The sequence below is a fragment of the Xenopus laevis genome, chromosome 2L (assembly GCF_017654675.1).
Source record: "Xenopus laevis strain J_2021 chromosome 2L, Xenopus_laevis_v10.1, whole genome shotgun sequence".
Classification (NCBI taxonomy): Eukaryota; Metazoa; Chordata; class Amphibia; order Anura; family Pipidae; genus Xenopus; species Xenopus laevis.
This window is the reverse complement of record NC_054373.1, coordinates 48,462,733-48,606,911: the sequence shown is the minus strand read 5'-3', so window position 1 is coordinate 48,606,911 and position 144,179 is coordinate 48,462,733. Positions and strand designations below refer to the sequence as shown.

The following is a 144,179-nucleotide window of genomic DNA, read 5'->3' as shown; positions in this document are numbered from 1 at the left end:
ACTCAATTACATTCACTGGGTGGAAGATTTGATAAACTACCATGATTCAGACAAAACTGCCCTCAGACGCGGGATTGATATAGGTAACTATTTTTAGTGGTTGCCAAACTATAAAAGTATACCTGCATATGCGTGAGGATTAGGAAGAGACCCCAAGGTAAGAGGGGAGAAAAGTTACTTTTTTGGCTTTATATGCTTTTATGTTATCACTTGACCGTTTCCACCCTACCTTTCTTTTTTAGAACCACAATTGAATGTACCTTGCTAACTTTTTCAGTACTTTTAAGGGGTTATTCATCTTCCAAAACTTTTTTCAGTTCAGTTGGTTTCAGATAGTTTGTCTCTGGTGTTTGAGTCTGGAAGCTCAGTAGTTCAGGTGTGGATTTGAAACATTTTCATCAGAATCTAGATTAGCAACTATTGTTTCAATTATAGCACCTGCCTTTAATGAAACTCTGGGATTCTGCTCAACAGGTAAATTGATAAGAAATTTATTAACTTAATGTATCAACTTAATGTATTGTCCCACCAACCCTATAACCTATGGTCTATATTTCTTGGAAAAGCCCTGTACACTGGCTATAAGATTTTAGCATTCATAGTAATTAACTCTTTTTGTACAATATGTCGAGTTAGGAGATTCACACCCTCCACCAATGACCTCAGGGCAACATAGGATTAACATTTCATGGATTTGATTCTATGTTCCTGGCAGCCAAATATTACTCCTTTTTTCTAGCTTTTGAACTGAATAGTAGGCCTAGTTCTCCATTAAGTCTACAACTGCTAAACAACTTCACTCTGCAGTTGGTTTTAGCAGTAGTACAAAGCTTGCTGTATAATTTTGTAGGCATCTGTTCTTGTAATGATATGATAGCTGACAGCACCTTTGCTGACTACTCTTGTATTTGGACCTATTTACTCTTTGGATTTTTAACCAAAATTCTAATACCAATCTGTGCCAACACTGTCTTTATATATTACTCTACCAGTTGCCAAAACAGTTCTTTGGCATACGTAATTTTTTCTTAAACTACATGGCTAACCTCATTTTTAGTTCTGGTCAGAACATCGGGTTCAGGCTCACAGAGCAGTTTTAGGCACTAAAATATGCTTTATGTGCCTACACCGCTGATGCGGGAGCATAGGGGTTGATTCTTGGCCTGTGTTTATCCACAGGCCAAGAATAAGTCATGTGTGCCCATAGCCTTATAGCGATAAAAGCAATAACTAACACCAATTTGGGTGCTTTACATGTAGGAAAGGAGTTGAGGCGTTCTCCTAAGTATCAAAAGTAAGGAGGTTGCTTTCCGAATGCTTTAATACATGTCACGGCCACATGTAAAATCAATTACTTTTACATTTACATTTATATAGCTATGAATTTCAAGTCAAATGTATACATTCAAATGTGCAATTGTATTATATGCATTCATACTCTGCATGTGTACAGTAAAACACAATCTCTGAGAAGCTCTGTGCCCAGCAGCAAACTAACATGATCAGTGGCACCATATTATGTGTGATTTATTCTGGGTTATACCTGTGTTCATATTGTACTTTTCCCCAAAACATCTAAAATGGATGTGACACATGAAAGTGTTTTAGCATACTTACATGTTCTTGCCAAGGAGAGTGTACCCTTTTTTTAATGTCTACTGCAAGGTTTGGCCAAAGCCGTACACAATATGCATTTTTAAAATCCAAACCAGTCAGTTTAATTTAATAAGAAAATAAATTCTACCAAAAATGTTAATTCCATTTGTTTTCCATTAAGTAGCCTCAGTAAAGAATATGATCTTTTTTACGGGACACATTTTCTTTACCTATGGTAATCAATATATTTTTACCCTTTTCTGCATTATGATAAAAAATGGAGATGCTACAGGTAATTGACTGAGACTTGAAGCCAGAAACTAGATTTGTGATTTGTTACTTGGCAACCGCATGGATTGATTTTGCATTGCTAAGCAACATGAAGGATGCTGACATCAGCTATGACATTGGATGCCTTTCACACACAACCTGGAAACGTAGGATAGCTGCAAGTATACAGAGCAGATTCCCTATGCACATGTAGTATTTTTTTGCAGTTAAACAGGCCACTGCATTAGGGATTGAAACATTTGTTTGTGTTGACTGCACTGAACCAGCTTTGTCTACATATTTGTACATTTGTGTGGCAGCTCCTGAAGATCATCTTCTCCTGTGGCATAAAAGCTTTTAAATACACTGAAATTAAACAGCCCCCCCAAAAAAAGTTGTATCAAATTATCATAAAATATAACAGATAAATGGCTCACAGTTGTACACACTCTTGTATAATATACAAATGATTATTGAAAAAGGAATATTGTGCTGTCACAAACAAGTGATTCAATATTTATATAAAGGGAAATTAAGGCCAACTATAGACCATATGGCTCCTGTACATCCCAATCTACTAAACTGTGTTAAGATGGCCAAAGACACAAAGATATAGTCGTACAAAATGAAGATTTGTACAATTTTCGGACCGCATGTGAATCATTACGACATTTTTTGTGCCATGGTTGTCATTTAGTCAATCAGTCAAGTTAGAAGATTTCTGTAGGCTAACAGTAATATCTCTGCATGTATCGCCTATCTGACTGTATCCATGGGTGACTTTCACTAATATTTGTTGGCGGAACATTTTTACTACTTTATTTAATCTGAATGGTTAGTAGCAGGTCAGTCCATTAGAAAAAACGATCGTCCATCGTATGTGAGAACAAAATCTGCACATCTATGGCCAGCTTTACCTCTCACCTGATTGGTTATGTGCAACTGTGTCAGAATTGCTGGTTTCAAAGGGAAAATTAGCCCCTGCCAGTATACAGATTTCTGTCTGCAGCCAGTGACCTGTCTGGCAGGTCTGGATGGAAAGGGAGAAGGCTGCCAATGCAATAGGGATTTAATCATTAAATTACACGTGCTCCAGAAAAAAAAAACAGCAGAAAAGTGCAGTGTGTGTTATACAGAGTAATTTGCAGGGTGTTGAAAATATGCACTCCAGCCTATCCTGCTCTGTGGCCATGGCAGCACACAACATACATTGTACAAGTGCTGCCTGTAGTGTAGGGAAAAGATGCTCAGCTTCTCAACAGCTGCTAAGAGCCCACTGAGCATGTGAGTGTCACCGACACTTTCCAAGATGGTGACCCCCCTGTGACAAGATTGAAGTCCTGGATCATCGCTGCTATTGAGAAGCTGAAACTTTAGGCTGGTGCAAAAAAAGTTCAGTATATAAAATATGGCATTTTAAGCCATATTCATTTTTAGATTTTAGTTCTCCTTTAAAGAAGCTGGGGACTATCTGGGAGGCTATAAATTCCATGAGGACCACATGTCTTCCATGGACCTCTAATTGGACAGTACTGATGTATTGTGTGTTTATTACCAGCTTTTTGTAAATGAACAGAGATCCAGTTTTCTTCATGACAATTTATACACATTATTACTTTGTGTTTATAGATCCTCAATTCAGCATTGTTTATTTACCTGTGCCAAATTATTCAACATAGCTAATTTCAGCGCTTCTTTGTACTGTTGGACAAAAAAAAAAATGTATTTACGGCCACAAATGTGGTTTTGAAGAAATTGATGCAGATGTTGCTCGAATCAGCACCATTCATTAAAAGTATCCCAGGCTGTTCCTTGTACTTGAGCCTTTTGGCACCATTGCACCATGCCGATCTGTTCATATGAATCACACACAAGCGTACATGTTGATGCTGAGCAACCGACTGCTTGAGGTGGCAGTAGCCCCAGGGTTCCCACAGTGGGTAGTGTACTTGTGCTTAAAGAATTGGGGCAAACAACTTTTTTAAAAAACATCCAAAAATTTCATAATTTTTAGTTGTAAAATGTCAATGCAACTGCAGCCTATTGGAATCCAAGTGTGTAGGGGAAACCGAATATAGGTATGGGACCTGAGGTTTTCCGGGGTCTATTAGTAATTTGGATATCCATACCTTTAAAAGTCTACTAAAAAGTTATTTAAACCCAATAGGATTGTTTGCCTCAAAGAAGGATTAATAATAGATTAGCTAGAATCAAGTACAATATACTGTTTTATTATTACAGAGCTAAAGGAAATCATTTTTAAAAATTTGAATTATTAGATTTAAATGAAGTCTATGGTTTCTGGATAACCGATCCCAAACCTGTACCTGAAAAAACCCCACACAAATGTGCAGAACTCCTTGCAGTATCCTGTCTGGAACTGAACCTAAAACCTCAGCGCTGTATGGGTTCTACTTATTTAGAATCTAACCTAGGACCCTAGCTCAGTAAGGCAGCAGTGCTTACCATTAAAACTTGTAAAGTGTCTAATAAATCCACCATCCGTTTTCAAAAAGGCTACATGCATTCTAAGAGGCAGTTGAACATTCAGTATGTTGTAGTATGTACTGTATATTGTTGTATGTCCTATTCTTGGCAAATTTTCAGTTCACTACTTAATGTGACATAAAATATGCAGGTATGTTTTATGGGTTTATTAACAGAGTCTGTTCTGAATAATAGGACTGCAATAAACCGATCCCCATCTCATAATCAACTTAATCCAAATGAACAGATAGGAGAGTAATATCAGATGGTCTTTGGGAAAATGTAATAACCAGTCTTGCTAAATTTCCACAGAGTGTTTGTCCCTTTGTTGCAGGACGTTTTGTTGTCATTGCTTATGTCTCAGGATGTGCAGCTGCTCTCTCTGTGAGCCGTAGTTGCTGAAAATAGAAGAATATTAGTTGTGGGTGAATCTGATCCATTTTGCTTCACATTTAATTTGCGAAATGCTGAAAATTCGCCAAACCCATTAAATTAGTGGGTGTTTTTTTGTGTGACTTTTTCCAAAATGCACAATATACATTAGAGTCTATGGGCATTTTCTCTAGGTGAAACCTGGTGAAAAATGTCACCCATGACTACAGAAAATGTAATCATCAGGACCATTTGACATGTATAGCGTATGATGATTCTTATGTGACACCATCACAGAAATAGTTGTGTGAAAACTTTTTGATGTTGGCAAATGTGCCATGAATGGAAATAAGCAGGCTTTCAGTAGGTTCATGTTCATGGACGTTGTAATGTCAGCTATTTGGAAATATAACCATAAACAGCAGAGCGTGATCGCTCAGAGTGGGAGATGGTTTCACCAAAGATTCAGCAGGGCCAAGCATGCAGCATTCCAAGTTGATGTGAATTTCATTAGTATAATTTGTGTACCTAACCCCCCCCCCCCCCCCCAAAAGAACATTCATATATGGTGTGGTATGTTGCTGCATTATTTAATTATTTAGCAAAATACAAAGCCACATTTCCCTGAAATTGGCAGAATGCTGGCATGGTTTTACTGAGCAGTAGCTTCTGCACAAAGTGATTTACATTCCCATGTGAGTATAATGTCTGTTTCAAAAGCGGACTAACATCACAAAAGTGCATTTGATTGGAAAAGGAAACAAGGCCATGGCATAATCTATGTACAAGTTAATACCACTCCCAGGTATTTTGGACAATTAAAACGCTTGTAAATCTTTCTGCAGTTTTCCAAGGACACGTCTTTAGCTTAAACTATTTTGTTCCAATTTGTGCATACTGACTATGTATATTGATTTCATTCTAATTGTGGGAAAACATTTCTCCTAGTTTTACAGTGCACTTGATTATACCTTGTAAAATACTCTCTTTTATAAAGGCTGAAATGAAGTATAAGCAAGTGTCTGTAGACAAATATTCACACCTTCACTAAGCAGATATGCTGTATCCTGAGACTGACAGTCTGTAAGAAAAATGTAAAACTATAAGAGGACAGAGGGCCCCAATGGTGAAATTAGATCATTGGCCAGTTAAGACTTTTTTTTTGTTTTGTGTTTGTGAAAGACACATCACCCTAAAAAAAATACATTTAATTATCTTGGGCTTTTCCACATTTTCTCAATCTGCTGGAATAACTGAACATCTCGTTCTCTGTTTTCCCTAGGTACAGGCGCATCATGCATTTATCCATTGCTTGGGGCAACTCTCAATGGCTGGTATTTCCTTGCTACTGAAGTGGATGACATCTGCTATAATTATGCCAAGAAAAACGTGGAACAAAATAATCTGTCAGACCTCATAAAAGGTACTGCGTGTGTTAGTTGCTTTGTTTTTGTGCCTTGCTCAAACAATCATCCTATGTAGCACACAAGCAACATAAGTTATACAGTTACACAAGTTACAGTTACACAAGTAGTGAAATGCTTTATTTCTAAGAGGAGCAATATACCCTGATTCATATCTGCCATAAGTGCTCCTATAGGTTGACTAATGTTAAAGGTACATTACTATGGAAATCTTTTAAATGCTTTACCTGCATTGTGCTTGTTAGGAGTACTTTCCTTCTTGTGTACAGTTTTCCCTTGTTACCCTTCCCCCTGCAGAGAAATCTCACAAAGGCTGCACAGAACTCCAAATTGATCCCTCGACCTCTCCCATTGACTTAAACAGTAATTTGACATGTTTTAGGTGGCGAATAGTCGAATTTGAGTTCTTTAAGGGACAGTTTTATAAATCTCGAAAAGTCTAATTCAAATTTTTTTAAAAAGTTGAATCGAATTTGAATAACTCCCTAGTCGAATTTGACAGTTTTGACCATAAATTTTTTTTTAATTTCTAATTTTCAATTTGACTGTTGATAAATCTGCCTCTAACTGATATTAAGTGGGGCTTTGATGTTTTTCTAATTGACAAATCTTTATACGTCGCCAAACATAATCTTCGTCAGTAGGCGTGTTTTATACTGATTACATTATGCCTTTGTAGCTGGTCCAGGCCCGGACTGGTAACCTGTTTGTTCGGGCAAATGCCCGAGGGGCCGCTCTACCCTGTATTTAAGTGGGCCGCCCACTGCCTAATTAGATGCGGCACTTGCTGCACTATTAAATACTTCAAGTAAATCTGTAGGTGTCAGAAACGGGGGGCCATGTCAAGGAATCGCAGCATTGGTGGTTCAGTGGGTGGCTTGAACTCTCCGTTCAGTGATTGTTTGCTTTTCCTGGCGAGAGAGAGAGAGAGAGGTGCACGCAGGCACAGCACGCATCTGACCCAGGAGATTACAGAATAGTGTAAGGACCGGAGCCCAGTGAACCACCAATGCTACTCCGGAGATTTACCTACAAATAAATCATTAGAGTGAAAAGAAAAACTGACACGAGTGTGTGTTTGTGTTTGTGGGGGGGGGGGTAGGTATGGAGATTCTTGAAGAATAAGGAGACGGGACATAAAGAATTGTGGAATAGAAGGAGAGGGAGGCACATCTAGAAAGATGGCACACTTGCTCTTCTTTACCCAGTTTTAGTTTAAGATTGTTTTATTGACTATGCTGTGTTTCTCAGTTGTCTGCCAAAATTCAAAACAGAAGCACAGAAAGTGTTGCCTTCTGCTTGCTTTTCTTGTGGTGTCAGCCCCCACTACCTCTAACTGTCTACAATGTGCATTGGATAGCAGTATCTATTGCCTATGTATTGTGCTTTAGATTTCTGTGCCCCCTGCTTTCATGACATATTGTGCTTGGGGTGACAGTCCCTGTTGCATCTTGTATAATCTGATGGGAGTACCAGTACCCTAAAGTTAATGTATAATGTACTGCCTAGTCGCTATGTAATGTGCTTGAGGGTCCAGTGTCCTCTTCTATTACTGTAAAATAGGTCTTATAACCTATACATAGAACCCAGGTTACTGTTAGTCTACTGCAGAATAATCTTAATATACTGTTGCTCTGGGTTATAAGGCATTCAGCAAATGTTTCTGCTGCTGCTATGGTGCTCCTAAAAATCTTGTAGAGGTTGGATTTCAGTGGGCGTAGCCTAAAACTATGGCGTGGCCTACGCTACGCACGCCACCAAAACTCTTTCACTTGCCGCCGCCCCCAGACTTTGCAGTTCAAATCTAATGTTTATAAATAGGTTAGTATAACTTTACCATTGAGTGTGTTCTGGTGCTTTCTCCTGGCTCAGTTATGGAATGTGCAAGATTTTTTTTGTTGCAAATGTGCATGTCTTTCCTAAAAATTTGTGTCCTAGAGTATTTACATGGAGATGTGTCTGAAACCAGCCATATAGTAAAGGCCATAGAAAGGGAGACACGTGAGAAAGCCAAAGGCACTTCACAAACTAAGGTTACATGCGTGGGTTGCCACAATAATGGTTATATTTGTCACACTCCATTTTTGTGCAATTCAAAGAAAAACAGGGCATGTCAGCCTGGAGGGATTCCTCGGATTAAATAACAAAACACAAAGCATCATTTTATGCCTTTTGCTTTGCTTTACATGTAAAACAAGAAGCTTTTTGATACTGGGAATGTTAACATAATATTCTGTTATAATAATTTTAATTTTGTTTTCACTTTTTCCATTAAAGACTAAAAACAGGCTTTGCTGTTTTTTTCATCAATCTTTTTTGTTACAGTATCATGTAGTTGGTAAATATGACATTTGTATTAGTTAGCACTTTGTTCATGCCCTGACGCTCTTAAAGAAAGGAGAAGGAAAGGCTAAAATCAAGTAAGCTTTATCAGAAAGGTCTATATAAATACACCAGTAAACCCTCAAAGTAATGCTGCTCTGAGCCCTCTGTCAAAAGAAACACAGCATTTCTTTCCTTTTATTGTGTACACATGGGCTTCTGTATCAGACTTCCTGTTTTCAGCATAAACCTCCAGGGCAGGGCTTGAGCATGCTCAGTTTGTTCGTCTCCCCTTCCCTCCTCCCATCCCAGCTGTAATCTGAGCTCAGAGCTGTATGTGAGCAGGGAGAGACTCAGGCAGGAAGTGATGTCACACCAAGCTTATATGGCAGCTTCTATCCTAAACAAACAGAGACAGGGTCTAGAGCTGTTTACTCCGGTATGGTAAAGCATTATCCAGAATAAATATAGCGTTCTAGCTTGCACTATTGTGGATAATCTGTTCGCAATAAACTGTCTTTCCTTCTCCTTTAATGACTACTGAAGCTCTAGGAATCACCGTCAGGCAGAAAAATATACTGTAGTGGTTAGCTAATTCTGGTGAGCTGTAAGCCAACAAGCCACTAGAGGTTTTCAGTGATTATCAAACCTGTGTGATATCTGGACGAAAACTAGCTGGGACTTCAAGAGAGCCCTATAAACAGGCCAATAAGTGGCTGACTTGGTCTGAAGAGCCACGTCGGCAGCTTTTATCAGATTATGTACACCCACCTTAAAGGGGTTTTATTATAATGTAGCGAGTGATATTCTGAGACAATTTGCAACCATGCACTGCTTTGAATAAAAGACTGCAATATGAATGGGAGAGGGCAGCAATAGAAAGATGAGTAATAAAAAGTATCAATAACAATAAATGTGTAGCTTTATAGAGCATTTGTTTTATAGATGGGGCCAGTGACCCCCATTTGAAAGCTGGAAGGAGTCAGAAGAAAAATGCAAAAACGAAAAAACTAGAAAAAAAAGTAATGAAGACCAATTGAAAAGTTGCTTAGAATTCTCCATTCTAGAACATACTAAAACTTAACTTAAAGGTGAACCACCCCTTTGAGTTAAGTAAAAGAAAGGTGAAACACATTATGCTTAAATAATGGGTTTTCTGAGTTGAGCATTTTCTTGGTGAGAGTAATGTGCCACAATGTATGATGGCCACCCTAATTTAAGGCCTGTATAAAACCGTTCTACAGAATCCATTTATAAAGACAAACTGCAATCAAAGCTAATGTTTAAATGGCTCTCAAATGTAATAACTGTGAAAGGGATATTGTCACTATACTGTATTAAAGGCTTTTATCAAATACTGGATAATCTCTAGAAAGTGTCAGCAATGTGTAAATACATTTGAAATAAAGTTACTCCCCTAACCTACTTGTGAATGCCGAATTCCTGTACATTAGCATATGTATTATCGTTGCATAACTATTGCTATTTCATTTCTTTCTTTGCAGTGGTTAAGGTGCCCCAGAAAACTTTGTTGATGGATGCACTGAAAGAAGAATCTGAAATCATTTATGATTTTTGCATGTGCAACCCTCCATTTTTTGCCAACCAGTTGGAAGCCCAGGTGCAGTATTATATATGTGCAAAACTATATATACCGTTTAGATTGCTTACAGGTTGCTGGTTTACAGTCACTCTGGTGACTTTTTCTGATTTTGTTGTGTTTAATATGTTTTTAGTATGAGATTAACAGTATCAAGGAAAGGATCATAATTGCTCTGAAGGTACAAGAGACTGTCAGTGTATAGTAATTGATTGTTATTTCAGCTTATACCTTTTGCATAAGTGAGCAGTTTGGAGGGTGGGATTGCTCTGACAAAGCACCGTTCTTTGTTCTCAATAGAGAATAGGTAAGAGACTGAACAATGTTAGCGATGTAAGCACTATTTGTATGCCTGGGGTGTTGTGCCAGAAATTTGCTCCAATGCTAGTGTAGAATCTGTTTGTTATAGGAAACTGCAAAGAGGTATTTGTGTATTTCCTTGAAGGACGATGACATACAACTAAAAGCTGCTCTATGTTAAAACTCATCCATAGACTCCCAAGAACCAGATTCCTTAAGCCAACAAGCTATGAAAAATGTAAAAAAAAAAAAGTTTTGCTGTGCAATAACATGATCATTAAACACCCTAGTTTTGCTCAGCAACTTATAAGCAACAGCTGAATATTTTAATTTAATACTTGCGAATATAATGCTCATTAATGGTACGATAGGAAAATAAACAGAGCAGACACTGAGGTTCTCCTTACAAGCATACAGTTGAAAACTAAACCTTTGCTTTATCAAAGGCTATATTAACCATGTTACCATCTCCAAATGCATGTATTTATTTAAGAAATTACACAAACATTGTTAGTTTTTAACAGAATAGTGCTGATCCTTTGTGTAAGATTACAGGGATGACTAGTATATTTTAATGTATCATTTCAAGAACTGAGTTTTTCCCCCTAGGGAGTTAACTCTCGCAACCCTCATCGGTCTCCCCCGAGCTCAGTGAACACTGGAGGCATTACAGAGATTATGGCTGAAGGGGGAGAGTTGGAGTTTGTCAAGAGGATCATCCATGATAGTCTTAAGCTAAAGAAGAGATTGAGGTGAGTCTACTACAGTTTTGCATAGAATTGGACTGCCACACCTATGGCAATTCAGTTGTCCAGTTTCCGCCTAGCTAATACATCTTATTCCAGCAAAAAGAAAGCCTCATAGAGCAAAAAAGAAAGGCATGCTATGGGTAGGAATGAAGACAAATTCTGGAAGTTTATTGGCCATCATTAGTTGTCTTCCATTGGCCTATCTTTAGCTTTTGACTGATGGCTTTACTCTTGTAATTGCTTCCAGGGGTTATCGTAGGCTTTGTTGTTGCAGATTGAACATGGAATATGGTACCATCCAGAGAAAAACTTGTCCATTTGTTATTTTAGCTGTAACATGTGTGGGACCTTCTTAACAACCTTAGTGTGATCATGATCATTATGCCCTGCATACATTAAATTATTAAAAGGGTGGTTCACCTTCAAGTTGGTTCACCTTCAAGTTAACTTCCAACTTTTAGTATGTTGTAGAATGGCCAATTCTAAGCAAATTTTCTGTTAGTCATTGTTTATTTTTTATGTTTTTTAAATTTTATTTTTCTTTTGACTCTTTCCAGCTTTCAAATGATGGTCACTGTCCCCATCTAAAAAATGTTCTGTAAGGCTACAAATTTATTGCTCTTGTTACTTTTTATTACTCATCTTTCTAGTCAAGCCCTCTCCAAATCATTTCCCAGTCTCTTATTCAAATCATTGCATGGTTGCTAGGGTGATTTGGACCCTGGAGAGCAGCTGAATAAAAAGCTAAATAGCTAAAGGTTTACTCAACGGTGAACAACCCCTTTAAGTAGAAATAAGAGGGCGATTAATTACCTTGCCAGTAGTCAGAAGGGCATTTGTGTGTTTTAGACATCCTTGTTATGACTGTTTAGGATAGAATATGGCATTTATGATTTACACATACCTCTTAACCTAAACTTTTGGAATAAGGACTTCACTGTCTCATTGATGCAGTCCTCTCCTGTCCTGGCAGCCTGCATTTATTTTTATTACAGTGCACTTATATATATCAGCCTGATATGACCATATTGGGTAAGGTTGCCAAACAAGTGGATCTTCAGGTGTTTTAATTTAAACAGTCAAACCCTGTTGTTTTCATTGGATGTTAAAGTTCAGTTGCATTGCTTTCTCTTTTAAGAAAAAGAATGAGCATTCAGTATAAGTTTGCACATTACTACAAGTCTGCAGTCAGCCTCTCTCTCAGAAAATATGCTTCTGAAAAGACATAATTATTAGTTTTAATGCAAAATGTAACCATTTTCTTGATATTATAATAGTTATCTGTAATGATGACATAACAAGAGTGAAATGGTGAAGATGTATTAAAGTGGTGGTTCACCTTTAAGTTGACTTTTAGTATGTTATAGAATGGCCAATTCTAAGTAACTCTTCGATTGGCCTTTACTTTTTATAGTTTTGGAATTATTTGCTTTTTTCTTCTCTTTCCAGCTTTCAAATGGGGGTCACTGACCCCAGCTAAAAACAAATGCTCCATAATGTCTCAAAATATCACTTTCGACGTCATACTCAAAGTTAACTCAAAGTTAACTCAAACTCAAAAGAACACAACCCATTTAAAGTCTACTGTAAGATCTTATGAGAAATATTTACTCAATTAATAAAGGAAAAGGGATGGGGATGAGTTCCAAGCCATGTGCATATGTCAGGAGAACCCTCTTTTTCCTCATCTTGTGAACTTTGCTTGGAGTTGTATTTGTGAATGTTTCATGTGTCTTCTACTTATTAAATAGGGTTTTTTGTTTTCACACAAAAATACATTTTGTTGTACTGCTGGTTTAGAAAATAACATAACCCATCTCTAGTTAAAGGGTTAGTTCACCATTGAATTACATTTTAGTATAATGTAGACAGTGATTTTCTGAGACGTGTACCTTCTGCCTGCAGCTGTGCTAACCTAGGTTTAATTCCAGCCAGCATACGATCATGGTGTGTATGTGATAGGGACCTTACACTGTAACGATTGATGTGAAGACAGTATATTCTCTTTAAAGCAAAGAATAACAATTATTCAATGAGGTTGGAAGATGAAGGGGAGAGCCCCTAAATTGGAACCGATGAACTAATGCGCTCCTCGATCCGATGGGATTTTTTAACCCATAGATATTGATAGTGGAAGCCTGTCAGAGGGCCCCATACACTGCTCAATAAAATGCTGACTTAATCTGTCGGCAGTTTATATCTGCCTGTGTATTGGGACCTTTAAGCCCTCACCGCATCTCCTGGAAGACTAATATGTGTCTGTTTATAACCTGTAAGGAAATATTCTTATCTTCAGTTTTTCTGCCTCCAACTCTCCCTTGGTGCTAGTTTACTTTCACTTTGTAAAATGCTTCCTGGACCTTAATTCCCTTGATGTATTTGTTTGTGTAATATAACCACTCGCTCTTCTCTTGTAATCTGGTAAAGTTGATTTTATAAGAAAGCCATACCATAGACTAAATAACTCATAATAAAAAAAACAAATCTTTTTCTCTCTAATAATAAAATACCTTTTATTCGATTGTAACTAATCTGCACAAATCCATATTGTGGCAAAAAAATCGACTGGCTTTATTTAATGTTTAAATTATTTTTAGCAGGCTTCAGGTATGGTGATCCAAATTATGGAAAGACCTCTGAAAACACCCAGGTCTCAAGTATTATTATAATACTATACCTTTATCTTTCTCTCTCATTTTTTAATGTACTTAACAGGGCAAATCAAAATATTTTTTCCAACTACATTAATATGTTTTGTGAGCGTTGTGAATCATTTTGCTGTCAGATAAACTAGAAGTCTGGAATATTTCTTATTTAACACAATTTTTCCATCTCACGGTCTCATTAATCTGAGCTATACTTAATATTAATGATACACCCACTAAGTACCGACTGTAAGACGCTCCAGGACTGAAATGTTGTATCATCGAGATATACATTGTATATTAGTTGTATATTGTATATTAGTTGTATATTGTATATTAGTTGGCCGAACTTTATCATTTCATCTCAGACCGGCTTTGCACTCGTGCTGGCCTTGTATTTAATAGCAATTACATTTACAAATAACTTTAAACTAACTTTCCAGTTTAACATTTTGGTTTTGGTTTGGTATGACTTTAACCCACCAATATACTCTATCTAACTCACTATTAGGGATTAAGTAGCACAATGATTAACTGTTATGTGTAGGATCTTCCTTTCATTTTTCCTTTTTTTGCCTTGAGATCATCAAAATGACACTGCTTGTGCCAAGCCCTTCCGATCCACTTGAGCAAGAAGCATTGTACGTCACTTGGCACTTGCTGCTGTCACTCGCAAATTGTGCATTTGAGTCTGAAAATCTGCCTAACGTAGCTGTGAGTGAAAAAGCTCCTTACCCCCACACAACATTCTTGCACCCACACACATCCTAAATCATGAGCATCAGTAAAACTCCTGGTAGTATTTACTAAAAGTTATATGATAAGGAAGTTTCTTTAGCTTCTTTGGCTTTCCCAGAAGAACCCATAAATTGTGCGTGACTTTAATTAAAGGTAAGGTTTTTCTATTACTGAAGGCCACGAATCATAGACAGGCAGGCAGGGCTAATTAAACTACATATGTTAGTCTCTTGTTTCAGTAGGGTTATAGTTGTATTGCATTTGTCCAGGTATCCTTGTCTATGTCTGGAATTGATATTAGTAATTTGTCATAATCTGAATCAAAAATGGAATCTTGGATTTTTCAAAAAATAATCTTGCATAGGTTACAGGCCACTATATTTTGGTAGGGGGTGGAGTTTGTTGACACAGGAAATCTATAATAAAAATTTGAAAGAATTGTTCAACCATGTCACCATATTCACAAGGAAAGAAACTGTAAATACTTAAAAAGTAAATTGTTCGAGTAATGCCATACAGAGATGTGACCAGTGGTGTAACTATATAGGATACAGACCTTGCCGGGTCAGTGGTCCTGCTTCCTCTACGTAGCCTTTCCTACCTGTGTGGGGGATAGTTTGCAATGTGCACCAGGCCCCTCTGACTTATTTTTTGCAGGAGGGCCGGTGCCTTATAGCCACTGGATTTGATGCCTCTCTGCTTAAAAGTGAGTTAGTCACCTGAAATGTAAGACAATTTAAGACATGAGTTCCCAACCTTTTTTACCCGTGAGCCACATTCATATGTAAAAAAAAAACGTTGGGAAGCAAGCACGAGAAAAGTCCCTGGGGGTGCCAAATAAGAGTTGTGATTAGCTGTTTGGTAGCCCATGTGTGTACTGGCTGCCTACAGGAGGTTCCACTTGGCAGTTCACCTAGATTTTAGGCAATTAGAACATGCCCCCAAGCCAGGAATCCAAAAATAAGCACCTGCTTTGAGGCTACTAAGAGCAATATACAATGGGTTGGTGAGCAACATGTTGCTCACAAGACACTGGTTGGGGGATCACTGCTTTAACTGATGAATATCAGGCTCCCCTTTGGATAGTAATGGATGCAGTACATACCATGCTCTACATGTCGAGAAGGCCAAGGCCTCCATCCTCACATGTAAAAGTCAGTCCCTTCTACAAAACAAAACAAAACTCATCTATTTTGCCAGTTGAAAAACAGACTCATCATTTTAATCCTAGCAAAGACTGCTTTAATCAGTAGACCAGGTTGTTCTGTAGTATGTAAAGGACTTTAGTCATTCTGTCACTATCTGCTGTCAGAACAATTATAACATTATAGCAGGTATTAGCAGGTTTTGGCTGTCCAACTGGTATAAGATTGCAACCTTTAGCATCTGCCTGCTGACTTAGCTGGGAAATTCTCAGTGCTGAAGTATGTGATTATCTGTAGCTCAGATGTCACCTATCCTTGGATTATATCATTTTATTTTTCCTTTGTTCTTGTTTACTCATTTTCCATTTTTGTTATCAGTCTTGAAATCATGAAATCCGTGCACTTGCCTGAAATTGCAGCTCACTCACCTATTGATCCTTTAATTCTAGATGGTACAGTTGCATGCTGGGAAAGAAATGCAGTTTGGCTCCCTTGAAGGAGGAATTACGATTACAAGGGGTAAGTTTTTACTCTGTATGCACAGAACGCGCATTTTTGGGCAGGATTGGGTTTAAAAAATGTGTAATGCACAGTATGTAAATTATATTTGTATTTGTTACTGTAGGTTCCTAAAGTTGCACACACAGAGTTTTACCAGGGACGCACAATGCGTTGGGCTTTGGCCTGGAGTTTCTATGAAGAGGTTATCATTCCAGTAAGTATAATAAAGTATAATACTGCATAGGTACAGTTAAAGCAAGAGTCACATCAAGGTTCCCCAAACACATGCTTGGATTGCTGCATCCCACTCAACTTTTTTTTTTATGTAACCTGAAGCACACGTTTGCTGAATGTTGAGGACAAGAGAGTCAAATGATACAACCATCTTTATTTATTTAGTCTCAAATTTGGGAAGTGCAAGGGAGCAAGGCCTTGGTCATGTTCCTGATTCTTTATGCATTACAAAGTAATATTATCTGGCATAGACTGTTATTAAACTGTTGAAATGACCTCTTCTTAAGGTAGTGAGCTTTGTTTAACAGCCTTAAAGGGCACCTGTTGCCAAATAATATCCCCAACCAAAGTTGCGGGCTACTAGAGTCCACACTCCAGTTGGGGGTAACAGTAGTTTTTCTTTTTTAAATTGCCACCCACACCGGGAGGGAGCTCCTGGTGCAAGCAGCCATGTTGGGGCACACGCATGTGCATAATGAGCGAATGGTGCAACATGCACATTATGAGCATGCACATGACGTCATAAGCTCATTATGCACATGTGCTCTGAACAAAAAAAGCTATTGCTACCCACACCCAGAGTGCGGGCTCTATTATCGCTCTTTTGGTTGGGTATAATGTTCTTTAAAAACAGGTGCACTTTAAGGCCCGTTATGCTGATGTTTAGATGAATGGAAATTTGTACATATTTTTTGAAATACAGTCGGAAGGGCAGTTATGCTGTGATATAAGGTGAATTCATTATATGCTGGAAACCCACCTGTAGGCTAAATAGAGATTTGGGATGAACGTAAATTTCTGATGATTTGTTATTTCTGGTAATTTGGTATAGCAATGTGTTAATAAATGTTTAACCTTGGAATCTAGTAAAGAGGGCCTAGACTAAATAGACAGAAAAATAAGGTTTCTACCTAAATAGCATGGGCAGGTACCTGTTCAAATGTCTTCTGCCCACCCCTAGTCCGGGTGGTTCGCTTCGCTGATGTTCTAGCGTCTCCCCTGCCCTCCGTCATTCCCCCATACCTCCCTCCTCTGCCCTTCCCTTTCTTTGCTCTCCCCTCCCTTCTCATGCGTGCGAATGGGGGGGGGGTAGTCGACCGGGGTGCCTAGGGTGCCCTTTCGGCTTGGTCAGGCCCTGAGTGACTCAACTTTTATTCAAATTATGAATTAAATATGAAAATGGACTTCTGGATAACAGGTTTCTAGAAAACGGATCCTGTAAATTCAGCATTTCTTCCATATCTACATCGGTCTGTAGTGAATAAATTCTGTAAACTTTTGCTCATAGAATCTTCTGTTCTGCAGTCCTCCCTTGTTTTCTGGGTCTGGGAAGCCTATAAACAAATAAATCAGCCAAAAGCTTATTGCAACCAGCTAAAAGTATAGCACAAAAGCAAAACTTATGCATCTGTAGTGTAGTGCACTCGACTCCAGTTTGTTGCTCTTTTGTTGGACTCTGTTAATGAACCTAATCCCAACATATTTTGTCAAACTGAACTACTTTATGGTACCTTATTGTATGTCATTCACAATGGAACTGAAACCAGTATCAAAAGGGATAGTTTATGCTTGAAATAAAATGAGTCTGCATACGTTATCTTTGTTTTCTACATTTTAAAACTAGTTTTTTTTTTTTAATGATTTGTTTTAAATACCCCAAAAACATGGTGCCCAAAAGGTCCACTTTTGACCTGCACATGAATTGCCTGCAAGGTCTTGTGCCAGAGTTTGTCAAGCAATAATAGTTTACTGTCTATTCTATATAAACTGATGAAACTAAACAAAACTAAACAAAATTTCATAAGTTATATTCAAAAGGAGTGCTGAAAATGAATTGCTTATTGCTAATATATTAGGTAACAGATAGGTCATGTTTATGGAAGAAAATGAATTACTTTCTGTAATTACTGAAAGGTAGGAAAAAATGTTACCCAAATTGTTTTTGTAAATAAGTGTGCTGTATAATGTGAGGGCACTGTGCAACACAAGTCAGACAATAGCCGTGTTAGATTTGTTTCGTCTAGAAGTTCTTTTGTCAGGAGTAAATAAAACTTGTTTGATTTTCTCATTTTCACCCTTATGTGCATGCAAATGACCATCCTGGTTCATTAAACACATATGCACATGTCAATTTGCATACATAATTCATGCATGTGTTATTTCACACCCACAGAATTAGACATCAGGCAGCTGTCACAATATACAATATCACATCTATCAAGATCGTGTTTGGGGGAGAATGGCATGCTTCATGCACACTGGCCCCTTCTGCTTCCAAGATGCACACCAAATGCAAAGATGTCCTTGATTAGCTGATTTTGTTGTGATGTTTTAGATATCTCTGCCTGTCTCTCCAGCTATTGGGAGAGAGAGAGAAATGGACAAATTTGGCTTTGAAGTGTAACTTGGGTATGGATTTCAGTATGGTCCTGGATGGCATTGGTGGGGTGGGGGTACAATGTAATGAAGTAAATTAAATATAGGAGGGGCCTGTTGTGCATCAGCATGGGTATTTCTCTGGCCTGGAGTATATCATATCACATGTAGGATTCCCAGACATAAGCAGTTTGCTATAAATTTTAGAAATCAATCCTGCTGGCAGTCAGGTTGAATAGGTCAGTTTATTAGATTCGAACAACTCCGATATTTATCATTGCCTGAACCTTCAGGTGTTTTTAAACCAAAATAATGATTGCCTTTAGAAAGGTCCCAATTGGAACGAAAATGTCACAATGGAGAACGAAACGTCACTATTAATAGAAAATATATTAAAAAAATATGTACAGTAGAATAAAATTGTGTCAAATCAGGGAAATTAATTATGCATTATATGTTGATGGGGCCACATATGTAAAACTGTGGTTTTCACTGTAACTTGTAAAAATGCTCAGTGAAGCATTCTGGCTACGTTTACATGAATTCACTTATTGGATTAAAGTGGACCTGTCATCCAGACACACAAATCTGTATAATAAAAGTCCTTTTCAAATTAAACATGAAATCCAATTTCTATTTTTTATTAAAGCATTCATAGCTGTTGTAAACTCATTTAAAAATCTCAGCTGTCAATCAAATATTGTCTGCCCCTCCTCTATGCCAGTGGCATAGAGGCGGGGCAGACCATTACTTTCACTTTCCATTCAGCACTTCCTAGATGTCACTGCTCTCCACACATTCCCCCGTTCTCTTTACCGTTTAATTGTGTAGCCAGGACATGGGGATGGACATCAGGTCCCCCATTCTGGTGCAAGATTCTGAGATGATGCAAGGCTTGCCTTAATAACACTGTCCACAAAATGGCTGCTTCCTGCTTGCTATAATTATGAATCCCCAGACTGAAAGAAACAAGATTTAAATAATTTATATAGTGTAATTTAAGTTCATTTTGCTTGACTAATGTGATAAAATAGGATTTGGAAATTTTTTTTTGGGTGACGGGTCCCCTTTAAGATAATCTTTTATTAGAAAAATATGTATCATGATTGTAATCCTTTCCTTTAGATGCTCCTCTCATGCAGTCCATTTCAATACTTGACAAAAATTGTTATAGATCTATTACAATTGATTAATGCATAACAGTTTTTTATAATTTGAACCCATTATCTTGGAAGACTGCAATAAAACAAAGCCACAGGATAAGCCATTTGCTTCATAAATGTTGTGTTGTGCAGGAAGTTTCAGTGCCTTAGTAAATGAGCGGCACTTGATTTACCCACTTTTTTGCTTGGCTACTCGCTGAAGTACTTAAAAATGTTACTTTTTTTAAAATATGTTTTTTCTTCAAAAAGCATTCTGCATTGCTCTCCAAGAATGCCGAGTGCTCTCCAGAACTATAAAATGGCAAAATCTCATTGGTCAGATGGGGCAGAGCCATGATTTTGTGAAGGTTAGTGATAGATGAATCTGTCCTGTTAAGCTTGGCAAAGCAGTGAACATCTGCAAAATCTAATATTACGATTATAATTATTTATTACATATTTTATGTAAATTACACATTTTGCTGTGGTCAAAATGTTAGAATATGCTTTCCATTTAGTTACTTAATGTCAGTCCTAAGCAGTCAAACAAAATGACAAAAGTTTAATACCTTACGTACAGGAGGCATGCTTGTAACTGATGAGGGTTAGAATTCCAAAGCCGTACCCCATAGGGAAACAAGCTCCCTGCCCTGCCTATGATAGATATCTTTTGTGCATCCTTCATGTGACAGACCAGCCTGCTAATGCCTATTTGTCTGAAGGATTAGACATGCACACTGATTTCTCTGGGCTTAACAAATTAAAGAGGCATTAGCTGACAGCTCCTATCAAGCTATTGGCATTTTCATCGCCGTGTGTTAAACAATGAAAAGTAAGATCTTGCCTTGAAATTTGTGGCAAGAGCTAGATATTTTTTTGATATTATTTTAACCAACTGAACCTCTTTCTCCCTTGGTTTAGGCTGTGGAAACTGTATTCTATTGATTTTCCTTCCCCCTCCATTTGCCAGAGCCTGGGGGCTTAATACAGAAGTCTTGCCTGGCAATTACAATGCCGAGCGTTAGAATTATGTAGGTACGATTGTAAGCAGCCACTGAAAGGTCTTAAATGATGACTTACTGTGATATCAAGCCGAGCGTGGCTGGAGAGAATTGATTCGCTCTCAAGCTTTTCCCCATGTAAAGGGCCAGTGTTTTATATTTTTTTTTTACCTTCACTGCCTATGTGTACCATTCAGAATGAATGAATATGCTCTTATTCCGGCATTGGGTTTAAGAATACAAATTGATGTTTAAACACAGAAAAAAAGAAAGAGGTTACTATGAAATATTTTGGCCCTGTTAAGCTTGTGCAGAACAGCACCACTTGTTATTAAGGCAGCCAGTAGCAACACAAAGCTGCGCTTCATGAGATTGTCCCCTGTGGGTTTCAATAAAAGGAATAAGTTGTTAACAGGGATTTTCAGACTAATTTTTATGTTAAATGTATCTTTAAAAGGTACAATTGCGGACTAGCAGTTAATGCATTCCATTATCAGTATTTTGATTGCAAGCAATGAAAAGAAATGCTGTTGACATTCTCAGCTTAGCGGTGCAGTTCTCAGATGCCTCGTCTGAACACTTCCTTAGCTCTGCCCAAGTCAGTAACAGTTTGGGCACATGTCTGTAGCAGAAGAGTCACCAATGTAGCCTGGTCCAAAACTTGTACTGATACTGTATGTATCTTCTGGCATAGACTTGTGCATAGCTAGCAGTAGTATTGGATATTATATCCTAACCCCTGTAACTATGTGAGCACTTTGTTCTATTGACATTATACTGCAGTCATGTTTGCTTTTTTGTAACAAGAGACATACGCACCCCTAACCCAAGTTCTCTCTACTACAAACAGATTACTGTGTATTCTTTCAGTTATTAACCCACCCCATGTGTTAAAGTTTGCTCCAGAGAGGAGTCACACTGACTAAAGGCACTTGTCGGTAATTTCTATAACAACAAAGGAATGTGTTTATATTTTTGGTTAAAGGGGTAGTTCATCTTTTTTTGAGATTTTAAATACAAAGTTATACTACAACAGCTGTGTTTTATATACTATACAACCAAAGTCATGGACTTTCGAATGACTATGGATAGATTGTATATAGGAAATAAGGAAACTGGGTTGAACTCACAATATTTTTGTTATATAACTATAGATTAGGCTTTTGGCATATAGAGGTGTTTAACCTCAGATGCATTGAGCAGGAGTTTGAGGTTGTGAAACTTTTCATTTTTGTGTAATAAATTTTTTAGTCCATAATAAAGGTCTGTAGCAAAAATACCTTGGTATTATGTGAATACAGGTATGGGACCTGTTATCCAGAATGCTTGGGACCTGGGGTTTTCCGGATAATGGATCTTTCCGTAATTTGGGTCTTCATGCCTTAAGTCTACTAGAAAATAATTTAAACATGAAATAAACCCAATAGGCTGGTTTTGCTTCCAATAAGGATCAATTTTATCTTAGTTGGGATCAAGTACAAGCTACTGCTTTATTATTACAGAGAAAATGTATTTATACATTTTACAAAGGGACTAGGTTTTACCTGCAACTTACTAGCTGCTTTCAAAGTAAAACTCCCAAACTTGGCTGCCCTTTTATTAGACACCATTGGGATCACCTGACTATAGCTGGGAAGGGTGAGAGGTAAAATGTATAATGAAGCAATAGAATTCTTAATGAATCAGATGAAAATTGAGCGTAGGACTGGCCAGATATGGGATGACTTTGACGTAGTTGGCCAGCTTAAATATATTGCAATATATGGACAAACAATCCCTGTTTTGTTTAAAGGGTAAGGCATTTTTCAGTAGCAGTATGCACAAAATGTCTCTGTCTTAAATATATTGATAATGGGTTGAGTGCAGAGGACTCTTGTATTTGTCTATATGTATTTTGTGGTCACAGCCTCATTGCACCCTGCCTAATGTTTTTAAAAATTAGTGGTGAGCACAACTTTCCCTTGTTTACTCCTGTATTTGTATCCTGTTTATTTTTTATGCCTTTATTTTCTTTTATTTATATAATGCCGACATCAGGCTCCTATGACATTCACAGACATAGTGGTCATTACCAGTAGCCAATTAATATGCCTGTGTGGTAGAGAACCAGAGGAAACCTACACAGGAGACATGGAGAGAACATACATGCATCTCTCATATATTCCTTATGCCTGTGTCAGAGACATGGTAGAGCTCAGTGACAGTGAATATTTCCAGCAGTTATAGGAATCCACCTAGTGGTGAATTACTAGAATTCTACTTAAAATCAATGCTACTGTGTAACATTCTCTAGTAATGTGCATAAATATATTTATTTCTTGGTAGCACAGCTGGAGATTTGCAAGATCAATGTAGACTTCCAAGAGATTTTGTTTGCTACCTGCCTAGTGACACAATTAACTTCCATTTATGATATTATTATTTAATAATGATCAAATGTGGTATAGAACATGAATGTGGTTGTTTTATGGATCTCAGCCAACCCAATATCCTCATTGAGTTCTTTGTATTTCATAAATGTAAGAAATAGCAGATAATTGCGCTAGTATAGAAGCAATTTTGGTACTTCTTAGAAAATGTTGGATAAAATTGATTGGAATTGTCCACATGCAACAGTTCACTATATGCATTGACTTTCCTGCAATAATGTTTTATTTTGGGGGTTCTATACAAAGGCATAACTAGGCAGATTAGGCATATGTGTAAAATCTCAGCATGGGTCCCTCTTCCTTAGTGTGAAACAACAATGCTGTAATATTCTTTCTACTGAAAATCTGCAACTTTAACGAAAAAATAAATTCCCAGTGTGGACATCTGAATAGACTTAATAAACTGGTGAATTGTCTAACCAGCTAAATTGGTCTGATCAACATGCTCAAGTCTCAGATTTAAAGGCAAATCCTCATGATGCTGATACTTCACCTACCTCTAATGACTAGGAATGCACCGAATCCAGTATTCGGTATAGTGATTTGGCTGTTTTCAGCAGGATTGGGATTTGGTGGAATCCTCGTGCCTGGGCAAACAAACGTAATTTGCATATGCAGATTAGAAGCGTTAAGGGAAATCACATGACTTTTTGTCAAAAAACAAGGAAGTTAAAATGTTTTTTCCACTTTTTCCCCTTCCCATCCCTAATTTGAATATGCAATTTAGGACCCTAATTTGCATATGCAATTTAGGACCCTAATTTGCATATGCAAATTAGGACCCAGACTAGGTCTGGGGTTTGCCCAAATCTTTCATGAAGGATTCGGCTGCATTTCAAAAAGTAGATTAGGTGCTTCCCTATTAATGACCCTTTTAATAGCCTCCTAGATTGTAGCTCTGCCTATTAGAATAGTGATCAGTGCTCCAGTGACAGGAAGACCTCTGCTCTTTAAAGAAAGGAGCCATCACCATCAGTAAGCCTGTGTTCTACTCTCTCTCATGGTTTTGGCTTAGCACTTGTGCACTTAAGCTAGCCAGGGCTTGTGTGTTAAGCTTTGAGTCGTTAAGGGATATTAGAAAGCTTTACTTTTTAAAGTTGTAACCAGCAGTATGATCAATTTGCACAATCTTTGCCTTTGTTATAAAAACACATCTGGCCTAATATACATCATGAAAACTGGGAAGTGTTTTTTTTTTTTTTTTTTTTTTGCTTTTAAAGAAACAGTATTAAAAACTTTTACAGTTTGATTTATACGTGTAAACATGCCATTTATCAAATGCCTAATGATTTAAGCTCATAGGAAATTTTTTTTCTCTTCAGCTGTTCATGTATTACTTTTTTTTTTCTTAAATCAGAATCCCCCGAAAAAAAGAAAGCTGGAAAAGCCCCGTAAACCAATGGTATTCACTGTGCTGGAATCCGTGATAAAACTGTTGACAGAAAAGTTGCCGAGTGGTTCTGAAGTTCCAGAAAGCATCACCCTGGTTGCAGACTGCATAAAGAAAATACTTACGGATTTAAAGGTATGGTTATAGAAGCGCAAATCGAAATTTGACAGATCGGCAGTCTCTAAAAATATGGCAATAACCACACAGTGGTGCATAGGAAAAAATGTTAGGAGACAATGGCAGTTGTGCACGCCATAACACTCAGCTGTCACCTTAAAAATGTGCTCTCCAGTAGCTCAGTAGGAAACATATAGAATATGAATTGTCTAGTACAACCAGCAGTGACTATTAGACTGCAGCAGCATCACTTGTTATTTTGTGTGGGCTCATCTGGTGCTTGTTTGCCAAGAGGCTCGATCTAGCTCACTTTCTTAGCTCTTGTACAGCAATTAAAAGGTGCTTGATTGGTATGCTCCATCACTATTTGATGAAATCAAGAATGGTGTTTTAGACTTCAGGGGAATAGGAACAATGGGCAGCTTCTTAAGTATTTCAGAAGATGGAAACGAAGTATACCATACAAAGGCTCTTGTCTTTTAAAACATTTATTACAGCACAAATGTGGCACAAGCTCCTCAGGGGTTCAACATTGGAGACAAACATCACCAGTGATGTTACCCATAGCAACCAATCAGCAAATAGATTTAAACAGTCACCTACGAGTCAGAAAACAAAAGCAAAGATCTGATTGTAAAATAAGCAAAAGATGTTCTCCGCACTGCCTTTCCAGTTTGCCAAAAATGCATCAAATCCTCTCTTGGGTATACCGCTATCCCAACATCTGGTAATAAATTAAAGAATGAGGAGAGCACTTCTCAATAGCAAAAAACGCTGTGGTTGTGTTTATTTAGGGCTACTACACGACATGTTTCGGGTCATTACATACCCTTTCTCAAGATCTCAAAGATCTGATTGGTTGCTATGGGCAACATCACAACATAATATGCCTCTAGAAGTATATTTTCTCTAGATTTTTCAAACGGTATAACCTATGTCCAAAGAATTTTGTGAAATCTCAACAGATCCAGCATCTCCCCTGCATATATGACAGGATAGTTTTTATTTATGATCTTTCTAATTTAAAGTTGTTCTCTCACATATCACATGTTGCCAGCTTGATGTGCGAGTCTACATCTACATCAGAAGAGCATGGCACAAAATTGCTTTTATTCCCAAAATCTAAGGGGCTGAACGTTTGTATTTTTTTTTTTTTTTTTTTTTTTTTAACAATTCAAACTTTTTAGCACTAAAAATCATGCATGTGAAGAATGGGTTTAAAATACAAATTTCTGCTATTTATTAAGTGTAAAAACCACAAAAACTCTATGTAATGTAGAATAACACCATCTAAAAGCTGCCAAGGTCATGTAAAAAGCAATGGGTACTTTCCATAGCAAATTTGAAAATACTTACTGGTAGTTACTTTTTTTCAATCGTAAACACACTAAATATTTGGAGTAAACAAGGATTTCTATTCTTATTCAGTTTTATTCCTTGTTTTTATGTGTTCGTGCTTTGTATATTTGGATCTTTAAATAAATAAGTAGACATTTGTGCTTTTTTTAGTATGTGAGTTTAATAATAAACTTTGAATTTTGTTAAATAGGCCTCAAAGTGTTTTGTTTTTTTTTTTTTTTGAGAAAAATCAGTCTCATCATAGGTAGCTTACATTAGGCTTTAAGGCTGAGGTTGAGGAACAAAATGCTCCAAATCAATGTCTAATTATAATGTATGACAATACCCAGTGAGGCAAAATAAGATGTTTAGAATTGCCGTCTCTCCACTGCTCATTGGAGTCAAGGAAATGATTATTGGTAACATCTCTTGTAACTCCGCATCCCCTCCCCATTTTGGCATCCTCCTTATATGTACGTTGTTGTATACCAACTATAGCATCTGCCTTTTTTTTTTTTTTTTTTTTTTTTTCTCGAGTATGTTTGCTTGAACCTGCACCTAAAAAAGAGAGATTTTGAGCAGCATGTTTCTAACCAATCCAATTTCTGTTGTAGAATTCCAAAATTATTTGTACGGAAATTTATAATAATGGAATATGCAAGTTTTGCAGAAGTAAATGCAGTTGGATCTATGCAAGTTGCTATTTGGCATTTTTTACATAATTGGGTTTTACATGAATTCTCCAAACAATATCCACATTTTAAGTCAAAGGTTTCAAAGTTATTTGTAAATTGTTACTAATATTTTAATCTTGTCCTTTTTCTCTGTTTCTAACACTTATATAGTAAGCTCTATGGGCAGGGGTCTCCTTTCTCTTGTCTCTTACACTCATTCTTTAATCTTTTAATGTAACTGTACTTTGTAGTTATTATTTTAAAGACACCTTTTTGTTCTATTAATGTTCTGCTGTACATTGCTGCATACATAGGTAGCACAATATAATTAAAATTATACATTCATACTAAAGTGCAATGTAGCAGAAGTCCGTTATTCGCTAGGTCTGTTAATCGGCCAGCCTCTATGTTGCTCAGGGGCCAGCCAGAAATTGTTTTCAGGAGCAATTTTATTTATATGTAATTCTTTCCACATTTTATTCTTCTTTACCCTATATTATTCTACCCCAATCCTCGTATGTTGCATACTCTCTAGCATCTTAAATATAATGTGAGCCTGTAGTGTCCGATCATTTAGCGCTGGATACATATTTAAATGTATATGTTTAGCGAGTCCTCTCATTTACCCTCTGTTTTTTCAGTAATTTACCACCTACTTTAGGGGTCACTGTATCCACCTAGATGGTTATGCGAAGAGACATATTAAACCCAATAAAGCCTTATAAACCACTATGGGGCCTACTGTTACCTGGTACCACATTCCCTCTAGATTAGATTTACATCAGTTTCAACCTTTTGTTAAAGTAAATCCTGCTTAACTTCTAGTTGAAAAAAAAAAAAAGGTGATAAAACCCCTCTGAAGCTATGACCAGTTTCCTTACTGTCTCCAAAAGGGTAATTGTCCCTGGGTCAACTTAGAGGTATAATAGATAGAACGCCTGCTTAGTTTATATTTTATTGTCCATGTATTGTTGGGTTTTTAGGTAAAGATTGATTAAAAAAATTACTTTTTTTTTCCAAACATGTTTTTATTAATTTATAACATATATAAACTGTTTTCAGTATGCAGTGATATGAATAGTAAGAGTAAGCATGGTGTAAGTTCAACAATTTCCAAAAATGGCTTTCCGATAACATATAAAAAACAAATTACTTTTTGAAAGTGTATTAGCATTCTTTGAATTATCCATTCATGTTACTATGTCTTGATAGGTCTAAAAAGATAAACCAATTTAAATTATCCTTTTTTTTGTATAATTAGTAATGATCTTTTTAATGTACATTCTATACCCTCTCAGTTGGATGAATTGGCACATGGTTACTCTATTACTTGCTGCAATAGTTCCCTATTGGGCTTGGCAGCAGCTGATATAAGCCGCCATGGGAGAGGTGTAAGGAACAAATGTTCCCCATTGGGATTTTTGCACTAATAAACACACACACTCACACATTGATTCACACACTATTATCTCTTTTTCTATAGCTAATAGGTAGCTGGGATTTTAATCCTCTTCACTTTAGATATATGTTCTCTAGGTAAGATAACAATAACTTCTTGATGATCTAGAGGAAGGTGAAAAACCCCATTGTAGCCATTGCCAATTTGCTTTAGATGGGGAACATGCCTTCCTGACTACAAAATGACAATCGGACCAGTCCCTGGATCAACATTGTACAAAGGCTATTCCAGTAACCGTTTATTATCTAAAAGGCCTGGACAAGAGATTATTTTAGTTCTACTTTACTATCTATAGGGCTCTGGGTTGGGTGTAAAAAGAGGAGGTTGAGACTAGGCAGCATTTTGGGCCATAAAGCTTTCCTAGTCTGTTAATCACATTACTCCTCAGCCATAAGCTTCCCTAAACCATTCACCAACACATTCATAGCACTTATGGACTTAATTTTAAAAAGGGCCTATATCTGCTGAATTACAACTTCCTATTGGGCTTAACAAAGGAAAAAGATAGCAACCTCCTCATATAGGTTCTTAAAAGTGATTTAAGCTGTGCTCACCTTGTAAATTGGTGCATTTCCATTCATACTTATTGCAGAAAATCATACAGTAAGTAAGCTGCAAGTAATCTTTTAGCTTTACATTTTACTTTTGTGATTTGCTACAATAGTCTCGTAGAAAAATGGCAAACTGTACATTACAGATAAAAGCTAATCTAATGCAAACTTAATATATAGTAATATGAGTGATTATATACTAATAACATGGTTTCTTATATAAATAATTATTTACCGCCTTCCCCACATTTCTTATCCCATTCTGTATTTTTTTGGTTTTTTTCTCTAAATTAACTTATACAGTTTGTACTATTTAAGAAAAACACCTATATATTCAGACTTTAAATGTTAACATTAGATTGTCTCACTCACCAGAGTGGTGATGAATGTGGTGCACAGCATCATTAAGCTAATGACACAGGATTCGTTTTGGAGAAAAAGCAGACATTGCCCTGTTTGTGTATAGTAACTTGTGTGAATGTAATCTATGTGTCATTAGGTTCTTAGGATGGATTTTGGCCATAAAGTGCATTTTCTTGCTAGAATCCACTTTGTGTGCAGTGACCTCCATCACCACATTGTAGTTTGTACCCTGCCTTTATTAATGATCCTTTATATACTATAGAATATTTAAGACTTTAAATGTGTTGTGTATTAGGCTGAAGCAATGAATGTGTTGTGTATTAGGCTGAAGCAATGAATGTGTTATGTGTATTATGCTGACTTTAGTAAGAGAGACTTGTAATGAAACATGTGGCAACACAAACATTATTCTCTACCTCTGATTGGAAGGCTGCATGTAAATGGCATAGAAAGGGGCAACTTTTGGCCATCTTCAAGATCCGAGCTTCTCTACTGATCTTCCTGTAGTTGCTCTTGTCGATTTTCTTGGAAATCTTCTTCAAAGAACTGAAAGTGTTTTAATGGAATGACAACATAATGTACTGTGACCTGCACTAATAAAACGTATCTGTTTGCTTCAGAAAGACAACTGTACTTCATATAAACAAGCTGCTGTGTAACCATAGAATGAGTGCAGCCATTCAAGCACAGGATACACAGTAGATAACAGATACATTCTGAAGAATCCCATTGTATACTACAGAGCTTTTGTTATCTACTGTGTATCCTGTGCCTTTTCCCCTTTTTCAGCTTTGAATGGCTGCACTCATAGCTACACGGCAGCATGTTTATATAAATATAGTAATGAAGCAAGCACACCAGTACAGCACAAAAGTACATTATATTTTAATTACTTTAAAACACTTTCATATTTTGGTGTTACTGTTCCTTTAATTGCAAAAAGCTTTTTCTTTGGGACAAACAATGCTAACATCACCTAGGAATGGAGAGAAAAACACTAAATATTACAAGATTTCTTGAATGCTGCAAGCATGATGGATGACTTAAAGCATATTATCCAGAATTGGCCATGTTTGTTGATAAGGAAGGGTCAATTGTATTTGTCAAAATTGGGTTTTACTGTAGGGTTTGTGCAGTGGGTAGTTATAGTGTAGCAAAGTGTTTTTATGAACAAAGCAGAGCATTCTTTCCCATGCATTATTTCCATGTAATGATCCATCATAAAATGATAGTAAACAAGTTAGTGGGGTGTAATTTTTAAATATGAAAATATAAGCATGTCCAGTAACCAATGTGAAAATAGTTTGCATGCATAAAACAAGAGATCCCTGATAAAAGCACCTGAGACAGTGGTGCTCAGAGGAAAAGTACCCATTTCTTACATAAGCCTGGGGTAAAAAGTAAGCAAATGTATCCACTGCCTAAATAACTGCCACCCACTAGTCATTTTCCATGTCAAACAAGAGAAATGATTGCTTAAAAACTTTTGATGCAACTTGTTCGAAATTACAGATGCCCCCAAAACACTATTTATATAACTTGTGGACTCTATATTAACAAATAAATAGTAGCTAAAAAAAATTATAGTATAAAAATATTTTTGCAGATTTTCTCTCTTTCTAACAGATCTTATGGGCTCCTTGGTCTTTTCTTCTTCCTCTTCTTTTCTCCTGCTCCTCGCTCACTCCATGAACTCCTCCCTGAGGACTTTCTTTATCATCTTCTAATTTGATTTTATTTTTATTTTTTTCGTTCACTGAGTTTCCTTTCCTTCACTGCAGGTCTTCTCTTCTATGGATGTTTTTACAAACACCTATTGACTTGTATAGGGCATTGTCATGACTCCACAGCCCATCTTCACAGCTTTCAGTATAGCATTTGGCATGATGTTAGGCTTTGTTACTTTTATAGTAGAACTAATTCTAAAATTCAAAAATGACATTCTACATTCTAGGGAGTACAGCAGCAATGGAATGTAAATAATAAAATAACTGCCAGGTTGTTTACATTCTGTGCAACTACAAAAAACTGAAATCTTCAGGAGAATCCGGCCTTAAATGGCGTGTAGAGAATTATAAGGCTTGTCCTATATGCAGATGTATATATGGCTGTTTATGATGTTAGTCTATGGGCATAGGAGGTGGTGACAACTGTCTGTACCCCATTGCCTTCTAGGTAAATTATATGAATGCCTTTGCCCAAGTTCTTATCAGGAAATTGTTGCCTAAAACTAAGCACTCCATGCTACTGAAGTAATGTGGGAATTACCTTCTATGTCTTCTTTTTGCAATAGACTTCCAATTTTGTCCTTTGCACATAATAATGCATCATTAATCCTGATACTTTTTTTTAGTATAAAATAGAGCAAACTATGAACATAATACTTTTTAAATAAGTGGCTGGCCCAGAAAACATCTAGTGTCTAGTTGGTTTTGTAGTAATGCTCTATGTCTAAGCTTTTTTTAAGAGATAAACACTGTTTTTCCCATATTTAACTGTATGCTTCTTATCCTTATTAGGCACAAGGTGAGTAATTACTATGTATATAATACTTTCAGAGCCAAAAACTTCAACCACATTCCAGATGGCTGCAAACAGAGCATTTCAAAAGAATTTAGACCCTTGTCCAGTTTTTAATTTTACTGAATAACATCCTACACTGAAATTGTTAATTGTTAATTATGTGTATTGTCTGTGCGGGAGTGCCCACTTAGATACCATCACTTTAACACATGCCCCCCCCCCCACTACATTCCGACCACCTCCAATCTTCCCTAAAAGAGAGAGAAACCTACACCTACTCATAGCATAAAGCACTAGTAGGGTCAGAGGTTGTGTCACTGATTTGGAATGTTTTTGTGAATGTACACTTCTTCTTACACAATTAAAATCTAATTTTCTTATATAATTATTGATTAATACTGCCCTTCAGATACAAATAAATACCCATTTAGATGTTCTATCTTTTACTAGAAGATTCATTGTGTTCATAGCCTACTTCCTCCACTGTAATGAGGGAAATTTACTGCTGTAAGTCCAATGACCATGGAGCATATTAACCGGAAGCAGAAAACAGCAACAGACAAAACAATCCTGTTTGCCTGTCACAGCTCCTGGTGTTATTAATTGGTGACATGCAGTGGTGTCCGGTGGACCTCGGTGCAAACACTGTCAAGTAGAAGTCTGCTTGCTCCATGTGTATCGCCATTAAATACTGTAGCATAAGGAACAGTGAGGTTTTCTGCTTGATGTACAATATTTCTTGTGTGCTGTTATCCTAAATGTAACACTTTCTGGACACTCTGGTTATTACTGTGACCTCAATTTATTGGCCGAGCAACAGAGTGATCATGTGATCTGTAGGCACCTTAATGTGAAATCTACTGAGACATTAGCACAGTGAATGAAATAGGTACTGAGGATGACCTGTTGTGCTGAATTACTCCTCTTGTATCACTATATACTATGTCTTACCAGGTTCAGCATAAAATTGTCCCATGTGGGAGGGACGAAGAGAGCCTGTTCCTAACGGCAGTTGAAAACTCATGGATCCATATTCGCAGGAAGAAAAGGGACAGGACGAGGCAACTGAGAGAGCTTCCCCGTGCCCCAAATGATTTCCTACAGTCCAACAAGCCTGATGCACTCCACAAGGAGACCTCAGACCAAGGTCAAAATTCTGGTGATCCACCAGCCACAAAAGAGAGTGAGTCTGTTACCCAGAGCGAGACTTGTGTGCCACATACATCATCCACTCCTGAAAGTGCTGCTCCTGCTCTCTCTGAACCTATGGAAGCTGAAAATTCCGATTCCAAACCAGACGAGGTCTGTAACAATGATGAGGAACAGGACTTGGGGGAAGACATGAAACAGTCTTGTGGAGAAGCATCTTCAGCTCCCCAAGGCAGCGGCAGCCCTTTCCTTTTTAAGTGTGTGTTGAATGTTAAGAAGGAGAATTCTGATGTGCTGGTTGAGATGCACTGTGTTGAGGGTCAGAACAGAGACTTAATGAACCAACTCTGCACTTATATTCGCAACCAGATCTACAGACTTGCTACCAGCTAGCCTGCCAAAATCTGTGTGACATTGCCCACAACCAAAATCTCTCTTGTGAAATGACAGAAATTTATCTTAAATTTTTTTCTTGCCTTATGAAATCTTCCATTCCCTCCTTATATATCGTTTGGGATTACCCATTTTTGAGAAAACACTTCTTGCGATGGCAGATTTCCCGCAGCTATTGCTTCTTTGTGAACTTCATTAGATAAGGGCAAATCGCTAAATCCTGATAAAGTTCACTTTGCTCCTAAGGTAAAATTTGTTACAGCAACTGAGATGCTATTGAAGTTTCTTCTTTGTAGTTTGATGTTTTAACCTGAACAGTGATCCTTTTTCTGAATTATGGTGATCTATCTTTTAATTAAAACGTTTCATTTATTTTCCTTTTGATCTTGTCTGGTTTGTTTAATGTCAGCGCACAGGCCAAGTTGCCCAATATATTATATTTCAAATTATCTTTCTGTATGGGGCTTCCAAATCACTATTTTTGTGCTGATCACCCAGAAAATCTATTGCTTTGTGTGAGTGCATGAATATATCCTCCAAAAACATTATTTCTGAGAGTCTAAAAAGGGACTTCCAATAGAAGTGCTTCACTCATGTAATTGTACATTGCTCTCTGCTCTACGGGGAAATCCCTTTTTTTAACCAAAATTGCTTTATTGAGTTCTCCACATGTATCAAAAAAGGGAAATCCCTTTTCTTGAAATACAAGAGATATCCCTTTTCTTTGCCAAGTAGCTGAGCAAAGCAGTTCCTTTACAATTCCAATCCAAATCATATTTGGCATCCATACACTTTGAGATGACATTCTGGCAGTTCTAATATTTCTTTTCATGACACAGGTTGTTAGACTGTGTGTGACCCCCTAGCATCCAGAAACCAGAACGACGGTAAAGTAAAATCTTTATGAATTCTCCTCTTTGTCTTTCTGTTCAGGAGAAGTAAACTCTAACAATGAATATGGCTAAAAATGCCATATTTTATATAATGACCTTATTGCACCAGCCTAAAGTTTCAGCTTGTCAATAGCAGCAATGATCCAGGACTTGAGACTTGTCACAGGGGGTTGCCATCTTGAAAAGTGTCTGCGACACACATACTCAGTGGGCTCTGAGCAGCTGTTGAGAAGCTAAGCTTAGGGGTCGTCGCTAATGAGGTTTGTCTGTAATATAAGCTGATGCTACATGGCTGATTATTAAATTCTGATGCTAATTGCACTGGTTTCTGTGCTGCCATGTAGTAATTACTAATCAGCCTTATATTGTGACATCTTCATTTTTTAAATATTTTTTCAGTTATTTAACATTATGCTTAGTTAACCAGTTTGTTTGTATTTTTACAGCTATCTGGTTCCTACGGTCTAAATTACAGAAGACAGGAATATAAATAGTAGAGGTCTGCATAGAAAGATAAGTAATAAAAAGTAGCAATGAAATTACAGCCTCACAGCAATATTTTGCCAACTTCTGGGGTCATTTGAAATAGGCAGAAAAGGAAGGCAATTAACTCAAAAACTATAAAAAAAATACAGTGGAACCTCGATTTTAAGTCCCCTGGTTTTCCAGCATTTTACATTTTTTATTTGTGATCCCACCAATTTATAGTGCATTTCAATGGGTGAATTTCCCTGATTTTAAGTAATTGTGAATGTATGTGACTGACAGAGCGGCCTTGCACATGCTTAACCCTTGTTATTAAATAAATAAACAGTAAATAGCATGTCAGATAGCAGCAGGTGTTCTTCAGAGCAGCATCGTATCTGCCATACCATTCTACACTGATGATAAGAAAAACAGCAGCATTGGGTTGGTACTTTTCATGCACTCTTACAGGCATATTTATCAAGGGTTGGATTTTGAATTCATGTTGTTTTTTTAAACTCCCATAAATTTGAAATTCGACTAGTCTAAATTTATTGAAACTCGGGCAAATTCGGTTCCAATTCGATCAAACTTGATTTGAGTTTCTTCTCCAAAAAACCACGAATGTCAGGAATGCTGCAAACATCTCCAATTTGATCCCTGGACCTCTCCAATTGACTTATACAGTAATTTGTCAGGTTTTAGGTGGCGAGTAGTCTAATTCTAATTCCTAAAGGGCCAGAATATGATAAATCTCAAAAATCAAATTCAAATTTTTTTTTAAAAATCTCGAATCGAGTTTGGATTACTCACTAGTCGATGTCCATAAAAAAAAAAAATTGAAAATTCGACCCTTGATAAATCAAGTGTGTTGGGGAGGGGAATTGATTCAGGATTTCCTTTTTTTTTTATTTGTTTCTTTTAAATGATTTAAATGGACATGGATATGTATGGAATCTATTTCCCTGAATGCTCGGGCCCTGGGCTTTTCTGGATGAAGGATCTTTGCATAATTTGGATCTCTGTAATTTTAACTATCAAGTCTGCTGAAAATTAATTGAAACATTAAATAAACCCAAAAGATTGTTTTGCCTTTAATAAGGGCTCGTTATGTCTAAGTTCTTTATTACAGAGAAAATGGAAATCATTTTTAAAAGTCTGAATTATTTAATTAAAATGGAGTCTGTGGGAGACCGCTTTCCTGTAATTTGGAGCTTTATGGTTTCCAAATAACGGATCACATACCTATACCATACCTGGGTACCCACATTTGAAAAAAGAATTGTATTAAAAAGAGACTGATAGGCATTTTACATTGTGCCGCTGCACATACACATAATGATACCCGAGTGATACCCGAGTGTGTGCAATGGTGGATTCCTCCCATTTTAATCCATCTTCACTACTGTGGCTGGGATGACCTGGATAATTGAATATTAAAGTTAATATTGCATATAATATGGCATCGAGAGATAAAATCACTTTTGGAGTCAGTACTTAGCAATGGCTAATAACACCAGAAAGGCTCTGAGAAGTGTGAGTGCTAATGTGCAAGATAAGTGACAGTTTATTATGAGAGATGATTGGCACTGCTTCTTAGTAAATCAGGCCTGAGATGTTAGGTTTTTAGATGCTTCGAAACATTACATGAAAGAGGCTGCATCTAAATGTGGAGATGTTGGTGTCAATAAATGATATGCTGCTTAGAAACCCAACAACCTTTGCACTATTATGTTGAACTAGGATTGTTCTGCTTGGTCTGGAGTTGGCAGTAGCTCCAAGGTTAGTAGCTTCATCTGCACTCAATTTGGAACTGGACGCAGGAAGGACACCCAACACAAATATATGGTGCACATTTTAAACCAAATACCTTTGACAAGGAAGGTGTTCATGTAAAATTGGGTCCATGGAAAGTCTTACTGTAAATCCTCTTTTGTGGTGCTCCTAATTCACTCAACTTTCAAAGCATTTATTAGGTTCAAATCTGAATTTAACATAAGATCACCAAGTACTGAAAAAAACCTCCTGCGATGCAACGCTCCAGGGGAGATTTATTGAAGTGTCAAATTGAAAATTCAAATTTTGGAAATTTTTTTTATGGTCAAAACTGTCAAATTCGAGTAGGGAATTATCCAAACTCCATTGGAATTTTTTTAAAAATTTAAATTCGATTTTCGAGATTTATCATACTCTGGCGCTTTAAGAATTCGATTTTGACTATTCGCCACCTAAAACCTGCCAAATTACTGTTTAAGTCAATGGGAGAAGTCCAGGGATCAATTTGGAGATGTTTGCAGCATTCCTGACATTCGAGTTTTTTTCGGGAGAGTTTTTCGGGTTTTTTCAATTCACCAGAGTTTTAAAAATTCTTTTCTATTAACATATTTCCCCAAGTCTTATTTTTGAATTCATTCGAATTGAAGGGAGTTTAAAAAACCATTTATCCCCTACCTTTTACATGACCCTAGAGATGTCACCACGATGGCAACCACTTCTAGTTCACATTGCAGCATTGCAGTCCCCTGACAGTAGATAAACTCTTCATGAATTCTAAATTCGACCCTTGATAAATGTGCCTCTCCATCTCCAAGACCAGGAGCATGTGCACTGCGTAGCATTTCCAATAGCTGCATGCGCAGAATATCCACTTTGTGAGTGCTCTTTGGCTATTGCGAGCAGGATTACTCGCATGCATAAACACTCTGTAGGACGCCAACCAATAGCAACCAGTTATACACATATACTTATACTTATGACAGATATACTTGACACCGATCGGACAGAGAAACCATTCACTCTTGTTCTGCACTGATCAGAGTCCTGGTTCCTTACATTTGCCTGCAGCCTAATCACACTGTACAGCTCTCCAGCATGGAACCTGCACAGTTTAATGAGGGTGTCTGAGCTGATGCGACTCAAAGCTAGCAATCTATTTCAGCAAAGGGTGACAAATACTATACTTGATTTTTTAAATGAAGGGTTTCCTTGTCCTTTAATGAATGGGGTTTTGCATGCAACTTACTGTGGGGAAATTTTGTTTCTAAAGCAGAACTTCAGATATATATATATATATATATATATATATATATATATATATATATATATATACCTTCCAACATTTTCGAAATAAAAAGAGGGACAAAAAAGTTGCCGCGTGGAGCACGTCAAATTTTTTTTTATCCATGCCCATTTTGTGGCCACACCCCCTAATTGCCATGTTAATTTTACAAAGGTTATGAAAGTTTGAACATATTTCTGTGGTTTTTTTCCAGTTATTAAAATTTTTGCTAATGAAGGTGAATTGCCCTTTAAGCTCTAAACACACACACATATATATATATATATATATATATATATATATATATATATATATATATATATATATATATATATATATATATAAAAAAAACAAAAAAAACTTCCGCACACATAGGTCTTGATAAGTGAAAATAATCAATATATATCAATTTTTGCTAATGAAGGTGAATTGCCCTTTTAAGCTCTACACACACACACACACACCAAAAAAAACTTCCGCACACATAGGTCTTGATAAGTGAAAAAAGCTGGTAGATTTATTTCAACGTTTCGGCTTACAAACTCAAGCCGTCATCAGGAAGGGTATATATGTGTATATATATATATATATGTGTATATATATATATATATGTGTATATATATATATATGTGTATATATATATATATGTATATGTATATATATATATGTATATATATATGTATATATATATATATATATATATATATATATAGTTTTCCAGATAAGAGATCTTTCCCTAATTTGGATCTTCATACCGTAAGTCATTAAATAAACCCAATAGGCTGGTTGTTTTGCTTCCAATAGGGATAATTATATCTCCGTTTGGATCAAGTACAAGGTACTGTTTTATAATAACCGAGAACAGGGGAATCGTTTTTAAAAATTTGGATTATTTGGATAAAATGGAGTCTATGGGAGATGGCCTTTCTGTGATTCGGAGCTTTCTGAATAACGGGTCTCCGGGTAATGGATCCCATACCTGTAATTGCATTAATGAATTTCATTCATCTGACCTGCAAGTGTTTCAGTTTACACTATGCCTGCCATTAAGAAGAAAGTAGTTTAACTTGATTCAAGGGGCTAGCGTTAATGGGAGTAAAAAAGCGTTGCAAGCCCTTGGCATATAACTATCCTCCTTCAAATGTCTTTGAAATATTGGGACACTTTATTTACTAAGCCATTAAATATTTAATCTAAAATCCATTTCCCCAATGTGATGGGTGCGGTGCCCTCAGGATTATGTCATACACCAGATGATAATGTTTCTGTTCAAATGGAATGAAAGACTCAACTATTGGAATTCTTGCTTAGTTAGAATACTGACTGGGATACTGACTAATGAACAAGGCAACTGCTGTGACCCAGAGACGTTATATTTACTATTACAGCATTACCGTTTCCAGGACTGTCCTCTTCTACTGTAGCCTGTTGGAAATATTTCATTTAGCTATAGATACAGGTATGGGACCTGTTATCCACAATGCTCAGGACCGGGGGTTTTCCAGATAACAGATCTTTCTGTAATTTGGATCTTCATACCTTAAGTCTACTAAAAAATCATGTAAACATTAAATAAACCCAATAGGCTGTTTTTGCTTCCAATAAGGATTAATTATATCTATGTTGGGATCAAGTACAAGGTACAGAGAAAAATTTAATAATTTTTTAAAAATGTTGATTATTTGGATAAAAGAAAGTTTATGAGAGACTGTTTTTACGTCATTTGGAACTTTCTGGATAATGGATCCCGTACCTGTACAACATTTCCCATATTCTCTGCTGAATTAAATGTTTTACTGATCACCTACAGAAAATAAAGGGAAGGCAAACCCCACAAATGAACAGGTCTATTTCCCCTTTAAACAGATCGTTTGTAAAGCAAGAGTGCCCAGCCTATAAAGCACTCACTTGTGTTTTCCAGTTAGGCACAATAAATTCCCAGTTTGTTTTTCCAAGAAGTATTGGTTTCATTGCCACATGCTGGGCTCTGTGACCCAGTTTAGCTTCTCTGTGCTGATTCCTGAGAAGTGTGACTCATAAGCCCGGCTACTTACATGCGTCACTCCCCAGCCAACAACTGAGCAGTCACCTGATCTCCCAGCACCAACGTATTAGCACACAAATACTACATGGCTTGTGTACTTTACTGCATTGTACAGCACTGCATATTCTGGTATAAATAAAGTTACACATACACAGGCATGAAAAGCTGTTATTCAGAAAGCCCCGAATTACAAAAAGGCCGTCTCCCATAGACTCCATTTTATCCAAATAATCCTGATTTTTAAAAACGATTTTGTAATAATAAAACAGTACCTTGTACTTGATCCAAACTAAGATATAATTAATCCTTATTGGAAGCAAACCCAGCCTTTTGGATTTATGTAATGTTTGATTGATTTTCTAGTAGACTTACGGTATGAAGATACAAATTAGGGAAATAACTGTTATGCACAAAACCCCAGGCATTCTGGATAACAGGTCCCATACTTGTATTAATATATATAGACACAATCAGTGACATAAAAGACTTGCAGTTGGTCTGCCCAAACACATATTCACCTTCTGTGAGAATGGCCCTGATATCTGCTAACCCTCCATTACCCTCTGGGCGTACATGGCTGAAAACATATATTGTGATTAAAGAAAGGTTGAAGAACAGTATTTGCATTGTGCCCACTAGATGGCACACAATCATTAATACAGTACAAAACACGTGGCGTTGGTTTACATTATACAAAGAATCAACCTGCTTTTTATGCCTGGGATGTCATACTTGCATCACACCTGTAGATTTGAATGGTGGCCTCGAGAATGCTGGGAGTGCTGGTACTCTAGGACTGCTAACTATTTATGTATAATAGTACTCCATAGATGTACATTAATGGCATAGATGTAGCTGACTGGCTGGTGAAAGTACGGCCCCAATTGATCCAGGTCAGCGAATGACCCTCACGCACGTGGAGACGGTCATCTTGATCACATGAAACATGTTCAGCCAAATCATTAATTCTGAGGGGACACAGAGGTATAGAAAGTACAAAATTATTTCAAATTGGAACCACAAATTTGTATGTTACATACTCGTTTTGGCATTTCCAAGCACTGCGTATCTTGACAGCGCTATATAAATAAATGATGATGATAAATGATGATTTCCACCATTTTATTATTTTGACAACAGTAGCAAAAGGGGCAGTTATGTGATGACTGTCATCAGGGCTAGAACAGAAAGCAGACACTGGGAAACAAGCAGATAAGTCCACACTGGGATATACAGGCAGAACCGGCGATGTCCAGTAACTTGATAAGAAAGGGGGTTAAGCAGAGCCCTGATTGGGCACAGGTCAGGGCATTCACAATCAGGACAGGTCGGTGGTCAAAGAAACAGTAGAGAGATTACATGTAAAGCAAGAACCGGTAGAGTAGACCTGCAGACAAGAGCCACGTTGGCATCATTGGGGTTATTTATACTTAAAGGAGAAGGAAAGTGTTATTGCACTTGGGGGTGCCAAATCTTAGGCACCCCCAAGTGATTGTATTGACTTACCTGAAACCCCGTGCCGGTGCTCCTATCAGCAGAAAACTGCACCGGCCCAGGGTTATTCCAGCGAGCACCACGGATTGGTCCTCTTCCGGCTTCTTCTTTCTTTAAATTTCCCGGGGCAGACGCATGCGCAGTTTAACTAAATAAAAAAATAATAACTTTTTTTTAGTTAAAGTTCAGCTTTTCGTTCTTCTGCACATGCGCAGCCGTGTGAAGAAAGAAGAAGATGGAAGAGGATGGTTCTGTGGTGCTCACTGGTATAACCCTGGGCCAGTGCAGTTTTCTGCTGATAGGAGCACTGCCACGAGATTTCAGGTAAGTCAATAAAATCACTTGGGGGTGCCTAAGATTTGCCACCCCCAAATGCAACAACACTTTCCTTCTCCTTTAATTTATATGCTAAACAAGGTGCTGATGTTTACCCAAATGCCCGCATTTTACATGGACACAATGATATCTGTGCAAGTGGGCACACAGAATTTCATGACCAGATGCCAAGCTACATGACAATGATCCTTTAAGGAGTACAATGAATAGTTTAAAAGTCATAGTAGCTGGGATATAATTATAGATAAGGCAAAGCAGAAGAAAACAATGTTTTTTGTTATCTGTCCCCAGGCCCAGACTGGCAATCTGTGGATTCTGGCAAATGTCAGAGGGACTGCTCTAAGATGCCATAGACAGTTACTATTTAGAGAAGGGTCTGGGTCTGTTTTACTCCAGGGCCAGTCTGGCATCAATGGAGTAAACTTTGGAAAGGCTGCAGCCTACCTACGAGTTAGTAGACATGTACAACAGAGAGGGGACCGTGGGAGCCGTCAGCAATAGACAGGAACTAGAAGTCCACTGGTACTACAGAAGGTTGCAGTGATGTGCGGTGGTAACAGGCAAAGTGGAATCTATCTAGGGTGAACAATATTAATTTTGATGACATTAATAAAATAACATTGAGATACTGTGAGTGTCTAAGCAGTTTCAGCAGTGGCACTGCACAAAGCCCAAGGAACCAGAGACTGGTCTGGGAGGGTTTCACTTTCAATTCAGTGGAAAAAAAGGGAACTCCCTTTATGTGCATAGCTACGTGACTCAAAACAGATTTAAAAACCCCTGACAACACAGTCACTAATAATTGTGCTCCTCATGACCTATTTTCTTTTCTTGGGTATATTCACTTTCACATCACAATGTTCATTAGCTGGGTAATTTCACCACTGAATATCGTACAATATTATCTGTGTGTCTATGGCCACCTTAAGACATCTTGGAAAGGTATCATACCTGTCTTTGCTTACCTTTCCAAGATGTCTTAAGGTGGCCATAGACACACAGATAATATTGTACGATATTCGGTGCGCGTATGGTGGGAAGAGAGCCGACCGATATCGGCAGAAGACTTGGCTATTGGTCGCTCGTCGATCGGGCTGGACATAAAATTTTGATCGGGTGCCTTTGAAGGTAAACGTCGGCCGCTGTTAGTGCTGAATTGTCAGATACAGGTAGAATTCTATTGTTTCTACCTGTATATATAGTATGGGTAATAGTAAAAGTAGACAAAGAAGCCACATCAATTTAAATATATACTGAGCACTTAAACATCTGTTATTAAAATGCTAATATATTCATTATAATGATGTATACATCAAACATACAAATACTGACTGATACAGGACATAGAAGAGGCCCTGCTCATTAGACTTTACAATTAAAACTGAGAAGGGGGGGTGAATAAGCATTGACAAGGTCAGAATTCAGCAATGAGATGTGGCGTTTAGGTATTGCAGGTGGGAGTAGCATGTAGTGTATTGTGAAGAATTTTTTCTCCTACGTAAGGGTAAGCTTCAATAAAGAAATGTGTTTTAAGAGTTTTGGAGAAATTCTGATGGAAATTCCCAGTTTGTGAATTCAGGTATGTGAGAAGATTTTGAGTGAGGTGTGCAGAAGAAGGTTGCCAGAGGAGCACTGAGCAGCTTGGTGAGTACTGTATATAAGTTCATAGATATAATGAATTATGAACCACATGGAACTTCAGGGACAGTCGTCTGAATTTTACTCTGAGCTGAAGCCAATGTATGGATACATAGAGCCGAATGGTTCATGAAGAGCTTTTGGAGTAAACTAGGGATGCACCAAATTTGGGATTTAGCCAAGATTTGACCTTTTCCAGCAGGATTTGGATTCAGTCGAATCCAAGTGCCTAGCCAAATTGAATCAGGATCCAAAATATCACGTGACTTTTCCCCCAACGTTTCCCTAATTTACATTTGCAAATGAGAGTTCAGATTCAGTTCGGTATTTGGCCGAATCCTAAAATAGTGGATTTGGTGCATCCCTACAGTAAACACTTCTGGGATGTTATCAGTAAGTTCTGTCTTGTATTTGTATTTTAAGGGTCAGGGCACACAGGCAGATTCAGGGAGATTAGTCGCCCGGTGACAAATCTCCTCTTCTTCGGGGCGACTAATCTCCCTGAACTGCCTCCACGCCGGCTAAAATGAAAATCACCGGCACTCGTTTTCTGAAGTCGCCTGAAGTTTCCTAGTGAAACTTATTGTTCTCTTGCCATCTGCCAAATAGTAAGATTAGAAGTCCTGTACAAGTTATCAGCAGGATATTTCAGACTCATTGCGTTTTCCGAATATTATTTTCAGTTAAGTTGAGCCAGCTTCAAGTATGGAATAGGTTGGTGCCTTCTAAATACATGTTAATATACTAATACTGATTATAATAATAATTTGAACTATTTGGTGCAGTTAGTGTTTTCCCTGATAGTTTGCAGTAGAGCGTTGAGTAGAGCGTTGAAATATAGTAGAGTAGAGTGTTGAAATAAAACTACATGCCTATGTATAATACACCGTTCTTTGGCTGAGAGCACAAACTTGTTGACAAGATGTATTAAAGGAAGGGCTTTTGGCTGAGCTTTATAGTCAATGTAGCACTGTTCCTGCTTTTCAGGTTTGCATCAGCCTCACCCACCTCATTGCCATGTCTATAATTTATACTGGGTAACTGCTCATAGTAACCACTACACACAAGCAAGACTGCATAAGGTTGATTAAAAACAGGGGTGCCCAAACATTGATGCCGGGTCTGCTTTCATTCCAGTGTTACACTGCTGTGTGAAATGTTACTTCATTGTGTTATAGTGAAAGCACATATCTAAAGAGGACATATAGTGCCAAGAAAAAACATTTGATATTGTATTATACAATGGCCTTTGGGCTGATGATCTAAATATCAGGCATACAACACACTCAATTCTTAAAATAAGTCAGCAATTATTAATAAAAAACCTCCTTGGCTCAAGCATGGTGCATGGGAAATTTAAAAATCTTTGTATCTCCTGTGAATCCCCAGTGTTTTTGAACCAATGTGGGTGTGGTTGGGCAGCATGTCGCCCCACTAAAATCCTACCGCCCTAGGCCCAGGCCTTGGTGGCCTCTCCAGAAATCCGGGCCTGAGGTTACCAGAAGATTTGAAAAATCACTGCAACACTTAAAGCTAGCTTCTCTTAACGTGTCTTGTAAACTTTCTTTTGGGGTCAGATTTGAGGGGTAAAGTCCTATTTGCTTTTTTAAGTATTTTCTAAACTTCAGCCTGAAGGTAAATTAGTGCAACCTTTTCCTTTCCTACGCATCCAGGGTTTTATGTTTATTTTTAAATAAAAATCATTTTTTTTATATTAAGACCTGGTGACATGGCCCTATTTTGTCTTAACATTTGTACTGGAGACTCCATGAATGATTTATTTAACGACATTTTCATATATGTCTAACCCTGCTTAGCCTTTTTGTTTGTGTTGTAGTAACAATCATTTATCTTTAAAGATACCAAAATAGCTGCTGTGGCTGTGTCTCCTTGGTTACTCTGTGACATTAATACAAATGTATTAGGTTTGTTATTAAATGCATGAGCTACATACTCAGCAACAAAGCACTCCCTCTCCATGACTCAACTGGGGACAGGAGAAAAAAAGAAGCTGTAAGGGAGGCTTGGGTTATACAATATGGTGTAGTGTTGTATTCTGCAGTGTAAATAAAGGTGAGGCTTTCCATACCGTGTAATAAGGGAAAGCTTTACTATGCCAAATATTCTGCTAATTATGTAACTCTACTGACTCGCCTGCTTAAGGACCAGTAGCACTAAAACAGTGAAGATATTGTATTTACATGAAAAGAAAGGGGAAATGTGGTAGTATTGAGGGTTTACAATGGTCCCATTTAGGAAGGGGGGGGTGGCCTCTACAGTGGGACTAATTTATATAAGTGACTTTAATTTTCATTTAAAATTGAAAAAGGCAATACACACCTTTCTAAAAGTAAAGCTCCATGAATTCTTAAAGGGAAAATATACACAGTTATAAATATTTATAAATTGTTTTTCTCTAGGGGGTTATTTACTAAACCTCAAATTTTTCTAATCAAGCTTTCCTGAAAATTCGAGATTTATTATACCCCGATGCTGCAAAAAACCAGAATCCAAAAATCTGCCATCGCCGACCTGTCGAGGTCCTGTATAAGCAAATGGGAGAGGCACCAATCTCAATTTGAAGTTTTTCGTGGTCTGCGCGGGGTTTAGCCTAAAAATCCAAATTTTTCAGGGTTTTTGGGAAAAATCTCATAAAATTTGAGCGATTCGGGAAAAAAACCTGAAAAATTCATACAATTGGATTTCATCAAGTTTTTTCACAATGCGATTAAATTGAGTTTTTTTAATTAATAAATAAGCTAAAATCAAGGCATGCGAGTTTGGTCGTATTTTTTTTTAAATAAAATGTGAGATAAATTCTTATTTTAGTAAATAACCCCCTAGATGTGCATATTATTTTCAAAGAGATAGAGTAAAATTGTTTCTTACATATCTGCATCATGCATAGCGGAGGGGGGCCCGGGGAACAGGGGTGCCCAAATTGTGGGGTCTGCTTTCTCTATAGCTAATAAGAGAACCCCCTCCTCCCCAGCCACTACAGTCCTGCAGCGGATAATGAGGAATGAGGGTTGGATTTTCAGGTGCGGGGATAGATGCGGGTTGCTGGTCTGCAGGTCGGGTTGCAGGTCTCATCTAAATTTCTTATCTTATGTTATATTGTCTACATTTTAGTTTAATTTTACAAAACCTGTTTCTGTCCCGCCCACTTTTGATGATGTCACTTCCAGTTTGCAGCAACATCATTTCCACCATGATGATGGTCAGCAGGTTACAGGTCAGGTTGCAGATACGGCAGTTGCGGGTCCTGGTCGGGTAGAGGATCATAGTGGGTAAATATGCGGGTTGCGGTCCGGGCCGCGGGCTGCGGGTTCAGGTCGGTCCAGGTCTTACAAATTGGTTCGGCACAGGACTCTACCAGCCACTCTCTTACCAGCGAAGAAAGGGACGCAAGTCGGGGCGGGTGTGGGCGGTAAGTGGGCAGGAGGATGGGGGTAGGAGTGCGCTGGGCCCCTCTGGAGAGTGCCTCTATCACATATGTAGTATATGGAGCCTTTAACCATCCTGTATGTTTCTAGTGTTGAAGGAACCACACACAAGCAAACCAAAATCCCCTGCACAACAAGGCAGCATTGCAAACTACTGTACCACCATAAGAATATATGTATCCAGGCAGGGGCCCCATTAGAAATCACGGGGCCCCGTACAACAAAATTTTTGGGGCCCCCTGGGCCAAAAAACATTGGTGCCAGGGCCCCCCTTACAAGTTAAAAAAAATTGGGGCCCCAAAAAGTATATATAAAAAAACCCATTGGTGGCAGGGGCCTATAGAATATTAAAATAATACATTGGTGGCCAGGGGATTAAAAAAAAAACCACATTGGTGTTTAGTAGAATTGAACTCGTGGCTTCAGGACTTCAACTTTGCCTCCTTTCGTGACTTCGGTTCTTTTTGCCGCTTCAGGACTTCAATTTCGGCTGTTTTTGTGACTTCGGGTCTTTTCTCCGCTTCTGGACTTCGGCTGCACCTATTTTCGGGACTAAGGGTCTTTTTGCTGCTTCGGGAGTTTGGCTCGGCTGTTTTCGTGGCTTTGGGTCCTTCGGCACTTCCGCATTTCGGCTGTTGGGATGGCGCTCTCAAGTGGGCGCCCCCCTTCATGCCCGGGCCACTTGGCCCCCCTGTCCCCCCTGATGGTGGCCCTGTATCCAGGGGCATAATTACAGAGGAAGCAGACCCTGCGGTTGTAGGTACAGGAGTATTGAGAGCCCAGTAAGGCCCTAATTAATGAGCCGTTACAATATAATTTGTTAAAACAGCTCAACTTACTAATATTTTGGGGCCCTAAATTTAACTTGCTGTGGGGCCCAGTAGCATCTAACTATGCCACTGCATGTATATTTTAAATATGATAGTTTTCTGGTTGCCATAGTTGAGAAATACCAGCTTGTGCAATGGAGGTAAATACATGGTTGAGGCAGAAGTGGTGGCCTTCATCTTCTGCAGACCCTTCCAACTTGGGAAAATTTCACATCGCAATTCAAATTTCCGCCAAATAAAATCTTTTGCAAACCAAATTATTGTAGGATGATCTGTAGAAACTCACCCCCAGTAGCAGGGATGTAAACAGGCCCAGATCTGTAGATTATGGCAAATACCAGAGGGGCTGCTGTAAGATGCCATATACAGACACTATTTATTTAGCCTGTGGGGGGCTGATTGGGCCTCTATGTACCTGAAATTTGAGTTAAATTGCAGTAAAATGTTTATTTACACCAGAAAATCACAAACATTCACAATCATCTGAACATTTCTTTTCCACTTACTCCAAAAATTTAAATTTGAGTAAAGCAATTTTGTCAATTTAACTCTGGGTTTTTAAAATTAACTTTATTAATTGCAGCGAAACTTCAGATTGGGGCAAGCAATCTTACAAGGTTTGTATGAAGACATCTGGTACTCTAGTGAAGTGATCAAAGTTCTGGAACAAAAGTTTAAGTAACCGCCTTATTCACTTAGGGGCAGATTCGTTAAGGGTCAAATTAAAAATTAGAATTCAAACTTTCAAATTTTTTTTATGATCAAAACTCTCAAATTCGAATTGTGAATTATCCAAACTCGATTCAAATTTTAATTTGAATTCAAATTTCAAGATTTATCAAACTCTGGCGCTCTAAAAATTAGAATTTGACTATTCAGCCTAAAACCTGCAGAGTTCATGTATAAGTCAATGGGAGAGGTCCAGGGACCAATTTGGACATGATACTAGCCATCCTGACATTCATGTTTTTTCTGAAAAAAGAATCGAGTTTAGTCGAATTCGAGTCAGTAAAATTTGTGCGAGTTTTATATATTCTATTTTTTAACAGCCCCCCAATCGAATTTCGAGTATATTCAAATTCATTATAAAACTCACATGAATTTGAAATCTGACCTTTGATAAATGTGCCTCCCCATGTTGTAAAGTGATTTTTTGACTTTTGACTCCAATTTAACTCCAATTTAACTCCAATAATATATCTGATTAACTCTGATTACAATCTTAGTTTACTCCACCTGAGTGTTACACTGCCCCATGTGCCATTGCTTTTAGAAAAACCTCAGCTTGACATGATACACCGGCACAGAGTGAGGGAAGGCGTTTGGGGAGATTGGTCGCCGCAAAGACGAGGTGATTAGTCGCCAGGCGACCAATTCTCCCCAAAACGCCCAGTGTGGCCTTACCCTAAATCATGTAATGTGATTCTTATGAGCTACAATCAAATGGTATTTTTCAGGTACTTTGTCATTCCTGGGGAGCATCATTTCCGATGGGTGTTACACTGCCCCATGTGCCATTGCTTTTAGAAAAACCTCAGCTTGACATGATACACCAATTACCAACTGATCCCAATAACACAATGCAATCAGTGCAGTCCATCAACTTCTATTTAAAAGCATGGTCACTGATTATTAGGGATGCACTAAATCCAGGATTCGGTTTGGTATTTGCCCAGGATTCGAATCCGAATCCTTCTGCCTGGCCGAACCCTATCCTAATTTGCATATGCAAATTAGTTGCAGGGAGGGAAATCGCGTGACCTTTTTGTCACCAAATAAGGAAGTAAAAAATGTTTTCACCTTCCCACCACTAATTTGCAGGTTCACATATGCAGGTTCGGTATTCGGGCGAATCTTTCACGAAGGATTCCGGGGTTCGGCCGAATCCAAAATAGTGGATTCGGTGCATCCCTACTGATTTTTCAAGTGATTTGGGACCAAGTTTATTTTAAAGGGCAGCTATCATGCAAAATTGTTTCCCCCGTTGGAGCTACAGGCTAATAGAGCCTACACTGTGTTGGGGGAAACAGTAGTATTTTGTAAAGAAACCCCTCTTCACAAGTGCTATACAGCACACACTGTAGGGAGCTTCACACCACAGCCATATTGAGACACGAGTGCACATAATGAGCGAGTGCCCAGCTGATTATGTTCATGTGTGATGTAAGATCAACTGGTGCATCCCCGATACTAAGGGTAGGACTCCACAGTCGATTTCATTGCGATCCGAGGCGCTGTGCAAAAACGCAGACATCACGTCGGATGCAACGGAAATAAGGTAAGAGATGGAAATGGATGAAGTCGCAGCCTTGTTGCATCGGATCAATGCTGCAACACCATCCGACAATGCTATTAAATACCTTTTTACCGTTGCACCCGACGTGACGCCTGCCTTTTTGTGCATCGCGTCGGATCGTGCCGAAATCGCCCGTGGAGTCCTACCCTAAACCGCACACGTCAATCAGTGAGCTGGGACATTTGCTCATTATGGGCATGCTCCATAGCATGTAGTGCTCACAAGGAGAGAGGGGGGTTCTTCTCAAGATACTATTTTATCCCTGAACCGGAGTGTGGCCTCTATAAGCCCGAACCTGAACCTCTGGTGTGGGATGTGTGGGCAGGCTGCTACATGGGCAAAGGACTTTAGTGGGTCACCTGCCATCTGCAATGCTATCAATTCCTTATTTATATACTCACGTCTGCCTGTCTGGTGACATCACAGATAGCCATGTCAGACACGGGTATATAAATAATAATGGCTTGCTGAGTCGAGAGAGTGCCTACCCACACATCACTAATAGGTGCCCTTTAAGTATTATTTACTTACAGTTACAGTTACACAATTTTAAAACCAAATAAGCTCCACCTAATTCATGACATCACCAACAAGTGTGTTTCTTAATTAGTTAATCAGTTAATAAAATACTCAGTAAAGCTAATTATATAGCCACAGCAAATGAAAACATTTGTAGCAAGTGGGGCAGGTAATATTAAATATAAATGTATATAGTTATGTACACAGAGCAACACCCACATTTTTATTGCTTATCCAAAAAACAGCTAAAATAACAGTATTGATTCATTCCCCTAATGGACAATGTATCCCGTGTTTTGATCCAAAAAGCTTCACGTTGTAATAATTTCACTGTCACCTCCTCTCCAAGGCATCGGAACATAATCAATTGCCATATATTTAAAAGTAGCTAAATGGTGCCCCACCTCCAAAAAATGTTTAGCAACCGGTTCGGTGGTTTTCTTATCTGTATAAGCATCATTAATGGCTGACCTATGAGCATCAATTCGCCATCTCAACATCAAACCAGTTTTCCCCACATAAGATAATCCGCAAGGACAGGTGATTAAATATACAATGTGCCAACATATTCTGCATAGCTGTTTAATAAAAGGGTGTGCAGAGACGTCAACTGTAGGGCCTGCACTTTCGGGGGACCTGTGCATGCCGCTGCAACATTTTTCCATGTTTTAGCCTCTGCACATGCGCACAATCTCCTTCAATGCAGCCGGAGAAACTGTAAAACTCGTGGGAATGACATATAGTGATGGGAGGGAGTGCAAAACCAGGTAACAGAGGAGGTATGGGTGTATACATCAAACAAGATACTGACTGATACAGGAGGTAAAGAGGGCCCTGCTCATTAGAACTTACAATCTAAATGATCCTATGTATTGGCTAACTAAGTTGCATATATTGCTTTTGCACAGCAAAAATCCATCTTAGCATTGATCAGTATAACATCCCATGAATGCAGTGCAGTCTTCTACACGTAACCGGCTCCGAACTGTAAATATCCAACCAAACCCTAGTGGAACAGAAAGAGTTAAATGGCTCAGGGCGGCCCACGTGTTGCCCTTTTAAGGAGCCAAAAGAGGCAGTAGTCATTAGGCAGGATCTCCCTCCTCACATCACGCGTTTGTGTAATCCCAGGCTCCTCCTCCTCCACGTTGTTTTTTTTTTTTTTTTCAGCCATCCTTGAGCCTCCTCCCCCTGGATTATTGTGAAACGTGGCCTCACCCACACACACCCCTAGCCAACAGCATGTGGGGAAAATACACTGATCCACCAGAGAAGAGGCGCACCCTGCTAGCTGCAACTGTAACCCTCTCACTACCGGAATGTGGCGTTGGTTAGGGTCATCGGCCCAAGGAAAACCGTATTCCGCTTTGAGTGAATCGTGTATATTCTGCAGAGCTTTACAGATATTATACATTATTCACACCAGTCTCTGCCTCAGTGGAGCTTACAGTGTTCAGGCTCTTACAGAGAGACATTTTTAGTGCATTTTTCGTGAGTAGGGTTGCCACCTTTTCTGGAAAAAATACCGGCCTTCTTATATATTTATCTAAATTCCCTATTAATAACATTGGGATCAACCATCATTTTTACCGGCCAGGACAACCCTATACGTGAGCTTCAGAAGCAAGTCTGCGCACACCTAAACACATCAACTGCATGATTTCATTGTATGCTTCATGTGACTTGCAGTCAAGACTCCCTGCAATTGCAATGTAACATGCTGCATTTTTGTGCCCATGACATCCATTTGTGATATATTAAAATAGAGAGATGTGTCACAAAAATGCCCTTAGTTGTCTTTTTGTAAGCTTTTATGCCCTTTTGCATTCTTACGTGCTCAGTGTGCGCTTTTAGATGCAAAAAAGGGCCCATATGTAGAGCCCTACGTTCATTCAAATACACTATAATCAAATTTATAAAAAATCAATTAACCTGCCTGTATGTTATTGGAGCGTGGAAGCAAACTCACGCAGACACGGGGAGAACATACAAACTCCCTGCAGGTATTGGCCTTGTAGGAATGAAGCCTACGACCCCATGCTGTAAGGCAGCATTGCTAACTATTGCATCATTTATCGTAGCTCTGTTTTTGTGAATTCCCCAAAGTTTAGAAAATATGCTTAGAACTGTCTCCAGTTGCTTTTCTTTGTTTATAAGTAGCAGGGCCAGAGTAGGGGTAGGCAGAAGAGGCATGTGTCTAGGGCGCAAAGGTGAGGGGGAGCTGAGCATGTACCTCTTCTATTTGCCTACCCTGTTTCAGGCCCTTGCCCCCCCCTCATAACATAACAGCTGGTTTGACCCGCAACTGATAAGTTAGGGTTACAGGTATGGTAAGACAAGATAGTGATCGATACACTGGCATACCTTGGTAATTGCTGTTGTCTACAACAGGAAGCTACATACCCTGCAACCTACCACTTTAAAAGGCTATTTAGTAAATATACAAGCAAACAAAAAACAGTAGTATGTGGTTCACTGTATTCTCTGCTAGGGAATATCTATTATATACTATTCGCATATTAACCCAACTACCGTGTGGCTATTTATGATTTCACTTATATGCATGGTTGCACAAAAGCCAGTGTGGTCTGCAATATTAATCATGTATTGCTAATTAGCCATGCAGGAGGTGTACTTAAAATGCATCCATTTATAAAGGAATGAGGAGAAGGTGGCAAACAGTGATGTATGCTGCAACACAGGCAGCTAACACAGGGCTTGTACTTGGACCCGGACTAATAATCTTTGGGTTCTGGCAAATGCCAGAGAGGCTGCTGTAAGATGCTATAGACAGTCACTATTTATTGAGCCTGTGTGGGCTGTTTGGGCCTCTGTGTACTTGAAATGCAAGGGCCTATTTTGAATCCTTATCAAGACATGTTTGTATTTAATACTGTGACTGCAGATGGCATTTTTATGAACACTGGTAGCTGAAACAGATGCACAAATATACAAGATGGATCTCTCTCATTCTCTCTCTCTCATGCATGTACTAATATAAATGCCTACATGGAACAAGGACATGGAAACAGTAATGCACTGCAAATAGGGTTGCTACTTGCCCGGTATTTTACGAGCCTGGCCGGTAAAAATTAAGCTTGATCCCAATAATATTAATAGGAGAAAGGTGGCAACCCTGACTGCAATACCAATTTATTAGGCAGCACCCATTGTAATAATTAAGTCGAGAACCTTTTTCTCAGGACTAGCTCTCCTTTGCACTGGGCCGGTGTTCATTTTAGATTAGTGTTGAGTCTTCATACATTTCACATTCCACAGATATGTAGACTTGCACATGTACACTATAGTAATATATTTACATATAATATAGATGCACAAGTCTGGATTGGTACATGGGAGCAATTAATACTTATAGGTAAAAATATCTCCAGGACAATATTTTCCTACTATAATCCAGGGAAAAGTTAGCAATTTAATACACTGGGGGATGCCTTAAAAATGGAACCCCATCCAATTAACACTTGTTTCCCTTAAGGGCTGTCACCCAAAGACCTTCTACTTGTATTTCACACCAAACGAGTAGTTAATAAACCCCTGCCTGCTCTATAGGCACTGTACAGATGGGAAAGCACTGATAGGCTGAATAAAGAGAGTGCTGACGGGTACAGTTGACATAGAGAATACTACTGTGTTCCTATGTGGTGTAAAACACAAAAAACAACCATATGGGAACACAGTTACAAGTATGTGTAGGAGCCCTTAACAACACTTGTTAATGTGCAGTCACCCAGTGTTCATCTAAATTGGTTGTCATTTATACAGTACATTCAGTATGTTGATTTCCTCTATATCTAGTTTTAGGGCCCTTACACAAGAGTATCCATATTTGCATTACTGTGTGGTGGCTTTTTTAATGCATTTCACAGCATGGGAACATGAGTTGAAGGCGTATTCTCTGTCAGCGTATCTAAAAAACAGTCAGTCTTCCTTCATGGTGCACTGACACGCACAGAGCCTGTTAAGGCAAAGTGATTTTGGGGCAGAATTAAACAGATTACAACTTCTTCCCCTTTATGGGTACAACAGACCTTGTGTGACATCTCCTTAACAAGGCCTGTTCTCAATTATGTTTGTAGCAACAGGACTGATGTGTCTCATGTATGTTCAGAATTCGATGCAACATCTTTTGCATTTAGTACTTCACTGTGGTCCCCTTGGTACAAGACCAGGGTTGGACTGGGCCTGTGGGACACCAGGAAAAAATCTGTTGGACTCCTGCTGACCCAGGTCTACTTCTTCTCCTGCAGGTAGTGATTGTGGTGCTCTCCTCTGTATGATCTTGTCCAGGAGTTTAGTACACAGTAAACTACGTGGTGTGTGGTGGTGGGGGGTTGGTGGTGCTTGCAGCTGGGGTTGGGGGCCCCCAGGTGGCAGCTCTTGTGGACCCTGGCCACCCCAGTCTGACTCTGTACAGGACCCTGGGAAAGCATGTTATCCCATTAGTTTCTTGGCCACTGGAATTACCGCACAGGAACAAGAGCGTAAAAGCTTGTGTGTAAGGATGTTTGCTCATGCAATTTCTTGTGGTAGAGCTTTCATGCTTTCCACTGCAGAATGTTTTGTAGCTGGCTGATTTTAGAAAAATTATTTATCAAGCACAAAGCTTTTCAGCCAACTGATTTTGGGGACTATCCAGCCAGCTGAAAATCACCATGTGTGCCAATATTATAGCATAACTGCAGTGGGGGGCTACAGGTGGCCTATGCAGGGGAAACAGCTAAAAATCCAAGTGTCCTAATGGTTAAAAATGCAAGCTGTGATGTCACTTCCGGTCAACACAACGAACACTGTGGGGAGCTGGTCGGGTGAAACTTCATGAAGTTGCCAAGGAAGGTGAGCGGGTCCGGGTCAGGCTTGGGGAAAGCAGGTGTGGGTTTTACAAAAGAGACCCGTGCAGGTCTCTACCTACCAACATTTGAAAAAAAAAAAGAGGGACAAAAAGATTCACCTTGCTACACGTGGTGAATATTTTCTGGCCATGCCCACTATATATACCATGTCCATTTTACAAAATTTGGCAGGTTATGGAAAGTTTGAACACATTTCTGTGGGTTTTTAGGGCTATGGTTTTTGTGTTATACGGTTTTGCTAATGAAGGTGAAATTGCCCTTGAAGCTGTGAGTCTTAGTTCACCCAAGAGACCTGCCTATCTTAAATAGTTACAATTGTATCTTTGCTGATCTTAAATAGTTACAATTTTATCTAAGTGCAGGTGCTTAGTATTCTGGCCTCTTTAATTACATTTCAGAAACGTTTTATCTTTTTCTGACTGTTCAGTGCAGGAGATAAAAGAGAAATTCAGGACATTTTAATAAGACTCCGGGATTGTGGGCCGAGCTGTCAAAAATGAAAAATGGAACAATTGTGAGGTATGCTATAGTGTGAATGAAGCCTTGATTAGATATTCGTTGGTTGGTTTAACTCCAGCATCCCAAACAAAGCATCATTATATGCTATTTACAATGCAAAACTTTTGTCCCTGAGATCTATGGAGCTAATCCTAAACTTAGCACATCATGTGAAATATTAGAGACACTTTTAGAAAAAAAGCAGTTAAAAGGCCTGCACTGATTTCATGTCATTAAAATGCAGTCAGTGCAACCCAGCAACTTGCGCTGATTTTTCAAATGGTTCTATAATCTTTGCAATGCATATGCCCTAGGGTTTGCCCACAACGTGATCCTGCCCACCCCTAGCTCCCTGATCAGCACTTCCACACTTACTTCTGGAACGGGGTGTATGAATTCTGGAGGGGGGGTCAATACACCCAGTTCCAACACGTATGCCTTAAACCAACAATATAAGGATAATGAAGGCCTGATAATGAAGGATAAGAGAGGGCCATCCTTGTGTGAATGAATTTCCTACCCTGCCCAGTAGATATATTCTCAATATGTGGCCAGATATTTGTTGAACAGGCGGTTGAGATGGGAGGGTTTCAAACATGGGCCAGTAGGCTGGTGACTACAGTGGCTAGAGTCGGCAGTTATATTAGCCCATGTATGGCCTCCTTTATGCTAAGATCTCCTACATTAGGCACATTCATTCATTGAAAAGTGAATGTAAAGCTGGCCATACATAAGCCAATAAAAGCTGCTGTCTCAGCCCAAACTTAATCAATAGCTTATTGGCCTGTATAGTGTGTATGGGGCCATTGAGAACACCTATTCAACTGATATCTGGACAAATATCAGACTGGGCATGTTTGGAAAATGAGGTGAGGGTTACATTGGTGTGCTGATGCAGTCCTTGCCCATGTCTCTGTGGGCCTACTGTATTATCCCAAGGGCCAACAATCAGATCAGCTAAATTTGGCCTCATCGCATGGGTGGCCTAATAGGTCATGGATTTGCTTCTGGCCTCTGACAAATAAACAGATCTTTAAGTGTATGGCCAGCTTAAGGGCTCTTATAAAAATGTGTTTCTTGATGCAATCTCAAACGGTGGCTTTTTTAAGTGTTTCACAACAGGGGAACAACAAACAAATGAATTTGATGCTATAGTGACAGTATCCACTGCAACAGACTGAAAAAGCCACCACATGGCATCTCATTAAGAAAAGCCCTTGTGTAAGAGCCCATAGGATGTATGCAAATATATATCAATTCATAGGTAATGTTTCTTTTGGAAAGCAACCACTTCTGAATAATGTGTATAGGACACAGCGGGATGTTACTGGAAAAAATAGCTTACAATCAACATACTAAAAAAGAAACCTCTAATAAATGCCATTGTCTATTTGTAATGTTGAAAAAAGAGAGAGCGCTTAATAAAGCATTTATGGCTTAAGACACAGATTTACAGAAAACTTTCATTCCAGGTAGTAAAATGGTTAATCTGTTTGAGCTCATAGAATACTGTGACAGTTCCACTAGTGCTGCTGGCTGTTGACTGAAATTAGATGTGACTTGAGAAAGTAAGATGTCACATTGTGCAGATCCTCCTAGGAAACAGGTATCCATTGCTGTGCTGCTGCTGGTGTGCATGGCAACCTCGTGCATTAGTGATTGATGGTCCTGCTCTCAAGCCCTTGTGTATTGGCTGTGCATTTAACTGCTGGCACCATCCAATGCCCCAAATCCTCAATATTCACTCAGAAAATGTGAGTAACAGTGGGGATGTGATCAAGTTTCTGGTTTGAAAACTGGAAATTCGTCTCTTAAAGTTAAGCTGCCCTTGGTAACCAGTGGGGAGCTAATGCAGCCATCACAGTAGCACACTGGGTCCTGTACCCCCCAGCAACGTAAAGATGGAGTGGCGGGCCCAGGTGCAATTGCACCCCTTGCTCCCCCAGCAGTTCCGCCACTGTGTACCCCCATAAATACCCCAATTGATGACAATCCCTGACAACTCAAAAAATGAAATAACCGTGTGTACCCTGCACCTGCCGAGCAAGCGTTATGCAACATGGGGCTTCGGTTAGTTATTGTCTGCAAGCACGTGTCCTCTGTAATCGGCCATCTACTCCGCGTCGGACTGGGCCACAGCCTCAGGGGCCCCCAGCCACAAAGTCCTACCTACCGCACAACACATACCCCCTGCTGCAAAACACAATCCCCTGCTCACCGTGCGCTTGCGAGTGCGCACCTTTTTCCAACGCATCTGGAGATGATGCAGAAAGCAGAGCAAGTGCAGGGAGTGGGTCCTGCCTGCCCAGTCCGACACTGCAGGCCAAGACAGCCCTGGACTGGCAATCTGTGGGTTCTGGCAAATGCCAGAGGGGCTGCTATAAGGTCCCATAGAAAGTCAGTATTTAGTGGGCTGGTGGGAGCTGTTTGGGCCTCTATGTGGGCTGATTGGGCCTCTGTGTACCTGAAATGCCAGGGCCTATTTTAATTCTCAGTCCAGACCTGGGCCAAGATCAGGGAGAGTGACGTAAAGGGGTTGTTCTTGAATAATAGGATATGAAGCACACCATCCTTAGGCTTTGCCTTTAAAACATTTTATTCCAGCGGAATTCACACACAAGCTTTCGGGGGGAAACCCCTTCCTCAGGTGCACCTGAGGAAGGGGTATATTCCTCTGGAATAAAATGTTTTAAAGGCAAAGCCTGAGGATAGTGTGCTTCATATCCTATTATTCAAGATAAGGAATTTGGCTGACTTGGAGGCAGCTTGGGAGTGGATGCACCCTGAAACAGTAAGTGGTGTGCTGAAGAAAACATTGTTTTTTGGACTGTAAAGGGGTTGTTCACCTTTAAATTAACTTTTAGTATGATGTAGAGAGGGATATGCTGAGCCAATTTGCAATTGATTTTATTTTTTTATTATTTGTGGTTTTTGAGTTATTTAGCTTTTGATTCAGCAGCTCTCCAGTTTGCAATTTCTGCAATCTGGTTGCTAAGATCCAAATGACCCTAGCAATCATGCACTGATTTAAATAAGATACTGGAATATGAATAGGAGAGGCCTGAATAGAAAGACGAGCAATAAAAAGTAGCAACAACAATACATTTGCAGCCTTACAGAGCATTTGTTTTTAGATGGGGTCAGTGACACTCCATTTGAAAGCTGGAAAGAGTCAGAAGAAGAAGGCAAATATTTCAAAACCTATAAAAAAAAAAAAATAATGAAGACCAACTGAAAAGTTGCTAAGAATTGACCATTCTTTAACATACTAAAAGTTACATAAAGGTGAACCAACCCTTTAAATAAGTGTCTGGTGATTCATTGCTGGTATCTCTTTAAATGGCCGGCTGTCGGTGTCAGGTAGCGCAGGGTGCACATGTGGAGCAGCTCCATGCCTTGTTGTGCCAGCAGCTCATTGGATGAACTAGGAATGACATATTTTAATGAGATGCAAACGCACTGCAGGAGGGGCGGGGTATGTGGAAGGCGCGGACTGGATTTGGTGGACTAGTCACGTCTGCAGCTGCTGGGGGAAATGCATAGTATGTTGCTTAGAGCTGAGGAGGGAGAAGTAAGAGCCTCCGCCTGTCTCGTCTTCTCTCACCGCCCCCAAGTCCTTGTGCTGTTTGTTCTTTATTCTGCGGCACGCCAGTAGTGCAACAAGCTGTAGTGACGATTTGCAGAGTAAATAGCACCATGTTTTATATGTGCTTTATATGTGCTTCATAGTCTAATAGTCCTTTGGCTGCTGCGGAATAAACAGGGAACAGTGAGGCTCTGGCTTCTCTGGGAATGAAAGTGTTAATGCGGTGGACTCGACGGTGTCACGAAGGCATAGATTCTGTATTCGATTTCTGCCCCACCCCCTCCCCTAAATATCTGTCCTGTTTGCCTCTGGGATCTCCTACCTGCCGCCCTAAGCTTGCTATCGAACGATAAATCCCAGCATTCTAAACCGGTAGAAATTAGAGTGTTGTTTGGAAATCACTGCTCTGTCTGAACATAATCATACTGGACACATGGGAAATACCTGTATTCTGTTTTTTATTTTTTAACAGAAAGCATCATGTGCCACAGTTTAGCAATCTTTATCATTTATCTTCTATCCGTCTGATATATATGGAGGTATCTATTATCTATCACCAGGTTTGGACTGGGAGACAAAATAGGTCCTGGCATTCCAATTACAGAGAGGTCCAAACAGTCCCAACCAGTCCACTAAATAGTGACTTTCTATGGCATCCGACAGCAGCCCCTGTGGCCAGCGGTGATCCTTGCCTCCAGTGTCGGACTGGGACACCAGTGGCCCACCCAAAAACCTTAGACCAGGGGCCCACCATAAAACCTTAGATCAGGGACCACTCTCAGTACTATTATTCGTCATCTCCACAATTAACCTCTATTCTCCTAGTCTGTTTTCTTTACATACTATAATCAATTATTCCATCTATTTAGCCTCTTTGTTCTAATAGAAATACGGAATGGCCATGAAATAGGCCAAAAGTTTAGCAGCATGAGGGCCCACTGACACCTGGGCCCACCGGGAGTTTTCCTGGTATCCCGGTGGGCCAGTCCAACACTGCTTGCCTCTACGCCGCCTGAGGCAGCCTTCCTTTGCCACCCTTCCTTATGGCGCTCACCTTTTCAGCGCTGGAGGGGGTCGGTGCGGTGCACGTCGCTAGTGCAGAGAGTGCAATTGCGCTCTCTGCACTAGAAGAGCTGAATTTCCGGGTTGAAAACCGAAAATTCGGCTCTTAGTTACCAGGAGCGTCATTTTTGCCACCCCTGGCAACAAGGGGGGCGATGCCGCCTGAGGCGAGTGGTTCAACTCGCCTCATTGGTGGAGCGCCCCTGCCTGTGGCATTTGCCAGAACCCAATGATTGCCAGTCCGGTCTACTTTGACGCCGGCGCCCATTTTGACCCTGTCGAATTGTCATCGGGGTCAAAATTGCTGTTTTGTGAATTTTTCACCAGTTTCACGGGAAATATGCGAAATTCGTGCTGAAGCAAAACAGGACAAATTCGCCCATCACTACAATTGACCCACAGGCCAGACTCAGGGTGGCGTATCATGAGCCACACAAGGTACAGCCACATTTCTGTTGTTCTAGATGTAAACAGTCATGCACACAACCCAAATGGCAGTGGCGTAACTAGCCATTGCATGCATTCGCTTCCGTTGGCCCCACAGGGTTGTGATTGCACCTCTAGTAGTTATGCCACTGCCGAATGATTGGAACAGCAGGGAGTGAAAAGGAGCTGCAGTTACACTTCCTCATTTGCCAATGCACAATATACTAACAGATTCAATGCATCCCTTTATATACTATTCCAACATATCCGATCTCTAAACCAAATGTAGTCCATGGATTTAAATTAGAATCGGAGGGCTGCCATACATGTATAAATAATTGTGGGGGGCTTTGTTTTGTACAATTCAATTCACTTTTGGTTTGCCTCTCAAAACAGATTCCTATGAAGGCTGCAGACCCTGTGACTAGCGATGCATGGGTGGGCCCATGTGTTCACCCCTAGGTCAGGTGGGTTCGGGATCACCACCTAGTACTTCATGGGCCTGACTCTGTACAAGACCTGTACCTCTGCCTTACCTGCTGCATTCTAACTCTGCCAGCAAACACAAGTCTACACTGTGTGTTGGTTATAACCTGCCTGCCCCTTCCATCATGTCAGCTGTGGATGGTACAGGTACATAAAAAATTCTGGGTGCAGCAGCCTGGGTTGGGTGAGGGCTGGATATGCTCAGCATCTCTACTTGTGACAACTGAAAGGGCCTAGAAGGACACTGACTAATAAACATTTTTTTTTTATGTTTATGATAACTGTCAGTGGCGGAACTACCGGGGGAGCAGGGGGTGCGAGCGGGCCAGGGCCCGCACCCCCTCAGGGCCCCCCAGCAGCTCACCCGCCACTGTCAAATGCGGCCGAACGGAGGGGGGCGGGGCCCGGCTGCGTGTCACGCACCAGGGCCCGCCCCCCTCTAGTGACGCTACTGATAACTGTTTCTTCTTAATGTTCAGGGGTCCCTAAAGTGAATTTTCTATGGGGCCCTGTAACACTTAGTTAGCTGCTTTTCTGGGACTGTCCTGAGACTCTCAACTTGCCTTATGGCAGGAGTGGCCCTGCTAGTAAAGCCACTGCCAGAGTTTCCCCATGTCAATTTCCTGTGTCCCTGGACAAGTCACTCCATTTCCTGCTTTCCCAGCATGCTTTGGCACTCAAAAAGACAGCTGCCTTAGCCTTGATAAAGTTAAGTGTTTTTTAGTCCCTCAACAACGTTTTATGCAAATGTCCTTTTTCCCGTATGTACCCATGGCATCAATAGAGGTGTATATAACAAAGTAGCAACTTCCTTTTAATATATAGCATGCCTTATGGAAACAGTAGTATTTCAGCGGTGACATACATTTTATTGGATTAACAGAAAATATGCAATATGCATCATAACAAAATTAGACAGGTGCATACATTTGGGCACCACAACAGAGATACGAAGTTGAGCCTCCTTTTGCAAATGTAACAGCCTCTAGTCGCCTCCTATAGACTTTGATGAGTGTCTGGATTCTGGATGGTGGTATTTTTGACCATTCGTCCATACAAAATCTCTCCAGTTCAGTTAAATGTGATGGCTGCTGAGCATGGACAGCCTGCTTCAAATCATCCCATAGATTTACGATGATATTCAAGTCGGGGGACTGTGACAGTCATTCCAGAATATTGTACTCCTCTCTCTGCATAAATGCCTTTGTAGATTTTGAAGTGTCTTTAGGGTCATTGTCTTGTTGGAATATCCAGGCTCCAGCCCTTGCGTAACTTCAACTTTGTGACTGATGCTTGAACATTCCACACAATGATGGAGTGCTCAAACCTCATGTGATAAACCCCTTAGGATCAGGTGCTAGAACAGTAATAAATCCGACCTGCCATGGGTCAAAGAAATCATATGTAATAGTCCGATATACTGCAACACACTGTCGAGTGAATAACTTTTCAGCAAGGTCATTTTATTGGCTCAAAACATATGGGCAGGCAAAGAGTGCCAATGTTTCAAGACTAAGGCTTGATAAATGGTCCTGTGAGGCCCGAAATGTTGCCAATCTTTGTCTGCTCATATGTTTGGAGCCAATAAAATCACCTTGCTGAAAATTTAATCACTCGACAGTGTGCTGCAGTATATTGGACTATTGCATATGATGCTTGAACATTATCCTGAAGAATTTGTTGATATTGGGTTGAATTCACCCGACCATCAACTTTAACAAGGGCCCCAGTCCCTGAGCTAGCCACACAGCCCCACATCATGATGGAACCTCCACAGTAGGTAGCAGTTGTTTTTCTTGGAATGCGGTGTTTTTCTTCCGCCATGCAAAGCGCTTTTTGTTATGACCAAATAACTACATTTTTGTCTCATCAGTCCATAGCATTTTGTTCCAAAATGACTGTGGCTTGTTTAAATGAGCTTTTGCATACAACAAGTGACTCTGTTTGTGGCGTGAGTGCAGAAAGGGCTTCTTTCTCATCCCCCTGCCATACAGATGTTCTTTGTGCAAATTGTGCTGAATTGTAGAACGATGTACAGATACACCATCTGCAGCAAGATGTTCTTACAGGTCTTTGGAGGTGATCTTTGGGTTGTCTGTAACCATTCTCACAATCCTCCGCATATGCCGCTCCTGTATTTTTCTTGGCCTGCCAGACCTGGGTTTTAGAGAAACTGTGCCTGTGGCCTTCCTTTTCCTGATTGCATTCCTTACAGTTGAAACTGACAGTTTAAACCTCTGAGATAGCTTTTTGTAGCCTTCCCCTAAACCATGATACTGAACAAACTTTGTTTTCAGATCTTCTGAGAGTTGCTTTGAGGATCCCATGCAGTCACTCTTCAGAGGAGAGTCAAACAGAAGCACAACTTGCAATTGGCCACTTTAAATACCTTTTCTCATGATTGGACACACCTGCCTATGAAGTTTAAGGCTTAATGATCTAATCCAACCAATTTGGTGTTGCCAGTAATCAGTATTGAGCAGTTATATGCATTCAGAATTACAAGGGTACCCAAATTTTTGCACAGCATACCACTGTTATCTTTTTTGTTGAAGGTGGAGTTAATTATTATGCAGGTTGAGAGGGGTTCCCAAACTTTTTCATATGACTGTATGTTCATTAGTGATGTGCGGGCCAGCCCTAAACCCTCGGGTCGGGCCGGCTGCCGCATTAAGTCTTCAGGTTGTGGTTCCTTACTTTCTCCCCACCCGTGACCTAACACTTCTGGCTCCTCCATTTATAGAACTGTGCCTGTCCTGCCCCTTTGATGATGTCACTGCAGGGTGGGTCAGCATGGGTTGGGTGAGGGTCGGGTCTGGGTCCAGAAAATCTGGACCCACACATCACTAATATACTGGCCCTGCTTATATGAAAACATACACACATTCCTTGCACATTTGTATCTACAATCTCAATTCTTACCCCAAGCTGGCACTTCTCTTTAAAATATGTATCAGTTTGGGGTAGCATTCCTCTGAGCGTTGTGCACTATTTTGTTCTAGTGTCCCAGGAATACTCTTTGCTTAGCGAAGCTGTGTGCATGGGCAGTGCAGAAATCAGATTAGTAGTTCTGTACTCGATAGGGGGCACGGGGAATGCCTACCCCTAGTTCCAGCCAACAGGATACAATAGCAATATGGAAGCATGCAGGGCCTCCATCAGAAACTTTGGGCCCCCCATGAACACAAGCACACAGTTCCAACCAACCACAGCTACTATGATACAAATTCTGAACTGAAGAAGCTGCTCGGATGAGTAGTGAAACGTCCTCAATGATTACTCAGCAAGTCCAGTTGTTTTAGAATTATCTATGTACCATGACCCGGATGAATGAAAATCTACATAGTCATATGCAGGGCCGCCATCAGGGGGGCACAGGGGGTATTGCTGTACCGGGTCTGAAGGGGGGCCTGGCACTTCAGCAGTTTGGCTTTTCGGGACCTAGGCTTGCATGCTGTTAAGGGGGCCTGGCTAATCCGAAAGTGCAGCACAGCCGGGTCCCCTTTTAACCTTAAATTCTGCTGAGCCCGGTGGAGCTTACAGCCTATCATAGACACACATACTATGGTTGAGATCATCATAAGCCAATTAACCTGCCTGCATCTGAAGGACCTGCTGCAAATGGTACCCTGACTGGAATTCAACCCAAGTATGTTTCCTGTCATAAACAGGGCCAGATTTCAGCGGTGGGTGCTGCTAGAGCAGGTGCACTGGAGCACTGTGGCGCTCAACAAGCGGCAGGACGGCATGCCGCCCCTACCAACTTGCTGCCCTAGGCCTGGGCCTTTGTGACCTCACCACAAATCCGGGCCTGGTCATAAATATGCAGATTTAGGATTCAGTGGTAAATTTTGATTGAGGAGAGAGGCCCTTTTGATACGGACAGTTTTAAGCTGACTTGGGGCCCTTCACATTGATTCAGCAGCTTGTGTGTAAGGACCTCCAATGGGCCGACCTGACCATGATCTGGATGAAAATTGGCCAGATTTCCATTGGGCAACTATGATTTTCCCATTGGTTTGTGGTCCGCAGGGTTGCCGCTGGCTTCCCCCCGATCGTGGCAAAGTAAGGTGTGTGTGCTCAGAGTGGGGGAGGAGCTAGCAGTGGGTGAGAGGGAAGGTTGTGGGGTGCAGGCCCGGACTGGCAATCTGTGGGTTCTGGCAAATGCCAGAGGGGCTGCTATAAGGTCCCATAGAAAGTCAGTATTTAGTGGGCTGGTGGGGCTGTTTGAGCCTCTATGTGGGCTGATTGGGCCTCTGTATACCTAAAAATGCCAGGGCTTATTTTAAATCTCAGTCCGGACCTGGTGGGGTGTGTGGGGGGTAATAGCCATGTTGGGCCTTGCATACCCCAATCAGTTTCGTATCTGCTCACTGATGTGGCCCTCAATCTAACGTTAGCACATTAGCAATTATGATCCAATCGTGTGCCCAAAGGCCAAACAATCATTTGACCCATTATTTCCAACCTAAAGGTGGACATATCAATTAAAGACCAACTGGATCTTATAATGTCACTTTTGGGCTGACTCCCTGTCACACTGCAAGATCACAGGTTCCATAGAAATCAAGAGGTGTTCTTATGGTACTGCTAGTGTTTTGGCTGCTTAGTCAGTCCGTCCCCTTCAGGCTCTTGTGCAGCAGAGCAGGGTGTGATTCCTGTTAGTGAGCAGAAAGCAAAAGTAGAGCGAGAGCCCCACATCCTCCTCCTCCCTGTGAGTCACACGCCAGGGCCAGTCCTTCCGCACTCCGGCTTTTCCCTCCGCCCGAGAGTAGCTGAGGGCTCTGCGAGTCCCTTTTTTTCTTGTTGTGTTTCTGTTACTCATCGCCATCTTGTTGCAACCCTTTTCTTGTCTGGAGGATCCGTGGGGGGGAACCTGGGTTGGATTTATTTTTTCCCCCATTGCATTTCATTGATTCAGTCACATTTTCCCCGACTCTGGGAGGGTGAGGAGATCCGCGCTGATATCCTCCGCTTGTGGATCTTTTTATTTTGTCGGACTGGAGGGGGGAGATACAATCAAAGCGGAAGATTTTGGGGGATCATTGTGGGAGCTGCTGAGAAATGAGCCTGGAGACACTGTTGCAAGCAGCCCTGTTCCTGGAATGGCAAGCCCAGCAGCAACAGCAGAGGACACGTGGTAAGGAAGCTTTTGGGGGACCCCGGGGCAGATGATGTAGCCGGTTTAGCAGGGGGGGGATCGTGTGAGTGTTGCTTCAGTAGCATTATTTGTCCTTTCCGTCACACTACGAGACTACACCTCCCATCATCCTCCAGTAACTTTCTACTGCTACACGATCAATTAGTGCGGCATTAGCCGGGTGTCCAATACGTTGCCCTCCGCTTATTGAGACGCTATTGCTACAGTGTAGGCTGTGACTATAACACGACTGCGCCTTATTGCCCAGGAATATGTATCGTACGTGTTTATTTAGTATGTGACTCGTCTCGCAAAAATCGCTGCGACTGACCGGGTCGGGGATGGATGTTTTTTTCCCCTTTTGGTCGGAGCCTTAGGTTGTCTAGTATCAGGGCGGTGGCAATCCTCCAGCAGCCTTTGCTAATACCCTGACATGGCCTGTCATATGACTTCCCAAAGCACCGCCCCTTAACCGCTTCATCGCCAGCAGCACTCACTCCTGGGGCTCCTCGGACAGCCTGGTGTTTCCTAATCACGTTTTACCTCTTTTCGTATTTGCGTCTGATTGGTGTTAATAAGGGCTGCTGGTTATACCGATCTGGGAGGGGGGGTTCGGTTGTAGAACACCGGCAGTCCGCGGGTTACTCTGCCATGGTGACGTGTCAGACTCCGCCCCTCCCCCCACGTGCACTGAGGACACTCCCGCAGGGGGAGAGGTTGGGGCTGAGCGGGACAGAGAGGCAGACAGGACGGCGGGGGGAGGAGGAGTGACTGCACTCACACAGCATGACCCATGGCGTTCACACCCTGCTGGGACGGGGAAAATACAATGTCATAAGCGGAGAGCTGCAGGTTAAAGATGCACCTACCTACCTGTGCAGTGTTGGACGGGACACTAGGGGCCCACCTTAAAACAGACCAGGGGCCCACCTTAAAACAGACCAGGGGCCCACCCAAAAACATTAGACCAGGGACCCATCCAAAAACATTAGACCAGGGGCCATCCGAACACATTAAACCAGGAGCCCATCCAAAAACCTTAGACCAGGAGCCCACGCTCAGTACTATTATTCGTCCTCACTCAACCACTATTCTCCTAGTCTCTCTTATTTGCATACTACAATACTATAATCTATTATTCCATCTATTTAGCCTCTTTGTTCTCATATAAATTGGGAATTGCAATGAAATAGGACAAATGTTTAGCAGCATGAGGGCCCACTGACACCTGGGCCCACCGGCAATCTTTTCCTGGTATCCCTGTGGGCCAGTCCGACACTGTACCTGTGCACCTCCAGCCGCCGATGTAGCGCTAAAAAAACCCTTATGCGCCTTTACTTTGCCTTTAAAATTAATGAGCTGGGGGCCCACGTATCGGCAGGACTGCCCTTTTATTAGGCAGAACTTGTCCAGTAATTTGTGTGTAAGGTGACTCTGAGGTAGACTGTTTCCTTTGAGATACACATGACAACATTATGCCATTACATTGCAGGTTAGGGGCGGACACTGGCTAATGGCTGTGTATCAGAGAGGAAAGGCCTTATATAATATGGAAGGATTATTGCAGTCTTGTCCATGGAATCAGGTTTTAGTTTCTGAGTCACAGAATCCAGTTAGCAGTGACACCAGGAGAGAGAAGCTGCACTTGTATATGGAGTATATCAAATTAGCATCTCATTTTATAAACTCTTTATTTCCCCAGATGGGGGCTGACTTGTTTTGTACATTCTTTATAGTGCCTTCGTTTGCATGTGTTGTGCAGCGTTTACGTTCATTTACACACCACCCCCGCAGTATTGCTGCTGTTGTACTCCGCCATTGACTGTAGCACAAGCCTCTAATTCTCTGTCTGGCTGTTGCGCCTTTCCTCTTTGCTTGTGAGAATATGGCTATTTTGTCTTTCCTTGGACAGCGCCGCGGCATAGAGCATTGTACTTGAATGACATCATTCTCCTTCCTTCAGTGCTACAGATATTTTAGGCTGCGTATATATTTACGCAATACTAGATGTGTGGCTTACTAATTAGACACAGTGTCATTATTGTCTCACATTGTACTACTGCATACTGGACCACAAGTGGCTGGATAAGAAAAACCAAGAAGTGCTATCTTGCTAATGTCACTCCTGGCTGCCCTCATTTGGCATCTGTTATATATTAATATACATAACATGATCCATAAGGCCCCTGCAGAAGTGCCCATTGATTACCTTTGATCAAAGGAGCAAGAATGGACAAATCAATAATGAAGGGCCTCCCAAAATGGAAGTGGGCTAGGAGCCCCAGCAGTGCATGCTATGAAAATAGCCAGGAGGTGCTTTATATATTGACTCCCCCCCTGTGTATATTGGGGGAGTCAGTGTGTACCAGATTTGCACACTGTTCTGGACAGGCTATGGCTCATACATGTTACCTCGGGGTTGGTCCAGTTACTTGCATGGTGCCCCTGTTTTTCACCTATTTTAACACCGTTTTACTAAAGTAGAAGTTAAAGAACAGCTATTCCTGAAAGTGTTTTCCTCTACCACAGCTGTGGACTGCACGTAAGATGGGGGAAACTGAAACTGTAATATAAATTAAATTTAAAAGGTGCATCCCCTGGCAAGTATTGTGGCGGCTTCCACAAGCGTGAGGGTGGCCGGACTGGGGCATATGTGCACAATGAACATATATCTCAGGGAACTTAATGTGCACAAGCATATAATGGGTGACTCTTAGTATGTGACTGGCCATCACCTGTAATCCATGTATTGCTCATATTGAGCTATGTATGGCTGCCCGCAGTGTGCTTGCCTCTGAAACTACACTATTGTGTGCCCTGTCATGGCACCGCTGGGCGTGGGAATAATTTTTTTAGTCATAGGTGCCCTTTAATAAAAAAAGATAAAGGAAGTGTGAGTTTGTAGTAAAATTAGTGCAATGCTCATTAATTAGTGCAGCCTGTCTGGGCTATGCTAGTAATTGGTCCGTGTTTGCTGGGCACATGCCAGAGAATCTTGCATGTGTTCCACTTAAGCACACAGAAACTTGCCTGATCATTATCTCACGCTCATTCTCTGTATGTCATCAGGACAGGCAGCGTGAACTCGTGTTGACAGCCTAACACAACACATTCTGAGCATGTGCTTGCTAATCCCATGTGCTGCTCGTTCAGTGCCGGCCCCCTGCAGAACAGCTCTGCCTTTATTACATTTTATATTAAGCCGGCATAATACTTTTATTTCTCGTGCAGACGCATTGCTGCATGCAGGGAGGGGGTTGTGTTCTGGCGTATATTTTTACCTTCCAGACAATGCTTAATCATGCTGTCCCTGCCCCCCCCCCCACACTTTTTTTCTCCTTGCACAGATGTGCTGGGGTGGAGTGTAAAAGTGGGAGGAGATTTTATTTCCCCTTCTGTCCTTTATGGATGTCTGGTTCTCGGGAGAGCCCTCCTGAGTACACAGAAATGGGGGAAGGGCAGACAGTATAGGGCAATCCTTAACCAGCTTCCTGCTCAGATTGAGTGTAGAAATCTGAGCTATCACCTCTTGCTAGTGCTTAGTACTGCACACATTGCAATACAGATAGGCGCCAGATTCCTCTTGGTCTGTGTTACAGCACTTAGCACTAATTGAAAAGAACAGGATTAAAGCACAGATTTTCCTTAGTATATGCTTATTTTGTGCTGGTGGCTTCAACGTTCCGACTTTTGTACAGTACTGAAAAAGTTACCTAAAAATGTTAATATGGTTTTTTTTTTTCATGTAGTACAACCTCATGAATTAAGTTTATTATAAGAAACAAGTTAAAATTCAATATTTTATTTCAGTGACTGGAAGATTATTTCTGTGCCTTTAATAAAAGTCATTATGTTTGCGCCAGATCTAGTAATTTGCCAACTTTTATTACATTGCCCTTCTTGTCATGCCCAGACACCCAGTTGCAGGTAACTGAACTGTGCATACACCAGATTTAGGCCCCATCCGTTCCCTATGTGTGTGCACTGACAGGACTGTTAGCTGCCTGTCAGTGTGCAGTAGGAGCAGATTTCGGCCAGAGCCCTCAAATATGTTTTTACTGGATGAAATCTGCTCCATGCGCATGCAGATTACAGTACTGTCAGTGCACACACACACATATGGATAGTCCAAATCTGAGTTTTCTTAGCCAACACTTTTACACCAGCAGAAAACAGCATGCGTCAGTAGCTATGATGTGCCCCACCTGTGTTTAAAACTTCAGTTCAAACAGATAGCAAGGAATGGGCTGCAAAAATCATGCATTTCCCTGTGTTTAAATTAGGAATGCAATGAATACACCATTTAAGGATTCGCCCGAATCCTTTGTGAAAGATTTGGCCGGATCCTGAACCACAATTTGCATATGTAAATTAGGCAAAGAAGATGGAAAGAGAACCACATGTAGCATGCGGTTTTTTGACTTTGGATAACGGTTTGGCCAGGCACTTAGATTTGGGCGAATCTTGAATTCGGGGCATCCCTAGTTTGAATGTATGAATGAGTCACCAAAAGTGCCCTAAAGACACCTCTGAGCATGGTTCCTCCATCTACAGGCCTTATAAGTTTTGGTAGGATAAACACCAATCTTAATTATCCCACATGTGATTAATTTAAAAGCGAATTTCCTGGTGGGGAGGTATGTGACAGCATAATTTTCATTGTGATTATAATATCATTAAAACTACCTGGGCATTTTTTCTGTATTTTCGTAGTAAATCTTCCATGTGGTTTCCAGTGGTGCATCACTAAAAAATTGCATGACATTCATTCACAATCCACAGCAGTCTGTGTATCCGCTGTTCTTTAAGGCATTAAATAGAATTAAATAATTAATCTTTGGTCTTAAATTTATCTCTTTGAAGCAGCTGATTTTTATCTAATGAATGAAAATGTGCACATGGATTTGCATGGTGGCTGCTGGGGCTAATTGGCTTAGATTTATAATGAGTAAATCCTAGAGGTTTGCTGTATGGTTTGTTTGGGAGCAGTGCTTCTCAGGAAGACCAGGTTTATGGCGAGGTCTCCAAGTTGATAAATGACCACATTTATAGTCAATAAGTGAAATTTCCTTCTCTCTGCAACTGGGTAAAGAGAAGAGCTGACATTTATTGTCAGCACTGAAATACTTTCAGTATCCACACAGTGCTACGCAATATGTTGGCGCTATATAAATACATGTTAATAATAATTCTGCACATAAGGTTGAGCTGACATTCATTGTCGGCACTGGGATTATTTCAGGATCCATATTCTGCACATAAGGTTGAGGAGAGGAATCAGGAGGAGGAGTATTGCAAATGTGCTGATGCTGGTATATGCCTGGGGTAATGTCAGTTGAAAGACTTGACACCACAATGTGACCTCTAACATAGTAAATGGTCTGGCTGAAAGTGACAGATGTCATAGGGAGGTTGGAGTAGGTGGGTATCTCAGCTGATTGCTTACTATGGATTTACTTCTGAACTGCCTTCAAAGAGGACAGCTCATATGATACTGCAGAATTCAACTCATTTTGGGTGACAAATATTTTGACGAATGATCACGTTAGAAAAATGGGGAAGTACTTGATAAATGAGCAAATTATTAAACAAGCTGACTGAGGAAAGGGGAACATATTCCTGACCCTCAGTCAGTTAAGTTCTAATAAATGTCAATAGATAAGGAAAATGCCAGAAATCCCCAATTTAACCTTATAATAAAAGCACCTCTACAATCAGCTGGTAACCAATGGCAAAAAAGCTTTGCCTTTGTTACATTTTACATTATGCTGCCATAATACTTTTTAATATATATTTCAACTGTCTACAACCCTGCAGTGTTAAAAACTATGTGCCCCAGAGGCTTTAATGTCGTTTATAAGTTATAAGTAAGCATCTGTTGCCATTTGAGTTAGAAAAGGGGATGTATGGTAGTGATGTGCTGACCCGATAACCGGGGGACCTGCAGGTTTACCCGCGGGTCGGGTGGGTTTGAGCTGAATTTGGATGTCCATGGCGGGTGCGGGTCACACTAGGCTACTACAATGCTGTAGTGGCTGTGTTTCTGAGAAATGGCTTTTTTAGGACAAGCACTACTGATCTGCGGTTGCGGGTCATACAGCGGAAACATTTTGAGGGTTAGGTGCAGGTTAAGGGAGTTTTTCCTGACCCCCACATTACTACTGTATGGCCCATATTTGCATAGGACATGGTCAATTCTTTAAAGTAGAATTGTTTCCATACATAAGTCAATTATTAAAGAGGGGTCAAGTGCCATTTATCCCAATTTTTCTGACTTCAAAAGATCTATTACATTTATTTAAGATCTGTTTCTACAGAAGTTTACCCTCATCTAGCTTAGCATAGCCACAGTGTGCACTATTTGCTGCTAAATGCAATTATCAGTTCCACGTCTCTCACTTTTCTTCTAATCTTGCCCATCCCCACACCATGTATCTCATACCCCATTCTCATTGTAAGCTTTTTTGGGTGAGGCCCTCTTTGCTTTTGTATCACTTATCAGCTATTTTTGTAAATCTATATGCACATGTTGGTGCTTTGTAAATATGTGTTAAAGTATAATAATAATGCTAATTTATGGTTTCCTTAGAGCAGTGGCACATACTGTTGTTTTGAATGATTTAAGTGCCATGTTAGCCTAAAAACATGTCCAACCAATCACAAAGTCTTGGACTGAAATCTGCTATTGCCTGGCACAAACACAGTTGATTTAAGTTTGTATAAAGATGCTAGTGTTCATGTTTTAAAGGTAAGGCATGTTGAACTTGGGGGTGCCAAATGTTAGGCACCCCCAAGTGATTGTATTGACTTACCTGAAACCCCGGGCCAGAACTCATATCAGCAGAAAACTGCATTGGCCCAGGGTTATACCAGTGAGCACCACGGAGCGATCGTCTTCCTGCTTCCTCCTTCGCGCGGCTGCGCATGCGCAGTAGAACGGAAACTCGAACTTTAAAAAAAATCGGCTACTTCGTTCAACTGCGCATGCGTTTTCCCTGGGAAATTTGAAGACAGAAGAAGATGGAAGTGAATCGTTCCGTGGTGCTCACTGGTATAACACGGGGCCGCTGCAGTTTTCTGCTGATAGGAGCACCGGCCCGGGGTTTCAGGTAAGTCAATACAAATTGAAGGTACATTGCATCACACATCAAATAAGTAGTACAAGTAGTTGCAAACCTGCTAATGTCACTGGGGTGGTGATAGTAGTTGGACCTGTGCTATACACGGTACCTTTTATTGTGGTGATCCCAATTCCATATGTGCCAATGACTCCACAATCATTGAAGCTAGAACATTGAGGCTTGTGCAGCAATATAAATGTGGTCATACACTGGCTGATTTGCAGGACAGTGTGTTTAAACTGCCCATAACCTGGCATACATGACTGGGTGGTTGGCCAGTATCATTAAAATCCAGGTCTGGACTGAGATTCAAAATAGGCCCTGGCATTATAGGTACACAGATGTCCAAACAAACCCCCACCAGCCCAATAAATAGTGACTGTCTATTGCCAGAACCCACAGATTACCTTTCTTGGCCTGTTAAAATAATACTAATTGCCCAACAAATCTGAGAATGTATGGCCTGTTTTGGTCTGCTGTTCTAATTTATTGAATCACACCTCATAGATGGGTAAGGTAAATTTCATGTTCACCTACAGCAAAGAACTTGTCAAGCGAGTTTTTCAGCAAGAAAGCTTCTTCCTCATGGAGGCAGAGCCTTGGCACTTGTACTAGGAAGGTCAACCAGGGCAAATCATGCTTCGTCAGCAGTAGCATATTGATTGCTGGTGGCATCATATGTTCGTAATGTATGTTAGTCATCAATTTAACCTTGTTCCATTCATTTATTACAGGCCTTTATCCTGTTAGTCTGTGTGTACATACTGCCCCAACTTCTCCCCATAATGGCTTAAAACTTTGCTTATGTTAATTTCTTCCTTTGGAGAGCATTGGCAAACAGTCTTGTTTAGCAAGGGTATAGATAATCCTTACACCAGTGTTGATTATTTGTTAATGCAAGGTAAATTATTTATACAGAAAGATATTTGGCAGTCTGGAAATAAGAAAGCAACAGTTCATACAAGGCTGTCTCTAACTAGTTGGTGTCTTTTTATTTTTTTGCTTTTAAAAGCCATGTTACAAAACTAATTAGAAAACTGGGAATACTTTGCCAGATTTTCACAGTTTGGTCAATTTTTACTTTATTACTAAGACGCTCCACCCCACTGCACTGAAATCCAATGAAATCCAATGAGATTTTGGTGGATGAATTGTGCATTACCAGCACCTCATTCTGTCAAACCAAAAGAACTGAACAATGGAAGCAGTCCTGTAGTATGTATTGCTACTTGTATAGCCTCTGTACAGTATCAGTATGACTGGTGAGATACCATGGAGGATCAACCCGTGTATATCCACTTAAGAGTGGTTCACCTTTTTATAGTTTTTAATTTATTTGCCTTCTTCTGACTCTTTCTAAATTTAAATGGAGGTGACTGACTAAAAAAACGAATGAGCTGTAAGGCTACACATTTATTATTTTTATTATTATTACATTACTCATCTTTCTATTCAGGTCCTCTCTATTCAAATTCCATTGTATTATACAAATCAATCCATGGTCGTTAGGGTAATTTGGATCCTATAACCAGATTGTTAAAATTGCAAACTGGAGGGCTGCTTAATAAAAAATTAAAAACTCAAACCACAAATAATAAAAAATTAAAACTAATTGCAAATTGTCTCAGGATATCACTCTCTATCTACATCATACTAAAAATGAAGTCAAAGGTGAACAATGTCTTTAACCCCCAGATTTGATGTATTACTGTAGAGCTAGCCCTAGGCAATAGGTTTTTCCCCAGTAGAGTATACTGCTGAAAGAATATGCTAAAATGTAAAATAAAAATATTAACTAAAGTCCATGGAGTGGTTCACCTTGCAAACACTTTTTCAGTTGAGTAATTTTCATATTGTTCTCCAGAAATAGACTTTTTCATTTGTTTCCATTTTTTTTTATTACGGTTTTTCCAAAATCTAAGTTTTAAGGTTCCTGTCTTTGGTGTTTCAGTCTGGCAGCTCAGTAATTCAGGTGCAGATTCTGAACTGTTACAATTTTGCAACATTTAGTTTATACATTCTTCAGCAGCATCTCTGCAGTATTAGCAACTATTGTATCAATTTTAACAACTGCCTTTAATGAAACTCAGGGATTCTTACTCAGCAGGGACAAAGATAAGAAATGTATCAATTTAGTCGACGACCCCCCCATGTGCTTTAGAAAGGTGAATCGTTAGACTTTACACTTCAATTTTAGACAGTCACACACAGAAAATAGAGAGTAATTGAAAAAGTCATTATTTTTGGTGAACTATCTGAAAATAACTGAACTGAAAACCGGAAGCTAAGCGCTACAACTGTGACAGCAGCCCATTCTATTACACAGCTACGACGAGAGCCCTCAAAGCCCCTGGCAGCAGAGATGAAGACCACGGCGAACCTAAAGTCATGGAGGAACAGAAGACCCGGGATTGCTGCTAACAATCACCTGCTCTTTACAAAAAGACAACAGAGCCTTACACATCAGAAGAAAAAAAGCAGAACCAGAGCCAGCCATTGCCACACCGCACAACTGCCCCAACCTCGCAAAGCCAGCATAGGTTGAATGCAGCCACTCACAGCCACAATCCAGCCTCCATGTGCAGTCTGCCTCCGTTTTACTGCCTGGTGAGCGACTTTGCTCCAGCATGTTGGGCAGCTGAGGATGTTGAAGTGTCACGAACAGTGGCTTTGCAGGTTGTGTGGTGCAGCAATGGCCGGCTCTGGTTCTGCTTTTTTCTTCTGATGCGTGAGGCTCTTGTTGTCTTTGTGGCTCTAACTGTAAAGAGCAGGCGATTGATGCCAGCAATCCCGGGTCTTCTGTTTCTCCACGACTTAAGGTTCGCCGGGCTCGGGTGCGGGGCCGTGGTGCCGACTTCTTATTTTCCTCAGGTACCACGGGCTTGTCATCACTTGCCTACTAGCATGGGAAAGAGCACTGGGGCAGCGCTCAGTGTTCCACAGTCCTGCCACTACGAGGTAAGCTGGGGGAAACGAGGGGATTGCTGCCACGTCCCACAAAATCCGGCTTGTACCATGTGTAATAGAATGGGCTGCTGTCACAGTTGTAGCGCTTAGCTTCCGGTTTTGGCAGAAGTCGGGTTAGGGGGAAGATGCAGTGCGCAGAACTGCAGAGTGAGTCACCTTATCGCCTTTTTGCAGTACACAGGAAGTAGTGTTTTCAAACAGTATTTTTTTAATAAAGCATTGATTTTAATAAACTTTATGCAGGGTAGACCTATTATTACTGGGGGGAAATGGATTTTTTAATACAACATTTTTTAGTGTTAATGTTCCTTTAAGTTTACTTTTAGTATGTTATAAAATGGCTAATTTTAAGCAACTTCTTCAATTGGACTTAATATTTTCTATTTTTTTTTTTATAGTTTTTGAATTATTTGCCAACTTTTTCCAGCTTTCAAATGGGGGTCATTATTATTGCTACTTTTTATTACTTGTCTTTCTAGTCTAGTCCTCTGCTATTCATATTCCAGTCTCACATTCAAATCAGTGCATGGGTTGCGAGGGTAATTTGGGCCCTACCAACCAGATGAAATTTGAAAACTGAGAGCTGCTGAATAAAAAGTTAAAGAAGTCAAAAAAATGAAAACCAATTGCAAATTGTCTCAGAATATCACTCTCTGCATCATACTAAAAGTTAATCTAAAGGAGAACAACCCCTTTAACAAGACACCATTTTGTCTGCCAAAATAAATGTTAGCCTCCAGTTGCTCCTTGAAAGAGCATTTATTTTCCAGCCCTAAGCTTGGAATATAACTCTCTGTAAGAGAGGAAAGTTGGCGATATACCACCATGGCTTGATTTTCTAAAGCAGGTCCTAAAATCATAGAAACTGCTTCTGGGCTATCAGTACCTGTCCATATTAATATGTGGATGGTGGAGCCAATGGTCCTTCTCTAATTCCTTTTTTGGCTTTGTGTACAATAAAAAATCTTTTGTGCAAAGTTTTTAAAAACTGTGTGCTCAGGTCAGAATTAATACAAAATTTTGTGTTTTCACACAAAATACTTGTGTGTACCATAATTTATTGTGTGTGTAGGACTCAAAAATTTGTGTGCACAAGTGCACACCTTAGAGGGTACATTGCAAGCAACCCTTCTTGGTTGAACTATCCTCTAGTAACTTTAGGATTAGTACAGCGATAGCTGTGGTGTTATTGGTCCCTCAAATTTATTCATAGTTAACATGTCCTTTTACAAAAGGCAATTTGTAGCCAAAGTTCTCCTGAGACCCAAGACAAAAATTTGCTCAGTGTAAAGCCTAAAAGGTGAACTATACCTGTATGACTTTAAGAGGGGGTCATCCAGTTTCCAGTTTCTTTGGATTTGTAACCTTGATTCTGATTTGGTCACTGCTATTGTAAAAAACCCCAAAAAGAAATAAGCACTTAACAATATTTGTACATACATATTTTGTTATTCTTTTAATATGTAAAAATGGACCATTGTATTAAAAGAGGCCTGTGAAGATCTCCTCTCTATGTGCGAGATTATAGCTGTACCAAATTTCAGAACGTGTCCCTATCAGATATAGTGATCTTGAAGGCTCACAAGATTCCCCAATAAACTGCCAACTCAGTCAAGATTTGTAACCATGTTGTATTCAGCATTTATGCAAATTGCTGTTGAGAAACTGTTTCCATTCAATGATTACATCATAGCAAAGGGGGTAGAGTGTGCACAAAATATTGCTTTCCACATGTGGCTTTGGCACAACGTTTGCTTAGATGAATATGCAGAATTATAGTTCTTTAAATGTCTCCGTGCCGAGTGTTTTGCTATCCACGTGCCTGTTTGAGAACAGCTAATCCTCCCCTCCCCCATGCCTCTTCATTTCCCTGTGCCCTAGTTAAGCGTGAAAAGAGGAGGCGTGGCCCGATGAAACCGAGAGGGCGCCGGGAAATGCTCAACAGGTACTCTTGCATCCTTAACCAGTTTGGATTTATTCATCTGGGTCAGAGAAATTATGATGTATCCCCACACAACCTGTACTTCTGCTGCCCCGAGTTTGGATTCATGCCGTACATCGGCTTTTACCTTTCTAGGTCACCATGTGCACTTAAGTCTTACGCTGCCTTCAAGGAAAATCTCCTCAAGTTGTGACATCCAGATTACCATATCCAGTAATTCTAGCCATGTGTTTTTGTGGTGTGGTAGGAATTCTTGATGCAATGATAGGGGTGTATTTTATTATTATAAAGGCGTCAGCTGCCAACTGACTGGCATTCCATCTGCCTGCCTTAGGGCGCGAAATGAAAAATATATTTTATATATTATAAACATGTGTGTGTATATAGACAAAGTATTCCAACACTTGCTCGATCTCTCGTTTCTCATTTTTCCTGAATTACAAATTCTGCGCAGATATGTTCTCTGTGATATTTTTTTATTTCAAAGCAGTAAAATTCATTATAAAAGTCTTAGGTATAAGAACCAGAAATAAACTCTTTGCATAAATGTTCCCTGACACACTTGCAGGTGGTAGCATCATGCTGGGGGGCTGCTTTCCATCTCTTGGGGCTGAGCATCTGGTTAAAATAGAAGGAAGAATGAATGGCACAAAATACAAATAAAATCCCTGCAAGCTAACTGTTCAGTCTGGTAAAACAACAAGGACTTTCAGTACAATACTGATTCCAAACACAAGGCAAAGAAACATTGTTGTGACTGTGTCTCTAGAAGAAAATGTTAACTGTCCAGTTACATCCCCAAACTGAGAGTCTGAGACTCTGTGGCACTATTTGAAAATTAAGGCGTATGAGCTTTACTCTACTTACCAGAACAAGTAAGTACACTTGGAGAAAGTACACCTGCAAGAATGGGCTGAAGTCAGCTCTGAGTACTGTGCAAAACTGTATTGCTGCAAAACATGGCTCTGCAAAATAGGTCCGTTGGGCTAATATCACACATACAGTAGTTTTACTGCCAGTATATTTCCTTAGATGGAAAAACCCCCCAAACTGCCCATGACACCTCCCATTGACATTCATAGAAACTGTCTGTTAACAATGGTACAAGTAAGCCCAAAAGTGCTCAAATGTGTGTTTTCAGGAATTTTTCTTATATAAGACGCAACTTTCTTGTTTTTGACGCACGCTTAAAAGTCAGTAGAATCAATGGTTGCGTTTGGATCTCACAAATGCACTAAGCTGTGTATCAAAAACACCAACATGCTCGAACTCACCGATAAAGCCATGCCCACATGGCACACTTAGCTTATTTATGAACACTAGGCAAATTTACACCTGGGCAGTAACCCATAGCAACCAATGAGTCGTTGTTTTCAGCCAGCAGCAGGTAAAACAATGAAAACAAGCATCTTATTTGTTGCCATGGATCACTACTTAGCGTTTATAGATGAATGGAACCCAGCACAACTAACCTTAGTTAGACTTCTGCCTTATCTGGACTGCTGTCGCTAAGTAATAAACAAGTGATTCAAGACACTTGAAAAAAGCCATGATTATCCTGTGAATTATATCCTTATAAACGGTGAGTTCTGATGTCATCTGTTATAAACGGTGAGTTCTGATGTCATTTCTGTCACATGACTCACTGAAACTTGTGTATTATATATAATAAAGTACCCCCAGTTGTAAAATATGAGGATATTAGAAGTTACCTCGGAGTTCCATGACCTGTATAAAAAGACTTGGCATTCGGCCTCGTGTTTTTATACTGTCATGAAACCTCTCGGTAACTTATAATATCCTTATATTTTACAAGAGGGGATACTTTATTCACTATATAAACACTGTCATGATCTTCATTCAGCTATAGTTTAAACAAAATCTAGTGCAGCAAATGTATTCACTGCTAAGTTCACATTAGCTCAGTCGTCTCCACAAATCTCACCCCAACTGGCCTGCCCAGGTATTGCTCTGGGTCCCCGTAGGACCATTTGGGAACCGAAGCGTTAATGGATTTTCTTTCCCTTTAGAAAGAATGTGTGTCTTGTTCTCCAGTGAAACTCCTAACGTGACTGTGAATCACTAGACTGGCACATGAGAGTCATCCGGTTCTGTGTGACTGGCAGGGAGCTGCTTGCCAGGGTTGCAGGAGAGGAGAGGCACAGTTTGTTTGCTAAAAGAGTGAGTTATGAGGAAGAAGGAACTGAATAAAAAGAACTGGTTACTTTAACAATTAAAAAGACAAAAACAGTGCATTGTAGCATTTCTGATCTGTAATAAAACAGTTGGAATTAAAAGGTGTGACATTGAGTGCTGTTACAGTGCCAGAACCTATAGTGAGTATGAACTTTTTGTGTACTTCCATAGGGACCCTGTAAACTAGCATTTTCCAGGAGTAAAAATGGACCTTGGGGTGATCTGTCTTGTTAAACTATAATTAAGCAGTCTTTCTTTCTGTAGGTCATATTTACACCTATTCATCCCAGGCCATAGTTTCATGTCACAGAGTGTTCCAAAAGTGTTTGCAAGGTGGAACCATAAATATTTTTGGGGAGCAGCAGTATTGTGCTGGTGTAGATTTAAACTTATTAGTGCCATTTATGTTCCTGTGTTGGTATACTTGTGTCATAAGCAACAGGAAAGGCTGATTGTTAATCGGTTACAAGAATAGGATTTATTATCCAGAATGGTTGGATAAGGGATCTTTCCATTTGGATCCCCATACCTTAAGTCTGCTAAAAAATCAGTTACACATGCAATAAACCCAATTAGGATTGTTCTGCCACCAATTTGGATCCATGGAGCTTTGTTAACATCAAGAACAAGGTACTGTTTCGTATTACAGACGGATTACAATGGACTTTGTGGGTGATGACCGTCCTGGAATGAGGGATCCCAATATGCCTGAATATTGGTTTACCCTTGCTCATAATTCAATCCTCTCTTGTACTTTTTTGGGTACATGTTTGTGCTATAACCGGCAATATTTACATTTAGCCATCATAAAAGTTATACTTGCTGTAGAGGAGTACATAGGGTAATCCAAGCAGCTCAGGGCCATTAAACAACAGCACTAAGGGTAAGGGCATACCTGGAGATTCGCCTCTTCTTTGGGGTGACTAATGTCCCCGAACTGCTTCCCAGTGTCTTCCACCTGCTTCAATGAAAAAACGCCTGCGCCAATGCACTCGCGGCGCTTCGATTTCCGAAGTTTACTGGTGAGGTATACCCTACCCTTACCAAAACACAAATGTTGCAGTATTGTCATACCTAGTATTGTTGTGCGAGCCGGCCCGAAACCCTCAGGTCGGGCCAGCTGCCAAATAAAATCTTCGGGTCATGGGCGGGTTCAGTTTGAGCGGTTCCTTCTGCTCTCCTCACCCACTGCTGGCTTTCAGCTCCTCCATTTATAGATTTGCTCCTGAATTCCCTCGCCCCTTTCGTGACGTTATTGCAGTGTGGGACCGGGTCTTTAAATGGAGCTGGGTGTGGGTTGGGTAAGGGAGGCTTAGGGTCAGGTGCAGGTCCCAGAAATCTGGACCCGCATATCACTAATACCTATTATATCTGCACAATGTCTGGCTCAAAAAAGCCTGCCATCACTATTAGTGATGTGCGAGTCTGCTAGGAATCTGTGGGTTTGGTTTGGCAAGTTTGGGCCAACATCCACACGGGCTGGGCAGGTGTGGACAGGCTCAGGTTTAACTTTTCCTTCCTTTTCTTTTTTTCTACCTTATGATGCCTCTTTTCTACCACGAGCCGCTTGTAATTATTGGCACTAGCACGTGCCTGCTCTGCCCCATGTGCTTTGTGACGTCACAGACGTCAAACATGCAGATTACAAACAAATACTGATGTTCAATAGTAGGCAGGTTGGACATGTGTCTATAAATACAGGTGATGGGGGGGTCAGGTTGGGTGTGGGCGGGTTAGGTTAGGATGCAGGTCAAGAAAAAGTCAACCCACACATCATTATGGGTATAGGGCCACTGGGCAGATTTACAGAAGCCTTGAGCTGTTATCATTCCTGTCTAATGACTGATCACTAGCAGCATTTATCAGGATATCCCAGTTGGCATGACATTAGGCTGCTCTGCTGGATGCCTGCAATGGAATGTCATCTCAGTGATGGTGCCCCCTTAATCTACTCATTAGTATTTAGGTGATAGCTACAAATTACGGAAATACTTCTTATCCAGAAAACCCCAGGTCCTGATCAGTCTTGGTGAAAGGTCCCATACCTTTAGTACATTTATGGATGCATGTCAGGGGTTTATTAGACTGGGAAGTGGTGGAGGGGATTTTTCATCTCCCCTGCCTTTCTCTAGTAAAGCCTCCAATAGAAATGCATTCAAATAAAACACATAAAAGATGCTGATGCATCTGACTGGTTTGTGTTTCTTTGCTCTCTTTATTTCATTATAGATTGACAGTCAATGGATTGATTATATATTCTCTCATATTGACAGGAACAACATGTTTTACAAGTAGATCCCTGCAAAAAGGTTTATTTTCATACATATTTAAAACTCGCCTTTGTGTTTTGGAGATCTCCTGTTTCAAGACATAAAAATGCTGATGAACTGGCTTTTGAACTTTTGACTGGAGCAGTTTCATTTATAGTGACAGGCTATTTATAAAGTGCAGCAGGGCTGGCGTATCCGAAGCCTGGACTGTGTGTGCTCGCAGGATGGAAGACCTTGCATGGAACCTTCATTGCTTGGAGGTTTAAGTTGGGCAGTAACAATGTCTTAGTATGTCAATATGTTTTATTGCTACAGATGAAGTTATACCATTTGATCTTGCATTTAGCGAGCCAGATTGCAATGATGTTAAGCCTCTTGTAGTTAAAGTTTAGGTCTTTATGGAATGACTTAGGGCAGTACATACAATATCCAGATGAGGTCACATAGTGCACAAAAGTTTGGCATTTTCAACCTTCTTGGTTCACAGTCCCTCAGCCAATCACATTCCTTGCACAATATTTATTTATCGACGACATCGATAAGAATGAACATCGGGAACTGATGTTGATACGTTATATTAAATATAGGATCCATTATCCGGAAACCAATTATCCAGAAAGTTCAGAATTACGGAAAGGACGTCTCCCGTATATGTTGAAAAAGTAAATGCATCCTTTTTCAAATCAAGGCTGATGGCAATCTGAAACCTGAAACCACCATTAAGACTTGTATCAATTGCCTTTAAGTAAACTGATTTTCTAAATGAGGGTTTTTTTAAATGTAAAATTCTATTTCATTGTTGGTTGCTTGTCCGATTACAATCACTTGTTCCCCAGGCCTGTGTTCAATGAAAAATACACTGGCCCAATATAGATTACTATTGCAGATGTGCACAATCCTACAATCTATCTGGACAGCTGAACGTGCCATTAGGAAGTGACTAAAGATGGTGCTGTTCGCAATATATCCTGGTCTGGTTTATTGTTCAGTACAGAGGAGCACTAGTCCGAGGAATAAGGTCAACTATTGTAGTCACGTGGGTTGGGGATGGGGTTTAGGGTGCATGACAAAATAGACAACGCCAGTGATTTTTACTTTTTTGTCCTTTTACATCTCTGAGGGGCCATATTTTTAAAGGTGTGTTAAATATTTTTTTGCCAAAAAACTGTAAGTGAAATGGTGTATTAAAAAACGATTGTTATAATCCTTATGCATGAATTAGGACCATGCAACGCGGCCAAAACACAGAATTTCTTATTTTATGCCATAGTTTTGCACATCTAGACATTCATCATACTCAAGTACTCCTAATTTTAATATGCATACCATTGCATTTAAAGGAGTGGTTCACCTTTAAACTAACTTTTAATATGTTATTGAATGGCCAATTCAAAGCAACCTTACAATTGGTCTTCATTATTTACTTTTTATACTATTTTAATTATTTGCCTTTTTCTTCTGACTTGTCACTGACCCCATCTAAAAAATAAATGCTCTGTAAAACTACAAATATATTGTTATCGCTACTTTTTATTACTGATCTTTTTATTCAGCCCTTCTATTCATATTCCAGTCTGTTATTCAAATCAATGCATGGTTGCTGGGGTAAGTTGGACCCTAGCAACCAGATTGCTACAAATTGCAAACTGGAGAGCTGCTGAATAAAAAGCCAAATAACTCAAAACCCAAAAGTAATAAAAAATGAAAACAAATTGTCTCAGAATATCACTCTTTATATCATACTAAAAGTTAACTCAAAGGTGAACAACCCCTAATGGGGGTCAAGCATTACAGGAAGGAGCCTGTACACCTATTCCATTACCGTGCTTTACCTGAGGCAAAGTAAGTGTAATAAATAATAATAAAAAAGGGTGTTTAGCATTGCCTAAACATAACTAAACATTTTATGTTATGAGTGTGTGTATGAAGTGTTGAACCATAGTTGAAAAATGCAGAAATTATGCCTTAAACCAAGGAATATATTAAATAAACACTGATTTGCTCCCAAATGTCAGTGATATTAGGTGCCACTAGCTTGTCAGGAGTTGTGACACCAAATGTATATGGCGCACACTATATTTTAAATAGCCCATGGCCTGCTTTTATATGACTTCTATGAAATCTTAATTGCAATATAACACCGGATATACTGAATCATTGACCCCTTAATTAGAAAAGGTTGCAGTAATTAATTTTTTGTAACAGGGGCAACATTTAAATGTGAATTGTGTAGATATGTTTATTGACATGTGAATAACTTGTCATTGACTGTGCATTAACATTTGTTCTACTTGTAAAAAGCAACACAGTGCTGAGACTCTCAAATGAATTAATGTTTAGATAGACTGGTGACAATTGTCTGACACTTAAAGCTGCAAAAGATGCATTATTAAAGCTCTGAGAAGCCATCAGGAAATATTTGCTTACAAACTAATAAAGAGAGATGTTAAGTGTAAGCCCATTTTCCGCATAAACAATAAAAAGGAAAAAATAAATATAAATGCCATGTTATCTGCAGTCAGGATACGTAATGTATGGCCTTGTGTTGGCAGTGAGTTCTAATTAATGAATAGAAGGTTCTCCATTCTGATTTGTACTGCCTGTGTTCTCATGCACAATACTGAAGTAGCTTATTGCTGATGGAAATAGCCAGTGTGATAATACATTGAAAAGACCTGAAAAAAGAATAGCAAATGATATGCAGAATGCTGCCTGTTATTTCATGCTGTTTTCTGGTTTATTGCAGAGGAAAATGACAAGATTTTGGTGGAACAAGAGGAAGAAGAGGAGGAGGAAGAAGAAGAGGAAGAGAATAAAAGTGTATTGAGAACTGAAGAACATATAAATCAACTCCCACCTGATCCTGTAGCTCCCCCAGCTCCTGCACCTCCACCTCCACCACCACCTCCCCCATCTGCCCCTGTAACTGTCATCCCCCTACCTGTAGTAAGCTGCACTCCTCAGCCAGTAGTTCAGACAACAGTGTCACCTCCTGTTCTACAGCGCCATGCACCTGTTGTCAGTCCTCCTGTCCTCAACAAAGAAGTGTCCCTGCCACCTGTCATTCAGCGGCCACCAAGCACAGTGCTACCTGAAATCAAAACCACCCCTCTGAACATGGGAAGCCCCAAGCCATTACACCATTACCAAGCTCCCGTACTGGCCATTACACATCATCACCTTATGCAACAGCAACAACAGCAGCCTATACAGCCTCAGCCTACATCTCTACAGCCTCAGCAACAGCCCCATCCTCAACCCCTGGGTGCCCTCAGACTTCCAGTAACAGATGATGGAAGGTCCAATGAGCAGCGGCGGAGACCTGGAGGGTAAGGACTTCTTAGTGAGATACAACAACATAAAATCTCATCTTCACAACTTACATAATTTATGACCTGACTATAGGAATACACTGAAAATTGCAGCAGAGAGGTTAATTCTAGGGGCCCCAAATGTCATATGAATCCCTCTCGAACACAAAAATCCATGGTAATACCTTTGTGTTAAAGGTTTTTTTTTTAATATTTAATCTGCAGCCTGGCTCCAGTTCTAAACAATTTCCAACATCTTAAAGGCTTTTAAAGGTTGGGAAGTAGGGGTGATTTGCTTTTTAATTCTCACATTAGTGTCACCTAGCTGCTGTGCAAGGGGGCTCTCTTTCCAACTCAACAAACAGCAAAAATAATGATTGTATGTTGTACAAGATCTTCTGGCACTGAATTATAAACCTATCATCAGAGAAATGTCATTTGGTAGCCCTGAATTTATTTTTGCAGAAAACCAGATGTAACTCAAAGGACTAGGGGGACAAATTGATGGTCCTAGATTTCTACGACAACTGTTCTACAGACACTTGTCTAGTGGGAGTGCCATGGTACTACCAAATAGAGCTGGGACTCCGTTATCAAAACTGGTGAAATTTGTACCTGGACGGTTACCCATATCAACCAACCAGCTTTTTTTGGGGGGGGGGAACTACTATGGCCTTTATAAATGAAGATCTGAAACTCTTTTTAAGATGCTCCCAGCAGCCCTCCCCCCATCTTCTTTTCTTCTGATTCTCATCAAATCCTCTGAGCTGCTACCAATTGCCTGAGCATAGGGACCGGTTCACAGTATATACATAGCTGTCAACCAACCCTATGACATAAGGGAGATAACGATCCATTCCAGGCCTTTTTGAGAATTTATTTCATGTTATTTAGTGTGAAGAGGAATTCAGGCCTATAAACAAGACTGGGTCATTATCTCCTTTGTGGCATGGGGTTTAGAGCTCTAGAACTATGTACATTATTACATTTCACTAGACAATGCTGATTTTCTAATTCATCCAGAACATCACATGGCATAGAAATGAGTGCTTTGTGCATCAGTATGGATTCTTAACCAGCCATGTAGCAGCAGTCTAACCTCACTTTCTGCTAATAATATGATGACCTCCTAAGCTTAGCTTTTCAACTGCAGCCCAGAGCATGTACAGTGTCACCGATACTCAAAGCCAGTGTAACAAGATTCATGATGGGGAAATGTAAACAACTCTTAAGACACAGGTCATTCCTGTTATGGGGCTGATGAAATTCTAAACGACTACCTTATGTTCAGTGTATAAAACAGCATTTCTAGCCTTATCACTTTCTCCCTCCCCCCCCCTGTTCCCGCCCAGGTTATGTAAAGTGGTAACTGGTTTGGGAAAAAATGCACCATGCAATTTAAAGCCTTCCCCACAATAATAGAAAATGTTTCACAGAAGCGTACAGTCATACTGGCGACTGTGATAGTTTTCTATTATTGCGCCCCCTGCCACAAAGCCCCCTCTGCCCCTCCCAGACACAACCCCATCCCAGCTACAGCCCCCCCCCCCCCACATGTACCTTTTCCTGCGTGTCTGCAGCGAGGGCCAGGGAAGAAGGTCAGGGCAGCGACCGGGGTCAGGGAGGTAAGGAGAGCAGCAGTGTAGGGATGGGTCTGGGCCGGCGGGGCCCAAAAGTCTGTAGTGCCCTCTGCACTGTCAGGGCTGCGAGTTTAAGCCCACATAAAGAGAAAAGATCTATAGTAATTCCATGTTTGTGCAGTGACAAGTCTGCTCGGCAGAAAACAAGCAAGCAGTACCTTGTCTACAGTTTAGACTAAACATGTGATACCCATGAGATTTGCAGGATTGGGGCACTGCACATTCCCAAGTATTAATGGTTGTCTTTCAAAAAGCATGCCATTTCTTGGTGCTAGAGTGCAGAATATCAGAGTCCGTTTATTGGATGGGAGTGATTGTGCATAGCTAACAGTGTTTTTTGTGTGTGTAATCTTTTGCTGACTCGCAATCCATGTACGGTGATAGTGATGTTACAGGTACCCTAAGAAATTAAGTGGTTACTGAACCCTAAATAACGAATTATACTTACTGTAGACTGACAATATCCCACACTGGCACCTTCATGTCCCTGGATAAGTATAGAAAAGACTAGTTGTAATTGATCTGCTTCAGACTGATACTACGTTGCTTCCAAATTAGTTCTGCTGATAAAGGGAAAGGGTCTGTAGATATTAGGAATGAATAGGAAAACATTGGATTTGTTGAGGGTGCAACACATTTTTACCATGTGGTATAGAGCTGCAACCTTTTGGGTGGGGGCCCTGTTTTTTTATCAGACAGGTTAACTGAATAAACAGTTTGCTAATGTTTATGTGTTGGTACCAGTTTTTGATAGCAGATGAGAAAAATTGAAAGCTACTGGGTCTGTTTCACTCTAGTTTGAGTTCAGTAATAAGCTGTTTGGACAAACCATAGGACTGTTCAGTGCAACACAAAGGTTATTGCTAGGTTTAATTCTATTATGACAATATACCAGAGATTTATATAACAGAAATAAACTCCTGGGTTGCTTTGGCTGTATGTTTTGGATCATTGTCCATCTGTATTATGAAATGCCTCCCAATCAATTTGACTACATTTAGCTGGATTTGAGCAGACAGTGTCTCTGAACACCTCACAATTCATTCGACTGCTTCTGTCCTGTGTCACATCATGGATAAACACTAGTGTCCCAGTGCCACTGGCAGCCATGCACGCCCAAGCCATCACACTGCCTCCGCCATGTTTTATAGAGATGTGGTATGCTTTGGATCATGAGCTGTTCCATGGCTTCTCCATACTTTTCTTGTCATCATTCTGGTAGAGGTTGATCTTGGTTTCATCTGTCCAAAGAATGTTTTTCCAGAACTGTGCTGACTTTTTTAGATGTTTTTTTTTTTTAAGCAAAGTCCAATCTAGCCTTTCTATTCTTGAGGCTTATGAGTGGCTTGCACCTTGCAGTGCACCCTCTGTATTTACTTTCATGCAGTCTTCTCTTTATGGTAGACTTGAATATCAATACGCCTACCTCCTGGAGAGCGTTGTTCACTTGTTTGGTTGTTTTCAAGGGGTTTCTCTTCACCATGAAAATGATTCTGCGATCATCCACCACTGTTGTCTTCCGTGGTCGTCCAGGTCTTTTTGCATTGCTGAGTTCACCAGTGCTTTCTTTCTTTCTCAGGATGTACCAAACTGTAGATTTTGCCACTCCTAATATTGTAGCAATTTCTCGGATGTTTTTTTTCTGTTTTTGCAGCTTAAGGATGGCTTGTTCACCTGCATGGAGAGTTCCTTTGACCGCACGTTGTTTGGTTCACAGCAAAATCTTCCACATACAAGCACCCCCCTCAAATCAACTCTAGGGCTTTTATCTGCTTCATTGATAATGATATAACGAAGAAATTCGTTATTGTTTTCTTTGAAATAGTCTTTGAGTCAACTGTCAATTACTTTTGCGCTTCTGAAATAAAGTGATTGTGTTAAAAAAAAAAAAGGCTTTAGTTCCTCACGTTTTTAGGCAATCTTTTTGTTCAACCCACTGAATTAAAGCTGAAAGTCTGCAGTTCAACTGCATCTGAGTTGTTTCATTTAAAATTCATTGTGGTAATGTACAGAACCAAAATTAGAAAAAAAGTTGCCTGTGTCCAAAGATTTATGGACCTAACTGTATATATATATATATCACTTTAACTGGGTTAATTTTCTTGCAGCATAACACCCTTACTGCTTTTTCCTCACTTGTTCTAGGAAAATGAAATTCCTCCAGGTCAGATATTGTAAAACGAAAATGCAATGCAGGTCATTACTAGGGATGGGCGAATTTTTTTGCCTTCATTTGCTGCAAAAATTACGCCCATAGACTTTATGCATGGTGGCGTGCGTCAAAAAAAAAAAAAAAAAGACGCACGCAACATATTTTTTTTGACACCCATACACTTTAATGGGCGTCAGCAACATTTCGCCGGCAGCGGGTAAAATTCGACCATCCCTAGTCATTACTGTGAGTGACCATATTACTGTGCAAAATTAAGACTGTTCCCAATCAGCCAGCTAGACCGCTCATATATTTAAAAAAAAACAAAAAAAAAACAAAACAGTAATATTCATGAATGGCACATAATACAAATTTACAGAGTTGCAAAATTTTCTATCTATATAGTTTTTTTTAACTTGTTGACAAGGAAGAGGTTATTTTCCCCATCAGGTAAAGTAGTTTAGATTATATAGACTTTGCTTCTGGTCCTTATGGGCCTACATACGTTAAAAGAAAAGCATCAAATTCAGATTTCATCAAGTCCTAAATTTTTTTTGTTTTTTTGTTTTTTTTCTTTTGCGTGCAGGGCAGGCACCCGGGAAGTCCATAATAAACTGGAGAAGAACAGGTGTGTATTTAAGCCAGGCCCTGTTTTGTTTAGTCTCTGGTTTACGCTTCCTATTCAATTTCAGCATAACTTCCTGCCTACTTTTAAATGACCTCTCTTCACGGATTGCGTGCAGAAATGCATGTGACCTTGACCCACGCTTTTCTTGCACTGGAGTTTAAATCCATTAATTGCTGCAGGGCGTTTATAATTAATTGCTGTGCAGTGTTGCTGGACTCCACTAGTAATGGACTGGTCTTCCGTTTATCAGAAAAACACTGCTCTCCTTTTGAAACCTGGGATGCACTTTCTACACTGAATAGGCTTACATATGGCTTTATATGTCCACCTTGCAGCCATACAGCATTTATTCAGCAACATCTCCCAGCATCCCATGGGTGTCCAAAGGCTTTCATATGGTGCTATAAGTTGTTGGATGGCTGCAGAGTTGACCTTATTAATGTCCCAGTGGAATATGGATTATTTTTCATTCATAGGAAAATCATTGATATCTATCCGCCTTAGAGGTAGGTTACAATTGCTATTGGGCTTAACTAGCAACATGGTATGAATTTGCACATTCAACTAATTCATAGCAACCAAAACATTATTTGCAGTAAAACTCAATAATAAATAAGGAGGGAGAGAGGCTAAAAAATACCTGCAGGATTAATGCATGGCTACAGCAAAGTGAGTCTTTCCTCCCACCTTACTACAGACTTGTTGCTCAGGGAACATTAGGGTGTTGATGTTCCTGACTGATCTGTAACCAGTGCTGTATATTATTATTAAAGGGGTTGTTCACCTTTGAACTAACTTTTATTATGCTGTAGAGAGGGGATCTTCTGAGACAATTTGCAGTTGATCTTAATTTTGATTTTCTGTTTTTTTTTTATTATTATTTAGCTTTTGTTCAGTAGCTCTCCAGTTTGGAATTTCAGCAGCTATCAGGTTGCTAGGGTCCAAATTACCTTGGCAACCAGTTGTTTGAATGAAAGACTACAATATGAACAGAAGAGGACCTGAATAGAAAGATATATAATAAAAAGTAGCAATAACAATACAATTTGTAGCCTCTCTGAGAAATAGTTTGTGGGCTGCCTGGGTTAGTGACCCCCATTTGAAAGCTGGAAAGATTCAGAAGAAGAAAGCAAATATTTCAAAAACCATAAAACTTTAAAATCTAACATTCTATAGCATATTAAAAGTTAACTTGAAGGTGAACAATCCTTTTAACTCATACAAAATGCTAATATACTCCACATCGTTGTACAATAAATGGGTGTATATATTAAACATAGAAGAATACATACAAAAACAAATGATAAGAAATACAAGGGGCACAAGGGGTAAAGATGGCCCTGCCCAAAAGACCTTACATTTAAGAGATGTGAGCAGTAGTCAGTTTTTCTTGGGAATGTTGTGGTCCCTACTAGAAATGCACTCACTGAGTCAAAACCAATTGCTTCTTGATAGCTGGATTGGGGTGAATTTGTACCATGTTGTTAAATAGGCCCATTAATTTTACATACCATGAGATAAATTTACTAAAGCACTTGGTCCTTAATGTGCATTGTTGTTCTCATCTAAGTGTGGATGTTTCAAGCAGTGTTTTTTTTGTTTTTCTTCATTTAAATCGCATTTCTCTGGACAGTGTAGCTAATGCCTACACTTGGCTCTGTCAACTTGTGAGTCTGTGATCAGTATATGTATGCCTGGTCTGCATGTCACAATCACTAACAAATGTTTGTATGTGTAATTTCTGAAAATTATGTTTTTGGGGGGGGGGAACTAAATAAACAGCTGATAACAGAAACTATGAAAGTGTCACTGATCTACAATTCTGTCCATTTCTCTCTATTAGAAGTTACATGTATTTCCTCTGTTTCCACAGACGAGCACACCTTAAAGAATGTTTTGAGACTCTAAAGAGGAACATCCCTAATGTAGATGACAAAAAGACCTCCAACCTCAGTGTATTAAGGAGTGCCCTGCGATATATACAGGTATGTTGTTAAATGTGCATGTATATTGGTAACAGTATATACTTTAACATACCTCCCAACTGTCGGAGGGACAGTCCCTCTTTTGACAGCTCAACCTGCAGTCCCTCATTTGTACTGGAAAGTCCCTATTTTCTCTGCACTGAACAGCCAGAAAAAGAAACAAAGTTTCTCACTTAATTGGCTTTTAGAAGAGAGCACAGAACAGGTAACAGGTGCAAATAAGATACTTTGTAACAATTTTGAGACACAAAAAAACAGTTTAGATAAGGAGAAATATTTTCAAACTTTCATAACCTGCCAAATTTTGTAAAATTAACATGGTAATTGGGGGGCGTGGCCACAGAAAGGGGCGTGACCAAAAAAATTTGCTGTTCTACGTGCGAAAAAATTTTATGTACGTCTTTTTACTTCCAAAATGTTGGGAGGTATGCTTTAATATTACCTATACTTTAATATTACCTGATTGCATTGGTGCAGTAGTAAAGTGATGAGGTGATAATGGGCTATTTCTCAAACGTCCCTTGGCAGCACAGGTACCAAAGGGTTAATGTCCTCTTCCCTTTAGGAGGCAGGATGACAGAAAAAGAACTGTGGGACAGCTCCTCCTCTTCCCGACATTAGCCCAACCCCTTCAGTTTTTTGTCATCCTGCTCTCTAGGAGGTAGGTATTTTTTTCTTTCCTTACCAAAAATCTAGGAATCAATTGGGTATGCTTTTGCGCTACCCTTACCACAATATAGGAGAAGTGTGCGGGTATTAGCATGCTGTTGCGCTGCAATATACCATCTGTTTATACATTAAGTTATCCGGAATATGGTAATCGGTTACCAAGGGTCACAGCACACTCCAGGGCATGGTATGCAGAGTGCTACCGAGTCCCCATATACACACACACTTATTACAAGGCATGCGTCTGCGCTACCACAGTATGTGATATAAGAAGGCATGCTTCCGCGCTGCCACAATCTAAGGGAGAAAGCATGCTTTCGCGCTGCTACGAGCGCATACTAATGGCGGACATATGCGCACAGTGAAGAGGAGGTCAGGGGGAAGGACACGCACAACAGGGGAAAGGACACGCACAACGCGATGACGTCACCGCGCCCCGGGCGAGTTTCGCGCCCTTTCACTAATACACAGCGGTAGTGTATACGCTGAGCGCGCAGTGCGGCACAATAATCAGGAAGACTCTCATTTCGATAGAGAACTGGGAAGCTCCTACCGTTTTCAACATTACCCTGACCCCCTTCAGACTAACAAGGTAACGTCTTGCTACTCTTCTTTTCTGGTGAAATTCTCCCTATCACGCCAATTCTCCTGTCTGCCTCACTAACATAGTGCCTTGTCATTATGGAAGGGGAGACCACAGCTGCTGCTTTGGGCCCAACTCAATTGGGGGAAGCTAGTCAATTACCCGCCAAAAAGTCCTCAAGTAAGCGGACTAAGGCTCCCACTAGTGGTTATAATAAAAAACCCAGAACAGACACTCCCCCTCCAGAAAACAGCCCACCACCAGCAGAAATGCCAGATTGGCTCAAAAATTTTCAAAAGTCCTTTTTGGGGATGACCTCATCCATTGAGAAGTTAGCGACAGCAGCTATGCAAAAGCAAAAATCTACTACTACTATTTTTCAACCTGCACCAGGCACTTCAGAAGCAGGTCCACAATCCTCGGATGAGGACCCATTCTTAGACCCTAACGATTCAGATTCTGACCAAATAGAAACTGCATCTCAAACACCAAAAAGGTCACAATCGGAAGCAGTGGACGCACTGCTGGCGGATATGTTTGTCACGTTAGACCTACAAGAGGAAACAAAAGAGGTTAAAACCCTTGACAAACTTTTTGGCTCAGTTATGAAGCCACAGAGGCACTTCCCAGTCCACGAAACAGTGGAAGAAGTGATTAAAAAAGAATGGAAATTTCCTGATAGGAAACTATCCAGAGACAAACGGTTGGATAATCTCTATCCTTTTCACCAACAATACAAAGATAAATGGGATCAAGTACCCAAGGTAGACGCCCCGGTGGCCCGATTGGCGAAACGGACTACCATTCCGTTGGAAGATGGCACTTCCTTCAAAGACCCCATGGATCGTAAGACTGAAAGTCTGCTAAAGAACATCTTTACATCTACCACATCTGCGTTCAAACCTACTATAGCCACAGCATGTGTAACACGAACACTTACCCTGTGGGCTCAGGAAGCCATGCAGGAAGCATCTGACGAGGAATTCGACATGGCCACTCACCTCTCAAAAATGCTAAACGCAATTCATTACCTATGTGATGCATCAATGGATACATTACATCTACTCGCTAAATCCTCTGCATTAGCTATCGCTGCAAGAAGAGCATTGTGGCTGAAACCATGGAGTGCAGACCCAGCTTCCAAAAAGAACCTGGTATCTCTACCATTCACAGGAACCACACTTTTTGGAAGTGAACTAGACACTTTAATTTCCAAGATCTCAGGGGGAAAGAGCAACTTCTTACCCCAGGACAGGAGACCCAGACCCCAGCAAAGTTCACAACGTTCCTTCCGACCTTTTTACAATAAACGTTTTAATCAAAATTTCTCAAGGAATTCGAGAAATAACACAGGAACTACTTCTAAAGGTTTCCGGGGATCTGGAAAGTCAACATGGAACCCCTCACAAAGAAGACAAACCAAACCCTCCACCACAGACAAACAGGACTCCTGAGGCCTTAGCCGCCTCAAATCCTCGGGAGGCGGTTGGTGGACGACTCAGTTTTTTCAAAGAGGCATGGCTTGCGAACACTTCAGACAAATGGGTTCACAAAGTGATCACTTATGGTTACGAACCTTTTTTCAACCAACTTCCACCAACCAGATTCTTAAGGTCCAAGATACCATCCAAACCAGACAAGAAAACTGCCTTCCTTACCACCATTCAGGAAATGCTAAGAAAGGAAGTCATTGTTCCAGTACCTATACACCAACGCAACCAAGGTTTTTATTCGAACCTCTTCATGGTTCCCAAGAAAGACAGTTCTCTTCGCCCTGTCCTGGATTTAAAGAAACTGAACCGTTTTCTGCAGGTACCCACCTTCAAGATGGAGTCTCTGAGAGCAGTCATCGCCAATGTAGAGCAAGGCGACTACTTCACCTCGATAGACTTAAAAGATGCATATCTGCACATTCCAATTCATCCGTTCTATCAAAGATTTCTACGGTTCGCAATACTCAACGAACATTTCCAGTTCCAGGCTCTACCCTTCGGCCTAGCCACGGCACCAAGGGTGTTCACCAAGGTCATGGCCAGTTTGGTGGCTTACATGAGGGAACAACACTTAATCATTATTCCATATCTGGACGACCTTCTTCTCCGAGCCCCATCCAGACAGAGGGCAGTACAACATACAGAGACATGCCAAGCCATACTGAAACAGCATGGGTGGATAATCCATCCAACAAAGAGCTCCCTGTCACCAGCCCAGTCAATCGTTTTTTTGGGAGCACTATTCGATTCTCAAAGACACAGAGTTTTTCTCACTCAAGAAAAAGTTCAGAAGGTTATCTCAGCGACTTTGTCGGCCATCCAAAAGATAGACATTTCCATAAGAAAGGGGATGCATCTATTAGGCCTTATGACAGCTTCAATAGATCTGGTGCCCTACGCTCAATTCCACATGAGACTACTTCAACTGGAACTCCTCCAAAAATGGAACAGATCACCAACATCGCTCGACACCAAAATTCGTCTATCTCAACACACCAAGCAGTCCTTAATTTGGTGGACAGAGAACCAAAACCTGTCAATCGGGCGAGCCTGCTCAGTGACGAACACTGTCACAGTGACCACGGATGCAAGCTTAACTGGCTGGGGAGGAGTGTTCCAAGACTTGACTGTGCAAGGACAATGGTCAGCAGCAGAAGCAGATCTGCCAATCAATGTACTCGAACTAAGAGCTATCAGACACGCTCTAGTACACTGGACTACTGTTCTTCGCGATATTCCCATAAAGGTACAGACGGACAATGCTACAGCCGTAGCCTACTTGAACCATCAAGGCGGCACCCACAGTCGGGCAGCCTGGGAAGAGACAGCCAGGATTCTTGCCTGGGCGGAACGAACAGTTCCACAGATTTCAGCCATTTACATTCCAGGCCAAGAGAACTGGGAAGCAGACTTTCTCAGTCGGCAGACTCTGGATCCAGGGGAATGGAAGCTGAATCGCCAGATATTCATTCAAATAGCCAACAGGTGGGGATGGCCACAAATCGACCTGATGGCGTCGTCATTCAATCACCAACTTACAGCGTATTGCACAAGGTATCGCGATCGCAAGGCCACAGCAGTAGATGCACTCACCATCAACTGGGATTTCGATCTTGTTTATATATTCCCACCACTACCGATGTTACACAAAGTCCTGAGAAAGCTCAAACTGCACTACACCAAGGCCATAGTAATAGCGCCATACTGGCCCCGGAGGGCATGGTTCTCGGATCTACAGACCATGTCCATAACCGAACCCTGGAGACTCCCACTGTGGCCCGATCTTCTGACTCAGGGTCCATACCTACACCACAATCTAGGCATGCTAGCCCTGACGGCATGGCTATTGAAACCGCAGTGTGGACACAGAAAGGTTTCTCCCACTCAGTAGTACAGACGATGTTACAAGCTAGGAAGAAATCCACCAAAAGGTCATACCACAGAATCTGGAAGACCTTTTTGGAATGGTGCAGCCGCAATCGGTTAGACCATACATCCATTCTTGTGGCAGAATTGTTGGACTTCTTACAACATGGCTTAGACAAAGGCCTCGCAGCTAGTTCTCTCAAAGTTCAGGTGTCTGCTCTTTCACTTTTGCTTCAACGACCTTTAGCAGAGCTAAAAGACATAAAGACTTTCCTACAAGCCGCTCAACACATGCGCCCCCGTTGGCGTACACCAACACCTCCATGGGACCTCACTTTGGTCCTACACGCGCTACAGAAACCACCATTTGAGCCTATGCACTCCATCAGTTTGAAATTGCTTTCCCTAAAAGTGAGCTTTCTAGTGGCCATTGCATCTGCAAGACGAGTCTCGGAACTCGCGGCGCTTTCTTGCCGACCCCCTCTATGTGTGATACACGAGGATAAGGTTGTTCTTCGCACTCAACCAGAGTTTTTACCAAAGGTAGTATCTGACTACCACATTAATCAAGAGATTGTCTTACCTTCATTATGTCCGAAACCAAAAAATGCAAAGGAGAAAGCCCTACACACACTAGACGTGGTAAGGGCAATCAAGTACTACTTACACAGAACTCAAGATTTCAGGCAATCAGAGTCGCTATTTATCTTGTTCGGAGCACCACAACGGGGCAACAAAGCTAGCCCCACATCTATCAGCAGATGGATCAGAGAAACAATTCTCTTGGCTTACGCAGAGAAAGGAAGACAATCTCCATTCAGAATTACAGCACATTCCACAAGGGCTCTTAGTTCGTCTTGGGCTCAAGCGAATCAGGCTTCCGCAGATCAGATTTGCCGTGCTGCCACGTGGTCCTCGGTCCACACGTTTACAAAATTTTACAAGTTCAATGTTTATGCCTCATCCCAGGCAATTTTTGGCCGTAAAGTTCTACAAGCGGCAGTTGTGTAAGAGTCTCCTTCTACTATAATGTAAGGCTCTAAATCTGTTGTTTACTTATCTAATTAATCATTACTTCTCTTCGTTGTTACTATTTTCTATTTCTATCCCACCCTTCTGCTTTGGGACTTAACCCTTTGGTACCTGTGCTGCCAAGGGACGTTTGAGAAAACAGGATTTGTGTACTCACCGATAAATCCGTTTCTCTAAGTCCCGAACAGGCAGCACAGGAAGTTCCCACCCTGTTAGCTCTTAATTTCCTATTTTTTCTATGCTTGATAACAACAACTGAAGGGGTTGGGCTAATGTCGGGAAGAGGAGGAGCTGTCCCACAGTTCTTTTTCTGTCATCCTGCCTCCTAAAGGGAAGAGGACATTAACCCTTTGGTACCTGTGCTGCCTGTTCGGGACTTAGAGAAACGGATTTATCGGTGAGTACACAAATCCTGTTTTCTCTACTATATGTTTATAAAGTGTTATGCTAATGCTCATGATGGTCTTGATCTATGTCTTTGGCTTCCATATGAAATTCTGGAGAAGAATAAGATGTGCCATCACCTCTACTCTGTGCTTCTTACTGTTGCTTTACTACCTTTAATTTAGACCTGTGTGCTGATTTAAAGGAGAAGGAAAGGTTAAAAGTAAGTAAGCCTTATCAGAAAGGTCCACCTAAATGTACAAGTAAACCCTCTTTCAAAAGAAACACTGCATTTATTTCCTTCTTTTGTGTGTACATGGGCTTCTGTATCAGACTTCCTGCCATCAGCCTCCTTGCCTCTGGTTCAGTTTGCTCCTCTTCCCCCCCCCTTCTCAACTGTAATCTGAGCCCAGAGCTATAATTGAGCAGGGAGAGACTCAGGCAGGAAGTGATGTTATACCAAGCTAATACTGCAGCTGCTATCCTAAACAAACCAAGAGCTTCTAGAGCTTTTTACTCAGGTATGGTAAAATATTCTACAGAGTAAATATAGCATTCTATTGCAGCTAATCTATTGGCAATAAAATTCCTTTGTAGCTTTCCTTCTCCTTTAAAGTACAGACTATGCACTTTAAAGTCTAGCTCTATGTTTTAAGACCAAAAGCATCACCCATTATTCAGCCATCAGTGAATAACATTTAAGAAGCTAAATAACAGTATATACAGTATATAAACATCTTCAAGCCTTGATAGATTTAAATTGTAATTGCTAAATCTACTAGGCTTTTTTTTAAATGGCAACATGTGTTTACTGAACCAACATCACAGAGGTTCAACAGCCCTATAACTTTAATCATCATGCCTTCAAAGTGGTCCACAGCAGCTCCCCATCTTCTGAATTTGCTTAGCCATCTTGAAAGTGTTGGCGACACTGTCCCTACTCACTGTGCTGTAAGCTGCTGCAGAGATGCTTAGGGTAGGGACACACTGGGCGATTTGGGGAGATTTAGTCGCCTGGCGACTAATCGCAGCGACTTTTCTCCCCGAATGCTTCCCCTCGCTCTGCGCCTGGCTAAAATGAAAAATCGCCTGCGCTAATCACACGCGGCGATTCGTTTTCCGAAGTCGCCCGAAGTTGCCTCACAAGGAAACTTCGGGCGACTTCGGAAAACGAATCGCCGCGTGTGATTAGCGCAGGCGATTTTTCATTTTAGCCAGGCGCAGAGCGAGGGGAAGCATTCGGGGAAGATTGGTCGTGGAAAGTCGCGGCGATTAGTCGCCAGGCGGTTAAATCTCCCCAAATCGCCCAGTGTGTCCCAGCCCTTAGAGTTAAAGTCGTTTGGATATAAAATCAAAGTACATGTATGGCTGGAGAATAGTCATAGTGAAGGGGTTAACTGCCCTTCAAATCTATCCACTCAATAGCAAGTTATGCTCAGGATTCCTAAAATGTGCAGTGGAAGTTATAAAAGTAGGTTTTATGCTGACTCTCTTGTATCTTTCTTTATTACTTTAATTGGAAATGTTTAGCAGACAGTGGAAAACAATTACAAAACTCAGCAGGCCACTTACACAATGATTTCTCTCCTGTGGCCCTCAGTATGGGAAGAAAGCAAAATCTGTCTCCCCGGTTTTACTTTTATATATATTTATGTTATCACATAAATACAGCAACATGGCACTTGCCAAGGCTGACTTGAATTAATCACAGTATTTATATATTTATTTCTGACATATGACATAGAATAATGAACAGGGTACAAAACTGAAGTTCAGATAAATTTATGTGTAACAAATATGTATATAGTTATCAAACTTTACTTCCCCTTTGTTCTGGCCTATTTGTATGCTAAATGGAAAAAGGGTACTTAACTAAGCACTGCTTCAAGGCAACATGTGAAAAAAAAACCTGTTCCTTTCTCGGAGATTAGTATTTAGTTATTCATTTTCTTTAGCTTCAAATGTGCCAAAAAGGTTCCTGATAAATTATGAACTGGATTGATGTTAAAAGTAGTGGCAAACAGCACTCCATGGATTTCCATAGGTCATTTCACCAGATACATGCAAATGTAGCCTATGGTAAAGTAATTATGTAGCAAGTTCTGCTCATGAAGTGATTATGAAACAGTGACAATGGAGTTTTGAACACTGATACTAGCAGCGTGCCACAGCCCTTACAGCTGCCATTTGCAATGATCCCTGGTCCATCACCTTTAAATGAGACATATAGGATTAATGAAAAAACCCTAATTTTGTAGGCAGTTATAATATATGGTGTTGCTATTACATGGTGCTAAAAATTAATATCTTTAAAAATAGCCCCTTTATTAGAGCTCCCTATAGATGTTCACTGGTCCCTGTCTGTGTTTCAAATGTGGGGTGGGCGTGTCCTAACAGCTCCTGCCAGAAGCACAGTAGGAGGGGACAGCCAATCACAGCCCGGCAGTTACACAAACAAAGACATGCTTTAGTTCCCTAGCAGGTCGTGCTAGCTGCTGATTGGTTCCTGTCCTACAGTGTGGTGAGCTGAGTGCCGCCGGCTCCCCTACACAGCCTGGAAATTTAGGGAGAAGGGAGGGATTATTAGGGTTTTTGCTGAAATATTCAATAAATCAGTGTGAACATGACTTTTTTAAGCAAAATTCTTCTATATCTAAATGAGTATAATGCACTGGTACATTCTTATTTTTTACACAAAATGTCTCCTTTAAATTAACTTCCACTATGTTCTAGCCATACCCATTCTATGCAGCTTTTCAATTTGTCTTCATTCTTTATTTTTGTTTAATAACAGCATTTTTAATTATTCTGTTTCTAGCCTGCTTCAAATTCTATCAGATTTTAGGGGTCACTGACCCTGGAGGATGGTGGAAGTTTTAGTTTTGCATAACAACTCCTGCTTTTCTTCTCCAGTTTTTCCTCCTGAAATGGTTGACAGTATTTGTTAAACGTGAATAAACATGGATATTGTTAAAGCCTAAATAAATCTGGTTGTGCTGGACTGGCAATTTTACCCAAGGTGGCATCATGTGCTCTGATTGGAATACTACTAGGTGGCACTGTTGTATTGTAGTGTATGAAGAGGAGCATTGGGCATTCTGGCCATATTTATGAGAGGAGATGAGTGCATAGAGAGAAGCCAGGTGATAAGACCGCAGCCAGTTAGCATATAGTTCTTAGTTATTGTAAGCATATATAGACTTGCGTGTGTGTGGTCTTATCTGCCTGGCCTGTGTAGAAGATTTTTTAGGCAGCTAAATTCTAGATTAATAGTGAATCTGTTTTCTGATTGTATAAAAGGCAGAAAAGCTTATTCTAAGTGCAAGTGGTTGTGTTAAACAGTTGCTTATATGCCTGGTTTCCCTCATTGCTGTAGTATCTTCGATATTTGTGGGATGGAAAATTAAGTTATTCGTTTATGAAGAGAGAGAGAGATAAGTTGCACATCTGTGATGTAAATAAAAATAACAATTGCTATACATTGTAATATAAAATTATATTGTATGTAGGTTTGCTGTGGTAAATTGAATTTGCCATGGGTACCATCTGAGGTTTAGGGCTTCAGTTAAAGTTCTCATACTCCGGCCCAAATTATCAGCATTCATTCTGGCAGGTAAGCTTTGATGCAGTCGTCCACTCATGTACAGGACCTGAAATGCTTTAAAAATCGGTGTGGATTCGTTTTTAACTAATACCATGTGCATGAAGTGTCATTTTATGGACGCAAGTGCAGCCGCAAATCCAAGCACATTTACCATTTTTCCCTCACAATAGCAATTGCGCTGAGAATCTGGTTGGGGTTGTGTCTTTGTTTGGCATTCAAAGGACGTGTCGCTGATTCTTTTGCTGCGTCTGCTCTCCGCCTTGACTTTAAGGTGCTGTGGGAACGCCAAAGCTGCTGCCTGGTTCGGGGGTGGCAATTGCAGTTGTGGTTGTAAATCAACCCCTCTGGTGTCTTCACCTGGTGTTTCTGCTGGATTTGTAATATAAAAATATACAAGTATTTCAATGAAAGCTTTGCTAATGTGCCATGCACACAGTTGTTGCCTTTGCAATTGTATTGCACAGAAAAAAATAAGTTGCAGCAGACAGCATGGAAAAGATCTGCTCCTGTCTGCCATATCTTGTGTGTACACCGTCAGTTATGGAATAAGCCAGTTAATGCCACACAGGGCAGGTTTTGACACAGAAACGCTAAACTGGGCATTTTTATACTGAAATCCTCCCCCTCCTGTTCACTGACAGAACAATACCATGTCTCCCAGTGCAGTCACCCGAGGTAGCATATTTTGTTATTTATCTGATCAATGCCCTGGTGGGAGATGGTTGTGACTGTTTTAATTTTCTTGCTTTGCAATATTCCACATATCTTGTGGGTTGAACATAGAAAAGTTTTGCCTTTAGAATCGTAGGATAGAAGAAATATTTCTTTCATCGTGCTGCACTTTTTCTCAGTCACTTTTCTCCAACTGGCCATTGAGTTCCTATTAACCTTTCAGTGACCCACTGAGGGTCACGTGGAATGTAAGAGGAAACAAACAGTAACCCACGTGGCAGGGGATTTTCTGAATTACACAGTGCTTTATTATCTCTCACAATATACTATAGATGTGCACTGGCTTGCACCAGATATTTCACTTTCCCTTAACATCTAATAGTTTACTATATGTCTATAGAAATGAGGCATTTTGCCACCATAGTAGATACTTTCTAAACACGGCAGTGAGAATTTCTACATCAGAGTTCTTCACTGCTCATGAGGCTGCCCAGGACATCAATAGTTGGGAGCTATACAAGGGGTGTAGGAAGTTAACATTAAGCATCACTGGGGAGGTGGGGATATTGGCACCCCCATTCCCCTGTACTAGAACACTATTTCACAGGTGCAAGGATATTGGAGCACTATATTTAATGCCTGCCTACCTACCCACAGCTGTAATTTACAGTTCCTTTGCACTTGGAGCAGTGATCTCCGGGCCTTACAGGCCCACTGATGAGGAAGAAGGGTTAAGTGTGACTTAATGAGAATGGACTAAGAAGTCCAAATTGGGGCATATTTATTTATTTATTTTCTAGGGGTTTTTTTCCCCCCACTGTCTGTGAGAAGCAACTCAGCTGAGGCAGTTGCCATGGTGACTTCTAGTTCAGTCTCCGTGGAAACAAGCTGGGATTTCTCTGATGGAATATGAAACGCAAAGCATGTCCTGAGTGCATGCATTTTAATGATTTGCATTTCTACACTTGTAGTATTGCGACGGATGAACACTGCAGAGCTGTTGTAAGTGAATGGCATTACAATTACTTTCCTAATTTGACTTTATGTTGTTGAAATACCAAAAAAATATAGCCCTAAAGACTTTGTGGATGATTGATCACTTTAGATTTTCAGTAGTGTTTCAGTGGAAAACATGTCCCAGATCAGTAAATAAATGGTTAATAGATATTTCCCAGCATGTTTATGCATTATTACAGAGAGGTGAGCTATGGTTCCATGATTCCATCAACCTGGCTAAGGGCTCTTACACACGGGCGTTTTTTTCTGCACTCCCCTGTGTTCTGCTTTCTTCCCTTCAGCCGCAGGGGAGCGCAGGTGTAAACGCACTTCGTTATTGTCAAGGGGGTTGTACCCCCACAGACGCATGTAAGTGCCAAACGCAGGTGTAATGCAACATGCTGAGTCCCACCTGCGTTTTGCGCTTACACGCATCTGTGTGAGTACGGCCCCCTTGACCATAATTGGGTGTGTTTACTCCTGCAATCCCCTGCGGTTGAATGGAAGAAAGCGGAACGCAGGGGAGCACTGCAAAAAACGCCTGTGTGTAAGAGCCCTTAAAATTAAGCCAGATCCTTTACTCTTTACCCAGTGACAAGGGTATCGCTGATATAAATAATTGCTCTTTACTCTCTGCGTCTGCATTCGACAGTCGTGTCGCATCGGATCAACGTTGCGACACCATGCAATAATTCTATATCTTACCTTATTTTTGTCACATGCGTTTTGTCGGATCGCGACAAAATCGCTCGTAGAGTCCTACCCTTAATGTGATATCAAAGTTTGAGTTAACTTTTATTATGATTTGGGAAGTGATATTCTGAGACAATTTGTAATTGGTTTTCATTTTTTATTATTTGTGGTTTATGAGTTATTTAGCATTTTAGGGCAGGACTCCATGGACGATTCCGACTCGCTGCACAAAAATGCAGACGTCACGTCGGATGCGACGGAAATAAGGTAAATAATTTTATTGTCGGTCGTGTCATATTGTTGATGTGGCGACACATTTTTGCGGATCGCGCCAGAATCGTCCTTGGAGTCCTGCACTTATTCAGCAGATTTACTAGTTTGCAATTTCAGCTATCTGTTTGTTAGGGTCCTAACCTACCCTAGCAACCCTGCGTTGATTTGAATAAGAGCCTGGAATATGAAAGGAGAGGACCTGAATAGAAAGATGAGTAATAAAAAGTAACAATAACAATACATTTGTAGCCTTGCAAAGCTTTTGTTTTTTTAGATTTTTGAAAGTTGGAGAGAGTCATAAGAAGAAGGCAAATTAAAAAAAACTATAAAAAAATGATGACCAATTGAAAAGTTGTTTGGAATTGTCCATTTATAACATTCTAACAGTTAATTAAAGAGCTTTCTTCTCAGATGCATTGGGCTTTCAATCCCAACAGCTCAAGTCCAAACTGCAGGATCATGAATTATGTAATTTCACATGGAACATGAAATTTTCACCAAAAGTGTTTTTTTTAATCTTTTTTATTTATTTATTTATTTATTTACCAACTTTGCACTTCTAATAGGGCAGCATAACCCTCCTTCAATATTAGTTTAATGAATAGGACACAAAACTGGGAAACATCCCAGTGGGCCTCACTGCATCCACCTTAGGCCCAAAATTTTTGTGGGTCTGGTTTACCCTGCCTCACTGTGACACCTGCCCCTCACTAAAGATTGCTCTGCACACCACAGAGGAACGTGTGGTCATCCAAAATGTTTTCAGCTAAGCAGACCGCAGAGGGAGGCAGAGCCAGACATGCAGCATGGGAAGAGGGCAAATTTGTGGCATTCTGCTTGTTTTCTGCAAATTTTCTTCCGTGGCCTTGCTGGCATGCATAGAATTAGTGGAGTGCTCATTGTCCATTTTCTGTAGTGATCATATTGTCCTATCTAAAGAAGTTCCCAGATGGGTGCAGCCTAAAATTTTCACTGTGGGCATAGAGGCGGGGCAGACAATTACTTTCACTTTCCATTTAGCACTTCCTAGATGTCACTGCTCTCCACACATTCCCCCCATTCTCTTTGCCATTTAATTGTGTAACCAGGGCATGGGAATGGACATCGGGAACCCCATTCTGGTGCACAAACAAGATTCTGAGATGATGCAAGGCTTTCCTTAAAAACAGTGTCCACAAAATGGCTGCTGCCTACGTGCTATCATTTTGAATTCCCAGACTGAAGGAAACAAGATTCAAATCATTTAAACAGTGTAATTAAAGTTCATTTTGCTTGACTAATGTGATAAAATAGGATTTTGAATAATTTTTTTTGGGTGGCAGGTCCCCTTTAAATGAGGCCACTTCCCTTTACTGCAGATTTTCTTTTATATATAAAAGCACTTTTTTCGTCTTGAGGCTCAAACCCAGATATATTATAGCTAGCTTATTCTGTCTGTTGTACAATGTGCATATATGCAGCTCTACATTGCCCATACCTGTTATGGTGTAATACGGATTTTAATCTGGGTGCCTCTCCCTCAAAACTAAAATCAGCTGCATGAGGCATTAACACTTCAATTAGTTAAAAACTCCATGTAATGACTTACAACTGAGACTGCTAAGCACAGCTGCTGGCATCTGATCTGTGTAGGCAGAATACACAGTGATGACACAAGTGGCTATTATTATAGCACAAACAATATGGCGGCAAGTGTTTTTTTGCTTAACACCGTAGTCTCTCTCAGGGGCCATCATTCAGGTCACAATTTTTATTCCCATTTAATCAAGATAATTTATAAGGCTTTAGCAACTTATTCATTCAGATAGGCAACAAGCTGCCCCAATTTATACTTTGTAAAGTGTTTTAGAACTGTGACAATGTGGTCATTTTCCATGTTTACCATACCAGACTAATTTAGATTCCAGAAGGCCTAATTGCTGCTGGCATTTTGAGAGAAAAGGTTTCCCTTAATTTATTTGCAAGTGCACATCAGTTGTTTAAGCTAAACACAATACGTGTAAAATGAAGACCAGTTTCAAAATAGTCTCAGAATATCTTGGTCTACATCATGATAAAAGTCAATTTAAATGTGCTGCTTCCTAATAAACTCACACAAATATTGTTTACATAAAATATCACAGAAAGCTAAACTTTATATGTACCATGGTATTCCCACAGTGCACATTTTAATCTTGATGCTTTCCGGTAATATTAAAACCCCAGACCTTTGTCACCATAATTTGGTTAATAGCTGATTTGTTGAAAATGCAACCTTTGCTTTGTGTCGTTTGGGCTGGTTCTGTAGGAGTATGTGCTAGGGATTGGCCTCAAAACATTCCTATTTCCAGATAGTGCTACAGGTGTATTTACAGTTGTAAATAAGGTGAATCTTGGTTCATAATTAAAAATGTCAACTACATTACTGAAAGCAGTCCTAATATTATCTAGCAGAATAGTTATAGGATCCTCACTTTACTCAAACACTATGTCATTTGATCTTCCTTTTTGTGTACTGGTGGGTAACTTGTTACCAGTAGCCGTTGTATTTAAACTCCTCTCCAATGCCTACAGTCTGTTTTTCATTATGTATAGATATAGTGAATAATTGGCCAACTATATGGAAACAAATGGACTGTACTGAATGTACCCTTCACGTTCTGTGATAAGGATTATTTTAAAGACAATGAAAACAAAATCTCAATACCTTCATCATACTTTATTATGTTCAATCATACAAGGAAAATGTAGAGACTGAATTTATTGGCAAGAACTAAACTATAAGAAATGGTTTGTAGTATCCTGTGAAATAGGGCCTTATTATAAAATCGCCTTTTATAGCCTGTGGCAAAGCCATACATTATCTTGCATAGTTATTCAGATACATTTTAATGAATTCATTTTTTTAACCTTGAATTTTCTGTGGAAACTTGGCAACATTTCATTAATTGTTTCAGCTCTTTGAAATATAAAAGTAATTTTCATTTTTCCCATCTACTTTCATACCTCAAGGAATCAGATTTCTAGGAAACTTTTTTCCCTATTTTTTTTTTTATCCCTCAAGGGTGCAAATCACCATGACAAATATTGATGCTCTATGTGACATTTCGGTTCATCAACTCGAAGAGTAAATATATTTCTCTGCCAACAAACTTATATGTGAAGCTTCTGGGGATTCCTGTGAGTTATGTGAATTTCATGAGCAAGCTCTTAAAGCCAGACTGCTTCTAGAAATGCTCATTAACTTATAGGCCTTTTAGGCAGTAATATGTATATAAATCCACCTCAAAAACATAAATTGTATAGAACAGATTAGCAGTGAATCCATGTTTGAACAAAAAACTGAAAATACTTGTTATGTTGAAGCATTCTCAACAGGAGATAAAACCTTTAAGTGCTTTTATGGTGGTGACGTATAAAGTGCAGCCCTCCGGTTGCTGTTGAAATTCAGTTTCCAGCTTCTTCTGACAGCTTTTGTAATTAGGAGCTCAAGGTTTGCCACTTTGTGTGCCCTTTATATTGGACATCTGTTTTGTATTATTAAAAATAGTTCAAACTTGTATTACAATATGCTTTGACCCCATTAATGTTCTGAAATCATGTCCAGTGGTGCCTTTGAACAGTGGTTAAAGGACAAGGAAAATGTAAATGTAAAGTCTGGTCCATGTAAAGGCATACCATAATCCTCTTTTAATTGTGCTCTTAATTCGCTCAACTTTCAGTTAATTTACATATACCAAAACTGCTGACTAATAAAGAAGACCAAGACTATGAGCTTTCAGTAGGTGTTTAAGCACAAAATCTTTTTCAGGAGCACATTTTTACCTACAGTGAGCAGTACTCACGCATAGCAAGGGTCAGCGGGCAGGTAGAGAAGTCCTTCGTATGAAAAGCAAAGATGGCGGCCGGGACAAAGCAGACTCAGAAAATTGAACCAACGAGCAGTGACTGACATAAGCAGAATATAAGAGCTTGAGATCTAATTCAGCAATGGGTACCTTCTATACTGCAATTGTAAAATGATGAATTTCCTTGTCCTTTAACTAATCCTGCCATGCATAGATCTGGCAGTGGTGCCACAACCATAGGCTGCTATTGACTGTGTCTTACCCTTTTTGTTAGAAACGGTTTCCACTGTAACAGAAGTGGAACAAAATTATATCTGAGCACTATATAAACTTAAAACAGAAATCAACCTGATTTCTGTTGAAGAGTGCCAAGCCTAAAGGTGGCCATACACGGAGAGATCCGCTCGTTTGACGCTGTTTCTAAACGATCGGAACTCTCCCCGATATGCCCACCTTGAGGTGACCGATATTGGACTGATCCGATCGTGGGCCCTAGGGCCCAACGATCGGATCATAATGCAGCAGTACAAGTGGTTGGATTGCTGGGCCGCATCAATGAACAGATGAGGTCCGACTTGATTTTCAGCCCTGCTCAATAGACATCTTGCCGATTTGTATACAAGTATATATGATGTTTGTATCCCTTACAAAATGTTATATTTGTTGTTTCGCTGGGGACTTGTTGATGTTTGTGACATAGCACACTGATTGCAGTATGTTGCACACGCAACAAGTTTGACAAATCCCCTTAATACATACCGGATTATCCTATTTATGCCAAAGGAATGCAGGTTAGAGAGAAGTGCAACGAGTTCCCCCCACATGTATCTTAAAGCCCTTACAATGTACTGTCCTCATCTGACCTGGACCAATGGCCATTCCACAGACCTAGCTTATTCGTTGGGCTGTTACGACTTCAGTCCAGAAAAACGTAAGACATATCCAATCTCTGCAGCAGCTCACTGGAATTATTTTGACAATCCAATACTCTTTCACAGCCAAACATTGTTTATTCCAGGGAATTGTATCCCTGCTCAAACTGGCAAACTGCAATTTCATGCACATTTTTACATAGTTTATCATGGAATGTTTCATTCCATTTTGTTTCATAAGTGTAATTATGTAAAAAATATATGTTCCTTGGGTACAGGACATCTGCTGTTATACAGTAGATCTTATAGGAACAGAACAATGTGTGTACCCATGATTTGCAGGCAATTAATATTCAGGCAGCCCCCAGGTTATGTACAAGATAGGGGTCTGTAGGTTTGTTCTTAAGTTGAATTTGTATGTAAGTTGAAACATATTCAGTACATTAACTTATTAAATGCAACAAGACCGATGTTTGTCTTAAGATAGTATTTATTTTTTACCTTTCTGTGCTCTGCAGTAGACAAAACATGCCAGAGGGAATTGGGGCGGGTGGTTTACTAAAGCTAAATGTTAATAAAGGCCAAGCAAACCACAGTATGTTGCTGTAATAGCCTCTGTATTTAAGTTTGAGTTGTATGTAAGTCAAGTGTATGTAACTCGAGGCATACCTGTGTATAAATAGTGACATTAAAGGCCACAAAAAGTATACCAACCACTTGTATCTCACTAAAATCTCTGTTCTCTTAATGGGTGGCACAAAATGTGGCAAATGTAGTGTCACAGACACAAGGAAGAGGCTAGATTATGTGCAGATATCCTGCTAAGGCTAATGCAAGACAAGGGCTAATCTTGGCCTGCGGGGAAAAAAGCAAGCAGGGAATCAGCCCTGAGGTTGGCATCTGCTTCCTTCTTTGCCAGATTTGGTTCCAAAATACATACTCTCGCTTATCCGAGCATGTGCCTGCAACCGGACTGACACAAATGGTCCTGGGTGCAGACAAAGCAGATGCCAATGTTGGAGTTGATTCTCTGCCTGTTTTTTTTCCACAGGCCGAAATCAGTCCTTGTCTGGTAGTGATGTGCGGGCTGAACCAAAGCCTGCGGGTCTGGCGGATTCGGGTAGATTTCCGCACAAAGTTTATGGCCTCTGGCAGGTGCGGGCTGGATGTTAAGCTTTCTAGTGCCTCACTTCTGCCGGACATATACTGGGACTCAACGAAAAGTTGCAGGTGAAAACTACAGTCAGTGTCGTATAAAGATGCTGCTTTCTGCATTCACATCCACTCGTGCCGTGTTGGATGTAATATAGTTTTTACCTTTGACTTTTCAGTGAGTCCAATTTTGCCGCCTGTTATTGCATCTGAGCTGCTGCCTGCGTTTCGTCAGCGCATGCCGGTCTGCCGAAAAAACGTCTGTGGAGCTCAGCCCTAAAAGGTTGCTAGGAACCTAGAAAAGCCCCATAGCTGAGGTACAAGTATTGGTAGGGGATTGAGTTACTTTGTAACGCTTTATTCATCTGTAATTATATTTCAAATTCCAAAACAGTGATTTATGGGACTGTGAGTAACACTTGACCAATCTTCAATATAATTCTGCCTCGTATACACTGCTCGTTTCATCACACTGCATCTCCAGTTCCACATAAAGAGGAGCAGTTTCAAAGAACTTCTTTTTGGCATTACAGGATGTTTGTGAAACAACATTCTTGGAATAATCTCTGTGTGTGGAAGGGAGGAGTAGTGTTATAGGAAAGTACATCAAGAAGTGAACACCCAAATTCACAGCATAATTTAAACTGGGCTAGGGAATGGGGGAACTGTGTGATTTGTACTTGCTGTAAGATTCTGTGTTAAAGCTGTAGGCCTCCATCCAGAAGTGGTGGATAGGTGAGTCCTGCAGAGAGTTGGGTACCTGCAAAAAAACAAAAAGCAGGTATCCTGTGGCTTGTAGGTATAGATGCGGTTTGCAGTCTGCAGGTTGGGCTGTGAGTCTTTTCTATATTTCTTGTATTATCTATGTTATACATTTTTAAAAACTTTTTTCTGCCCTGCCCACTTCTGTTGATGTTGCTTCTGGTTTGCAGAAACCGTACAGTACAGTAATTGTGGTCAGAGGTTGTGAATATGGAAGTTCAAGTCGGGTAGTGGGTCGGTCCAAGCAGGTCGGGACTGGGGGTCTATTGCAGGTTTCAAAAATTGATTCGACACAGAGACATACATACTAAAGCAGGCAGTGGGAAGCATGGAGAAGTTGTGGGCATGGTTCCCAGCAATTGGTAGCAGTTGTTAAAGGACCAGTAACATCAAAAAATTTTTGTTAAAAGATTCGTTAGTATAGAATGAAAAATAAACACCAAGACAAATTAAACTTTTAAATAGAAAAGCCTTTATTAAGAAATAACTTACAGATACTCCACTTCCTGTCCTCTTCAGAAACGGCGAAAAGGCGACCATCCATACTGCAGTGTTCGATTTCTCCTTCCTGGCAATTCTACTGACAGCAGCGTGTTGGCTGGTGGAGCAGGGTTTGTGCTGGCTGTACGGATCCCTCTGGGGAAGGCTTCTCTCGGCTTTCTTTGGTATCTTGGCTGCTACCCAGAAGTGTCTCTCCTTCTTGAACTTTGCCTTGTGGCCCCTGGAATGTCGACCTATCAGTGGTGGGTTTCTTATGCCTGTGCACACTGTGCAAAAGAGAACTAAGCGCACAGCACCAGCACCTTGCCACACAAAGCTCCCCATGGGCGCGTACGGGAGCTTCTGTGCCGGCATTGAGATCTGCCATCCCGCCCCGCGTCTCCAGCCTGACTGACAACTACGCGATTCTCCCGTGCGCCACTCATTGCCTCTTCCGCAGCAGCCAGAAAGAAGAGGAAGAAGAAACCGCCGGGCCGGTACAGCCAACTGGTGCTGACACGATTCGCAAGCTTGGGGAGAGGAACTGCCCACATCACGGCTCGTTCAGACTGAACCTGCAGACGCTGAGCCGGAAGCACAGGCATAAGAAACCCACCGCTGCTAGGTCGGCCATCAGCAAAGTAGCACGGGTCACCAAGCGGCATTCCAGGGGACATTCCAGGGGCCACAAGGCAAAGTTCAAGAAGGAGAGACACTTCTGGGTAGCAGCCAAGATACCAAAGAAAGCCGAGAGAAGCCTTCTCCAGAGGGATCCGTACAGCCAGCACAAACCCTGCTCCACCAGCCAACACGCTGCTGTCAGTAGAATTGCCAGGGAGGAGAAATCGAACACTGCAGGATGGATGGTCGCCTTTCGCCGTTTCTGAAGAGGACAGGAAGTGGAGTATCTGTAAGTTATTTCTTAATAAAGGCTTTTGCTATTTAAAAGTTTAATTTGTCTTGGTGTTTATTTTTCGTTGTATACTAACGAATTTTTTAACAAAAATGTTTGATGTTACTGGTCCTTTAACTACTCTACTGCAGTTAGAATAAGGAAACATCTGATTGGTTCCTGTAGGCTACTAATCAGTGGTGTAACTATAGAGGAAGCAGACCGGGCACTACCCTTGCTGAATGATATAACTGGGTTGACCAGACAAAGACTGGGTAGACCATAAACAATTGACTCATCCGTGTATCCTATTTTGATTGGTCATATTATATTTTTAGTCTTAACATATAAAGACACATTTAGGCTGATCTAAACAGGCCACAATGGGGCTCTGTATTTTTTGCCTGGCCTATGTCAGACAGTAAGGACAGGGCTGGCCTGCACCTGTGATTCTGCACTCTTCGCCTTGAACTAGATTTTTTTTAATCAAGTGTGTAGTACAGAACAAGGGCATAAGTGCTCTGTACACCTATCACCCTTAAATTGTTTCTCCCACTAGAGGTATGGGCAAATTTTCCCCCTTAAAGGCCAATGTTGTGGCACTGAAATCCATGCCACAGTTTTTGTTACATATGTGCATACATGTGGGAGATTCTCCCATTATTCGCATTCTCGTCACTAAATATGGCTGTCCAAAGGGAGTTTTTTTTTTTTTAAACTCATATTTCCCCCAACTGCAGTGTGAGCTGTAGTCCTCCCCTCTGATAGGGGAAACTATTTTTTTTTCTTTAAAGGGTTCAATCATGCACCTGTTCATGCATTTGCACTTCTGCCCACGATCTTGGTAAATGACCTCCACTGTCATTCAGTGCCATATGCAAAATGTATGTTCAGTAGCATGCACAATGTTATGCTGAATAATAACGACACAGGCCTTCTAGTGAAGATGGGGAAGGGAATAATGAACAAAGGAGCAGGAGACCATATTGTTTACAGAGCTTCTTTCCATTATGTTATGCCTATCCTTTGTGTAGTGGGACTGTGACCTAGTTCTGCTAATGTAGTCAGTAGACAATAGACGTGCAGATTTACCTTCATATCGGACGAACGATCGTTCGTGTCATCTCCCGACCTGCCACTAACCATTCAGATCAAATAAAGTAGTAAAAGAACAGATCAGATGATGTTCTGCCCCTGACAGCAATCGTAAGAAAGATAGGTCCGGCAAAAGCTGGTGACAGTCTCCCACTGATATCGTCAGATCGGCAATACATGCAGAGATAATTAGGGATGCATCAAATCCACTATTTTGGATTTGGCCGAACCCCCAAATCCTTTGCGAGAGATTTGGCAGAATACCGAACTGAATCCTAATTTGCATATTCAATTTGCATATGCAAATTAAGGGTGGGAAGGGGAAAACATTTTTTACTTACTTGTTTTGTGACAAAAAGTCATGCAGTTTCCCTCCCCTCCCCTAATTCGCATATGCACATTGGGATTCGGTTTGGCCGAGCAGAAGGATTCGGACGGATCCTGCTGAAAAAGGCAGAATCCAGAACCGAATCCTGGATTCGGTGCATTCCTAGATATATCGGTAGCCGGCAAAAATTTTCTAACCTTTCTGAATGACGGATTGCCATGGCACGAAAAATGACGGGACACTCCACACTGCCCGAAAATCGTACATATCTGAACAAATCTTTGCATCTATGTCCAGCTTTAGAGCTGACATGTTACGTGTATCTAGGGTTGCCATCTGGCCGGTATTTTACCTGCCTGGCCAGTAAAAATGATGGTTGATCCCAATGTTATTAATAGGGAAAAAGATAAATATATAGGAAGGCCGGTATTTTCTTTACAGAAAAGGTGGCAGCCCTACTTGTATCTGCCCTCTATCCTCATTCTTCACTGCAGATTTAATCTGCCACTATGTACACTGCTGCTTCATTTTCAGCACGCTAGAATTAACATTAGGCCTCACACTTACATCCTGCTAAAGTGTAGGAAGAGCAGAAAAATCAGCAGCAACAAGGATACTATAAATATATATATATATATATTATAAAGTGTTCCAACATCTTTGCATTGTGGGTGAGTGAAGCACTTAGAGAAATGTGATGGAGAAGTAAGTGGCAGGTATTGTAGCAGGCCTGCAGCCAAGACGTGTGTGCTGATTGCTTAGAGCAAGCATTTCCAGTGTGCAACTCTCAAGCTGAACTTCAACTCCCAAGCCTGTGGCAGCATGTGACTCATAAATAAAGCTGCAATGTGTAGTCTAGCTGACGATGAGCTGCTTGGAGTTTCCTTAGGTACCAAACACAAGCGAGTCTGTGCGGATTACTGAAGTATTAATGCCTGACTGTTACCAGGGCTTTGTCTCTGCAATATTAGAAACCCAGCATTTCCCTCTTCCTGCCATTTCGCTGTTCCCTCCTCGGCAACAGAAGGGTTAAACTATCTCGTGACTTCCCTGATTCATTCAATTGATTGTAGGCAGACACCATTATATAGGGAAGCCTGCCAGTGTTTCCCTCTCCCCTTCCCCACGCGCTTCTTCTTCTACCGCCTGCTCTCCCCACCCCCTCCCTCTCCCTCTTCTACGAGCACATGGGTGACGGCTTGTGGCAGGCTGTCTGTACAAGCCATAAATGGAATGCACGCTGGCAGCAGGGGCGGCTGTGCAACTGGCTGCCTTCCAATTCATTTCCCGGCAAAAAGGGAGTAAAGGGGAGGAGGGACTGGGAGAGCCTGACGTGTTTGCTGACACGTGTGTGACTTCTGTGAAATCAAAGGGGGTGGGTTGTTGGAAGGGGGGAGGAGTCTCTTAAAGCGGTAACCCGCGGTAAGTTAGGCGCTGCCTGTGTGAGGGTTAGACCTTTGTTTAAGAGCTGAGTGACAACAGATATTTGCTGCTGGTACAATTTTGGCAATAACACATTATATATGAAAGCAATAAACATCAGCAATGTATGATTTTATCCCAGTCAGGGCTTTTATTTGTGACCTGGTTAGCATGCTGTCCCTGGTTAGTATGCTGTCCCTGGTTAGGATGCTGTCCCTGGTTAGGATGCTGTCCCTGGTTAGGATGCTGTCCCTGGTTAGCATGCTGTCCCTGGTTAGTATGCTGTCCCTGGTTAGCATGCTGTCCCTGGTTAGGATGCTGTCCCAGTGCCTGCCTGGGTTTTCTTCCCACACGCCCAAACCTGGTTAACTGCTTCATGCTCAAATGGACCTTTGGCTTTGACTGGGACCAAGATTGTAAGGTCCATTGCAGCAGGGTCTGATTGACATATTCCAGGACACCGACAGCTGATGCACACAACAATTCACCTGTTGGCAAATGAGCCCTAGATATTCCAGTCATTTTAGTATGTTCTCCGTCAAATGCACATAAACATCAGGGTTGCCAGGTTTACATTACAAAACCAGCCAAGGGCTATCAAAAAAGTAGCCAAAAAGTAGCCAAAAGCCATTTTAAGGGTCAGGGCACATGCGTAGATTCGGGGAGATTAGTCGCCTGGTGGCAATTCTCCTCTCCTTCGGGTCTACTAATCTCCCCAAACTGCCTCCTGCCGGCTAGAATGGCACTTAGAGCACTTTGTTTATCGAAGTTGCTCCGAGTGCCATCCTGCCGGCTATTTACATTCTAGCCGGCGGGAGGCAGTTCGGGGAGATTAGTAGACCCAAAGAAGAGATTTGTCGCCGGGCGACTAATCTCCCCGAATCTGAGTGTGTGCCCTGACCCTTAAAAGTAGCCCAAAAATAGCCAAATTTGCACACTGAAAAATCTTAATAAATGCATGAATTGACAGCACCAACTTACAATATAAACCTGTTTAAAACCCATACTACTTCAGTTAGTGGGAAAACAAGGCGATCAAAGCTTAAAAAATTCACAGCTACAAAAGTGTGAGTTGCCCGCTAGTAGCCAAGATACAGAATTGCTGTGGTCTTGCATAGGGGAACATTTTCTCCCTGACTAGTCTTTAATCTATTCACTGCCTGCATACTTATGGGGGGGGGGGAGAAAGAGAATGGGAAAGAGAAAAATCCATAACCTAGAAACCACCCTTCATATGTAGCAATCTTAACTAAAACAGCAGCACAGTTCATCACAAGCACGCTGCCTGCAGCAGATCACACTCACCATGCACTTCTCTGATACTGTTACTGGATAAAAGGCAAAACCTTACCAAATGAGCGGATCTGTAGTTATTGTATTCAAGGTTGGCTACACTACCACATCTACTAACTACAAATTATAAAGAAAATATATATCTTAGGTGAAAACATATTGTAGACCTGAAAGGTGTGTGTATATTTACTTGCAGCATTAATTTGGCTTCATTCCTGACACAATCTGGGGATACATGAGTTACACAGCACTATACAAATGTGATGTTTACAGCAAACTGGGGCAAAGAGATTTCCTGATCTGGAGAGGGACATTGTTTATTGTACAAATTTAACCCCAGCAGTGTGTAGCGCAAAAGGGCTTTCCTAATTTACTAAATTGCTTTCCTAATTTCTTAAGATTGAAGAATGTAACATTTACTATTCATGTTATTGTAAAAATAACATCAATTAAATCAAATGCTGTTGTTTCATTATTACTATTCATGTTATTGTAAAAATAACATCAATTAAATCAAATGCTGTTGTTTCATTATATGTTAGTTTCTCGTCTGATTTGCTTCCCTGCGGCCACTGACAGCAATTTCTAGTCTCTCTCTCTTTCGCGCACCCATTGTACTTTGTTTTAGGCTAGGGATGTTTTAGCAGAATCCTTGTTGTGACATGCAAAAAGAAAAAAGTTCAATCATTCAACTATTCAACTGTGTTTTCTATTTTGATCTTATTGTTTTAGAGTTTGAAGAGGAAAGAAAAAGAATATGAGCATGAAATGGAGCGCTTAGCAAGGGAGAAGATTGCCACACAACAGCGGCTAGCGGATCTGAAGAATGATCTTAGTCAGTGGATGGACATCATTGAGATTGATCGAATTGTTCGACAGACCGTTCAGCCAGAGGATGACCAAGCCTCTACCTCGACAGCCTCAGGTATATCGCACTGATATAACACTGGCAGTTCTTGTATGTGGCTCTTCTCATACATCATTGTTTGGCATATATGTGATAGTAGCACTAAATTATTAATTCAGTAGTATATTTTAGTGTGTAGTGCTTATACAAACTTGTTCCACGATTCCAAGATATAATACACCATTTAACCCTATTAGTATGCACAATAGTACTGTTCCAGGGTTGGACTGGGCCGACGGGACACCAGGATAAAACCAGACTTGCTCCCGTGGCTGTCCCATAAAGAACTGGCGTTGTGCGCTGACATTGTTCGCCTTGTGCCGCGGCAGTGTTAACGTATGCGCTCAGCACGTCTTTCGCGCATCCAAGCTGCTTGCCACGATGTAGGGGTTGCCTTGTGGAGGTCTGGAGGGGGCCCCCAGGGACTGCCAGAAGGACCCTTTGTTTTGCAGCGCTAGTGGGCCCTCAATGCTCCAGTCCCACCCTGTACTGGTCATATATATATTAAAAGCATTTATATTCTGATAGGCATTAATATTTGTAGCAGAGCTTGTTCTCCTGCCCAGTAGATTAAGGAAATCGGTTTAATTTCCTTTTATGTTTTTTTTTCTTTTTCTCTGCTCTTCACCTTAGCCAGTGAGGAGAAGAAAACAGTATTAGCATAAATATGATTCGGAAATATGTAACTCTTAATAAATTACAGCTGCCATTGAAGTCATGGCCAGCCTTTGTGGTATTCAGAGTGCCATAGGTAGGGTTGGTGTTTAGCTTGGCCTTTACTTATGATATTTTTATGATATTTTTATTATATTTTTTAATATCAGACTCAAACTGTGCACTTAAAGGTAAGATTGTAGCCATATTTATAGCAGGTAGTAGGGTAAAAGACCACTGTGCTTTATACACTGTTTCATATTGCACAGACACGACCAATACACTGTACATAGAGCTTTTTACCTTGTGACTAATTCTGGCTGTAACATCTATAAAATGCATATTTTGTAGAGTTCATGTAACTAACTAGGAGCATATCTAACTTAGTCCAGCTTAGTTTGCTGATAAAATGTAAAATCTACACCTGCTGCCCCCTGCTGTCTAATTATGGAATATTAACAGGTTTATCAAGTAAGGAGAATTGGCTCTATCATAGTGTAAAATGCCTTACTCTTTATAGTAAAATTATGTGACTTAGCATAGAATAAAATAACAGCCAACTTTGTAAATTAATATGTATAAACAATATATGTAATAATCTAAATTTAATAAATCTAATTACCTAATATAATATCTAATAAAGATGAATATTACTGGTGGGGATGGTAATAGCAGAAAAATACTTTGGGTTAATGTTTGTCTATGTTCAAAAACATGTTAGGAAGGTCAGGAACTATATTTAATCGGACATGGCCCCTATATAACAATTTGTTAGACACAGGCAAAAAATACCAAATATATAATAATATAATATGTTACTTGCTATATATTTTTACAAAAATCACCTAAGCGAATGCTTATTGGTGAATATGTTTTTATGTTAGTCTTCAGTGGCCAATGTCTTCTTGTTGATCCTAACATTCCCATCTTCTGTTAGGTTAGATCCACAACAAAGTGACAATTTTTAAAGGGATACTGTCATGGGAAAACATGTTTTTTTCCAGAACGTATCAGTTAATAGTGCTGCTCCAGCAGACTTCTGCACTGAAATACAATTCTCAAAAAAAAAATGTATATACAATTTTGAAATCTGACATTGTCAGTTTCCCAGCTGCCCCCTGTCATGTGACTTGTGCCTGTACTTTAGGATGGAACTACTTTCTGGCAGGCTTTTATTTCTCCTACTTAATGTAAACAAAATCAGTCTCATTGGGACTTGGCTTTTACTATTGAGTGTTGTTCTTAGATCTACCAGGGAGCTATTAACTTGTACTCCAATGGTATCGCTACGGAGCGCCGATCAAAGCAGTCACGGAGTCAGGCGTTTCAATATCAAATTATTGGCTTTATTAAGCGCATTAAAGGTACAGTGGAGGGGGATTACAACTAACGCGTTTCGTGTCAGCAAGCCTGACACTTCATCAGAGTAATTAGTGCATACCTGTGTAGGTGCTTAAATAGTGACACCTATGCATATCATTAATGAATTAAAGGGAAAAAGAAGTGTTCTCACAAAATAATATACAAATATTCAAAATTATACATATAAAATAAAACACATGACTATTTTATATATTTTATATGTATAATTTTGAATATTTGTATATTATTTTGTGAGAACACTTCTTTTTCCCTTTAATTCATTAATGATATGCATAGGTGTCACTATTTAAGCACCTACACAGGTATGCACTAATTACTCTGATGAAGTGTCAGGCTTGCTGACACGAAACGCGTTAGTTGTAATCCCCCTCCACTGTACCTTTAATGCGCTTAATAAAGCCAATAATTTGATATTGAAACGCCTGACTCCGTGACTGCTTTGATCGGCGCTCCGTAGCGATACCATTGGAGTATGTGTTAAGCCGGCTAGAAGGAGCCAGAAGTATCGCGTGAGCTGCGACCCAGCAGGAGCCGGCGTACCACGGGTGAGCTCCGCCATTAGCCGCATCGTCCTTGTGTTTGTTGCAGCTATTAACTTGTGTTAGGGAGCTGCTATCTGGTTACCTTCCCATTGTTCTTTTGTTAGTCTACTGGGGGGGGATATCACTCCAACTTGCAGTACAGCAGTAAAGAGTGACTGAAGTTTATCGGAGCACAAGTCACATGACTGGGGGCAGCTGGGAAACTGACCATATGTCTAGCCCCTTGTAAGATTTCAAAATGGAAATATAAAAAAATCTGTTTGCTTTTTTGAAAAATAGATTTCAGTGCAGAATTCTGCTGGAGCAGCACGCGTTTTGAAAAAAAACATGTTTTCCCATGACAGTATCCATTTAAGCATTGACTTTAGTAAAGCAGCTAAACATATGGGTTAAGGCACCAATCTTCATTGATTTTTTTCAAGCAGTAACCTTAGTTACCCTGAGTTTTTGTTTGTTAATTTATTTTCCTTGCTGGAATCAGATCAGATCTGCTCAGATCAGTAGAATACATTCTGGCTGTAAAGGTTTCAGCTTTGATATATATATGCCAAACCTTCCTGTATGGAAAATTTTGATAAACTGCAAAAAAAAAAAAAGCTGCCTCTCGGTCCCTGTAAAAATGCATAGTGGTATACTGAAAGAATTAGATAAAACTGACAATAGGGCCACACATGACTTTGAGTAAGTAGGCCAGCTTAAATATATTGCAGTTTATAATAAAAATATTATAATATAGGCACTGATGTCTGCCTCTTGGGCAAGTGCTCTCTAGTAGAACGTACTGTTGGGCTTATGTAATAAAAGGTGCAAAGTTTGCTACAGGTATAGTCATCTAGAGCAGGAGTCCCCAACCTTTTTTGCCTGTGAGCAACATTCAGCTGTAAAAAGAGTTGGGGAGCAATGCAATCATAAAAAATGTTCCTGGGGGTGCCAAATAAGGGCTGTGATTGGCTTTTTTTTAGCCCCTATGTGAATTGCCTGCATATAGGAGGGTCTGTTTGGTAGTACACCTGTTTTTTATGCACCAAAACTTACCTCCAAGCCTGGAATTTAAAAATAAGAACCTGCTTTGAGGCCACTGAGAGCAACGTCCAAGGGGTTGGTGAGCAACATGTTGCTCGCGAGCTACTGGTTGGGGACCACTGATCTAGAGCAATAAATCAGCATGTAGCATTTACTTTTCACCTTTTTAAAAATATACATCTGGTTGCTACTATGGGTTACTGCTGCTGGGCAAATTTTGTGCCTTTTATTAAATAGATTGTAAGCTCTTTTGAGCAGAGTCCTCTTTACATCAGTTGTTTTTTTAATATTTAAACTGTACCCTCATTATGTGGACCCACTTATTGTACAGGGATGGTGCTTTATATATGTGTTAATAATAATAATCCATTTTACTTTGCAGAAGGTGAAGACAATATTGACGAAGATATGGATGACGACAGGCCAGTAAATGCACTGTCAAAACGTCAGCAGCCTGGTCTTATAAAGATGATACCATCAAGTGCAGCAGTCCACAACCACCATTCCACGATTCTGCCTCAACATGTGTCCATTCAGCAGAAACAAGTCCCTTCACCCCACACACAGCCTCAGATCTCCAGTCAAGCACTGGTTCCAACACAGGCTATGGTTCCAGCACAGACTCATATTGTGACTGCTTCTGCGGTGCAGTCGACAGTGATAGCTCATACGGCCACTACTCATGCGTCTGTCATTCAGACTCTCAATCATGTCATATCAGGGCCACAGACCAAGCACATTGCTCATATTGCACCTTCCACGTCAAGCCCTGTACAGCTAACCACTGCTGCTCAGCCAATTGGCCACATCACTGTGCACCCAGCAACCATTAATCACATGACGCATCTGGGCCAGCAATTACCCATTTATCCTCAACCAGTTGCAGTAAGTCAACCCATGATGAGCCACATTGCTCACACCATCTCTCACCCACAAGTTAATGGAACCACAAACCTGGGTCAACCGGCTGTCATGACAAAGCCAACTGTGGGGACCCAAATGGTCCACCATCCCCAGTTAGTTGGGCAAACAGTCCTAAACCCTGTGACTATGGTAACCATGCCATCATTTCCAGTCAGCACTTTGAAGCTAGCCTAGATCTCAAATTAATAAAGTAAGAATTAATTAACTAAGTAAATTATCTGGCGGGCAACTCCTCCTGAAACTCCAAACATTCCTACCAAGTCATGTTCCAAGGAAGAGAAGTGCAGACATTCTGTAATAAGGGTTTTAACCCACAATGTAATTGGCTTTTGGAAAAAGGCTCATTCCCAAAGTCCTCCTCTTTGACAAACATTAAAGGGCCAAGTGCGCTGGAATTTTTATGGTTCTTCATTGTCTCATTGGCAGCCACTTGTGGTGACTTCTCATTTTTCTCCTTTTTACTTGTAATCAGTAAATATGAAATGGGACATTTATTTCTTTTACCCAACATAAACTTTTAATATTTTTTTTTGTTATTTTTTTAACATGTTTCTTTGTAGAATACAAATTGATGACCTCTTAAAGAAATAAGGCATGAAGTGGGTAACGTATGCATAGTGTTGTTGTACATCTTCATAACCGTAACAGCTGCAGGGAACATTTACCAATAAAAAGAAACATTGCCACCATCTTTGTTGTGGTAGCCTAAGCAAACAGTTGATGTGAGCATGATAACACAGAAAAAAAACCGCAAACAATTTACAGACGTTTGTGGTAGTAAGTGGAGTGTTGCAGAAAAAAAGTGGTCTGTGACATGGCGTGGTGGACCAATACATTATTCCCTTTTATAGAATGTTTTATGGAAAGGATGAACATATTGACTCTGAGAAAAAGAAAAAAAACTTCCTTCAATTGTGGATATTCAAACTGTGGCCTTCCAGCTGTTGTTTAAATAAAACTCCACATTATTCTTTTGTGAGTTGCTGGGAGTTGTGGCTCAGTAAGAGCTGGAGGGCTGAAGGTTGACTGTCTTTATTTTACTCTGTGAGTATTAATTGCTAGAGCATTATTAAGAGGGTTTAGATGAAATCCTTTTGCTCTAGAGGGTTGGGCACAACTAATACATGCATGCTTATGCCTAGTCTACATCATATATATAAACATATATCCCCTCCTGGGGTTTCAGAGGATACTAGAAGACTCCTTCTGCCTGTTTCATTACTTTGTCATAAAACCTTATTGTTATACTCAGATCCACATATATGACTTATTAGAAAGAATATTATATCCCAATATATTTTGGCTATCATAATGCATAGTTTGCAGTATCCCTTTGCCATACTCAAGTGACCAGTGGCCATCCTAATGTAAAATATCATGATGCGTCCCCAACACTGGGGTATTAATAAGCTGGGGTATTAAATGAAAAGTCTTATGTACTGTGCTCCATGTCTCCTTTACCCCTCTTTCACCATTTAAATAAAAATAATATATTTTTTTAATGATGTCTGGTATTCATACTGAATATGCTATCAATATGGAGCATGCAGAAACATCAGTTATCAGCTATAACAGTGTATCTGGCAGGCCTGGGTTTTACATAGGTCTGACTGATGCCCTGTTCAGTGACACTCTTGGAAACCAAGCAATGTTTTTGTTTAGTGCTCGACTCACTTGCAAACTACCCTTATGCTGTAATGCCAATCAAAAGCAAGTGGCTGTGATCAGTCCACTAATTTTTTGAGCTGGAAGACTCCCACAGTTTATTATATTAGGACACTGTGTATTAAATGGCACATGCAAAAGGTTGTCAAGGGATGACGTCAGCTAGTGTGTTTTACATTGGTGGCCAGTGGTTACAAAGATAATTTTATCCTTCATCCCTTTATCAATTTTAACACACATCTTGATGTGCAGTCCTTTTATAAAGATGTGTATATTGTGGCTTAAGTATTATACTAATTTATAGGAAAGCAAGGAGTGTTTGATGTTGAAACGTAATGGGGAATTTAATGAAAGGTGCAAAGTTTGCTACAGGTCTAATCACCAAGAGCAACCAGTCGGCAAGTTGCATTTACTGTTTTAAAATAACAATCTTATTGGTTGCTATGGACTACTATACCTGGGGAAACTTAGTGCCTTTTATTACATATGGGGGAATTATCCTTTATCTCATGTTCAGCAAAGATCTTTATGGAAATTTGGATCTATCACCCATGCCCATAGGAATAAATAGGAAAGGAATTTTTGTATATTATCACGCAGACTTAGTCCATGATTCTATCTTGCTCCATCATATGTTACCATTTTCCCACGTGAAAATATATTTTTGTTATGGTGGAGTGTACTGTTGTAAATGGTTGCTGAAAGACGATGAGATGAATAGACTGATATTCTCTTTGGAATCACCAGATTGAAAGCTGGGAAGCATAAAATTCTAACTACAAGCACTGAAAATTCTTTTTTTTTTTTAAAGTGGAAGAATTGTATCATCATACCATTTTTGGAAAGATTCTTATTTATTTATTGTTATTTCTATTTGATTCCAAAAAAGTTGATTTTTTCTTTCTTTCTTTCAATGCCTGTTAATTTTTATTGAGATTTTGCTTTTTAAAAATGCATTTTTTGTCCCACTCAGTTTGCTCTTTAGACACTTTTTTTCTGATTAGATATCAATGACTAAAAGTATATCACAATCCCCTGTACAAAACATTGACTTTTTTTTCTTTTTCAAAGCTATAATCCTCATGTTCTTCAGGTTTATTATAAGGCGCTAACTAAAATAAATTCCAATTAAAACTCAAAGCATACCAGTATCTTCATTATAAAGATATAATAATCGAGAAACTTTTGATTTGCTGGTAATGGGGCCTGACATTTCCTGATTTCGTTTTATTGATCTGCATATTCAATGTCCATCTATAAACATTCTCAGTCTTATGGGCCTGAGGCCAGCTTACTCATTTATGAATGGGAAGCAAGCTGCTGCTTAAGATATAATGAACTGGCTAGGCTAGCTTAGCTTTTTTTGTATGAGGTTTGTTTTGTTATTGGTTAGGTTTCTTGATAATTGTGACCAGGCTGAGTAGTACAATCATCATAACTGCCAAAAAGACAAAAGAGAACTGCAAAAGAGCCTAGTCACCACTATGTGACCCAACTGTTCAATTACTCAGTAATCTCAATGTGCAGCCTGCAACCTTTTCTCCATTATGATTTCCCTGTGTTTGCACTGGGCCAGACAAACTATCTTGCCCGAAGTCACTGACACAAGTAGCTGTATGCATGTTAGCAGGGGGTTGGCATTGGGCATGGCAGCCAGGTTATTACCCAAATAATGTTGCATTTTCCCTCCAGAAGTTACACCTTAGCTGGAAATGTCATTGCTTCCCATTTCTAATTTGTTTCTTTCCCTTTGGAGTGTCCTATAGCTAATTATCAACCATTTGGAATGAATCCGTAGGTTAATGTGTGCATCCTTTCTGTGTCATTCAACATCCGCTTTACCGGTATTTAAACTAGTATCAAATAATGCAATTCACATTTCAGTTCCACTTGTATGTTAATCATGAAGTCACTTCTTAGTTTCTGATTAGCAATTTTTACATTTTAACGCCAAAAAAAAAATTTAGTTTATTTTTTCATTGAAAAACCATAACTAGATATTATCCATTTACATATGTGTGTATATACATATGTATGTAAAAATATAGGCTATTTATTTATAGGTATAAATATATTTTGTTAAACATTCCTGTGTATCGTTGTTCCAGAATACAATCACTGTGATTTTGTTCTAATGATATTCGAGAAACATTACTGTCAATAAAATAGTGGGCGCCAGGGTAATCACTGCTATGAATTTACCAACGATTCAGTTTCCACTGTTTGTACTAAAAGATTATTGTGCTTACTTTAAAAAAAAAAAAAAGAAAAAATAATGAACACTTTATTTATTTAACAAGCTTTCCATTTATTTTGACTTTTTGTTTGTTTGTATTCTGCCATTTCGTATTGTCAAGTTTTATTATCCGTGAAGTCGATTATTAACAGCTGGTTAGAAATGAATTATTAAAGTGAGATTCTAAGTGGGCCTGTCGCTGACACTTTGGATTCAGTTTGCGCATTTCATGCAAAGCCACTTGTGTAATTTACCCGTTAAATGGCAATCAGGTGTGTTTTTATTAGAACCTCAGATTTAATCTCGCCCTCTATGAACGGAAATCTGACATCCTATGCCAGTTAATTACTTTATGTAGATGAAACCTTTAAAAGGCAAGAGAAACATTGCCTAGATGAGACAAACCCACTTAGATTGGTAAACACTGTTTATCATTTGGAGGTCATTTCTGGCACACACTTACAAAACTCATACTCAGTAGGCAAGTCACACAATGGTGTATTGCATATCCAGCCTTTTCAGCAGAAAGTACTGAACTGACTGTGAATATGGCAAATAAAGGTAAAGGATGCTTTGCTTTTGGTGCTTCATGAAACATCAGCATATAATGAGCATTTGTTTCTTCACCTGACGTGACATCACTGATTCTAAGGGTAGGACTAAGCAGATGTTTTTGGCGCGATCCAACTTCCAAAAACATGTTGATCCGGCGGGACACGACTGTCGGATGCAGCATCACATTGAGTCAGATCAACGCTGCGACTTCATCCGACATTTCTGTCTCTTACCTTATTTCCGTTGCATACGATTTGTCGCAGCGCGTCGGACCGCGCCGAAAATGTCCGTGTAGTCCTACCCTTAAAAGTGAGTGGCAAAGTGGGGGCACAGTGGGTGAAGCAGAAGGTTGTGACTGTGACAAGTTCAGCACTAACTCTTAAAAAGACACGAGGGAATAAAAATACTGCAACGTTATTTAGGCATTTTGCTTTTAGAGGCTAAAAGTTAAATTTTAAGTGGCATCTTCTAACAATAGTTAGCTAACGGAATCCAAGCATTAATTAAATACAAGTCAGGTCAACCTTCCTTTGTATAATATAGTGTGTAATCATAAAAATATAAGTGCAACATTTTGGGGCACATAGCCCTTTTGCCAGTGGCACCTTGCAAATGTAAGCATGATCATTGCAGCTTGCTGAAGCATTCCGTCGATACAAGTCCATTAAAGGACCGCTAACCCCCAAAACCATGAAAGGGTTTAATATTAATTGAAATAGGTTGTATCATTGCATAGTATCCCGCATTAGTAAAAATTAAATGTTTGCCTCACAAGCTCTAATATCATGTATACACTGCTGTGTAGCCATAGGGGCAGCCATTCAAACTGAATATGGCAAAAAGGAACATGTTTACAAATCAGATCTCTACAGAACTACAGAAGAAAACCTTTCTCATATACTATAGGACGTACAGTATATGCTGCCAAAAATAGTGCTACTTTAACGGATTTCTAAAAAAAAAATGTGACATTAAGATATTATTTTTAAAGTTATGACCCTTTAAATGGTATTTATTATCATGTGTTGTTTTTAATGCCTTTTGTATTTCAATGCATTCATTTGGTGCCGATTTAAAAGATGAAAAGAATGGCTTTCACACAGGTATAGGATAGGAGAAGCATGCCTTAACTATCTTAAATAATCTGCAATTTTATGGTTTAAAAATTTTATGGTTTAAAATGAAGGTGTGATTTATTTAAATATGCAGCAGAATCAGGGGGCGATTTGGGCACTGCCAGTCAAATCAGATTCGAAAAAATCGCTCCCCCCCATGCCTCAAAATGACCTGTCTGCTCTTTGGAGCATGTGGCAAATAGCCTGTTTCCTGCACCTAGTTCCAGTATGGGCAAGGAATGGTGCTAGATGGGGAACACATGGCCTGAAGTAGATATCTGGGTAGCTTAGAAGGACAACCCCTGTAGAAAAATGGGGAGTCAAATGAAGCCTTTTTTAGTAAAGGCTTCAGTACTGCCACCTCTCTTCAGTGACTTCCACCATCAGTCTATCCAGTATTCTTGAAGCACCACCAACCAGGGAGTTTCTAGCAAAGATGGGAATTGAACTCTCGACCTTTTGCACCAAAGGCAAGGACCCTAGTGAGGTACCCGGGTTTGTATTGACTCTATTATGTGGAAGATGGACTGCAGGCTTCAGGCTGCATTCAAGAGCGACTGCTACTTTGCAGTCGGCAAATCCGGCATCTCTGCATGTCTGTTCTATGGCGTGTGCAGCAAATGGCCTGGTTTCTCCCCCAAATGGCCTGGGGTTTGAAACCTGGTCGGTACCTTTCGGCAAAAGCTGCCTTTTCTTCGGGCTACATCAACGAGTAACCAACCAACAGCCCTTCAGCAAAGGAAGTTTCCAACCTCCATATTGTTTTTCAGCAAGGCCCCTCCTTCCATCACAGGCAGACTACCTCCCCCCCACCACATTTGCAATCCCATTGACTGACCTAGGGCAGATAGCTTTCCCCTCCTTCCATCACAGACAGGCTACTTTAAACACCACCTGGCCGGGTAATTGGTGCCATGTTCTTCATGCTGCATTCAAGAGCGACTTCTACTTTCGATTTGGCAAAATCGCTCCCTCCCATGACCCAAGATGACCTGTCTGCTCTTTGGAGCATGTGGCAAATAGCCTGTTTCCTGCACCTAATGCCAGTATGGGCAAGGTATGGTGCTAGATGGGGGACCCATGGCCTGAAGTAGATCTGGGTAGCTTAGAAGGGCAACCCCTGTAAGAAAAAGGGTAGTCACATGAAGCCTTTATTAGTAATGGGTACTGCCATCTCTCTCCAGTGACTTCCATCAGTCTATCCAGTATTCTTTAAGCACCACCAACCAGAGATGCTTTGGTACCAAGTTTCCAGCAAAGATAGGAATTAAACTAACAACCTTTACCACCAAAGGCAAAGAACCTAATGACTCCACCATTCCGGAGGTCTCCCTTAGTGAGGTACACGGGTTTAAATTGACTCTATTATGTGGAAGATGGACTGCAGGCACACGGGAACATTCAGTTGTTATGGTCAGCAGCATGGATGAGCCGTGACTGGGAGCTTAGCACTAGTTCTGGATTTAGGTAGTGACAATACAACTGTCCATAAAATGGACACCGAAGGTCATGCTGCTGCTGCTCCTGTTATTATTGGGATCCTCCTTTCTATCCTCCGACAGTGTCTGGAGGAACAAGACAGGAAACAAGACTTTATTATTCAAGGCCTGCATAGTTGGATGCTGTCCAACAAATTTCTAATCCTGTTGTTCAACCTCCTGTCACAGTTCCTGTGGTACATACTCCCTCCCCTGTTCTGGGTAATAGGAGGAATGCCCATGAACCAAAAATTTCCTTCCCCGATAAATTTAATGGGGACGTTTTTTACTTTTCAAGAGGCATGTATGTACCTCAGTTTTCCCCCTCTCTGGAGAGGAGAAAGTAAGGTTCGTTATGACCTTACTTATTATGTTTTTATGGAGTCCTTGTAGATAATAACCTTGGCTATTGTAAACAATGCCATGCAGCAGCATCAAGGGCAAATAAGTTCTTGAGCTGTATTAAAAGGGGCATTGATTCAGCGGAGGAAGGGGGTCATTCTTCCACTTTATAGAGCACTGGTAAGGCCCCATCTAGAATATGCCGTACAGTTTTGGTCTCCATCACTCAAACAGGACATTATTGTATTAGAGAAGGACTAGAGAAGGGCAACTAAGCTGGTAAAAGGTATGGAAAATCTTAGCTATGAGGAAAGACTGGCCAAATTGCGGTTGTTTACGCTGGAGAAGAGGAGCTTAAGGGGTGATATGATAACTATGTATAACTATATACGGGGATCATATAATAATCTTTCTAATGCTTTATTTACCAGTAGGTCTTTCCAGCTGACACAAGGTCACCCATTCTGATTAGAAGAAAAGAGGTTCCGCCTAAACATTCGGAAAGGGATTTTTTAAATTGAGAGCTGTGAAGATGTGGAATTCTCTCTGAACCTGTCAAAGACAGCCTGATTAACAATCCTCCTCCTTCCACCCTGGATAAAGCAAACGAGGTGGGGAAAGAATACCTAAGCGCTTTTTGGTATTCTTTCCCCACCTCGTTTGCTTTATTGGATTCAGCTTTGGATGGAAGCAGGGGCTTAAGATACCTTCAAGAAAAAACAACAAGGGTGAGTTATACCAGTTTATTACTTGATTGACTTCCACCCTGGATGACCTTATGAAGTTAGCCATTCCAATTGATAGGAGACTAAAGCCAGGGCGGGCTGAGAGAGGTTCGTCCTTACCAGCATTACATGGTACTGACAACACACCAGTCCCTTCATTACCTGACCCTTGGGAGGAACCCATGCAATTGGGGTTCACTCATTTGGGAGTCGATCTTAGGGTCTTTGTATATGTCCCAAATGGACTCTATTCGTTACTCGATTAATTCATTTATCTTTAACATACTGGCCTAGTTCTAAGAATATTAAGGCAGACGCACTCTCTATGAGTTTTGAAACCAGTCAATCAAACCAGTCTCAATCCTTTGAGTACATTTCCATTATTCCCAATGAGGTGATCATGGCACTCCTAGGGTTAGATCTTGCCACTCTTCTGTCTCCGGCTGAAACATTGGCTCCAGGGAAACTCTTTGTTCTTGTAAATCTTAGGGAGCAGGTACTCACTGAAATCGTTCTAAAATGGCAGGACATCCAGGTATTAATAAGACCATTGCATTATTATCTCAAAATGTATGGTGGCCTTCGTTGAAACATTAAATGTAGATAAATTGTTCTTCAAAAGCGGATTAGGCTCTTTGCAGCCCCGGGTGCAAGCCGTACCCCCTGCCAGGGCAAAGTATACATGTAGGGAATAAAGCAGCAGCTTTAGGCTTGACAAAGGGCCTGCGTAGCCTGAAACATTGCCTATGGCATTTGAGTAAAGTTTTGCAAATTTTTCAAAAATACCGGAGTGCTGCTGCTTTATTCGCTTCGTTGAAACATTGAGATGTTTAAAATTTTGTTAATTCTTGTTCTGTTTGCCAAAGATCTAAATCCTGTAGAACGTTACCACAGGGGCTGTTACGATCACTTCTTATTCCAAATAGACCCTGGTCTCAATTTTCTATGGACTTTATAGTAGATCTTCCTCCTTCTCAGGGGAATACTGTGCTGGTGGTTGACAGATTCAGCAAGATGAGTCCTTTTATTCCACTACCAAATCTTCCTTCTGCTAAAATGTTGGCTGAGTTGTTTATTTCTAATGTTTTCAAATTTCATGGTTTTACCGAAAATATTGTGTCGGGTACAAATTGGCAGGCTTTTTGCTCATTGATAGGTATTAACTTTTCCTTTTGTTCCGCATATCATCCCAGACCAATGGTCAGACTGAAATGGTAAACCAGTCTTTGGAACAGTTTTTTTAGATGCTATGTCTCTGACAATCAATCTCAGTGGGCTGACATGCTTCATGGGCAGAGTTTGCATATAACAATTCTTCTCCTGCATCCACTGGTCAGTCTCCATTTTTCATTGTGTATGGTTTACATATTAAAACTTTTTCTTAATTTGGTTGTTTATCCCCTGTTCCTACGATGAATTTTTCTTTGGTCCGTTTTTCTAAGATAGGGCGCAAGGTATATGACTCTCTTGCTAAGGCTACTTCTGCTCAAAAAAAGAAGGCTGATAGGTTTAGTATGGAAGCACCCAAATATCAGGTTGGGAACTTGGTGTGGTTATCCACAAAAAATATTAAACTCAAGGTTCCTTCACTTAATTTGGGTCCTAGGTTTATTGGTCCATATCCTATTATTGCAATAATCAACCCTTCTACTGTTTGTCTTAAACTTCCTAGTAATCTCAAAATTGCTAACACATTTTATGTTTCTTTTTTAAAACCAGCTAAACAGATTCAACAATGGTCTCCTCCTCCCCCAGTAATGGTTGAGGGACAACCTGAATTTTTAGTTCAAAAATTGGTCGATTCAAGGCTTGTTCCGGGTAAATTACAGTACTTAGTATATTGGAATGGGTATGGTCCAGAAGAGAGATGATATCAGAGCTTAAGAAGCAATATAATTGTATTTTCCTGATAAGCCTGGGGGTCCAGTGGCCCCCTCTAGAGGGGGGTCATGTGAGGTTACCTGGTGGTCCAGTGGGCCAGCGGGGATACCCGCTGTGCTCCCGGCAGGGACGCATGCAGCCCTGACCTTCTCCCTCTGGTGCATGGGTTTACATATGGCGTGCACAGTGCGCACTTTTGGGTTTTATACGGTCAACGTGCGCGTTTTTGGTGTGAAGTTTGAATATTTAAAGGAGCCTTGGGCCAAAACTCATTGCCCATTGTTAGGTCTATTTTTTTTTAGTTCCTGTGTGAGTTTAATCAGTCAATATCTTCTGTTTTTGATCCCTGCCTGTCTGACTTTGCTTGAACTCTGCCTGAACTGACCATTGCCTGTCTGACCTTACTTGAACGCTGCTAGAACTGACATCAGCCAATCTGACCCTGCTTGAACTCTGCCTGAACTGACCTCTGCCTATCTGAGTGTGTGTGAACACTGCCTGGACCGACCCTAGCCTGCCTGACTTTGCTTGTACTCTGCCCAGACCAACTTCTGCCTGCCTGACCCCACTATATTCTCGTTTGTTCCTTGGAACGTTGGTGTTGCCTTACATCCTAACTCGGTAATGATCTGACCACTTTGCTTTTCCAGAACTTCTGCTTGGCTCCTCTCATTTTAAGACCTGGGTAGCTGCGGGCTCTTCCCGAAGCCAAAGGCGGTTGCTATAGGAGGAAGAGTGAGCCGTGACCGGAAACTTAGCACTAGTTCTAGATATAGGGAGTCGATCGTGACACCTTGTAGTCAATTGAAGGTAGTAACTGTTATTGCAACATAGGAATGTGAGATAGATAATGTGAGAACAATTATGTGATTCACTGAGGACATTTTAGTTTGGGGTAGGAACCCAAGTACTCAGAACCCTGTGCAGTGGGTGGAAACCCTTTGAGGCAGCACTGAGAGCTGCTTGTAAGCTGGGAGGCAAAAAACATGTGGTTTGACTATTACTCCCGGTGTTTCTATGGGATGTCCAGGGGCCACCAGGGCTGGCACGAGCACCAAAAGCCCCCCTGCATACCTTACTTACTTAAACACTCCTTGTAGATGTGGTTGCAGGGGGATGTGGTATTGAGAGCTCTGCGATTACTGCCCTCCGTTCCCATCAGAAGGAGTGGACCTGGGTTGGCGGGTCCCACTGGGGTTTTCCCGCTAGCCCAGCCTGACCCTGATTACCCCTGTGAAACTACCGTGATTTTATGATCTGCCATATGTACCCTTTTCCTTTATTTTCTTCATTAAATTTACTGTTCCTGGTGATTTATTGTGAAAGTGTGTATTATAGTGTGTTAATGTTCTACCTAGAGACCTTTTATCTTCACTGTTTTGCAAAGGCAAAGAGAGAGTCACATGGAACATTTTTCTGCTAGAAGAACAGCTGAAATGCAGTGTTTCCATGTCTATATTGCTAAACATACCCAATACATTTAAATCAGCCAGACTGCCTGACCTAATATGACCTCGTCTGTACAACTTTAAATTGTTGTTGCCATTCTCATCCTATTTGGATTTATCTACTAAAGGTAAGTTAGAAATAGTTCAAGTTATGGGAGGTAATTTTCATCTTTAATTCATAAAGACAGTAATACATTATATGTAATATATAAAAAATATATACACATTTATGTGGTTGATTCATCAAGCTAAACTAGTAATGGGGATGGATAAGTTATCATTCAAAGGCTATAACAACTGCAGCATCTGTGGATTTCATATACACGTACAGGGTCTCGTTACCATCTGCACCACAACAATCATCCAAACTGCGCAAAAAAACCCCAGCAAGCATTAAGGAAAGACCATGATAAATATATTCCGTTTTCTGTAACATCTGTAACAAAAAAAGTTGGCAATGCTAAAAAATGGAGCTAAGTGAGTTTTACACAGGAGCAGCATTGGTTTCCACTGACAACGGTCATTTCAGGTAACTGCACTGCAGTGCTCACGCTTAGCAGTCTGCCTTTTTTTTTTTTTTTAAAGGTAAGTTTTATTTCTTATTTTTAAACACACACAACAATCATACATACAACATATAAGTACACTCGCAGATTAAACTGTACAAGTTAGGCAGGAAGAAAATATGGCACAGGCTATCACCAAGCATAACACAATGCAGTTATTGAGCAGTTGAGATGGACACTATCAAACTCTGGTGAACTTTACATCTGAAGGCTTGGTTGGGACCCTCGAAGATATGTAGGATAGCAAATCATGAAGGATTTCATAGTAGGAGATGGACTCTGCTAAGACTTGCTATAGAGGGGTCGGGTCAATGTCATTCCACAAGCCCCAAATTTTATCAAATTTTGTTGGTGTTCCCCTAACTTCGTAGGTGAGCTTATATAGGGGTACTGCTTTGTTAACCAGTTGTATCCACGCATTGAGAGAGGGTGAGAGGTTACCCATCCAATGAAGGGCTACAGTTTTTTTTTGCATAAAAGAGTAGGATACGAAAAGAGATTCGAGTATATTTAGCTGGGATTATGTCTTCTAGGACCCCCAAAAGGCAAACTGTAGGTGAAATTATTCTCGGGAAGTCAAGATTATCTGCTAGATAGTTTACGACTTGTGTCCAAAAGCTCAATATGTAGTGGCATTCCCAGATTAGATGGAAGAAATCCGCAGCTTGTTGGTGACACCTGGGACAGGAGTCGCATTGGATCTGGCCCATCAGTTTGAGTCGTGTGGGAGTTATGTAAATATGATGCATAATTTTATATTGTATTAGTTTGTCTTTCAACGATATCAGGCCAGTGTATATGTGTTCTGTTGCTTCGTCCCAGTTATCTTGCTCAAGGCCTACTATGATTAAGGGAAGGTGTTCCCGAAACGCGTAAGGTTTATGTATCCTTGCAGTTCTTTACAATAAAAACCTGCTTTTTACCGGAGTGCCGTCCTCCTGTTCGTATATTACTACAATTTTGGTACTCCACCAGTCTTGTGCTGATCGGAAAGGTTTGGGGCCGGATAAAAGGAGTTGCTGGTAGAGCCGGGACACCAGCTTTGTTGGGTTGGGATCATGAAGAATTTCTTCTATGATTTGGCAGGATTGCTGGGGGGTAAGACTGTTAAATTGGGAGAAGAAGGTATGTCGTTATTGTAGGTATTTAAATAGTGGAATAGTGGAATTTGCGTTGGCTGGCACTTTAGTTGTAGTGAGCAATGGGTGACAAAGGTATGATTCCCAAGGAGGTCCTTCAAGCGTTTAATGCCTAGCCTTGGCCAGAAAGCAGAGTGTTGCAAGGATCTAAAGTGATTTAAATAGGAATTTCCCCAGAGTGGGAGGTGAGGGGATAGGAGGGGTGGTGGATGGCCCAAGATTTTGAGAGCTATCAGCAAGGCCTTCTGTGGGGTAGTCAGTGTCGTTGGTAGCGGGCCAGAATCCCAGGGACTCCCGATAGGGAAAGTTGCGGAGACTCTCCCACGAGAATAGTAAAAGAGCTTGTAACTGCGAGTTTGGGTTATACGGGTCAGGGTTAAAGCACCAGTGGAGGTAATATATTTGTGAAGCTATGAAATACAGATATAGGGCGGTATGAAGAGCAGCGAGTTGAATCTTTACCCGGTTTAGGGATGACAACTATGAGGGCCTCTGTAAATGATGGAGGTAGATAATTACTATCAAAAGCACTTTGCAGCGTCTCTAGATATTTCGGGACTAATTGTTCTGAGAGAGCTTTATACCAGTCTGGAGGGAGGCCATCTAGTCCTGGTGTCTTATTTTGGGGGTAGGGAGGCAATGGCATCAGGAATTTCTCTGAGCATTATAGGGGCATCCAGAAATATTTTGTCACTAAGCGAAAGAGACGGGATAGGGATGGAGTCCAACAAGTGAAGGAGTTGGGTTCTAGAGTGTGTAGTTGAGGTAGAATAGAGGTTTTGGTAGAAGGTGGCAAATTCTTGTGCTATGAGCTTGGGTTCTGCGACTATTGAGCCATCATCCAAGATAAGGCGGGGAACAGCGGAGGATGTTGTCTGTTGTTTAGCCAAAAATGCCAAGAGCTTACTGTTTTTGTCGCTCTGGTCAAAGATACGCTGGTTCTGGTAAAGTAAGGCTTTCCTAGTTAGTGATATGGAGGCTCTGGAAAGAGAGTTTTGGGCGCTTAGGAGACCAGCATAGTTGGCAGGGGTAGGGTTCAGTGTATGTGTTCCTGAAGCATTGCGGAGTTCATTCTCCGCCGGCTTTATCCTGGTCTAAAGTATCATTCCTCGCTTGTGAGATTGCCCCCATAAGCGCTCCTCTCATGACTGCTTTAGAAGCATCCCAAAGAGTCAGAGGGGAGGTGGACCCCACGTTATGGACCCAATAGTTGTCATAGGCCTGGGCATTCGCCTCGGCCACTGTAGTGTTTTTGAGCCAAAGAGGGCTTAAGCGCCATAGCTTGTCTGAGGCCTCAGGATTCCAGCGAAAAGTAACTTGAAGAGGGGAGTGGTCAGATAGGGATTGGGGTAGGTATCGGATTTGGTCAATCATAGGTAGGAGGTCATGAGATACGAGGGCCAGGTCTATCCTAGAGAAAGTTTTGTGTGTTGGAGAGTGGCAGGAGAAGGTTCTTTGGAGTGGGTATTTCCACCTCCAGGGGTCAGTTAGTTGTAAGGCTTCTGTCCACGTGGTGAGCTTAGTAAGCGTATGAGGGTCAGGGCTAAGTTTATCCAAGGACGGATTTAAGCAACAGTTAAAATCTCCCAATAATACAGAGGGGGCTAGGTGGGAATTCAGACAGTTTAGTCATCCTTATATCCAGGATTGACACTGCAAATGGTGGAGGCATATATAGATTGACCAATAGAATGGGTTTGTTGGCGATAAGGCCATGTATTACCAGGAATCTGCCGTAGTGGTCTAAGTGGAGCTTTAGAATTTCAAATTGCAGACCCTTGCGAATTAATACGGAGACCCCCCTCGAATGAGTTGAAAAAGTAGAATGAAAATGCCATCCCACCCATGGTAGCAGTCTGCCTTTTAAATGGAATCCAGCCTTCCTGGTACTGGCAGTTGTCTCAAACTTTACAGGTTTTTAATGGAAGTGGATACATATTGGGGGTCATTTATAACGTTCAAGCAGCACATATGTATTCTCAAATGGTTGTATTGCCCATGTTTTTTCCTGAACGCTAAAATATTGCATTGCTGTGCCCGTCTTTCTGGTTTCGCGAATTCGCAATGAGAATACATGTTTGCGAATGGCTTGCAAATCAGATGGGTGTTTGCCCACTGTGCGAGCATTGACAGTAACTTAAATTCGCAATTTGTGAAACTGTCTTGCAAAGATTTCCTCCACCACCAAAGCTGTGGCTTAATTCAAACGCCGAGTGTGCACATAGTATTCGCAATTTGCGATTTTTGCCATATTTAAAAAGCTCTTATAGACATTTGCAGTGTGAAAATAATTCACAATTCTGTTTGCACACTCTTATTCAGCTTTATAAATGTAACCATGTGCAAATAAATTCACTGTGCGAATCAAACTGCACTGCGTGAAATTTATAAATGAGCCCCACTGTCTGTCCTGAGTGGCTTATATTTAAAAATGTATAAAGAGGGCTAATGCCTCTTTCTATATCTATTAAGGGTCTGACAGGTTTTCTGTAAGGTGAATGCAGAACAAATGAGCACTTGTCAGAAAATATTTTTTAAAGTTGGATTTGGTGACATCATCCAAAAAATTAACAGTTATTCTGCCATGTTAGTTATGTAACTGGGTGTGACTTCTGCCTCATAAAATTCCTTCTTAAGGAAGAACTAAACCCTAAAAACGTATATGACTATAAATGCCATATTTTATATAATGAACTTATTGCACTAGTATAAAGTTTCAGCATCTCAATAGCAGCAATGATCCAGGACTTCACACTTGTCACAGGGGGGTCACCAGGGGCTCTGAGCAGCTGTTGAGTAGTTAAGCTTAGGGGTCGTCACAAATTATCAAGCAGAAAATAAGGTTGGCCTGTAATATAAGCTGATGCTACAAGGCTGATTATTAATTTCTGATGCTAGTTGCACTGGTGTCTGTGCTGCCATGTAGTAATTATCTGTATTAATTACTAATCAGCCTTATATTGTGACATTTCTATTCTATGTGTACTGTATATTGTGAGTGGGTCCCTAAGCTCAGTAAGTGACAGCAGCACAGAGCATGTGCAGTGAATCAGCAGAAAAGAAGATGGGGAGCTACTGGGGCATCTTTGGAGACACAGATCTTTACTGCTAAAGGGCCGTGGTTGCCTTAGGCTGGTACTACTTCTTTAGTTAGGCTTGAGTTGTCCTTTAAACGGGTGGTTCACTTTTAAGGTAACTTTTTTGCATGTTATAGAATGGCTAGTTGTAAGCAACTTTTCAATTGGTCTTCATTATTTCTTATTTATAGTTTTTGAATTATTTGCCTTCTTCTAACACTTTCCCGCTGACCCCCATCTAAAAAGCAAATGCTCTGGAAGGCTACAAATGTATTCTTATTGCTATTTTTTTATTGCTCATCTTTCTAGTCAGGCCCTTTCCAATTCATATTCCAGTCTCGTATTCAAATCATTCCATGGTTACTAGGGTACTTTGAACCCTACCAGATTGCCGAAATTACAAACTGGAGAGCTGCTGAATTAAAGCTAAATAACCTTAAACCCCAGAAATACTACAAAATGAAAACCAATTGCAAAATGACTCAGAATATCAGTCTCTACATCATGCTAAAAGTTAATTTAAAGGTGAATAACCCCTTTACTGTGCTCAGCCAGGAGACTATTCAGAAACTTCATCTAGCTAGCTAGCCCTTATACCCTTGTAAGTGGGCTAATATCCTAACATTGCTACTAAAATGCCCTAGTTCAGTTAACAGTGCTAACCAAACAGACCTTTGCTTACATTATCTATGTTGTAGCAGACAGACCAACAAAAAACTAACTGTTGCAGGTTACTACACTGGTGCAGCTCTAGGGATATTGTTAAAACAAATACCCTCTTGGTAGTAGGGTTAGTTTTAGCATAGCACAGAGGTGATATATGTCCTAGGCAGTCTGTACCTTAGGGATGCAATGGAGGAACATGTAGATTAAAGTGCAAAGAACACATTAGGGGTAATTTATGACTAATTTCTTGCACAATCCTTTCCTAGTGTAAAGAATTGTGTTAGGTATCCATTTGAGAGCTCAGAGACCTGTGGCTGCCCCCATAAGTATATGAGAGGCAGGATGGACGAGGCACAAAGACACCCCACTCCTGTCCCTACCTGTCTTCTAACTTTTACATCATTGAGATGTCCGTTAGGGAGTGGTGATGGCAGGGCCGCCTTCAGTGGGGCACAGGGGGTACAAGTGCAGAACTTTTCAAAAGAACTGGGTCCCCCTTGACAGCGCTGAAGCCTCACTACCCTTCTGAAGTCCTGAACAGCCAAACAGCCGAAGTCCCAAAGCGGCAAAAAGACCCGAAGTCACGAAAATAGCTGAAGTTGAAGTCCAAAAGCTACGAGTTCAATTCTACTGAACATCAATGTGTGTGTTTTTATTTTTTTAATCCCCTGGCCACCAATGTATTATTTTAATACTCTATAGGCTCCTACCAATTTTTTTAAAAACAATATTCTCTGGGGGCCCAATTGTTTTTTAAACTTGTAAGGGGGGCCTTAGAGCCAATGTTTTTTTAAAAAATATTCTTTGGGGCCCCAATTTTGTTTTTACTTGTAAGGGGGGCCCTGACCACCAATTTTTTAAAAAAACTTTTATGGGGGGCCCTGGCACCAAAGTTTTTTAACTTATAATGGGGCCCTGCCCATCAATAGCTTTTTATAACTTGTGTGTGTGTGAGAGGGTTACCTTTTTTAGCAATGACAAATTAAGTAGTAAAAGAACAAATCAGACAATGTTCTGCCCCTGAAAGCAATCGTCCGACAAAAGCTGGTGACAGTCTCCCACTGATATCGTCAGATCGGCAATAGATGCAGAGATATTATTGGTAGCCGACAGAAATTTTCTAACCTGTCCGATCGTTTAAACGACTGATCGCCATGGCACGAAAAATGTTGGGACACTCCACACACGGGCCGAAAATCGTATGAAACGGCCAACTTTAGGCCACAATAGGGCCGTGTACTTGCTGGCCGTTAACACTGTGTCAACAAACCTAGGGGCAAATTCGCTAACTGATGAAAATTCGTCAGCAACGGCTTCACAGCCATCGGCACACTTCTCCAGGTGTAAATTCGCTAGGATAACGCTAATTCTCTAAAGTGCGAAGTTTCGTGCAGGGCGCCAAACACTGGCGAATTTTCGCTAGCGTTACTTCGACAATCGAATCGGCGAGAAATTATAAAGTTACATGGACGTATATGTTGCAACAAATACATTACATTACACAAGTCCAGGGAAGCTTAATAAATAAAATAGAGTTGTTATAATGCCCTACACATGAGCCCAGTGTATAGTTTATGTGCCATATGTTAGAAAATGTATGGGGGAACCCGGTTACCCAAAAATATTTTTACGGACTTTTGCAGCCTATCACTCTGAAAAAAGGAAAAGACGCCAGCGTTTTTTGGGACTTGGAAAATGTTTGCAGTAAAAATTGAGGAAGCGATATGCACTCCATTGCACTTTGCCTGGTCTGAGTTGGCGAAGGCAAGTTTGGCGAAAGAGGAAACGTTCAGTAAAATCCGCATTTTACTGAATTTGCACAGTTGCGTTCATTCGCCACAGCAAAAATTCGCCCAGCGATAGTGCGAATTAGCACTAGCGACTGTCTCTTTCGATAGCGAAGTTACACTAGCACCTGATAGGAAGTCTGCGAAGCGCCTGACTGACGTCCCACTAGCGTTAGTCACTTCGCCCTTTAGGGAATCTGCCCCCAAGGGTAGAAATGCTTCCTTATTGAGCACTAATGGCACACTTGCCGATGGTCTACATAAATTACTCCTATTATGTTGTATCACAATTACTGAACGTTTTAATTTCTTATTCAATATTTGCTCAATAATATCAGCTACAGGAGGGAGGGTTATGTCTTGGGAATGGTGTGTCTCATTGTGTTCTACAGAAAGAGATTTGAACTACCCAGTGCACAGCACTCTAACTATGGGCTTTTTGTCTTTGTGCCTTAAATAACAGGTAAATAACAGATAATAATAATTAAAAGTAATCAATACATATTTGTGTAGACAGGGCACAGGGCAGTTTCCCATTATTCGTTGCAATGAACACCCAAATGCTTTTCAGTGGAGATATAAGGTGATTTGTGGACACCATCGTCTTCCACCTTTTCTGTATCTCTCATTTCCATGTCTGTGAATCTCCTTTATTCACAAGTTGAAGTCATATTTTCTTGCATGCTAGGTGCTCCCTCTAGTGTTTTGTTGTATTCTTTACTTTTACCCCGTTTCAGACTTACACTGTCACAACTGAAGCATCGTTAATTTACATATTATATACAAGGATTACAGAATGAAAATAGGATCACAAGAGCATACAATTTTAAAAAAAAAGCAGAGACAGATGAAGGAACAAACACAAACGTGTTCTAAGGAGTTCTGTATATGTATTACTGTTTATTGGTCATTTTTCATTGAGTTTTAAAAGAGAACGTTTCTATAAAGTATAAAGATGCAGTAGTTAACTCTTTCCCTGTAAAAGAAATAACACATGACAGGACACAGTCCTCTAAAAATGTCACAGTAATGCAGAGTCGGAACTAGACAGAGTAGGAACCTGCCTAGGGTGCAAACATAGGGGGGCACACTTTATTTATTTGTATTTTTTTATAAAGCCTGGATTTCTTCTTATTGCGTAGTGGCGCGTGTGCTGTAGGAAGCAGCACATGCAGATGTCGACGTCACGCCACATTGAGACGGCAGAGAGCTGGGCGGGCATGTTGTTTTGGTGCGCATCAAAGAGAGCTGGTGATGCACACTGAGAAAACCAGATGAATGTGCTTATTTTCTGATGCTTCTTGCTGGCACAGGTACAGATCTGGAAAAATATTTTGGCTGCTGCTGGCACAGGTACAGATTAGGAGGCAATTTTTTGCTGGCACAAATGTGGGACAATATTTTGGCTGCTGTTGGCATAGGCACAGATTTGCGGGCAATATTTTGGGTGCTTCTTGCACAGGTACATATTTGGGGGGCAATATTTTGGCTGCTGCACTGGCACAAGCACATATTTGGGGGGCAATATTTTGGCTGCTGTTGGAACAGATCTGGAGGCAATATTATTGCTGCTGCTGGCACAGGTACAGATTTGGGGGCAATATTTTGACGACTGTTGGCACAGGAACACAGGTAATTTTAAATTTGCTAATATTATCCTACACTTTTATTCATAAAGGGTTCCTCTCCACAGAGTAATGGCACCGCCTGAACCATCCAATTTCCAAGATCAGCATAAATTTCACTCTGGAGAATGACATAAAATTCAGTGTTGTTTTATGTTTCCATTCACAACATGTTGTGGATACAATAAGCCTTCATCAAATGCCTGTCTCACTGTGTATTAACCCAAGCTATTTATAGACCCCTTCACATCATCAAGTGTCAGCTCCAATATGTAATTTGTTAAAGTGCCCATGTGGACTGGCATATGTGGGACAGACCTCGAGGACTGTTAAAATACGTTTAAATGAACATAAAAGTGTAATTAGGAATTTCAAACCAGAGAATATGACAGGGAGTGAAGAAATGGAGATAAAGAAACAAAAGGGCAAAGAAAAATATAAAAAAGAAACTTTATTAGCAAAGCACTTTTTTGAAACCAAACATAATGTGTCCCAGTTGAGATGGCAGGTTCTGGAAGTAGTGGAACGGCAACAAGGTAATGATATTAAGAAATCTTTATTAAAACGTGAGGCCTTTTGGATTTGGAAACTAGCAACGCTGAATCCAAGGGGCCTCAATGAAAATTACAGCTTAACATGTTTTTTATAATGTTTTTATGGATGTTTTTAAAGATGGTGGTTCTTTCTCATTCTCAGTTTTCTCTTTCCTTTGTTCTTACCCCTTTTCTTGTTTTACCTTTATAGATGAGGCACATGGAGAATAAACAGAGTATCAATACATAATAGAACACTATTTATGCAGTGAGTAATTGATCCTGTAATATTTAGTAAGCACATATGCACTTTTCACGTTTTATTATGTGTATGGAAAATTGTTTAAATATTTATCACTGTTTTTTTAAAAAAAACTTTTTTTAAAAAAAAAATTTTTTCCTTATATAAAAAATTTTCTTATGAAAAAATCTTTTTAACCTGATTGTATAAAGTAAAACTGGATAAATTAAGTATATATTTGCACAGTGATGTAACTGGCTATATTGAAAATTTCACAGTTGTTTGCTAATTGATTAATTAACCCACCCTGGGAAGGGGAGGGGTTTCACCAATATAGGGACTGTTCACATTTGTATTCTTATCCTGATGAAGGGAGGTTTATCCCCCCGAAACGTTGATCACGAGGTGATATAATAAAGAGGGGTGTCCCCCCAACTGCTGATTATAGCGTGTGTGCGGATCCGTTTCTTGTTTGCTGTTGCTAAGGGACCTGGCCGGGGTCGACGGAGAAACCAGCACCACCAACGCAGTGAGAGGAAAGGCGAGTGTGCGGTAGGAACATATATTACAGCTCCAATATGTGGCCAGACATTTAGAAATACGCTACAAATTTTCTCAACAGAGTATTGCCATCTAGTGGCCTGCTCCAATAATGCACCAACACAACAGTCAGTAAAGTTTATCTCAAAAC

General features: G+C 40.4%; 2 protein-coding genes across 4 annotated transcripts in view; both read left to right on the top strand.

The window, feature by feature from the left end:
• mettl16.L (methyltransferase like 16 L homeolog) overlaps positions 1-33,660 on the top strand; it is a 40,068-nt gene extending 6,408 nt beyond the window's left edge. The window contains exons 3-10 of the mRNA NM_001091865.1: positions 1-83; positions 6,008-6,148; positions 9,977-10,092; positions 10,981-11,123; positions 16,098-16,167; positions 16,274-16,363; positions 24,689-24,856; positions 32,701-33,660. The exon at positions 1-83 is cut by the window's left edge and continues 117 nt beyond it. Coding sequence (NP_001085334.1) covers positions 1-83; positions 6,008-6,148; positions 9,977-10,092; positions 10,981-11,123; positions 16,098-16,167; positions 16,274-16,363; positions 24,689-24,856; positions 32,701-33,288 — 1,399 coding nt within the window. The 3' untranslated portion in view covers positions 33,289-33,660. The remainder of the gene's footprint in view (positions 84-6,007; positions 6,149-9,976; positions 10,093-10,980; positions 11,124-16,097; positions 16,168-16,273; positions 16,364-24,688; positions 24,857-32,700) is intronic.
• A 31,842-nt stretch (positions 33,661-65,502) lies between these two features.
• On the top strand, positions 65,503-126,275 carry mnt.L (MAX network transcriptional repressor L homeolog). 3 transcript variants are annotated; one of them, NM_001095841.1, is given in 6 exon segments: positions 66,063-66,376; positions 85,619-86,201; positions 90,562-90,603; positions 92,477-92,588; positions 117,709-117,901; positions 121,868-123,296. In NM_001095841.1, coding segments are annotated over 6 exon segments (1,722 nt in total). In that variant the 5' UTR covers positions 66,063-66,300; the 3' UTR covers positions 122,584-123,296.
• Positions 126,276-144,179: the final 17,904 nt, after the last annotated feature.

Excerpts from the sequence above, each read along its gene's own strand:
- mnt.L (XM_018245290.2), top strand. The coding sequence starts at position 66,301 with ATGAGCCTGGAGACACTGTTGCAAGCAGCCCTGTTCCTGGAATGGCAA. Across the intron at positions 92,589-117,708 it reads GTGCCCTGCGATATATACAG|AGTTTGAAGAGGAAAGAAAA; the intron begins GTATGTTGTTAA and ends TTATTGTTTTAG. Across the intron at positions 117,902-121,867 it reads CTCTACCTCGACAGCCTCAG|AAGGTGAAGACAATATTGAC; the intron begins GTATATCGCACT and ends TTTACTTTGCAG.